Here is a 144,179-nt window from a genome sequence, read left to right as displayed (position 1 = left end):
CACAGAAGGATTATGCCACGAGATAAGCATGAAAAGGAGCAGTGGAATGGTGATGGCCAGTGAACACCAAACAACACTGAAGCATAAGCTGGCATCCCAAATATGCCTGAAATATGGATACCTGGAACTTGGACTGTAAATTAAGCCAGTAAATATTCATTCCTTTGTTTGCTAAAATGTGAATAAATAGTGATAAATGTGATAAATAGTGAAAAGCTTTAAACAAGCTGTAGACTCCAACCACTAAGAAGCCTAGGGTGAAAAAGGACCAATGGAGCACTGCTGGATCCATGGATGGTGATATCTCTTCTCTCTATTTAATCTGTCTCTCTCTAACTCTCATAATCTGCCTCCCCTTGCCCCCTCCCTTCTTTTTTTCTTCCTTTCTCTCTCTCTCTAACTCATATTTGCTGTTAAATAAAATCCATACCACTGGCTTTGGGATAAGGTGTTGTTTGCACCTCAGTGAGGGTAGAGGCATCTCTCTAAAGATAAGGTCATAACATCCATGCTGGAGCAAGTTGTGCATGAAGGATCAGGCCTCAGGGAAACTTTTCCCTGCTGGAGCAGCCTATGGACAATCTGCTGCCCATGGGATGGACTCACACAGGAGAAGTTCATGGAGAACACTGGAGCAGGGAAAGGATTCCTCTCCCTGAGCAGCAGCAGGAAAAATGTGTGGTGAGCTGACTGACCATAATCCCCATTCCCATCACCCTGCATTGTTGAGGGGGAAGACCTACAGCCCAGGAAACAGGGAGGGGTGGGGGAAGGTGTTTTTATGATTTATTTTATTTTCATTATCCTGTTCTGGTTTTTATTGGTAATAAATTCATTAATATCTCCAAGTTTTGTTTGTTTTGACTGTGAACAGTAATTGGTTTGCCATCTCTCCCGGCCCTTATCTCAAGTCATGGACCTTTTGTTACATTTACACTGTCCACATTCAAAGGGGAATGAGAGAGTGGCTTTGATGGATGCCTGGTACCCAGCTAGGGCCACTCCACCACACCATGAACAATGAAATCTGTGCTTCTTGGACCACATTGCCATGCTGTTGAAAAAATGGGCAAAGATCACATGATTACAGCTTTTCCCTTTATTTTCATGTGTGAAGAAATAAGTCATTTTCTGCCATCATTTTTACTAATTAACATTTTCTAAGGCAATAACCAAACACATCATGAGCCTTTGTACATGCCGAGAGACAAGTCACCCGTGTCTCCCAAGTCATGCCTTGAATCCTACAGAAAACACATCCAACACGCATCATGGAGTCACAGAGCATCTCATCGGGAGGGTACAGACTGAATTGCAGGACTGGATCTTAATTAATCCCCCAGGATTTCTTACAAAGCTCCCCCAGCATCCTGTCGGGTGGGCACTTTGCCATGCAGACCCGAGCAGTCTCATCCGGGCTGTGGCTTGTAGCTCTGCAGCTGCCACTGGCCAAAGTTTCACACACGAGCTGAGTCCTCCTACCTGTTGAAACTTGGTTTGCAGAGGGGTAGGCGAAAAGTAAATAATCCATGACTAACATTCCCAGTTCTGCGGGAAATGCAGCCCCTTTAATGATCCAGCAGCTGGAACAAATGACTGCTCACTCCAAACATACACATTGCAGTTGCCATAGAAACGCACTTAGCAACAAAGAATCCTTGACCTTTTCACCATCTGTTTTGAATCTTCACAAAGGCACATTAATTTCTATATATTGATTTTTCCTGCTTTTTTTCCCTTTTTTTTTTTTTTTATCCACACCCAAACTCCACATTTCATGTGGCACTCTGACATCAGCAGAAGTCTTCCTTAACTTCAGGGGCATTACTGCAGAGGTCCTGTTCAGTGTGGGACACCACCTAGTTCCTGGCAAAAAGTTCAGACTGGACATAAAGGAAACTTTTCTTCACTGAAAGGGGTGGTCAAGCCCTGGCAAAGGCTGCCCATGGCAGTGGTGGAGTCCCCATCCCTGGAGGAATTTAAAACCCATGTGGATGTGGCACCTGGGGATAAGGGTTAGTGCTGGAGGAATGGCTGGACTTGGTGGTCTGAGAGGTATTTCACAACATAAACAATGCTGTGGTTCTATATAAAGATATCTGCAAATTAGGCTGTGCAACTGACTACTGCACCTCAACCTGGAAACTAGAAAAACAATCTATTTCAGTTTGGGAAGGGTGAGGGAAGTTCAGAGCTCTGTGGTTTTGGATTAGCCAGTACAGTAAGAGTCTGTAATTAATCAGAGCATCCCCTCAAATGGATGGAGGCCATGCAGAAAACAAGAATATTATCAAAGGCCAACATGTCTATAGCAACATCACTGTTTTGAGAACAGCCTTGCTACAAAGGGCATTGCTAAATTCCAGGAAGAAACAGAGATGGATGAAATTAATCCAGACTCTGAGTAATGGTGAAATCACTGCATGTTCTGAAGGCACTGAGATTTTATATAAAGCTTGTCTAATGTAATCACATTAGCCATCAAATTAGATCCCCAGAGTTTGGGTGTTTTTCAGTATGTATCATCACCCCATGTTTGCCATTTGAGATAAATAGAATAAACTTAATCACAAATTATCTTAAACTAAGATAATAAAAGAGAAAATAAGTATTTTTCCTATTTAAGTAATTTTGGAAAGATCCTAATGCTCAATTTACTTTTTCTTTTTAATTTTACACCTTCTCTCAAATTGATGATGTTTACAGTAGGATATTTTCTTTTCTCCTCTTCTCTCCCCCAAAAAATATGTAATGAGAAAAAATAAAATAGTACTGCATACACATGCATAAATGCACACACAGAATTCTAATATCTGCTAAAAAATAAAAATAAAATAAATTTTAAAACCCAAAAAACGAAAACAACAACAACAACAAAACCATAACAAAGTAAAAAAAAAAAAAAAAGAAAAAACCCTTTGAAATTCCTAGTGCCTCTTATGGAAAATTATTAAATACAACATTTTCACATTAAAACACATTTTTGAAAAAAAATTAAAATGACAATTATTATCCATCATAAATTATTTTCTGAATTATACAACAGAGGAAGGATTGTGTTACAGCAATAGCAAGGCATTTGCAGCTTTAACAAATCTCTCAAAGACGTGGATCACTGTTGAGATTCAAAACATTTCCTGCAATACCACACTTTCTTATTGTCAGAATTTTTATTTGGCAAGGAACAGTATGGGTTATTATGATTTTAGAGGTTGGTTAGGGATCACATCCTGGGTCATTTGTTGCCTGCAGACCTCAGCTTAAATAATGCTGTCTCTGTTGGAGAAAAACAACATGACTACAAGCCACCTTCCATTTATCTGCTCCTACTGTACTAAAAGGTAAATAGAGATACAGAGCTGTAATGGCTTGTGGAGGAAAAAAAAAAGTGTTTTTAGAATGGAGAAGTCCTAACTTCTAAGATCTAAGTGGTTTGTCTGCAGTTTAGCTAAAAACAGATGGTGCAGGTATGGGTCTAATGTATTTTTTTTATGCATTAATAAATTGCATTAACAAATGCACAGAAAAACAAGCAGAGAACGTGAAAGAAGAGCATGGCAGTCTAGAGAGAAAGAAGAGGTAGATTTTCAGAGCCAGTGACTGCTGATTTTTACATGAGCTGTCTCATGTTCACCATTTTTTTAAATGTTTGGATTTGTGTGTAAATGGAGATATCAAAATCATTATTTGGGTTCCCACTTAAAATTTATCATAGTGGTATATCTGCAAATCACTACCTGAATGCTGATTTTGGGCAGCTCCTTATAAAGAACTCACAATCAGACTCTCAAACCCCATCAAAATCGATTGATTTGGCTAGCACTGGCCTCAAGCTTAATTCCATTTGTCAATACAGGTCAAAATCCTCTGAAATCCTCTGACAAGCTGGATGGGGATCTGACCAACCAGGTCTAGTGGAAGGTCCCTTGCCTTTTCCAGGACAGAGGTTGGAATGAGATGACTTCTAAGGTCCCTCCCAACCCAACCCAACCCAACCCAACCCAACCCAACCCAACCCAACCCAACCTAACCCACTCTGTGATCCTGTGACTCTGTGATTCTGTGATCCTGTGATCCTGTGACTCTGTGACCTAGCCCACCTTTACATCACCAGGGGCTGAAGCTGAATTTTCCATGTGCTTTCATGGAGCTTGGACCACACCTCAGCCCAGAGAGCTGAATGAGCCCACATGCATTTTTCCAGTTCTTCAGCTCTACAGCACTTTTAATCTTGCTTGTATTTAAGATGCGAGTATGAAAAACAGTTACAGCAATTGCAGATACTCCTGTTTACAGGGATTTAATGGAAACCTTCAGCATAAAATTCACCAAGCAGCATCTTACTGTTGGAGCAGCTGTATTTTAAACACCATTAAACTTGATGGAAATCACAGCATACAACCTCACATAAACCTTTTGACAAACTTAAACGTGGGGGTAAATTCCTCTCCAGGATGGGGGGGGACATTGTGGCACGTTTTTTTTTCACCTTTTGTCCTTCCCCATACTACCCAATTAATTAATCATCCCCACAATTAGTTAAAACATGCCACTGTAAGTTCCACTCCTCCAATTCTTTTGCCCACACACCCTAAGACAGGTCCTGTATGCATGCAGGCAACACGAAGCCACACAGAACTCTGCATCATTTAGTCTGAAATGTTTTTGGGGACAATTTATTGTTTTGCTTTAGTGAGGTTCAAAGGAGGGACAATGGGATTATCCTTTTCCCTTTTTGGTCTCAGGAGTAACCAATTGTGTGTCCTTCTTCACCTCACCCTCTGCAGAGCTCTGCTTGCCATCATTTGCCTTTAATGAAGAAAAACCTAACAAAAAGGCAACCTAAAAACTCCCTTCCTGATGAAAATAGCACATAGACAATCTGTGCTGGAAAGAGAATATTTGCAGTGGACAGACAGTTCATTCTCTGTACCAACAGGAAAGGCCAGGTCAGTCCTGACATGAGATGAGTCACATCCACTGCCTGCTACCCTCAAGCAATATTTAACTGTTCAGCCTCACAGACCCATGTTCCAGCACTCCCATGGGGTCAGCAGAGCCACCTTGAAACAAAGTTCTTTGTTCCCTTCATCAAGATTTCAGCCCAGACTGAAAGAGGGAAAGGTAATTTATTCATTTAAAATCACTGTATCAAATAATTGCATTTAAAATACTTGCCATAATCCTCAGAGCATGAAATATGGGGCTTGGAAGAACAGCCCTAGAGCTCTTCTGTGTTTTTAAGGGCTAGTGAGAGCTCAGGGAATGGTAATATTGCTATGCACAGAGAAACAGCCAAGCTTTTTGACACACAAGCTCTTCTCTTAACCTGAAAGAGAAGCAGCACTTGTCAGTGTTAAATTTGGGTGGAGAACAACTGTTCTGTGTTACACTTGATATGGAAAATCAAGTGTAAAATCATCTGAGGGTACAGTACAAATTAGCATTCACAGGAAACAAAGTGATGATTTCTATGGAGAAAAGCAGAGCCAGGTGATTCTTCACCTTTAGGAAAGGTAGGAGGTTGCAAAAGGAAGGAGGATAACAAAGCACATCTCAAGCCAGTGTTTTTCTCAAATCCAGGGTTTTTAGTGTTCAGTGCAGTTTTGAATTCCAATCCACACATTTGGTTTTGTGTGGGGTTGTTTGGAAGGAGTGGGGTGCAGAGTAGCCCTCCCTTGAGATTCAGGCCTGAGAGCTAGACGGGTTATTCAGTGAGAAATTCCCTCTCCCTGATAGCCTGGTGCTTCTGTCCTTTACTGAATTCCTTTAGAAACCTGTGCTTCTGCACAAAGCTTCCAGGAGAAAACACTTTGCATGGGAGGACATATCTTGCACTCAGGTGTCCAACAAGAAAAACAAGTTTTGAAGGCTGCATCATGAAAGTAATTTATTGTGATGGCTGTGAAAATATATTTTCAAACATATCCACTCTTCCAAGACAGCCTGCCTTCATGCAGAGTGTTAGCTTTTGTGGGAAAGTTTCCAGGAGCTGAGGAATGCTTTGAAAAGGCTACAGAAATCTAGGAAAAATCCATGGGAAATCATTGTGTATAAAAGCACAGAAAGCACAGTGAAGCAGAGAACAAGCTGTTGTTGAATGAAAGAAATTATTAGTACTACCTATGTATGCTACAAACACTAATAAATACACAAATAATTGTGTACACACGGTTTTGTTACACTAGTGGATGACATCAAGTGGCTCCAAAAGTAAACACAACTGAGCCAAAACACATCTGCAAAAACCTTTCCAGCCCAGACGAGTGAGGTGATGAAGCACCTCTATCAAGTGAAGCTGGACACAAAGAGTGGTGTAACTTCCCAGGGCCAAAAAACCCACAAAGCCTGAGTCTCCCTGCTGCTTGAGAACATGGTGAAGAGTTTTCATGACCAGCTCCATTATTCATGCTACTTTTGTTCCCATTTATTTTTCCAGGAATGTTTGAAGCGACTGACTGTCACAAGCTGGGGTATGACCCTCCTGACAAAACACAGCAGCATATGATAAGCCACTGATGCAGCACATCACACATTCCATGCCCCCAGGAGCATCCTGCCTGGCTTGTGTGAGGGGGAACAGCCTTGGCAGGTCCTTCCCACCCTCCTGGTCACAGCTGCACCAAAACCAAAATAAAACCATGGAAGAAAATCAATGTGAATGGTTTTCTGCCCTGAATAGTGCAAGTCCGCTATTAGCCTGGTCTATAGGGGAAAACTGAGAGAAGATCTATAAAGCTGAAACTTTAAAACAACAGGTTTTTATGAAAGAGATAGAAATCCACAAGGTTTGAAGTTCCATTGAGTTTTTCTAGGCTCTCTTTTTCTTTCATGATGCCAGAAATTAAAAATACATGGGTCGTAATTCTGATTTCACTTTATCAGCACCGTGGACTGTTAGAATAACTCCTGTTGACACTAGTACAAAAGGATATTCTGGCAGATCCAAGAAAACTCAGACTTATTAAAAGCAATAAATAGCTGTTATGATCCCAGAGAAGCAAAATCTACTACCCTACTTGTTTTGTGTATGACTTCAGAGATTAGGGGACCCTGCTACTTAATTGCTCAGAGGGACACTAATCTTGTAAAGCTCTTTTCCTAGCAGAAGTTATCAAACAGAAGCAGGACTCCTTAATAAAATTACAGTTATTAAATTCTCCCTTTTGCTGGGAAGTTACTTGGTCCAGAAACACTTGCCAAAAACACTCTTAGAAGAAAAAAATCAGGCTGCAGTATCAAGATCTGAGAAATTCAGATAAGATAGAAATGAGGATTTATTTCACAGTCTGTTCTGTATGTTACTTGATCATATATATTTTTTCTTTCCCACAAATTAAATTTTCACACCAAGCAACAGTTGAGAAAGGGAAAATTACTAAGGGGCATGTTCTAGCCAAATGGAGGTGTCAAAAATACAATTTCCAAAATCTCTTTTGCACATGTGGCATTTTTTAGACCCAACATATACAATTTCTGATACTGCAGTTACTTGCCCACTGGCACTTCAGCTTTATTTGGAGAAATTCTGAGTAATTGCATGTTTTCAGTAAAACACTGGTAAGAATGGGTTTTATCGATTGAAAAAAAAAAAAAAAAAGTTTTCCCTGGGATTGTTTTGAGACATGGCTGTAGATATCTGGGCTGGAAATGAGGCTGAATAAATTTTGGGCAGGTCATTGCTATCTTGAAATATGGTGCTGTAATAGGATTACCTATCATAGAGGTTGGGAAAGACACCCAATATCATCAAGTCCAACCTTCCACATATCCTCCACCCCCACGACTGCCTGTCCAGGCTCTGCTCAGCTCAGCACTGCTCACACTGCCTTGGATCCATCCCTAAAACCAGGACCCAAACAACCCATCCATGGGATTGGCTGTGAAAAACATGGCTGCTCATTATTAATAATTACAGCAGAATGGAAAGCACACGGCTAATTGCTGATCCCCTGCTATAACCTGATAGATTAATAGGAGCAGTTCTTTCTCCTCAGGAGAGTAGGCTCACTTTCGCATTACAAAAATAATTAAAGTGTAATCAAGTGCTGAGAAGTCACCCAGGAGGTCTGTGCATAATAGCCCACGCACACATTTTGTCTTTTGTGCCCAAAACTGCTCGCAAAGCACCAAATCTGTCCTGCCATCAGGTCCTGGTTCCCCCCTTGCACAGGAGAAAGGGGGAGAGCGACTTCCACACACGAGCGCTGAGCTTTTCACACATTTCACACGGAAAACAATCACAGGAGATTACACTTCCACTCAGCATATTTTTCCCTCTCCTGGGTCACTTCAGCACTAAATTCTGTTTTGGTGCAGTTGTTAAAGATTTAGGTGCCTTCCCAGCACCTAAAATAAACCCTAAGACAGCTGCAGCTCCGGAAAAAGCAGCACAAACCCCAAGCTCCAGACTAACAGACAAATAAATCTTCATGTGGCTTTCCCCCCCCACTATTCTAATTACTCTTTAAACTTATAAATAATTTTAAGAGGGAAGATCAGTGGAAATTTTCACTCAAACACTTTCTTCTCTCTCTATAAGCAATTCGCAGATTCTTTGCACTCTAGGGTGAAAATTACTGCAATTCTCATTGTCTTTCTTCCCTGTGCCTGGAGGAAAAATTCCCCTGCAATGACCACATTTTTAGTCGCAGCCTTTCAGACTGTAGATCTTCATCTCCTTAAGCAAGAAGCAAAATCCACTTATTCATGTATCGGTCTTTTTTTTTTTTTTTTTTTTTTTTTTTTTTTTTTTTTTTTTAAAAAAAGGAAGAAAAGAGAAAGCAAAATGCATATCTAAAAGTTAAAAGTTAATTGTGATTATTACAATTAGGAAGAGAAGAAAAATTTCACTCTCTTCATTTTGAATGTTCTGTTCAGATTTTTGGAATAAGAATATTAACTCAACAAAAGACCAAAGTCAACAGGTTGAATTTCACTGATTTTAAATGGGAAAGAAAGGGAATAATTATTTTATTCTATCTGACTTCTACAGACCATTGTACATGTCTTCTGTATTTTATCGTGAACCCACATCTCAGTTAGAAGGAAGCATTTCAGTCTTTGAGAGCCTAAACTATTCTCTTTCACAGAGGAAAGAAGAAAAAATAACTCATAGCACTAATGCCAAAGGCCCTTCAGTTATCACACCAAGATCTGTTCAACATGGGAGTCACAACAAGGAAAAAAAATATAAGACTCAAACTTCCCCAAAATCTGAACCAAAATGGATATTCCCAGAAACAAAGTCTAGGGAAAGCACCTTTCAACACCTGAACCCATCAGGCATTTGGTTCTGAATGTGTGGACAACAAACAATCCAGGACTCTGGAGAAAGAGGCTTCACCTTTCCATTCTTCAATATTATTCCAATTTGGCCAATGCCCTTGGGGTTCAGCTATGCTTCATATTCTGAACCACATTCTGTAATTATTGTTGAGACTTCTGCTTGATCTGACTTCTTTGCCTTTATGTCTTTAAGATCCTTTATCTTTGATTTTTAAAAGCTCTTGTCAGACACAAAAGTATTGAAATTGCATTTTGAAATGCAATGCATTCAGCATCTCACAGAATTCAGAATGGGTTAAGGCTGGGAGGGATCCCAGTGGGGCTCATCTGTTCCAACCTCTCTGCTCCAGCAGGGCCATCCCAGAGCTCAGGGCACAGGGTTGTGTCCAGAGGGGTCTGGAATATCCCCAGGGAGGGAGACTCCATCCCCTCTCTGCACAATCTGCTCAGGGCTCGGTCACTGCCCAGGACAGAAGTTCTGCCTCATGTCCAGGCAGAAATTGCTGGGCTCAGTCCCTGCCCGTGGCTCTGGGGCCATGGCTGGGCTCTGGAGCAGAGCCTGGCTCCTGCTCTGAGCCTCCCTGCACACAGGGACACCAGGGATGGGGTCCCCTCTCAGCTGGGGCTCCTCTCCAGGCTGAGCAGCCCCAGCTCCCTCAGCCTTTCCTCACCAGGGAGATGCTCCAGGCCCTTCCTCACCTTTGTAGCCCTCTGGACCCACTCCAGGAGCTCCCTGCCTCCCTGTCTGAGGAGCCCAGAGCTGGACACAGCACTGCAGGTAAACATTTTCCAAGGTACTTCATAGTCCTCTCAAGAGCAGGAAAATTGTCCCCACTGTAATACTTCCCAAGGAAGCATTTTTAATGAACATGACTACAGGTCAGGAGAAAGGAGTTGAAAAGTGGCCTCTGGTGTAAGAGTCTCATTTTGATGCCATTAGGAATTTCTTGTCAGAGCTCTGAACAGGATATTGATTTTGATTTGGGTCAGGAGTCAAATACTATTTCCCACAAATGGGAATTAATGTATCCACGGAAACTCCTTCCGAAGTCTCTGCATGAAAAATGCAACTCCCATATTTCTGGGGTTTTCAGGGGGGTCTGGAGAGCAAGTGCAGAGGATGAAGGAGGCAGCAATACACCTGAATACTTTTTTTAAAAATTGTGCCTACTTGACTTCAATTTCACAAACATTACATCCAGTTTTCACCTCCTACTCTTCCGGAGTAAAATGGTGGTGCCACATTTCTGCAAAACTAATAGGACAAGAATTATGTACAATATGGGGATTTTTCTGTAATCTTTTTCAACACAACATGCTGATTTTCACATCCTTTTTTTTTTTTTTTAATTACTGTTTGGTTGGTGATTATTTGCTGGAGATAAAGAATGTTTGAAGGCTTCTACATTAATTAAGTTTCATCTTTTTAGACTGTTCTTTACAGGTAAAGGTAATTGGTTTTAGTTGTTATAAATCTTGTGTAAAATTCCTCAAGCAATAAACACAAGCTGTATCTCAGTAATTGTCTATTGACTACACTTTCCAGTATGAATTAATTTTCAATTACAAACTTCCTTTCTTACAGTATCAGGTTGGAAGTCTGCATTTTGAACGCATAAATATTCTCATCTTGTGCAAATTTGTCTCACATTATACTGGAAAAAGAAGAGAGAGCATCATTGAGCAACCATCAGTCTGAATATCAATGCAGCATGACAATAACAGTGCATGTCAAAACTCAGGTTTCCTCTGCAAATTCCCAGACAGCAACAAAGACTTGCTTCCAACCCTAATTATTTTTATTGCTGTTACATTGTGCTCTTCTCTGCTTCATCTTTAAAAGTTAATGGCTTGATTAGGAAGGGGATCCTAAACTTAGTCAAACTTTTACAGCAACCACAAATGACATCTGTCCCTACTCAACTGGGAGCATTTTAGGAGGAGAGTATGGAAGAAAGAGGGGTGGGACAGGCTGAGCTATCACATCTCTTTCTGAACAGGACAACAGCAAGCCTTTCACAAGTGTTCATTTGGAGCTGGGTGCCCAACATTTGCTGATGCTTTCAAAAATGTCCCAACGTACCTAACTGCAATTTGAGTTGTGGGTACTTTTCATGTAAAAGCAGCTGAACCCCATCTGCAAAATTCACATGACTCAGCCAGCACTACAAAGTTTGGGGAGTAGGTTCCCAGGGGGTATGAGTCATGATGAGGGAGATGGCAAATATCCTCCTACATTATATCTGGGAGAGAGATGCTGGCTTGGGGCCTGAAAACAGCCAGCTGACCTGCTGGAGACAGCACCAAAACCCTCTGGGGGAAGAAAAGGAGGTGCTGATTCAAATGGACAAAATTCCATAATAGGCTTTTGCTGTCCTAAGAATGCCAAAGGCAGCACCAAACAAATGGACAAGAGGATACACCCAGGAGGGGAAGGTGGAAGGAGCTCCTGATGCCTTGAGGAGCTGGAACAGAGGCTACACAGAGTTAAGGAGAATAAAATGGGTATTTATTGTGAGGCCTGCAAAAGCCACACCCTGGCAATATAAGTGCCACAGTCGTGGCCCCTGCCTGGATGGCTCCAAGATGGAAGGAAAGGAGGGGTTGGTCACAAAATCTTACACTTTTATAGGTTCTGGTTAATTTGCATGAACCCACCCTCCACCTTTCCATGTAGTTTGTGCTTAGGGCCTGAAGTCTGGAGAAACTGTCCTTGAGTTCTTAACTAGAATAGGACTGTTTTGTCTTCATCACCCTAGCACATCAGAAAAGCACATCCAAGGAGAACAGGAAAACTTTAAACTAAAGACATCACTCCTACCCAAGTGCCACACAGATATAAGCAGCTTTTGAATCTTTTCCCTCAAAGGCTGAGGAATCCTGACTTAACAAAGGTCTTGTAACACTCAGAGAGAGAGAATTCCATGTGGTGTCCCACTTGGAGCCCATAGGGTTTCCAATGGGACTCTGAGTGTCACACATTTCCTGTGTCTTTCCTGCAGGAGTGTCTTGGATGTCCCATGGCATCTAAAGGCCTGGACATGTATGTTCAGGCACCTGAATCTCTCCACCAGCTATCTCAAGTGATGCCACAAAATTTCAGTAATATCAGTGACTTTAAAGGGCTGCATTCCCTCCAAGAAAAGGGGATATATCAACTCTTAATTCCTGCAAAAAGTGTGAAAGAGCAGAAGTCTCCACAAGTCTCTACAAGTTCCCAGTAAGAGCATATTGAATGTGTTTTAAGATATAAAATATGAACTAATAAACAAGAGATTTCAAGGTATATGTTCAGTACATCTGCATTTCAAATTTTTGAATTCCCATTTAGGAATAAATTTAACTGGCTCAGCGTTACCATATTTCTGATAGGAAGAAAAAGAGTATGCAATATATATACTTACATCTGTAGATTTTCACACATTTGGGCATTTATTTAAAAATAGGTATTTTTCTATTCTCTGGTATTTGCTGTAACTGAAAAAAGAAAAGGAAAAAAAAAAAAAAGAGAGAAATAAAAAGATCAATACTCCCTGTGCAGGAATCCTGGGAATAGAACTGAAAAGAACTTGATGGTACAGGCACATAAAGTGAGGCTTGATCATGTCACTTGACCACTGCAACATGAAAAGCTCCATTAGTGAGATTTGTCCTTTTCTTTCTGTTTTCCTCCCTGTAGCATTTTTTTCCTTCAGTCTGCAAAATAAAGACTTCAGCAAACAGTGCCACCAGATGGGCCCTCAGTGGAACTGTATTCACTCAGCGATATAACAGGAAAGGGAAGAAGAAAAAGAAAACCTCGAACTTCAGCATTTCTATTAATTTCATCCTAATTAATTTTATCTTTTCATCTCTGCTCTGAAAATTCCCTCTCTTTAGCAAGAAAGTGAAGTGTCTTACAAGAAAGTACAGTGTCTTACATAATAAGGTGAAAAGACCTTGGTTTTACTTTTCAGTGCAATAACTTAGTGCTTGCAAATTTCTCACTGGAGGTTAATTGTCTCTTCAGAATGTGTGACCCACATTGCAGGCAGGCAGAATAAAACAGTTCTGTACACTTCTAATGGATTTATTTAAAAGGATGATGCGAGGAGCCAATTTACTTTTTATTTGTCTCAACCCTGGTTGTCAGAGCCCTGTGAGAGAGGGGTTGCCCATGTGCCACGTCCAGGAGACAGCAAGGAGAAGATGTAGGAAAGCCTTGTGTCTGGGGACACTTTGCCTGGTGACCAGTTCATGTGTCCCACGGGACAGGGCAGCCAGCAGGGGAAAACCAAAGACACGGAACCCTCCAGAGACACTCTGCAATCGATGGCAAAAAGCCTCTGCCAATGGACTGCAGTGGGACACTGGACTGGGACAGTGCTCTCTTGCCAGCAGGTGGACTTTAGGAGGAGCCAGGGGCATAAAAAGTAACAGCATCACAAGCTCTGGGGGCTTTGGAGTCTAATGCTTTTGTCCTGGCCCCAGCCCACCTTTTGGCTCTCCTGCCCTCGCTGGCTCTTGCTCACTCTCACATCTGTCCTGCTTCCCTCTCCAAAGTTATTCCTCCTCTGTCTCTGTGTCCCTGCCTGAGTCACCTGTGTCCTGCCCTCCTCCCGAGCCTGCCCACCACCCTGATCGTCGCTGTCACCCTGTCCAGGCTCCTGGACCTCCTGCCTGAGCTCCCCTCACTCACCTTGAGTGTGGTCACCTGCTGCCACAGGAGCCATCCACAGGCAGGCAGTGTACACAATCCCTGCCCTGTGGATGTTGAGAGCACTCCCCAGCCTCTGGTGGTAATGTCCTCTTTTCCCCCCTATCCCCTCTCTCTTTCCCTCACATTTTTCTTCCTCTTGATCTGTCTTTTCTAGCCCTCTTTAGTATGGTAACTCCTTTTCATTTTGCTTTTTCATTACCAATAAACGATTTTCAGATACAATGCTTGCCTCGTTTGGCTTAATTTCATTCCTGACTGTGGGAGACAACAAATCCTGTTCACTTTAGCTCAACAAAAACCACTCTGGGAGAGGTCTGGCTAACAGCGAGGTACAAATCAGGTCCTGTAACCAGAGATGGGTACTATGGCTGGCATGTGCTTGCCTTGTGCATGAGGGAGTGATTGGTTGGGGAAGCACAATTACATTATTATTATTATGGGTAACATAGATTAGTATTTCACTGTCATGTTAAAGAAATCAAGAGTGAAGTTACTGAAACATGAGATAACACCTTTTCCAACAACTACCGTGAAGAGAAATCTTTTGGTTTCACATGTGAGCATATCTGGTATCGGGGTCCAGGGTGGTCCCCAACAGTATCTTTTAGAGTTCTCAGATATCAGGGCAAAAGTGGCAAAAAAAAAAAAAAAAAAAAAGAAGAAGAAGAAGAATAGAAGAATGGTACGGACAACCATGACTTAGTAACAAAAAACACTTTAATAATAATGAAAGTAAATAAAGGATGAGGCCCAAAAATCCAAATACAGTAACCAAGGGGATAAGGTCTCTTTAGGAGCCAGTGGTCAAAGACAAAGATGAAGGAAGGCTTAGGGTATAAATATGGAGAAAGACTATGGGTTGAAGTTGAGGTTAGGGTCCAATGGGTATAGGGGAAAAAGTTGCAGAGGTGGGGTAAGGGAAAGCAGGGTCCAATGGGGTAGGTTGGGTGGAACATTGCACCAACTGAGGGCCAATGGGGATACAAGCAAGGGAGAACATTCTAGGAATTGGGAGTGGTGATAATTAACAGTTAGGAATATGTATGAGGTATTGACATAGGCAATTCCATAAGTCTTTGGAACATTTTTCTGGGGTCACCACAACTTAAACAAATCCCTCCCAAGGTTTAGGGCTGGGATACAATCCCTCTTTGGTGATGATTGCCTGACGTGGAATACTGGTCAGGCTGACTCCCACAGTCTGGTATTAAACTTTGCCTTATGACCCTTCATCCAGAGAGCATTAAAAATCACTCTAAGGGATGTACAAAAGCAGCTGCAAATTGTGTTAAACTAAATGCAGAAGGAGTCTGAGTCCACCACTCTTATATTTTGAGGGGCTATGTGGTGGTTTCAAATAGCTTGATTTTTGGTGAGGAGGGAAAAGGCCAGCCAGGGGAGTGATGTTTTCTGTGAGGAACTGCTAGTAGCTTCCTCTGTGCCTGGCAAAACCAATTGCTGGCTAGCTCTGAGAATAGACACACTGCTAAGCCAATTAGAAAAGCTGGTAATGCCTCTTTGATAACATATTTAAGACAGAAACTGCAGGAACATCTTTTTCTCCCTGCCCTTGGAGGGGTGGGGATGGTTGGGTCCCTTCCTGGTGGGGCCAGGGCCCTTTCCTGGAGGTGGCCACTGGACCCTATCTCAGCACAGCCACTGGGCCATCCCATTGGGGGCCATCCCAGAGCTGCAAGCCACCATGCAGCCACTGCCACACCTGTCTGGGAGTGGCCACGTGGCTGGGACTGCATGGCTGGAATTGGTGTGACCAGGGTGGCCCCATGTGGCCACAACTATCTCGATATGGCTCACTGTGGACTTTATTTGCTTGGCCACTTTTAGCCAGCCATGCTGCAGACAGGAAGGCAAAAACGGTGGCAGCAGTTTTTCTTTTTTGGCACTCCACATGAAGAAAAGGCGAGGAGTGGAGCTGGCAGCCAGCGTGGCTTATGCAATACCAGGATGGGCCAGTGATGATTACATAGCAAGTGATTCCCCAATCCAGAGCCTGGACAAGATGATCTTTTCAGTGCTGCAGAACTCTAGAAAACCTTTTCAATTGATAGAACTTGAGGGCAGACAAACCTACAGACACCAATTCTCTCCCGAATCAGACAGAATGGAAAAGTGAAGACATGTCTGGAGAACAACATGGAGACACAAAAGTCAGTGCAAAGGAGGGAGGGGGGAGGACGTGCTCCAAGCATCAGAGCTGAGATTCTTCTGCAAGCTGTGTTGAGGATTGTAATACAACAAACTATTCCCTGTAATTCACGAAGTGTATGGGTGTCATGGTGAGGGTGACCACAACAAAACTTTGGGTTCAGAGTATCGACGGTTTAAGTCGCAAAAATAAAGGAGTGGGAACAACAGAGTTGGCAGAAAACTAAAGAACTTTAATGGAAAATAAACCAGGGATAATGCCCAGAAATCTGACACTGTATAGGCACAAACTCCAAGGACCTGAAACAAGGGGAGGGGCGTGACAATATATACCCTTGTGGGGAGAACTGTCTGGAACTATGATATAAGGGGAACAAGTAACCAAAAGCAGAACAGAACTTGAATCAATTAACATAATAACACTAACAACTGTGGGAAGAACATTTAGACTTGCCTTAAGTTAACAAAAGTATCCCAGGGCTTGAACTCAATGCCTGGTTCTTTCTTGGTGAAATCTGGCTGACTCTGTGTCCCAGCCAAGCTGACTCCCACATATGGGGGGATGCAGAATTCACCTGCAGGAAAAGGATGCTCATTCAGGAATGTGTGGATGCTGAGAAGCTATGATCTGGTGAGAGGCTTGAACAGACAGAGAGGGAGAGAGAGAACTCTTGTGCAGGCATGCAATTTGTGGTGATTGGGAATGGGGCTGCAGCTGAGCCTCATCCCTAATGGGCTACAGCTGTGTAGGACAGGTGAACAGTATTGAAGGCTATGAAATATGGAATGCTGATGAGTACTGACCAGTCAGTAAGAGGAGAAAGGAGAGAGGGCACACAGGTGTTACACATGTAAGATGAACGGTGTAAAAGGTTGTACTGAAGAACAATAAAGTGCTGATGCTTGAAGCCCTTCTTTGGTATCAGTCGTGTCTCATCCATCACTCTTGCTTTCAGAGACAGAGGACCCTTGCTTTTATACTAGAACAACTCAACCTTGAAAACTGAACTAATGAATTACGGAAAATTAACTAATTGAACTAATTAGTTCATTGAACTAATGAAGTAATGGCCTACGGAAAAACAGTTATGGAAAGAATGTTTTTTGCCTGTGAGAAGGGTTCACATTGTAGCAGGTCAGGTGGGACTGCTGACTGCCACTCGTGAAAATTAAAAAATTAATGTTGGAAAAGTTCACAAAGAATTGTCTCCCATGGGAAAGACTCCATGGCATAGCAAAAGACTCCTCTCCCTGAGTGAACTGAAGTTCTTTAGAAGTAACAAACTGACTAAAAATCCCTTGTTTTGTTTCCCTGTGTTGTTGGTGGGAAAGAAAGAAAGACTGGGCTGGCAGGAAAGGTTCTAAGGGTTTATTCTAGTCCTCTTTATTCTTTTGTAGTTATTTTAATGATTTTTTTTCTTTATACTTTTTGAAGTTTTTAGAATCTTTTGCCTTTAAAGTGTTTTCTCCTAATCCTTATCTCACCCCAGGAGTTTTCTTCCCCCTTCCTCTCCTTAGCTATAGCAGAGAAGAATGAGTGAATGATTTTTGTGGGTGCACTGGTGTTTGGAAAGGTCAATCCCCTACAGGACACAAACCTCAGAGACAGTGGGGTTACTAAAGTTGGTGATCTACCTGATGACAAAAAGGATGCCTGGGAGTTTTTGGATAAACCTCAACACTGATGCTACACTTGGGACACCCAGTCCAGTACCTACCTGAATGCAGCCTAAAAATGCAAGATGAGATTTTTGCCTGCAGTGGAAGGGAAGCACTTTGCCCTTTTTCTGTGTGCTGTGAGGTTTGTTCCCCTGAGAACTGCTTCTTCGGGGTTCCTAAGGGTTTTAAGGTGTGACTGTCTTCTCTTTTGCAGTGTGTATTTAAAAAAAAAAATCTTTTGTATGTGTAGTTTGAGCCCTTAAAGAATGTAAGATTTCATGTGTGAACCTCCCTAAAAGTCAAAGAAACAATGAGAGCTTGTGCTGTGGTGGGGGAGTGGGACAGAGACCCACTTAGAGACATTCAGAGCAAGACATTCTGTGTCTGGAGTGGAGTGGGCTAGGGACCATTGGCACAGTGCCCGAAGTGTCATAGACTGGGTCTCAGCCTTGAGGGCAAAAGCCAAGTCCAAGCCAGGGAAGGAGAAATCTTCCATTTGTGTGGTGTTGGGTGCTGCTCCATCTGCTGCTGTACAAGGGAGAGCTGCCCAGCGTTGCAGCAGGAGACAGCGGCTGTCAATGGCCCTGAAAGCTCTAGTGCAGACACTGCAGCTCTGTATTGCAGACCTGCAGGGGAAGCTAGAGGACAAAAGGGCGCTCAATGATAACCTGAGGCAGGTTTTAGGGGCTGTGCTAGTGCCAGGAGCTGGCGTGCTGGTCCTTGCCATGACTGTGCTGAGCCCTGCCACGGTGCCCCATGCTGCCGGTCTGGGAGCCACTGGTCCCAGTTCACTTAAGAGCACCCATTAGTGAGCTAAAATGCTACATTTGTACTGGGAAAAGTAAAGACTGGACAACACAATAGTCAAATTGAGGTTAAAATGAAATCAATAAATTACTAGACTGTACGAATACAATACATAATGAAATTAAATTATGGGCTTGATAGTAGGTTAAATTACGAGTCTTTGGCTTCTGCTGAATTTAAGAGAGGTGCTTCCCTTCCAGGAAGGTCCCACTGGCATTACACCAAGAGTGTTGGCCCAACAGGCAAAGAAAGCAAATATCCTCATATATGGCTCTCCTCTGCTAGTCTCTTGGTAGATTTCCCTGGAAGAAATCTAACAGATAATAATGGAGGCTTAAAAAAAAAAATTAAAAAAAAAAATACAGCTCGTGTTATTTGATTTTTAACAGTTCCTTTTCAATTCTCACTGCTACTAACTCTTTGCTGCAGTTGTTCTTAATTACCACCCTCTATTTCAGCAGTGTAACACAGCATGTCTCTTAGGAATCCACCAGCATTGAATAGACATAGGTAAGTGGAGCTTTGAGTAACAGCTAGTCTTTCTCTAACACAGAAGAATCCACTTAATAAAGCACTGAAAGTTTCTGTTCATTTAGAAAATTATTGAGATGTCATCAATATCACCTTTATCATGTTATTTTAAACGCCTATGAGTACAGCCTTTCTTTAAATGAATTAAAAATGAGGAATCTGGTTTCAGTCATTTTCAGTATGAAAGAATACAAGAATTGTGCTCTTTCTGGCAAAACACTAGATTTCATAAAGGCTATTTTTGCTTGCTTTGTCTTTGGAGTCAACAGGTACACGAACTCAACTGCTCTGACTATTCAATATGGTTGAGGACTTCAGTCAATATGTGTTCATTTTAAAGGTTTTGTGCCATGGAAAAAAACTTCAAGAATCAATTTGTCCATTTCTGTTTGCTACATTAGCTGCAGCAGAGGTAATGGTCCTGAAGCAATGAAAGGTGTTTGACAGAAAGGTTTGGTGACAATATTTCAGCCAATAAAGCAGGCATGAGATCTTGGAAATTAAGTAAATAGACATACACTACCCAGATCTATGCATTATTTTCCTTAGATAAATATTCAGCAGCAGAAATTAATGGCTATTCTAGGGGCTTTTGACCTCAAAAAAACTTACAAAAGCTTTGATATTTTTACCAGCATATGCTCTATATATAATTACAATATTTGGGGTGTTTTCCCTTTGTCCCCAGTTCAATGGACTCTCTACAATGCTAATGAAAAAAAAAAAAAAAAAAAAAAAGTATGTTCCAAACTCAGCACTACTAGCCTCATTCTTCCCCTAAGGACACCTATTTCCATGGACTACAGGAAGATGACTACAGTCTTGTGGAGGCAGAAAGCCCCACAACAAAAGAGCCTTTCTCTCTCCCCTGGAGGGTAAGCCCTTGGGCACTCCCTCTTGTGATCTGAACTATAGTTTTGCTCCCAACATGCCTTTCAGTTATATGTTAATTTGTTGTACCCCACTGGCCCTTCCCCTCTCATACCGCCCCTGAGCCCTCAGACCATTTGCTGTTGCTCTGCCCCGCCCCTCTGGCTATCCTATATTGTTGCAGTTTGTTATTTCCTTTTGTTATGGCCCAGTTTCTCCAACACATTTAAATGGTTTCTCCCTTTCAGTTGGCGTGATCCAGGTTGCCCCTCCCCGCCTTTGCCCTTGTCAGTTAGCCTAAACCCCTCCCCTAATTCCAGATCCTTCCCTGTCAGTTACCCTAGCCCCCACCCTCCAAGCTGTCAATCCCCCCTGGCCACATCTTTTATTCCAGAAAGTTCGCTGTCAGTTACCAGTTTCCAGTTTTATGATTGAACGTTGCAAATTGTAACCCGCCCATGCTGCCCCTTATTGATTTACTGTGCCCTGGATCCCTCCCATTGTAACGCCCCTAAGTTGTCCCCATTGGTCTTTGTGTTGTACCCTCCCATGGGGGAGGGCCCCTATTTAAGTTCGTGTAAAGCAGTTCTCCTTGCTTTTCTGGGTATCCCTTCCTCGACTCCAGTTGTCCCCCTACCCGTTCCCTCAATAAACCTGTGGAACCCTGAAAGGACCCTTCTGGCTCTTTGTCTCTCCCTGATGCTGATGACTGCCACGAAGGCGTGTGCCTTACCCTCATCCTGGACTCTGAGAAATTCTGGGAGAGGGCCACTCTTGGCGCTCCCCTGCCTTGAGAGCTAGCTGGGCGGGCAGGACACGAGTGGACTGAGGCGGGTGGCATCACTGTATGTACCCTGTTCACTCATACCATGAGCCAGTTCATCCCTGGCCCCCTTCCAGGACAGAGGAATAAACTCGGTGCCTTGGAACTCCACACGTGGCTCCCGTCTCTTCCCTCCTCGCGCCGGCCGAAGCGGAGAGAGCTGAAAGAGCTGAAATCACTCCCTGCCCGGGAGAGAGACTGGAGGATGCCTGTGCCTCGGGAACATCCTCCCCAGCACGCTTCTCTGGAAGGTCCTGGCATTCCACCACCACCCCAGGGCCCACTGTGACAATGTTGCACCCAACCTACCCCACTGGTCCCTGCCTTCCCTTACTCCACCTCTGCACCACTTTGCCTTATACCCATGGGACCCTAACCTCAACTCCACCCCCTCTCTTGCCCCATACTTATACCCTGGAGCTCCCTTTGTCTGTGTCTTCAACCACTGGCTAACAAAGAGACCTCGTTTCCTTGGTCACTGTATTTGGATTTTTGGGCCTCATCCCAAATTTATTTTCCTTATTATTAAAGGGCTTTATGTTATCAAGTCGTGGTCGTCGCACTCAGTCTTCTTTTATTTTTGCCACTTTTGCCCTAATATCTGTGAACCCTGAAAGATACTTTTGGGGACCACCCTCAATCCTGATACATCCTGCTGGAACCTCAGCGACAGAGAGCCTCCTCCTCCTTTACCTGATCCCTGACTGTCAGTTCCACTGCAGAGCAAATGGCTCTAAAGGCTCTGCTGCTGGTAAATTCCCATACTGCAGCAGTTCCCCACTCTTGGCACGGTGCTGGAGAAGCACACCTAGAGCTAGCCCAGGCTCTGGTAGGCCCTGCACAATGACACCAAATGCACAGCCATTCCATCCTGCACTGCCCAGTATCCTGGAGAGAGAGCACACAGAAATATCATCTGCAGGACATCCACTGAAGAGGAACCACCTCAACTCTCTGAGGCCTTGGAACAAGTTCACATGGGATCCCAACACCTGCTGGTGAGTGCCTTAGCCATTAACTTTGAAGAGGGGGAATTCTATACTATTCCAACTGGGAAGCATGGACCTCCTGACGGTCTGTGACACATTTTAATTAAGGGAGACATTTACAGACCAAATCAACACCACAAGAACTGATGGTGCAGCTAATTATAGAAGCCAGAGCTCCCCTCTGGACCCTTCCGAGGTGTGGTTTTACATACATTTATTTACCATTGACTACTGGAAACTTGAGCATTTGCTCTAGAACAATGAGTGACTCCAGTTTGCCCTAGACAGCTACCCTGGACAAGTCTCTATTCATCTGCCAAAATATAAATTCTTTAATTTGGTCTTCAATTTGACTCCAGTATCTCTAAAAGTCACACACCTTAGAAGGCTCTAATTGTTTTCATTGATGGCTCCAGAGAATCCCATAAGTCAGTTATGACCTGGAAAAACCCCAACACTCAGAACAGGAAGTCTGATGTTGAAATTGTTCAGGGATCCCAACAAACCTCAGAACTGGCAGCTGTCATTGGAGCTTTTGAAAGTTTCAAAGAACCACTTAATTTGGTTAGGGATTCACCACATGTAGCAGTAGCTGAGAGGGCTGAACACGCTTTATTAAAGGAAGCTGCTAATCCAAATTTATCTAAGTTACTCTTGAAACTGGTGTACTTTCTCTCCCACCAAGGGCAACCATATCACATTATGCATGTAAGGTCACACACCGATCTGCCAGGTCCCATAGCAGAAGGCAACTGGAGAGCTGATGCTCTGGCCATGGCAGTGCAGACCACCACCCTGCCAGACATCTCCAGTCAAGCCAAGCTCAGCTATCAGTTCTTCCATCAGAACATCCTTGTTTAAAATAGCCAGAGAACAAGCAAGGTCAATAGTAGCTTCATACCCTAACTTCCAAGAACATGCTATGCCATCTATGGGTCCAGGGGTAAATCCCTGAGGACTCGAGAGTTCCAGTTATGGCAAACAGATGTGACTCCTGACTCATGTGACTCATCAGATGTGACTATGCCCTCTTTGGGAGGCTGAAATACATACATGTATACAGATACTTTCTCTGGAACTGTATTTGCTTCAGCTCATGCAGGAGACATATGCATAACCTTTGCCCCAGGCTATTAGTGGAAACAGACTTGCAATCTTTTCTGTCTCTGGATTTCTGATCAAAACAAAAGTATTTTCCTTTAATTTTGTCTCTATGGTGTTGGAAAAACATCTAATGCTTGGTGGATTTGGTTCTGCAAAAGAATTCTCCAGTTCGACATGTTGATCATTGCCAGAAAATTCTCTGTTTCCCATATTGCCATTGGTTCCTTTTTGCTGCAAGAATTTTAATATTCCTAATCACCCTTCCCTATTGGATCCCCTCCTGTCCTGGGGTGACTTTGTGATGTTGAATTGTGAATGAATCCCCATTCATCTGTTTAGCCCAGAAATAAGTTTTGTACCTTTAAGGCTGGATTTGAGAGTGAAGAGAGGGGGAAGAGAAGTGGTGGAATGTTTGAGGTGGTTGTTTTCAAACCACAGAGATAAGAGTTTCATTGCTTCATCTCCTGGACTGTATCACCGTGGTGGACAGCACAAGAGAGCTCTCCTTTGCTTTTAGTTAGTTTTTGACTAACTGAAGCAGAGAAGTTTTTTAGAGTTTTTCCCATTTTTCCTGGAATTATTTGAATCTCCTCTGGACTGGGGAGCCAGGGGGAGCACCAGGAGCTTGCACCTGTGGCCCACCAGGGCCTGGCCTGGGCAGTGGCATTTTCCAGTGGCATTTTCCAGATTGAGCAGAGCTACCACCCACAGGAGAGAGACTTTGTGAATTTGTTATGTCTTCAGAGCAGTGAGAGGTTTTGTTGTTTGGTATTTTCATTTTTTTTTGTGCTGGGCAGTGTTATCCCTCTTGAATAAACAGGATTTTTCCACTTCTCTATGAGGAAATTTCTTCCCGAAGCGGCTGGGAGAGGGGCCGCTTGAGTTTGCTTCCTAGGGGGGCCCTTTGGCAGTTTTCTCCCAAATTTGCCCTAAATCAGGACACCTCCCTAAACTCTGCCCTAATTCCTCTCCTGCTCCATGTTTATAAATACATCTGCCATACTCTAACACTTGTTTTTTGCCATTGGCCTTCTGCATGCATCAAGCCTCCCTGTACAGTCTTTCCCCGTTCATTCAATACAAGCTGTTGGGTTTGTATTATTAAAGCTTTTCTGTTCCCAAACGGTCGGGTCAGATTTTCTTTCTGCATAAAGTCACTGAGGTCAGTGAAGCCACTGACCCTCATAGCCAGGCTAGGATCGGCTGGAGGTGTGGTAAGGCCACGGACTTTGAGAGGTCCCAAGTCAACATATAAGGACTACTCATAAATATTGGTGAGGCTGAGACAATCTCAAGCCTATAAAAGGTGGGTTTTTGAGAATCGAGCCTCTGATGAGCAGAAAGAGTCTAACTACGCTTCCAGTGCTATCCCCTCCTTTTGCTTTGTAACTTTAATAGGTTCTAATTAACTTTTATTTACTCAATCCCTCCCGGCGTCTAAATCGTTTATAACATTCATCAGCTTAGCGGCTGGAGCGTGTGTCCTGCGAACAGCAGCCTGCCTAGCTCCCGTGGCGGGCTGGGCGCAATTTCCAAACATCGGCAGGCTGCGTGTTCCTTCCGTCGGCAGGGAACAGGCTGCCGTGACCACTGGAGCACCTGCAGGTTGCCAGGATCAGGGAGCACGGAGTGCAGGCGGCAGAGAGAGGGGCTGCGGGGCACCGGCCGGCTGGTGCGGCGGGCAGCGCACCCAACACGGTGTGCGTGCAAGCGGGCTCGGCTGCGGGCGGGCTGGCGGCGGCGGTGCCCGGCAGGCACGGCAGGGACAGACGGGATGTGCTCGGGAAGCACGGCAGGGACAGACGGGATGTGCTCGGGAAGCACGGCAGGGATGGGTTATGCCCGGGAAGCACAGCAGGGATGGGTTGTGCCCGGGAAGCACAGCAGGGATGGGCTGTGCCCGGGAAGCACAGCAGGGATGGGTTATACCCGGGAAGCACGGCAGGGATGGGCTGTGCCCGGGAAGCACGGCAGGGATGGGTTGTGCCCGGGAAGCACGGCAGGGATGGGCTGTGCCCGGGAAGCACGGCAGGGATGGGTTATACCCGGGAAGCACGGCAGGGATGGGTTGTGCCCGGGAAGCACAGCAGGGATGGGTTATACCCGGGAAGCACGGCAGGGATGGGCTGTGCCCGGGAAGCACGGAGGTGAAGGCTGGGCTGGCTGCAGCGGTGCCCGCTCGGGCGGGCGTGCGGTGGAGTGATGACACGCTGTTTCGCTGTTTCGCTGTTTCGCTGTTTCGCCGTTTCGTGTTTTGTGGGCATGGTGAAGCAGGGAGGCAGGAACACAGGGAGGAAAGGCGAGAGTGTGCGGAGAAGGGCCGAGTGAACCCTACCAGGGAGTTCCCACTCCCTCCAGGATACCCGAATAAAGCGTCCCCTGCCGTGTCTCAGCCAGCTGGGTTCATGGTTTTGTGTGCTAAGCCTCCTGCCACAGCCCCACTTGGAGGGCACTTTTGGCGAGCATTTTGCTCCACCAGCAAGTGGTGGGGGTCAATCACGGTCCGATCCTGGCGGCTTTCTCTGCCCTGACTGCCCGGAGAACTCTTCCTGGGGACAGGGCTGCCAGCACATGTACAGACATGTGAGAATATAACATATGTTGTAGCATAAATGAAAATCAGATTGGTCCCTCTCACGCTGGATAAAATAAGCTCCCGAGGGAATAGTCACAGCACCAAGCGTGATGGAGTGAGTTCAGAAAGTATTTGGATAATGCACTCAGGTGTGTGGTGAAATTCTTGGGCAGCCCTGTGCACGGCCAAAAGCTGAACGTCTGTCCTTTCAAAGGCAAGATATGGAGTGATTCTACCTCCACCAGCTCAAGTAAGAACAGTTAGAACTCCTTATCATAAATAATATAGTACATTATGAAAATTACAGCGCATTTGTGAAAGTCAGAGTGACTGTGACTCACTACCAGTCAGCCTTCTCTCCTAACACCTCAGGTGTTAGCTTCAAGTCCTAGGAAACATTCATCTAATTCAGGGTGACATTTCCTCCCAGAAATCTTTGAGGTTGTTATGCTAAGTAGTCCCAGTTCTCTCCCCCAATTGGCTGTTATTTGCTGCATTGTTTTGCATATTCCTAATCCCAGTTTGTGATTGGACCCTTACCCTCAGACTCTCCCCCAGAACTACCTTCTATGTTGTGCCTACCCCATTTCTTGGTCTTTGGAGTTCGACCCTGGACTGTGCACAGTTTGTTCTATTTTCAATTAAAGTGTTTCTTTAGCAGGCAACTCCGACATTCCTGCTCCTTTACTTTCACCACCTTCACCCAAAGTCAGGCAATTTAGAGGTTTGTTGCAGCCACCCTCACTGTGACAACTATCAGGTAGAAGAACACAAACTGTCACTTCATGAGGTTAAAGAAGAAAAAAAAATGGTCCTAGAGTTGGACTTTCCATGGATGCACTTGCCCACTGCTTTCAGACACATCTCACATACTATGGGTTCTGTGCTGCATTTGCTCAGTCATTGGATTCTCCCAGATGTGAATCCAGGCTGTGTAATACTGAGGGTACAAAACTCTAAATTTGAAAGAGCCTGTGTCCAATCTCCACTTCCCTCTCAGAAACAAGATTTAAACTTTTGATATTGTCACACAAATTCTAGGGCTTCAGCAACCTGGGAGTGCCTAGATGACACTGCAGTCTCTCACTGTATTGAGATGTATGTTTTCAAAGGCCAGGGAGCTTTTGAGAGATTAATACAACTGCATCCAATTTCACATACAGAGGTCTGGGACTTCCCTTCACATATTCAGTAAAACACAGAGCAAATGTAAACCTAAAACACCCACTAGCAGAGATTCATAGATCTCAAAGGAGAATTGATCATAACCCTCTGCAATCATGACCTTCTGTTTAACACAGGCCATAGGATTTCACCTACTGTGGTGGAGGGAATTATTCTTTCTTTCTCCCTAACTGAACACTATCACGCCCAATAACTTGCTGGTGGCTGAACTATAGCTTATCATTAAGTAAGACACTCAGTCTTGGTGTAAATGTTCCACTGTGAATTTACCACCTTCTTGGCCAAGCTTACAAAGTGCTTAAACACCTTGACTGAATTCATTCTTTTCCATTAGAATTTATTTGACCTAACTTTCCTGCTATCCAATTTTATTATGCTTTAGTGCATTGAACTGAATACTCCTTAATATCATTTTCCTGGTTAAGATTGTTAAACAAACTATCACACGCCAGACATCAGGGACCAAAATGGGAACTTTCAGTGTGAAAATCTGCTGTGTCAACAGTCTGAACTAGTTCAAAGGTTCTGCTCCATGGCAGGAAAAGTTAAACTGGGACTGCCACAGAGATCCCCTGTCCCACTTGCACCATCCCTGGTGCTCCTGCACTCGCTGAGTAAATCAGTTCGGTGAGTTCAGCCATAAGAAATCCAATACTATAAAAGTGATGGATCATGATTTTGTTGGCTTGCTGCCTGAACTCTGTAGGCAGAGGCCTTCCCCAGCACTGGGACAGGGAAAGGCAGCTCTGACAGACTGAGTTAGGCTGTGAGGAATTTGCAGTTTTTTGGGAACCCTGGAAGATTTGCACCATCTATACAGAATGGTCACAAAATGCACAGCAGCCAGTAGGTTAAAGCTGATCTTAGGATCTGAAAATGCAATCCTGGACTTAACATACAGCTTCCAAGAAAGCAAATCAAATAAAACCAAACCAACCCACACCTCCTTGCTTCAACTAGCAGTTCCTGAATTAATCTTCACTGTTGGTCAGGGCATTCACCTCCATGTGTGGACTTCTGGTAACAAAAGAGCATGGGAGGAGTAATAATTTAAAAATAGAGTTTGAAAACCAAGATGGATGATCAATCCCAGAATGCATCTCTCAGACACTATATCCTGAATAAACACCAAAAAGTGCTGCTATGTCTGAAGTGAAATAATGCAAGGCAGATTAATGAACTGACCTGAATAAAGGCAATCCATTTTTCATATTCTTCTAAAATATTATCTTTTCCCTCTTTCTAAATAAGCGACTGGAATGTTAAATCAGTTAAGTGCATCAATTTGATAAAAACTATGCAAATCTTTAAATATATAAAGGCACCATCTATAACATTGACAGTTCAGATAAAGGGTTTAGTTTTAGTTGAAAATAAAAGTTCCCAGTATGGAATGTAAATGCAAACATTTGTTTTATTTATTTTTTTTAAGTACTTCGTATTTTGTTCTCTGACAGTTACAAATTGCATGGGTAATTTATTGAAGTTTTCTTTCGCCACAAACACAGTTCTCCCTTCATGAAAAGGCTTGATAATATTGTAGGAGGCTGGGTAGAAATGCAGAACTTGAGGGACGGGGGGGAGGAAGATAATAAACACAGAGAAATGACACAAATTAAAGTAAAACAAATAGCAGGCAGCAGTTCAAATTACAAAATGCTGGGGATATTGAAAAGAAATCCATCATATGTGGCAGGAAAACGCAGGCACTACACAGCATTCCTGTACTTCCTTCCTGACTTGGGGGTCACTATCATCTTTTTTTCCCTTTGAAAGGAAACTGGCTGTTAATGATGTGCTCAGCTCAAACCCTTGCCTATCAAGAAAGGAAGGACCACTACAAAAAACTCTTTCAGTTTTCTTCTCCAAAGGAAATTTCCTCTTCCCCTTCCCCTTCCATCTGCTGTACCAGCAGAACAGAGCCTACAGTGACGTAGAACAAGGCAAAAACATAAAAATAATGCAGTAAATAAGGTTTTGCTTTTTGTTTTAACCCAAATAATTTCACAGACCTTGTTTAAGCTGCAGCTGTGTCAACAGGGCTGAAGGGATGGCAGGGAACTTTGTGTGCTGCAGAAAAAAATGTAGGATATAACTACTCCCAGGGGAACCATTCAGACAAATGGTTTGCTGTGTCCATTCTGCCTGGGGAGAACAAATTTTAGGACAGATTCAGCTCAATGAGATTGCATGGCAGTTAGGACCTTGCTCAGTGCCAAAGCGTGGTATGGTGGGGTTTTATTTCCCTGAGTTAATGTACATAAATGGTCTTTTAAAACTGGAGTCTCTAATCTAATTTTGACTTTGCAGAATCTAAATGAGGATAAGAAGAAATTATGCAGGCAATGCAGAAATCTGAAGAGTCACCTAAAGACCCAAAACAAGGTGCTATGAAAATTACTGTGAATTAGATAAATGCTCAGTTTATTACTGGAAACACTTTTGTGCCTCCCCAAACAACTATGTAGAAGGCAGGCTAGAAATCCTAACCTCTGAAGTTCACTCCTGTATAAAACAGCACAAAAATCACCTTTACAGGGTCTTCTGTAAACTAAAAATATAGAGCCCAGAACACTTCAGATGTCTGCAATCAAGCCAGCACCATCAGATGCCTATGATGAATAAGAAGCTGAATGTATTTCTTGATATTTAGGTATCAGAAATCACATAAAAGGTTCAATTTAAAAAGACAGTGCCATCATATCCTCTACAGAACTTTTTTATTCTTTTTTTCCCCAAGAAACCACTATTACTTGAAAATCTCCTTTTTTTTGCCTTTTGGGTATATATTTTAAACTTTCTCCTTTAAAAAACATAAAGAGTCATACAAAACCCAGTGCAATGAGGTCTAAACCACTTCATTAGCCTTTTCTAGGGCACTACAGAACAGGTATTACTTAGAAACACAGAATCATTAAGGTTGGAAGGACCTCTAAGACCATCAAATCCAACCATTAACCCACCACTGGCAGGTTCACCATGAAAACACCTCCCCAGGTGCCACATCTAAACAATTTTTGAGCCTTTTCCAAGGCAGTGATTCCACCACTGCCCCCGGACAGCCTGTTCCAGTGCCTGACCACCTTTTTGGAGAAGAATTTTTCCCTAATATACAACTTAAACCTTCCCTGTCTCAGCTTCATTTCTTCAGGGCTGGCTCTCCGCTAGATTTTACTCTCCTAGATAAGACTAGGATTCAACACACGTTTCCATCAGTCTGCCAGAAAAAAGCTGAACATCAGAAAGGTGGCTTGATAAACTATCAGTCTTTATCTCACAGCCTACAGTTTTGAAAGTCAGTAATGCAGACAGATGGTGGCAAAACAAGCCAAACTCCATGGGAAACAGAACTGACACTGCTTTCACATCATTGTTAAGTCACATCAGAAAACAGAAGCAGTACAACAGCTTAAGATGCACAAAGCATTTTCTCAGTCTGCACAACAGCTCAAAGATTATCGTGGGTAACTCCACAGACCAAACGAACTCTCCAGGCAGATGTTGCAACACTCTACAGCAACAGGAGCCTGATGCAGCAAAGCTTTTGGGTGGCTAAACTTACTTGATCAGAAGGAGATGCTACCCCTGGGTGGGATGCAGCTAATTTTAAGATGGTATCAGATGTGGGAAGGGCCCCTGTTGTGCCCAGCTCTCCACATCCTCCAGTGGAGGTCAGGTCTGTTCTCCAGCAGCAGCTCAGAGCAGCCTTCAGACTGCCTCTAAAATGGAGGAAATGTTAAAATGCCTCAAAATGGGCATGAAGTGAGTGCTGTAGACACCTGCCTCTATTGGAAACACAGGACCCGTCTGCTCAAGGAAGGTTACAGCTCAGTGCTGGGTCAGTGGTTGGACTCGATGGTTTTAGAGGTCTTTTCCAACTTCATTGATTCAGCAAAGGGGATATTGTGGAGCACACACATCCCTGGAGCTCCCCAGTCCGTTCATGCCCTCCCAGTCTGCATGCTGGGCTCTCATGGAAGGAAGCAAATGCTGAGCACCTGCTGAAGCAGCACCATCAGCAGCAGGAGCATCAGGGAGCCTGGGCGAGGAACAGCCCTCCCTGTATGTCATCAGGGGCTTTCCATCCTGGGGTTTCCATCCATCAGGGAGTTTCCATCCAATCCCACTGAGTGTCCTCAAAGCTTTGCACTGAGCCATGCGCTGCCATTGATTTTCAGCACTACTCCCACTCTTTGCTGCACCAAACCCCTTTAATTTAACTATTCTATTCCTTTGTCTTTCCTCTCTCCCAAGCCTGCTGCCTCCCCTGTCAAAGCCTTGTTCTGCCTTCAGTCTCTGATCCAATTTGTTCCCAAAGCACACCTGGGTCCCGTGTGCCGGGCTGGCGATTCCTGCCACGCTCCCATATCCCGCTCAATTGCCTCAATTAGCTCCCACTGTACACCTGGGTACAGCGTTAATGGAACATCTGTGCTGCTCGGGGAATGTCTGCTCCATTGTGGAGCTTTTCCATCACTTCTAGGAGAGAAAGATTACCGTGCCCTTAAGTGTATCACTGCCTTAGACAGAGGGATCATCCTCTGCCTCCTTGTCTTACCCACAGCCACTCAAGCTTGTCTGCAGATGTTGGAACTTGGGAAAAATGGGTTCTCTGCAATTATTGGAAAACTTGAAGCCTGAATCACAAAGCTGCACAAGGCTGCTGTAACTGCTGTGCCTTGACTGAACTTTGTGTAGTCTTTGCAGCTCTTTGCCCCGTTTGAGCTGTCTGTAAAGCTGAGGAGCTCCTCAGGCTGCAGAGCAGGACTTTAAAAACTTCATCAGGCTCAGACTGCTCCGGCTGCTTGCAATAAAATGTAGACAAGGATTATCTTGCAGGGGATAGGTCCAGACTTCATAATGGATATTTTCCATTTGAACCCATGAAAATGCTGCCCAAATTTGTTCCATGGTCTTCAACAGGAGACTGAAGGACAGTCACTCAGAAGGTGAAACTAGAAAATATAATGGGAGCAATAAATTGTCTAAAAAAGTAGTTGGTTCAGTAAAGATGATTAGAAGTGAGGGCTAATGCTTCCTAACAAAGGTGATGGCTTTGCCCCTGGATCCAAGTGATAAAAGGGCATTTTTGAATAAAATGCCATGTTGGGTTCAGAGATTTTTTTTTTTCCCATATAAAATCCAAACTCCTAATATCCCTTATTCTGGGGGTTGGTAGAGGAGAAATTAGCTAAATTAGCTAGCATAATATTTTTGACAGTCATCAAAGCTAAGGAGAACATTTTCAGTGCTGGAAGGTCTATGTAATCATTTTTCATGATCTGAGCTTCCTCACAGTGTAACTGCTGAAGCTGCCAGCTGGTTTCAACTATATCTGGTAGACTGAGGAGGTCACAAAGAGATTTTATGGATGCATGTTTCATGAAAATGAATCTTTAATTAAGAAAAGAGACAGTATTAATTTCTTTGCTGATTAAAACAGCTGCAGTGTAGAGCAAGAATAATTTAAAGAGAAGGCCTACCAGAATTTTTTTTTTTTAATCTCCCTGGCTTTAGGAGACAAAAACCCAAAACTAAAACAAGAAATACTGTCACCATTTGAAAAATCAGCTGCATGGCCACCCTATAGCAGACCAGTCTCTTCTACTCTTCAAACCTCCAATGTTCAAAGAAACAGTTGTTCCAATGCAGAATTTTGGGTGTCCAAGAGATGCCCCCTTGGATTTGATCTGTACCTAGAAGGAAACAAAACCAATACTGTGTTTTTTCTCCTTATGTAGCTGATTCTGATTTTGCTTACTTCCCTTCACATGTGCATATCTCCTAGAAGACAGCTTCAGTTCACCTAATTCAAACTCCACAGCAGTCTCCAATAATTTTTCTGGTGTGCCTGAGGCAAATAAAAAAGCTTTATGACTTTTAATGGCTATTAAACCCCTTGTTTCCAAGAGTTTTAATCCATCTCATTAAATGTTTCTCTGCCATTCTTTTATCCCACTAGATTATTTGACTATTAAAAGACTAAACTTCGAAATGAATGAGCAGCAGACTTCTAAACCACTCCCAGCCCACAACAAAATTTTCCAAAGCATTTCAACCCCTCACAGAAAGCCCTTAGAAGGCGGTGGAATCATGGAGACAGAACTGGACTTGTTCTGGAAGCTCAGCTGCCTTTCCAAAATTCAGAGATATTCCCCAAGGGCTGGGAAAGATGGAGCTCTGTGGTCTCTGTTTCCTTCCATGGTACTGTTCAGCAGTTATGTGCATCTCTCAATAAGTAGGGAACTTTCTTCATTCATATCACAGTTTTCAGGGGCTCTAAGCAGTGCACAGAAATTGATTTATCTTCATTTAAATGTTAACAAGGCATATCGTCCTTTGAACTGGAAGTACCTTAACTACATTCATCATGTCTCTCAATTAAACTTTTTTTCATCCAATTTCTTCATTCAGGAGAGCCCTGTATTTTTCACTGTGTTTCATGCTAATTTGTCTGATTTCATTGCACACAATCTCACAGTGTAACACAGAGGCAAGAATGAGCTGAGATAGAAAGAAAAGGCTGTCCTAAAGTGGGTTTGCTGCTAGAGACAATCTCCCGTGGAAACTCACTGTGAGAAGGATCTGAAAGAGGTATTCTGAGCTACAGCACAGGTGTCCTCTCCTCATCCTTTAGGAAGAAACAAAATTATAGAAGCCCTTTTTCTAAGGGACCTGTGCTGAGCCAGTAAATCATTCCCCATGGAAGCAGCTCATCATTTTTCATGTCTCTTGGACCGTGTGATCTGCAGGCAGTAATTCTCTTTTGACTGGGGCCTTTTTTTACATACTGAGAGACTGCAGCATATGATTAAAGTGGAATCCCAAAATGAGCTCTACTGCCTTCAGGGGAAAACTATTTCTTCCAGAGCAGCCTCTCATGTCCTGCTGTGTCACCCTGGGTCTTTTCCTGTGGCAGATATAATTTCCATAAACCATAGTTAATTTCACCTAATCAAACAACTCCACCAGTTGAAAACATTATGCTGAAAACAAGCCTTGACAAAATATACATGTAAAATATATATCTATAGTCTTGACTTCTTTTAGGAAAGGGAGAAAACCTCAATACCCTCAGTTATATTTGTCAGCAGTGCCAGGGTTTGCTTTCATAGTGGGTCCCTCTGTGGAAAAGTGATTAAAGAGAACGAAATCACTGTGTGCTGAGTTTTAGAAAAGTCTGTCCAAATCATCTGAGAGGCAATTGACTCACAGAAGTGTAGGCTTGTCTTGACTGCTGTGGACTACAAGTGGTTTTATGAAGCTCTTTGTGTTCATAAATGCTATCTATAACATCTTTCATGGTGCCTTTTCTGCAAGGTACAATGTGAGCTCACACACAGTGAATAATTAATAGCCAATGGGTTTAGAATAGTGGAAATAGAAGCAGTTTCCAAGAGGGATTTTTTCCTCCTTTTCTCACTTGACTTTTCATCAGAGTATTTAAATAGTCAGAGACAGGAGGGATTATATCCTAGAGGTAATTAATATCAACCAGTCATCAAAACTAGCTGCTTTTATGAGCTCTAATGAATGAGGAATCCAACAGCTTGGGGGATTATGCCACACAGAGAAATTCTGGCCATGTCCTTTCTCTAGTCCCTGGAGAATGGTGAGACTTTCACTCAGTACAGAGATTCCTGAGGGAAATCACAGCTCATGGAAAGAAACAGTACTCAGGGAAATAATGTCAGCCTGGAGCCCAGGGAGGGGACAGGCCTTGGCTCTCCTTCTTCTGGAGAACTTCCATCAGTAGCTGACAACTGTTGTAATGTGGCTGGTGAAACTCTGCATGGTGTGTGTGGTTCTCCTGAAGGGTAATTTCTTTTGTATTTCATCACAGCAAACCCATCAGATTGGGGCTGCCACAAACTGCGACGCTCACCTGCTCTCAGAGCTCTGATTTAAGTGCTGGTGATTTTTAAACCAAGCAAAGCAGGCATAATATCATACTCAACTTGAGGCTCAAACCTTAAGGTCAAAGAGGGTGACTGAGAGATTTGTCAAAGTAATCTGACTCAGTGGGTGGAGACACTCAAATTCTGCTTAAAAGCTGTTAAGCACTTGAATTCCTCTTTTTTCTTTCCCTACGATCTCAGCATTTAAATGAAGACAATTTTTATCCCACTTCCAGCACAGTTACATGATTCTTTTGTGTACAATGCTTTAAATGTTCTTTAATTATCATCACGCATAATTGAAAAAATATTATCAAAGCAAACAAACTGCAGACAAAGGGACTTAGAACAGTTACAGCTGTGTTCAGCTCTTCAGATGGAGCTCACAACAGCTTCAAGACACAGCATATATCAGGCTCAGGTGGTGGCCACAGAATTCAGTACTCACCTAGGGCAGATATCGGGGGAAAAATAAAATAAAGAAAGAAAACAAAACCAAAACCCCAAAACCTAAAGCTGGAATATTTGCAATAAATTTAGAGGAAGAAAGAGAGAAGATATTCCATGGGATTCTTCCTACCCAAACAAAACTAACAGCCTTCCTGGATTAGTAACGTGGAGTTTGAATACCGAAACATAATTGATCTGGTTCATAATCCCTGCTCCACAGGCAGTGCTTTAAAAACAAGATGTATTTAATCAAAGTGTCCCACTGACATCAGTTCAAAGGCAGCTTCAGCTGCTCTCATCTTCAAGAGGAAACTTGCTTGCCCAGGCTTCAGTAAATCCCCACACTGTCCAATTTCTCAACATTTTCAACCTTGTTCACAATCTTTGCACAAAATCCTGTCACATTCGCTTATTCTTCTCTGTTTGAGCACACGGGTCTTCAGCCAAAAAGGAAGCATGAAAACTCTTACCCAGACTTTTTCTTCCCTGCAGTGCAAGCCAGTGATGTAGCTGCTTATTAACTTGTTTATTTGACATAATCAAAGCTAAAGATAACCCAGGGTTCAGTCTCCTCCATTTTAGTCCATGACAGAGATAGCCAGTCTTCTGGCTTATGCAAATCAAATTCTTCCCTATTTTGCCTAAAAATTAATTATGATAAAATATTTCTTCAGCATATGCTTCAGATTTTGTGAAAACTGTAAGATTTTCTTTTTTAAACAGGAAAATCTTTGGTCTCCTAATATACTCATGTTTTACAAAAGTCACAGACTTCCTAATTCCCATTTGACATTAAGTAATTTAAGTAATTGTATTTAAACTTCTGTACTTTAGAAGTAGACCAAGCCCCTGAAAAGCATATTAAATATTCACTTATGCTTGAATAGTTTTCAGTATGGAATTTACTGTACTATATATTAAATACCAATTTTTTAAAGCCTTGACATTCATCGGAAGCAGATAGGAGAATGGAACTTTCTTGCTGAGCAAACTTGACCTCTATGAAAATAATTTCTTTTTCTTCTTAAGGCATATTTTCTTCTAAGACAAACAGTGATTTATCTGATTTATATATATATATTTTTTTTTTTCAAGAGACCATTTGCAGTGAAATGGATTACCTAAACATATGACCAGCTATGCAAGATCATGTCATGTACTCAACTGTGACAAGAAACAAAAGTCAAAAGAAGAGTGAGACTATGTTGGTAGGAATATATTAATATTTTTCTGTTTATTCTCTCAGTTTCCAATAACTTGTAGATTCAGGAAATCCATGAATTGTGGGTAATACTGTATTTAACTGACCTTGATGAATGTTTTTTCCATGTATTTATCTAATTGTTATTTAACATCCACAAACACTATGATAAAGAGCTCCATAGTTCAATTATGCACTGTGTAAAAAGCTCTTTTATTTGTTTCCAACCTTTGTCTTGTTAATTTCCTTTTGATACCATCTGTTCACTAAGAAAAATACAGTAATTTCTTCTTTACTGTTTTTGTTTGTTTGTTTGTTTTTAGGGTTTTTTGTGTGTTCTGTTTTATTTTATTTTGTGGGTTTTTTTGTTGTTTTTTTTTTTTTTTTTTTCCCTTCCAACTCAGGATTTTTCTAATAGCTTATGGCAGAAAGACCTTCTTGAGACCACCTGGTCCAACTCTTTTGCTCAAAGAGGACCAGTTGGAGCAGATGTCCAGTTGGGTTTTGTGCACATCCACTGATGGAGCACTTCTCTGGGCAACCTGTACCCAAATTTGTCCACCTCCACACCTCTTGTCATGCCACTGGGCACTTTGGAGAACAGTCTGACCCTCCTCTTCCTTCCTTCCCACTGGCTGTTTACACATGTGGATAAGATATCCCTGTGCCTTCTCTTCTCTGGGCTGAGCAGCCTCAGCTCTCTCAGCCTCTCCTTACAGTAAAGTCCCTTCCTCAGCAAGTTTTTGTCTTTCTTGTGCTTGGTAGCCCAGAGATGGACATGGCACTGCAGATTTTAAAGAACTCTTTCACTTCCTTCTTCATTCATCTCCTTCCTAGACTGAAGCTTCCTGATCCAGCTATTGGTCCTGTGTTAGGAGTCATTTTTTTCCCTTTCTTATGCTTTTTTTGCTCATCTTCCTATTCTCTAGGCCCAATCCATTTTGGAATGGGACAGCCATAGCTTTTCTTGCATTCAGTGTGTGGATGCACATGCACACATGCAACAGCATGAGGATGTTTTCTGTACGTTCTCTAATTCTAATACATCCTAATGTTCAACTGCTTTTTGACTGCTACTGAGCATGAAAAGATGTTTTTCCTTAAAATATTCTGGGTATTAGAACTCAGAAGTCTCTTACTTTTGTAAGCATTTCAACAGTTGGAGCTGCACAATGCCAGTTTTTCCTTATGGTGATGGTGGTGCTCCACTGAGCAGACTTTCAAAACTTACAGGGTGCTTAAAAGAAAGATGGGGACAGACTTTTTGTTAGACCTCTAGCAATAGGAAAAGGGATAGTGCTTTTAAGCTAAAAGAAGGTGAATTTACTCTAGATAGTAGGAAGAAATTTTTTACAATGAGAGTGGTGAGGCTGCCCTGCCACATGTCAACCAGAGCAGCTGTGAGTGGGGAGTGTCCCAGGCCAGGCTGGACAGGGCTCTGAGTAACCTGATGTGGTGGAAGGTGTCCCTGCCCATGGCAGGGCGTGTGGAACTGGATGGTCTGTAAATGTCCATTTAAACCCAAATTATTCTATCACGCCATCATTTTGTTATAGATAAACGTTGGACAATTGTTTTTTCAATCCAGCACATGGCTTCATGGTGTGGAGTCAGTCACAGGAAAGCATTACTGCCCACTTAACAATAACATTTTTCAGGCTTAACTTTTGGATGTCTCTTTCCAGCTCTATCCTGTGTAATGCTAAGGTCTCTGAATATATTACCTGCTTTGTTCTCCACCAGAATAATATGGTGCAGTGTAGAAATCTGAATTAAAAAAAAAAAATACTGTGTGCTTACACAGTTTGGTTTAAAATCAACAATTTACAGGTCTTCTCAATGTGAATTAGAAACCAAAACCTTAATTTCTATTTCCTGGTATTTTCAGGATGATCAAAATGAAAATTTTGATGAAAATGAACATTTTCTTCACAGGCTTTTATGCGGATATCCATTGTCCCTTCTGATTTTACAGTTAATTTAACTGTTAAGATCTAACTATGTTATTTATAAATGCCTTGTCATTTGGGCTTGGATTGCTAGTTTCTTCCATAACTATTTATATTATAGGAACACTCATTGATTCCAGACTTCTGGTAATCATCACTATGCAAATGTAATGATATGATCCTTGCTCAGAAGAGCTTGCAGATTTAAAAGGTCAAGAGAAGACAACACAGATGGATGCAGCAGATGAAATAAGAACCACTTGGATGCCTGGTACCTGATGCCAGATATACAGGATTTAAAGGAGACTGGCAAAACTATTCATACATGTGAAGTGGAAAACAGCTGGCATGATATCCATGGAGCACTGGGATGAAGTCTGTCCTTTCATGTGCCAGCAGGAATTCACTGTAATTCAAGTAAACCTCATTTCTTCAATTATTCAAATAAATATTAACAAGGAAAAAAATCCTCCTTCTTATCCTCAGTCATGCTGGATTTTTTTAGCATTAAACAAAATATGAAGGGAATATTAAATAAAATCATCAAGAGACATTTGAAAACTGCAGTATGAGTAGAAATTCATGTTTAATTTCACATAATTCATGCAAATCTCTACCTTAGAAAAGCTAATAATTTATGCCTCATCTGGCATCTTTCCACAACCACGAATTGAACATATTTGCTATTTTAAGTTTCACAAAACACCTGAAAGTAGGTAAATAAGAGAGATCAGAGAAAGCACATCTGTAGCCTAGCTGTTGTGGGAACTGGATGCTATGGGAAGATTCAGAGCCCAAGCTGGGCATGAGAGAACAGCTACTGGATTTCCTGGAGCCATGAAATTATCACCTCTGTGATTTAAGCTGGGTTGATGTGCCCAGTTGTGTGAAATACAAACAACTCCAGCTTCTGAGAAGATGGCATTTCTAGAACAAGTTGCTCTCTGCTGCAACATCATCCATTAATCAATTTAGGGAAAAGCAGTCTGTGTTCTTGGGAACCACCATCTCCTGTGGTTCTGAGGGGAGGCTGCCCATTACAGCTATGACAGAATCACAAAATGGTTTGGGTTGGAAGGAGCCTTAAAGACCATTTCTTTTTAATCCCCTGCCATGGGCAGTGACATCTTTCATTAGCCCAGGTTGCTCCAAGCCACATCCATGGGCATTTGAGTACAGGCAAAGTATCACAGTGCTCAGTGATGAGGCTTGTAGTCCTTATATTTCATTGTATATGAAGGTCTCAATTTCTGGTGAAGATGGGCCCATGGAAACAAAGATCTTTTGGGCAGGCTCAAGGAAACAAAGGTAACAAGCTGGATGAAAATATGATAGGATTAACCCTTTCTATGAACATTCCTGTACACATGACTCCTCTTGGAAAGCAAGTGGGTGACTATAGAGTCAAACAAATTAAAGCCTAAACATGAGCTGGATAAACAACTAATTCACACCTCACAGTAAATTCCACTGCTCAAAGCCTGCATGCTCATGGCTGACCTCCTCTTAGAGATGGAGATGGCCCAGTGCCTTCAACTTCTCTGCTGACAACTAGGACTTGACTCTCTTAAAATTGTCCAAACTTCCCATGGCTGGGACATCCAATTAGGAATACTCCCTGCTTGGTTCTTGCAAGAAACATGCCAGTACTGGAAAGCAGAACTGTCACGTGTATTTTGGCTTCATAGAAACACCCGCATTAAGTTCCCAGAATGGTCCACAGAAATCTACCTTTCATTGCCAGTGAAATTTAGCAATTTCAGAATCAGCTCGTACTAAAGAATGCATATGGGCCTTGACCCAGTTTGGCTAAAATGAAGCACACAGTCCCATTTGAAATGGCCCGAGGTAGCCAAGACTGCCATGGCAGGTGACAAAGATAACATGGAAAACATGGGTAGTCCATGTTCCTGTAGAGCAATACCTAGAGTGCAGGAGGGATAGTGGTTGAACAAATCTCCTTTAGAAATCCTAATCTGTGATGCAAATAAAAAGCTAAGGGTGGTGATCCTTACCTGCTTGTCTGCCAAGGCAAATGGGAAGAAGAGATTCTTGTGTAGCTATTCAAGGGTAGTGAAGAACTGAACAGCTAATGAAATATACAGGATCAAAACATACAGCATACAGCTGGCAGCTTTAATCTGGTATAATTAAAATAGAGGTAATTGCCCCAAATCTGTGTCAATGTGGCAGCAACTGCCATGGCCCATATTCCTTCTTCATGCTCCTGCATTACAGTATTTTGTGCAGACAGAATTCAAGCATTAACCAGTGACTGCATCTTCAGAGAGAGTCTAATCCAAGACTGACGCTGCAGTCACAAAACTCAGGACATCTGGTAACCTGACCACCACAGCTGTGCCTGCCTTTGCCCCAGTACCAACACCAGGGCTGAAAAATGGCAACGGCTACAGCAGAACTCAGTATGAGCAACAAAACCAAGAATCTTTATGACTGAACAGAAGGATCAACACTAAAACTATTGAGGAACATTAGTAGGTACATGACCAGGGATATAAATATGGACAATCAAATAATGAAATAGTGAAAAAACATATGCTAAGCAAGCCTTTGGTATACACACATAATAGAAGTGTAAGACTGAGCTGTAAGCATCCTGATTTATGCTGATTTCCAAGTTTTAAATGAGCTGTTCTTGCTCATTTATATGTCTGAAACTGTAAACAAGAAAATAATCCTTGGGACTCGTAATTCTCAGTTGTTTTTGTACAGCCCCTTTTGTGTTTCATGTGGTGATAAACTAGAGAAAAAAAATCATACAGCTTTCAGCTATCCCTCTCGCTGTATCTCTTCGTTCAATGAAATAATTTATCTGTTACAACATATTAAATCAGCATCAGGTACACACTAAGCTGGACGACACAGATGCAGGAAACATGGACACTCATGAAAAGACCTGACAATTTGTCTTGTGGCTATTGTTTGCTTAAGCTGAAAAACTGCTGTATTTCAGTTCAGCTTTACTTGTGCCTGTGCAGAACTTCAGGATTAATTAATTAATGAAAGCACAGAAACATATTAATCTTCCCTAATTTTACTAGAGCTTTCTAAGACAGAAGGGTGGAGACAACTGCCAGAATACTGTTTTGACAGGAATGGGGGTTCCAGCAAATACATTCCTTCAGTCACTTTTGAGCTCCAAGGTATGGAACAAACAAAAGCCAATGAACCAAGTCTGAGCACAAAGTGCAATCAAATCACACTGCTATTTGGCAAGTTATAAAGGCACTTCCCAGATCCATCTCAAATTAAAGCCTCAAGCTCTGGTACTTTTCATGTGAGACAAGTTAAAAATGGGTTCTGCACCACTGAGTTTACAGAGCTGGGAGGGAAATGGAAGTGGAAAATGGGAAAAAATCTTCAAGACCAATGGACAACATGCCATGATTGTAGCACAGAGCCTCTCAGTTCTCATTTCAAAAGTAGCATTTGTCAAATTAGAAGCAGAACAGGAGCTGAGACTTGTCTCCTCGTTTGCAGAGTAAGATGCCACACAGCACCTTGTTACTGGCACATTGCATCCTGGAAAAGATAAGTGCAATATGGCCCAATAACTTCAAAACCTACTGCCTACAGATTTTATTAAATTTTGTGGATCAACTACGCAAAAACACCTCTGAACTATATAACCACATTTTTTCCCATATTCAGGATTTCAATAAGTACAGGTCTTGCAAGTCTCTGTGCCAGGTCTCTGTCATGTAGTCTGCTTTTAAGACAGCCTCATTCACTGTCCCAAGGTTTGCAGCTGTGCTTTTCCTTGGAAAAGTAGAACCCGACAGAGACTTCAGCTGAGTCATTCTTTTAAAGAAAGAGCGTCCTGCCATGCCAGAGATGTCCTCATCCCTGAGGCTGCTGAATGACTCAGACAGCCATCACTGCACCAACATCTCCCCTTCACTGCCCTAGGGTCAGAAAATTCAGATCTCAGTCTGTCACTGCAGGATCAGGGAAATTATCTACATAGGAATGGCTCCCAGCAGGGACAGACAAAGGGAGAAAAATTCCAAGTTTGAGCTGAAATGGAAGCTACCTACTTCAGGGAATAGACACTGCTACTAGACCAGCTGTGCTTTCATCAGAAATCTCTCACTTGTACGTCAGTTAATGAAAATAGAGCATTAGAAAAATGACAGAACAGCTGAATGCACTAAGTAAAACCGATACCACCAGATAAGGAGGGAAAAAAATTCCAATATTTACTCAAAAAAAAAAAAAAAAAAAAAAAGCTCTATCTCTGCCCTGAGGATACAGAATGCAGAATGAGATGCTACACCATCAGGTAGGCAAGATGCACAGCCATCTCTCTGTAGATGCACCCAGATATGGAACTTCAGGTTACTCCACCTGAAGTTCAAAGAGAAGAAGTCTGTGGATGGTTTGTTAAAAGCAGAGATTCCACCGTCACTTCTCAGCTAGAAAACTGCTCATATATGTCTGTGCAAGAAAATAAACCTACTTAAAAAGAAAAAACTTTTTCTTTTGTTTTTTTTTGTTTGTAACCTGACTTTTTCAGTCTGTAATCAGTGACAGATGTTAAATTAAGTGTGAGAGAGAAAACCCCTTGGTTACAATTACCTTTGTATTCTGATGCTCAGTGAAAGAACACACACCTAAAAAGGACGGTGGCAAATTATCTTCTCACTTTATAGAGGAAGTAGAGACAAAAAGTTTATCACTTTGGGACGTGTATCTGTATGATTTACCTATTACATAATCAAATAAAGATCTAAACACAGAGCAAGACAAGTAAAGTGGAATTATCTGACTGTCACTGTGAGGACTATGAACTGGATCAAAGTGAATTTCCTGACCATGGGAGAAAGGATTCCAGAGCTACCCAGAGTGCCCACACTGGTCCAGCTACTTTTCCTACGCTGCAGGTTATTAACACTGACCCTTCTAAACTGACACCTTCTGATCCCTCACCACTGGTGAAGAAGAGACTCCTATCAAGGGAAGGAATGCCAAACGGTTCTGTTAAATTTTGCACAGCTTTTAATTTCAGAGGTGTTTTATTTGGAATTTAAGTACCTCCCTGAGGTATAGCTTAATTCCCTTTGGAAAGGACTGCCTCACACACAGCTGAAGTGATTAATGCCTGTGTGTACATGAGCTATGAATTTTTCCCCAAGCAGTGTCGCTGTTTCAGGTTTGAACCTAGGAAGGTGAACCACTTCACTGTTAATACTGAGGAAGCAACTGGGGTTGGGCATTTTATTTTCCAAAATGAAATTTCTTTCCCCCTTGCAGGGTGCAATCTAAATGATGGAAGGACAGGAGGGCACCAATATCACACTTTGAGTAGCCTCACTATTACAAAGAATCATCACATCAGCTGAAGAGGTTACAAAAATCTATTCTAACACAATCCACCTGCAATCTGTTTCAAATGACTCCCTTAAGACTCCTTAAATGTAGGCACTTCAGATCCTTCATAATAACCACAGTATTTTACCATCTGCTGATGACACCAGGTCTTGTGAGTAAAACCTCTCCCGACTACAAAAGGCAGGCCATTTAGACTACCTCTCTTTCTGCTATCTCCACTCTGCAAGGGGGTGTTAAGATTCCCATTCGCTGTTCCTTCTTCCTTTTTCCAAAGTCATTATTCCTGTAAAGCCTTGCAAAAGCACTTTTTATTTTAAATTACACACAAGAACAACAAAACCAGGTAATTGTCTATAAGAATAGGGATGTTTCTTGCCAAAAGGATAGAGGCCTTCTGTATTAAAAGCACAGAGCACATCCATATCTTTCTCATTCCCCTACTCTGCTTTCCCCAAAAAGACTACTTTGGCAATTATTGTTTCTTTCCCCCCAAAGAAAAGCCTACTGTGGCACTTTCTCTCCTGATGCATTGGCAGTTGAAAAAAAAAATTACAGTCTACAGTAGGGAAAGAAAAATGAAATTATTTCATTTGCTTCTCCCACCCTCAATCCCAAAGAACCACTGTAGATTCTGTAAGCAAGAAAAAAAAATCAGTATGAGACCAAGACAAATGCTGAAATGCAAATTAACCACCCACAAGGTAGTTTTATTGTACTTTTTATCTCCATTTATATAAAACTGCTGGTCAAAGTAAGTCCACGGCAAAATTACAGTTTTATTTCTTTTGCTCTGTAATGCTTCCTGGAGAGACTTAACAGGGCGACATTTGAAAAGTTACTCTGTGACACAACCGGCACAGCCTGGTTTCCTACCACAGGCTGCACCATGCTTTGATGTATGTGCTGGAGTTCCCTGCCTCACTCCATGCAGAGCTGTGAGTGTGTGTGTGTTTACCCCCTGCTTAGGCACTCACACAAATATAAGTGCAGGGTAAAACTCCTGTCTGACATTCCTGTGGGGACCTTCACCTGACTGGGGTTCTACCTTTGTGTCTCAGTTTGAAAGACAAGTGTCTGCTAGGAAGGCAGGATTTTTTTTTGGATTGGAGAATGTAAGTTTTCTTCTTTTTAATTATTACAATTTTGAAATTAAGGGGCTCTCAGGCAAAGATATGACGGTAGGAATGACAGTTCTTTATTAGCATGCATAACTAGGGAAACAAAACCAACAACTACGGATTGAATAACCAACAGAAGCAGGGACTCCGTGACAGCCTTGTCGGCCTAGAAGGGAAAGGATGGAGGAGAGGCTTTGTTTCACAGAGCCCTGGGCAGTCTGTCCCGGTGCCTCTGTGAGGAGCACCAAGCTGGAAGGGCAGGAATGAGCAGAAATTCCAGGCTGGTGGAACGAGATGTAACAGAATTCTGTGGCAGTGACTGGAAGTGCGGGAAATACCAGCAGGGCAGGGGGTGCGGGGATGCAGAGAGCAGAGAAAGCCAGAGCAGAGAAACCCAGAGCGGTGCCGGAGGAGTGGCGCGGCTGGGACAGCGACAGCGACAGCCTGACTCCGAGCAGGGCAGGAATGGGGGCTCAGCATTCCCGGGAACACGAGCAGTGGAGGCTCACCCCAGAGAAGGAGAAGGAGAAGGAGAAGGAGAAGGACAAGGAGAAGGAGAAGGACAAGGACAAGGACAAGGACAAGGACAAGGACAAGGACGATGACGACAAGAAGAGGGAGAAGAAGGCGTAGGAGAAGAAGGGGAAGGAAAAGAAGAAGAAGAAGGGGAAGGAGGAAAAGAATGAGGAGGAGGAGAAGGAGAAGAAGGAGGGGAAGGGGAAGGAGAAGCAGAAGCAGAAGAAGTAGCAGAACAAGAAGCAGAAGAAAAGCGGAAGAAGTGACAGAATAAAGCAGACGCAGAAGGAAGCAGAAGACAAAGAAGCAGCAGCAGCAGCGGGCTAGGTTATGGCGAATTTTTTTTTTTTCGAGCAACAAGAGCTCTTTTTATGAAGCTGCAGAGTGAGAGTTAGCAGTTGCCCCCGCCTTCCCTTTACCTGCCCAGCCAACCCTTTGTTTTTTTCAAGTACCTATAAGTACCAGCAGTCAGCTTTTTCCAGCAACTCATGGGAAAAATTCTATAGGTAAGAAGGAACTAAAGAAAAGAAACTTAACCCCCAACAGTGAAATACACAAAGACTTCACCTTTAAGAACTATACTCCTTAAAGACAAGAATTTTATGTAGTTATTCAAGGGAATCAGAATTTATTAGAGACAACAGACACATAATACACTCATGGTATTATACAGTGGTATCAAGCCATGATAGATAACCTATTAACTCCAGTAAGTCAAAGTTTTGATAACATACCAGAAAAAAAGAAAATCTTTCATTTAAAGCAAAGTAACTTATTTCCCTTCAACAAGCCAGCTTTTCTTCTTTTCAACTGTCTTACTTTAAATAAATGATGCCACATGAAGATATAAGAACCATCCGATTTTACAAAACAAAGTATAAGATTTGTATAAGATTATTAAAAACAAACCTATTGATGTTTTTCAATTTTCAACACCACTTGGTATTTAGAAGACAAGGCTTAGAGTACAAATCTACTTACACCTAATATGTTGTAACAGCCTCGGTGCTGTCCTATTCTTCATTCTATAAGGGTTCCTAAGAGCTAGGAATAGAATATGCACATCAGCCTAAAAAAAGCCACTAGGTGGATGAAAGGCATATCCAGTTAGTTAGTACTCACGTTTTACAAAATTATTTTGAAAATACACTGAAAATATATGCAGAGGCACTCAACATACAGAAAGAAACACAGATGAACATACTGGTTGGACTATTTTCCACTGATTTGGGCAAGCTTTTCTGCTTCTGTGCCTCATAGTCTCCATTTAAAAAGCAGACAGTGAACTACAGTGAAGTCTGGTTCTCCCTAAGCCTTACCTACTTACTGTAAGCATTCCACTTGGGTTTACATGCTAGCATTTATAACTTAAAAATACAGTTTTAATAGGTTGTTGGATAGTCCAGCATATGAACAGGTTAATTCTAAAACACAAGACAGAGTTAACAACAATACATTAATTTGTAATATATTTATAGAGGTCAATATTTAACCGTTTATAAACATATCTGCAAAGAGAAATGTTTTGTAGGATGGAGATGATGATGTTTTTTGGGTTTTAATAAGGAGACAACCTTGGCCTGTCTGATCAACAGATGCACAGCAGGTCATGCCCCTATCCTTCATTAGACTTGAGCAGGAGGAACAGGAAGTTTCCTTCAAAAGAAATAGATGAAAAATCCTACAGTATACAGCTGAAAGGGCCAAGGGGTCAGAAACAAGAACTCAAGTGAAAATGTGGCTGCTTCATAAAGATCAGAAGTGGTCTGAGCACGAAGGATGCACATTCAAAATATATTAAAAGAATGGAAACGACTTTTTTTATTTTTGCAGAATTATCTCTGAACATCTGAGAAGTCCAGGCTCTCAGAATTATAGTTGGAAGATACCACAAAGCATTGTATGTAGAACAAGTTAATGAGAAACAGAGGCAGAAGAGGAATATGTAAGTCTGACAGGGAAAAAAAAAAAACCAAAACCAAAACCAAACCAAACCAAACCAAACAAAAAAAACCCAAACCAAACCAAACCAAACAAACAAACAAAAAAACCAAACCAAACAAACAAACAAAAAAAACCCACAAGAAAATGATAATTGCTACTTCTCCAAAGAAGAGTGATCTAAAAATAAGAGGGGTACTACTGTGGCTCCTCTGTGGCACTGTGTGTTCCCAGACAACATGAGCACTAAGCAACTAGGGTAATGCAGTTCCTAAGTCACACATACAGGGGAAAAAATGGACAAAAGCACAAAGTAAAACTGACTCACAAATACAGTCAGATTCACATTCAAATCAATTGCCTCTTATCTTTATAACTGAGAAGGATTTTTTCCTGACTTAAAATGTTATTTAAAAAAAAAATACAGGACTATTTTAGAGCACCCTTTGAAGAGAGCTACACATTTATGAAGAGCTAATTACATTATTGATCACACAAACCAGATCCATTATGAACTCAACATGTGGCATAAAAGTAATTTCAAAAGTGGCCTTATTCCAGCATCAGGTAAACTGTGAAGTGAAAATCCTTGCAAAAAGACAGTAGTTACAAACATAATCCTCTAGTGTGCCATGTCTCAGCAGGTAAGATTAAAAAGACAAAACAGAACACCTCAAGACTGCAACAACAAAAGTTTTTATTAGAGTGAAGAATATATAATCACTGTACAGAAATCATTTAAAGTGTGAAATACTGAACTGCTCATTGTGCATTCCTGTTGCTGAGCCTGTTAGTGATCATTTAATTGGCTGCCTACAGCTGGGGTAACTTATCAGCATGTTAAAAACACTTTTGTAAGCAGGCAAGAAATGATTGTCCGTTCTAAACAATAACCCAATTGCCCAAGGCAGGAAATAAAGGATCATATGAATTACATTTAAAACTTATTCAAGGAACAAAAGGGGTGGGGAGGGATGAGAGGGGATTTCCATAGTTTTGTGGGGTTTTTCTGCACCGAGAAACTGTAGCCTCCCTGCTTTAGCTTTGTATTTACTTATGTTTTTAAATAAGAAAATATATTAACACGTACAATAATTCACCATTAAATCCAACCTCTTCCAGTTTTCTTTGGCTTGAGAGGAAGTTGCATACTTCAACCTTTGAGGCTCCCAAGATGGTACAAACAATCATATTCCTTTAAAAAGCAGTTGGTTTTAAAACTTTAATGAAGAGAGACTCAAAAAGCTCCTCTACCTGAGTTCTCAGTTCTTCACGCTATTAAATCTGCAGCTTTTGCCTTCCAAAACTGTTTGGTAAAGTCCACAAGGGCTTGACAAAGTCTCTGTTTTGAGCATTTTCTTGTTTCCACCATGAGCAGGCAAAAAGCTTATTTTCTCCAATACTAAAAGAAAAGGAAAAAAACACAACAGCACAGAGATGACTCAGTCTGCTTTACTCTCAAAGAACAAATGCTATGTGCAAATTGAACTCTGTGTTTTAAAACATGGTGAAATGCCTAAGGGTAGATGATTTTCACAACCTTTCAAGGGAAAAAGCAGCATGGAAGCCAACTCTATATGCCCCTTGACAAATTATTTCATTCAATACACACAGTCCTGCTGGTAGACATTCCCTATCTTATTTTGGCATCCAGTAGGAAGAAAAACAGAAGCCTTGTGCTGAGGTGCCTGCATTCTGTGAGCAGAAGCACTGGGGTTACAACCTGGATATATTCTAAATCCATGCAACTTCTGCAGCTGAAACTCAGTTTGCTCCTAAAGAGCTATCAGCCGAGCTTTAATAAACTCTCAAAACTGTGCAGTTACACTTTAGGTGAGACACCCGCATCCCACAAGCTTTCACTTTTCTAATCACTGCTTACCATTTCAGCCCTGAATGCAACTGACTTGATTTGTAAATTTACAAGGGAAATAAAATGTGAAACTAGATACTTCAACTATAGATTGTTTCCTTCCTCTGCAGAAATAAATAACTCTGCTAAAATGAAAATGACTCTCCAGGGAGAAATGGCTATCCAGTCTTCATTAGTATCAACTAAAATTAGTATGCACCTTTTCCTCCTCTTGAGAACTATTGTACAACACCATTAGCTTATTCTAAATGCTGAATTTATTTACTTTTGAGACAACTTTTTTTTTTATAACCATTAAGGAGACAGGCAATGCAGGAAAAGGTCTGTAAAATATCTGATAAAATAACAGATTAGAGACACATTAGAAACTAAACTAAAGGCTTCATAATACAGCTGTAAACTGAACACAATTTAGAATACTGTTATAAAAGAACAATACAGAACTGATTCCAAAACATTCAGAGTACTTTATCCAAGAGCTTTACTTACTGCTGACTGACATATAGAATACTGAAACACCATGGTTACTATAATAACCAACCTTGTTAAAAAGCCCTTAAGTGCTGCAGTAGACTGCACAGATTCCTCGCAGGCCTATTTTGGAGGAAGTAAAAGAATAAATACCTACTGATAAACAAAAAATATGAAATATTGTGTGGCATTAGGCCAAATCTGCTGTTTACACTTGTGTCATAACACCTTTGTAGTGTTGGGGTTTTTTCCAGACAACTTACACTACTATGAAGAACAAGGCCTGGCAATTCAATGCAGAATTATCGATGAACAAATTGAAAGCTTCAATTGGCCATTGAGTAAGTTGACCCCTTTATGGCAAATTCACAACCCATTAATCGTTCATTTGTTTAATGATTTGCAGACTATAGCAGCAAATTCTTAAGACTGCTTCAAATAAAAAGGAAAGATAATGATTTTGACTGACAAAGTAATAAATAACAATAAGAAGCATCCTATTTCACCCATAATACAGAGAATAGACATTAATTACACTTACTTTTCATTTTTTAAGGTTTTTTTTTTTTGTTTTGGTTTGTTTTTAAATGCATTAATAGAGCACAGATTCTTAATACTTGTCAACTGCTGATTAATCTGTGTCTATTCTTTTTGCATCCTCCTCACACTTGCAATCCAGTGTCTTTGCAGGAGAAAGCCTTCAAGCCTAAATTTTTTTGAGTATTAGTAAAGGCAGTAACTGGAACTCCAAAACTAACATCACATGGAGTCATGAGATGCCTTTAGCACTTACAAATCTAGACACATTTTTTTCATTTTAGGCACCAGATGCCCAAAGCAGAAAGGAAAGCTAAAAGCACACAGGTTGCACATTCTGCAGCAGTGCACAAAGATTGCACAGAGCCTCAGAAAAACATCTCTGTGCTGAAATTAAGCATGGGCCAGCTGAAAAGGTAAAAACCCCAAAGTAAGGTAACTGTATCAGGCCTACACTAGTGGCTGTCACATCTGCTTATTTGGTATCCAAAGTGCAAATACACCAGTGGGCTTGCATATTAACTCCCAAAAATATGAATTGAAGATGCAATCAGTATCTGCTGTAATGTGTATCAGCTATTTGCTTAAAACATCATTCCTGGGAGCCAGAATCACAGAATGGTTTGGTTGGAAGAGATCTTGAAGATCACCAAATCCCAAGCCCTCTGCCATAGGCAGGGACACCCTCCGCTAGACCAGGTTGCTCAGAGCCCCATCCCGCAGAAAACTAGAGCAAGATTCTTGGGTGCTTTTAAATATTCTGAACCAATCTGCCCTGTGTTTTTAAAAGCAGGGTTAAGAACTGAAGAACGATCAAGCAAAAGCAAGCCTGAATGGAAAAAGAAAAGGTCACCTGAATCAAACCTGTAAACTCTGACTTACTAATACTTTCACAAATGCAGTAACAATTATCTAGGAGAGTGTGGCAGTCACCTAAGGCCAATGAAGTAAAAAGACATGTCTTAAAAAAAGTGACTGTAAATATATGATGGAAAGAAAGGCCTACACACATACTACACAAATTTAAAACTTCAATCTTGAATATTTCTAATAGCTCTTTTTAAATTTTTTTTTAATTTGAACCCTAAGGCAGATGCCAGGCATTTTTCACTTTGTCTTATGAGATTACCATCCTCTATACGAAGTTCAAAGTAATCCATAGTGAATGACAACAAATTTTGCATCATGTCCATATAACTACACTTCCTTTATTCACATCTCATAAAATATCACCTGTATTAAATATATACATAGATGGAAATGACATTATTTCTTCTCATCTTGCACTACAGTGCAATTCTTACTTGCAATAAAAACTAAGTTTGAAAAGAAGAGATGCTTTTTAGCAAAATGGATAGCCATAACAATAGTTCTCCTCAGTTCATACCAGAATTTGACTAGCCTTTTGAAGAAAGAATCAATTAAAAACCAGCATAATGACTGGCTTTTCAGGGTAGTTTAATTCTTCCTCTTAATTCCATTTCTTGTCATGGTCTAATACTTAAGGCAAACAGTGTAATATCATAAATCCCCAATAAACACAACCAAATGTCAGATGGTTTTAAGAAAAAAAAATTAAAAAATGGAAATTCAAAGCAGAAGTGCTTTTGTGAACAGTTTTATTTAACATGGGAATCAAGTATTTTATTGTCTTACTGTGTACTGTAGTAAGGCAGCACAGAGTAAAATATTAGGTTTAACACTTCGTTCTTCATACGGGGTATATTGTAATAACAAAAACAACAGAGGCAATAATCTGTTGTCAACCCAGATCATCAGCAAGAACTCTGCTCTAAGATCTTCCTGAAGCCTGCTCAAGTCTGATCAATCCCAGCTCTCTCAGACTGTCTCCCTAGCAGAGGTGCTCCAGCCCTCTGATAACTTTTGTAGTCCTCTGGGCTCACTCCAGCAGGTCCCTGTCCCTCCTGTGCAGGGACCCCAGCTCTGGATGCAGTGCTCCAGGTGGGTCTCAGCAGAGCAGAGCAGAGGGGCAGAATCCCCTCCCTGCCCTGCTGCCCAGGGGGCTCTGCATGCAGCCCAGGACACGTTTGGCTCTCTGGGCTGGGAGTGCCATGGCCAGGGCATGTCCAGCCTCTCACCCACAGCACCCCCAAGCCCTTCTTGGGCAGGGCTGCTCTCTGTCTGTTCATTCCCCAGCCTGGATGGGCATCAGAAGTTGCCCTGTCCCAGATGCCAGACCTTGTATGATTGCTAAGGTGCTTCAAAAAATTTATAAGACCTCTACAAGCTTGTTCTCTAGTCCTTACAACTAAAACACAGTTTCATCATTGAATGATGATGAATGAACTAAAACATCACACAGTGAAGTTATGCCTACTACTCACAACCTCTCACCTTACTCAGCTATCACAGATACGAAAACCAGAAGAAAATACCTGTGCAAACTTGTGTATCTGTTCCACAACAGCTGCAAAGAGGGCATGGACACTTTCATCAATTAGACTCTGCATATAATGGACAGCTTCTTCATCAGACAGGTCCAAACGAAACTTGTCCTGCACCTGGAATGGGAGTGGAAATGGCTAAAATTAGTTAAAAAGTTAAAAGCATGCATTATTCTATCAACATATAGAAGACACAGTGATTTTGGCTGTTTAGCTACAGCAGATTGTTGGAAATGTACAGTGTTATAAAACACCTATTTCAAATCCTTTAATAAAAAATAATTTTTAAATAAACTAGAAACAGTCCCCTAATTCAAACCAGTAATTTCAAACCTCAAGGTCAAAATCACAAGAGAAGCACGTGGAAATACAAGTTTAAGCAGGACTGAAATACTATGAGAAAAAGAGATAACATTCAATATTCACTAAAGAATGAAATGCACTTGAGAAAAAACACAGAACTTTGCATATTAAATACAAATTTGGAAGTCTGGATGATCCTAGTAATTTTAGAAAGGACGTAACACTTCGTTACTCTAAACATACTTTCAGGTAACGTTTGTCTTTCAGAAACTGTAAGGCAGTTAAGTAAAGAATACAGAATGGGAGGAAAGTGTGAGCAAATCAACTCTGTCAAAACTGACCTTTGTATGACGAGTGTGAATTTCATTAACTTTAATTGTACCCACCGTCCATGAATAGTTGGTTGAAACACTGCTACCCTTTTACACGTTTTTTCTTTTGACAGCAACATTGTACCAGTAACACATTCTGCTTAGTACTTGCAGCTTGCACATGAGTTAAAAGCTGAATGCACAGTAATTAAGAATGGAGCAATACCTATATTGTCCTATTTCCATCTTGGCAATGCCAAGAACATTTATGAAGGGACAGTAGATGCCTGTGACTTCCACCTAATTCCAAGAAAATCGTTCAGAACTGATCCAGATGACAAATTTCCCTAACATACTGGAGCCCAGCCCTAACTCCACTGAGCCTGGTTTTATCCTGTTCCCCCCTTGAAACCTCTTCTGATAAGCCTAGATCCTAGCACTGCCTAAGCAATACTATGGCCATCGTTTAAAGTACTAGTTATGTTGCAAGGTAGTGCTGGTAAGAGTATGTAAATTGCCCAGCAAATTCTCATTAGTTGTAGAAGATTTATTGCTGCCATGTAGTCAGTCACATGCTTTATTCTCATAAAGATAAATCTCAAATGATTCAAACTCTTGTGGAGACCATCATATTCAAGTATTTCAGCCTCCTGCATAATGAACTAGGTAAAATGGTATCAAACAATCTCTTTTACCCTATCTTTATGCCAAGTCAGAATGTTTCACATCCTAGGTAAATTGTTTCAATGATTAATTGCCCTGTTTAACAACTGTGACTTATTTGCTATCTGAATTTGTCCAATTTCCATCTCAAACAGTTGAGCTCATTAAAACCTTTTATATTAAAGAACTATCAATCAGAAATCTCTCTCAAGTAGGCAAATATCAAATGATTTGTTTCTTAACCTTCTCGTGACTGTAAGTCAAGTCTTTCCTAAACGTCTTCCATGAATTCACTGTTTTTTAGCCATTGACAAAAATGTGAGCCAAGTTGTTTCAACAATTTTCATAATAAAATCTATAAAATGTCATGATTTGTGAGGTGATAGTACCTTCATATCCTATTTTCTATGCTTTCTATGCACCAAGGATACCACATACTTAACTACCCTCTTTATGACAGCAAAAATGCTCCAAGATTTCACTTGAATGTTAACTGATTTCCGTTTACTATAACTCTGTTCCTTTCAAAGGCAACATATTCCAAAATAGTGCCCTTTAGCACTGTAATAAAAAGCCTAAGTTAGCCAGCAAAATATGGAAAGATTATAGAATCCTTTAGGTTGGAAAAGAGTTTTATAATCATAAACTTTCTTCATTCAAAATAGCCATTATAATTGTGTTGCTGATATGTTTGAAGTAAGCATAAAGTGAGTTTTTCCTCAGCTTCTCCTCAGAAAGACGTTTGATCAATATGAAAGAATGGATTAAGCCAAAAAAGTTCAAACTTCCAATGAAGCATGTTACCATTGAGAGATTCAGCAGATTATTCCAAGAAGTTCTTGATATGAAGAACTTTCATCTTTATAACAAACAGGATGAGAAGGAAGTTTATTAACTCCCACATCAGAAGTTTTAGACAGTGAATGACGCACACAGTAGAATCCAACAGAATGTAATGGACTACTCGCATGCTTGCAATTATCCAAAAGCTTAAATATATCCTCAAATTACAGCAGAGATTTCTTTCAGATCTATTTTAGTGTTCACAGAAAAGGTAATGTTAATGAGAATTCAGCAAAATCACTAACTCCAGTTTCAAAAAGAAGAAAAAAAATCACCATACCACTCTTTTACACAACTTTAGTAATCAAACACTTTGGCAATCTTCTAATTTGCTGATAGAAGAATTTTCAGTTAGTAATATTAACATGCAGCTTCATTGTATAGAATGAATGACTAATTAAACCCACTTCCCACAAAACACACTGGGCACACTGATATATGTGCAAAGAAATTCACCGATGGTTAGATCTTGCAATCAGTCTGCAATTAACAGAAGTATCAAATGATGCCCAATATTAGATGTTTGCATTAAAGTTTTTCAGTCCTGCATTAAAACTGATTGCTGAAACCTAGATGAGAAGAAAAAAAGGCAAAATTACAAATTACCTCTTGAGCTGCAACAGCAGCAAGATTATACACACTGACTTACAGTTCCCGTAGGAAAGCAACGGTAACTCTTATTTGAAATCTCTTGAGTTCCAATGTGGGATGAGTTCTAAAAGCTGATGGTTTCTCACAGATGAGGTGAACAGGAAGAGATTTTTGCATGGTGTTAAAAATAGAGGTGTATTTGGGGGGTAAAATTCTGATGAGATAAACAATTATTACAGACTTACGAATGATGACCACCATGAAGGCATCAAAGACATCCCACCTGAAGACTTAGAGCTCCTGCTTTGACACTAAAGTGCATCATTATAGTTCAGGATTTGTAAAACAGAGAAAAAATAAGCTTGATTGATCTAGTTGAACTTTTGCTTTGTTTCCAGAAAAGGGAACATTAAGCCCCATTCAATATACAAATACTCTTTTGAAACATTACATCTCAACAGAAGAACTTGAATGTTCCAAGGATGGAGAGTCTGAGTAAGTACGAATAGTCTGTCAAGATACTGACATTCAACTTGAAACTAAAGTTGTCTTGTCCACTTCCTATCCCCCTGAACAGAGAATAGTTTAGCATCAGTGTACAACAAGAGGATTGAAGAGTTGTATGAAACTAGAAATTTTGCTATATTTCAGTTAAATTTGTAAGGAAGTTCTGTCAGTTACCCTGATACTACTTCTATTTTTTAAAAGACAAAAATTAAAAGGGGAAAAGAACATCACAGACAGTTCAGAAGAAAATACGGTGGAGTGAGGGTGAGGCGACAAGCATGTCAGTGTAATTTATTTGTGGCTTAACTGTTGATGATGAAAAAAGAAGGTGATCATCACTTGCAGCATAATCACACAGAAGATGGGAACTTGGCAAGATAAAAAGTCAAAAAAGGGAAAAATATTTTACAGGAACAAAAAGAAAAAACATTACTTAATTATTACACTACACCATGATTTTCCCAAGAGGAAGAGCACAACATCTACCAGAATGACAGGTAATGTTAACTGATGGTAAACTCAGACTCCGTTCTTTTCTTGAAGTATCTTCACGGAGAACTAAAATGAGTAATGTTTGGAAAATGACATCAAAGATGTCCTATAAAGCTGATTCACAGAAAACTCACAGTAAGCCCCATAGAGCTGTGCAAAGTAAAAAAAAAAAAAAGAAAAAGATGACAAAAAGAGGAGATGAAATATTCAAGAAAACATTAATCATCTTATTAAGAATGGTAATTGAAGATCTGAGAAAATGGGCAGGCCAGTTCTTCATTCAGTTGAATGGATCTCCAAGTTCAACCTTTTGTCTTTAGCTATTTTGTATTTTTGGAAGTGTGACAGGCAAGGATTCATAAACCATATGAAAATACAGTTGGGAGTGATACTGCTGGTAAGTGCACTTCCCTGCAGTTACAAGATTTTTCACTTGGGCCTTTTGTTCCCAAAGCACAAGGCTGCCCTCTCCCTTCCACCAAAGAGCAGATTTGTATGGACTTTTGTTGTCCTCAGATCAGACCTACTGTACAATATGGACCACAGCTACCATATTAAACTCAGGAATTTTTCACCAGCAAGCATCTTCTCACTTGTAAAATGTTACATGAAATTGATTAGGTACTTAACGCTCAACTTTGGAAATTCTGTGGAAGCTTTAAGAAGTTACAGGGCAGCCCCCAAATCCATATTTCGTGGACACTCGCAGCTCTGTTTTTCAGAATTACTGATGGTAGTAATGCATTTTAAGGTGACATAGCATATGTATACATGAGAACTCTTTGTTAATCCTGTTTAGTTTTCAGACAAATTGCTCTTCAGACATTCTGAAGATTAGTGGGAACTTTGATATTTATTCTTCCAGCAACATTAAGCAACACTGCTTATATTTTATGCAACTTTTCACACTAGTATGGGATTGCTCATTGCAACTGCAGCTGCTTTAAAGACAAACTTCATTGTCCTTTTCCAGTGGTTCACAATATAATGGATATAAGCATTACTAAAATGAGACAAAGATCAATTAACAGCAAAAAGAGAAAAAAAAAACAACTTTTTTTTGCGATTATTTTTACTACTTTGCCTTGTAATTATTACAGTAGTTAGCATCCAATATTCATGTGGCAGAAATTGGCATTAAGTTCTTGGCTTAATCCTTATCACATTTCATCTTTTTCAGTAAATACTTTCCTGCTATCGCTGTTGCTTGCAGTCCAAACAACTCACATCACAAAGTATTCACCACAAAGATGCTTTATTTGCATGAACAACTTTATTTGAGAGACTATTCTGACAACAATCTTTGTTTCCAAGGGTTCAATTTGAACAAAATGTAGTCTCTAAACAAGCCCTTTAGATGCTTCTCTAATTTTAATATTTTTTATTTCTTTTTTTTTTTAACAGTAAGACAACAAAGATGTTAGTGAACATCTCTAAATTGAACTCCTGTGACAATTGGAGTTTTAGCCACTACAGTACTCAAAGATGACACTGTTCCAGTTCAGAATTTCATCATACTGGCCAAAAACTTACAATTAACTAGAGACTGATATAAAGCAAAAGGATCACAAGAGTGCTGTCACACTTGGTTCATAGTCTGGTGTTTACTCCAACTTCTGTGTTTTTTCAATATTTTGAAATGAATTAATATGCATGAAAACTCAACAGCCTAGAAACAAAAAAGCTGGGTGTGCAGCTGCAGCGTCATTACCCAAATGGACAGAGAGATGAACGTCTGCTGAAGCAAAATAAGCTCTGTGGCGATGTGACACTTTTACAAAGCGTAAGCCTCCCTGGAGCAGCAAGAAAATACTACTGAAACTAACAGACTCTAATAAAGCAAAAATTATTTTACTTCTGTAAATTTCCAAGTGGCACTAATAAAGCTCAGGAAGATTTCCTAGCATCATCTTTTAACAAAAAATTTACTGCTATTTTTGGTCAGGTTAAAAAAGACCGATATCCACTCCCTAAAAAGGCTTATCAAGCTCCAACTTAGAAAATCCTATCCATTTCACTAACTTGGGAAATCAACACTCAATTATCCTTTGGCTGGCTAGGGAGCACAGGGAGGAGGAAAGCAGTGAGAGTTTCATAAGCCCAGTGAAAAAAAAAAAAAAAACCTGGAAAAATTAGCTCAGGTTTAGAAACAAGGTAGCTCAGAAGCTTTCTGTATCTCCAGTCACCTCTCTGTTTCAGCTTTTATACCTGTAGAATAAAAATAATTTTACATTGACATATTTAATGTTAAAAGAAAAAAAACATTTCTCCTCTCTCTTTTTGCTAGTTTCCAGACAATTAGACTGATCCTTTTCTTATCAAGGGGGGTGAGCCCCCATCAGTGTTCACACAGCCTTGGAAACACAGAGCATGCTCTTAGCATTACAGCCCACAGACAGACGACTTTCTTCTCTTCTGGACAGTTTGATTTTATCCTGTTTTGTGTCTACCTAAAGGTGGTGCCAAAAATGAATGGGGCTACTTTCACAAACAGCAGTTAAGCTCCTGCTTATGGGAGCCAGGTATTTGTGCTGTCTGTGCTCACAATAACCTCGCCTACAACGCAGCATCTTTGCAGCACCTTCTTTAATCAATGGACATCTGAAACAGAGCTCAGTCAATTAGGACACTGTCCTTTAATGCCTGCTGAGTCCTTTGTCTGCCAATGAATCACTGGTCCCTGATGATTTCTCATTTAAAGGTCAAATCTGCTATGAAGGACAGATAGAAACCATCTGGCTTTCCTGTAGAAAAATAAAAAGCTTTTTTTGTTAGGAGGTGACAATGCTGAATCCATTAGCTGCATCTGAAGAGTGATGGTGCACCTCTTCCTTACGCAAAACTGGCTACATAATTGACTCCAGATTTTAGTCATTACTACTTAGAATTTATAGTACTGGCTAATTTTACAAAGCCCAACAATTAGCAATTAGCACTGCAGCTGTGCTGGAAATGGAAAAGCAAGGAGCAATGGCAGGAAAAAAACGTGAGTGTAGTGATATCTTCATTGTATTATCAGTTATGCATTGACAAGTCAATATAATGATTTCAGCCCAGTCTTTTTCCTGAAATCTGAGAGAAGCGTATATGAAGAGTGGAAAATTTAAAGGCAATTATCTCAGAGGCCAAAGAAGGGGAGACACAAACTGCGGAGAATCCTCTCCTACGTTTCAATTTAATTCCATTTTGTGACATTTTTGAGCCAGGTTTACAGAAAAACCTAAATCAGAGAGTGGAAGTAGGAGATGGTGTCATGCACTGTGAGATGAAGCACACTATACTGACGCTTTCTTTATAAATAGTGTGGAGAGGACAAAGGGAGATGAAAGGATCAAAAAGACAACTAATTTTAAGCTTTGCCTTTTTAAGTTAATTTTTCTTGGTCAAAAACTGATAAGTATTTTACTATAAAAGTAAACATCAGGAATCCGAAAAGGATTTCTCCAGGTCTGAGGATGGAAACAATTCTGTGCTGCTAGTAATCCTTGTTTTCCAGGTTTTCCTATGGGGAAAGTAGTGATCAAAACTGGAGTGAGGGAAGTGAGTCAGTACAACAAGCTTTTCTTGCAACTGAGAAGCACTAGCCTGTTTTTCCATAAATACTGGGTAAAGTCACTGAGTGATATTGTATATATTGCAAGCAGACAGCTGGTTCAGAAAACAGTTTTCCATACGTTCTTCAAGAACAGTTGTGAAACTTCAAACAGAGCTTTGTTTGCTTTCAGGTCAATGCTTACTCACTTATTTTCAGTCCAATTTTATCTGTGAGAATGCATGGTTAAGGTCAGCACTGATTTAATTTCTGAAAACAAATGCTATGCAAAGCAAGTAAGAAGGTACTGCCAAATTCTGATGTGCTCTAAATCTGTACCTTCAGGTGAAGACATAGGGAGTTTCTGTTTCCTTTTATGCTAGCAGGAAAAAATTATCCCTATTGCCATCTTTCTTTGGTAAGTACATCAGTTTGCATAGTTTGCTCTCTTTTAAACAAGAAGATTGTCAAAGCTCCTTCAGGGAGGACAGCACCCAGGTGTGCTTAGACCATCCTGTGCCAATAAACCATGACAAAGACATGCAATCTATACTTTTTTACAGAATGTTGTACATGACATAAGCTACTGTTCCAATTTTGCCTTCACTTGATCTGTTTCTCCCAAGAAATTTCACAATTTTTGGACAGAAACAATACTTGGACAATATGCCTTCTGTTAGATTTTAAGCTTGATTATACAACTACATTCTGTCAGTGAGCTCCCTGGGACCCACTGTTATTGGATGGTTGAGGATAATTTGGAAAAAATCCTCCAAAACAGTCTGCCTTTGTTCCTCAGGTTAGTAGTTAGTCTTTAATAATATTTTTCACACTCAGATTTTTCTAAAAGGTCTTATTTAACATATCAGTACTAAATTCTTAAAAAAAAGTCATCACAATTCAAATCATCCAAGGCCTCACAGAAGAGGACATGTTTAACTGAAGTTTCCTTATAATCTTACTTGGTTTCCTTCTCTGACTAAAGGTAAGAAAGTCCTTCCAGCATCTTCTTTAAACTACTGTAACTAGTGAGCATCCCTTTATCAAACACCTATACACCACAGGAAATAGAACAAATCAAGACATGGAAAATCAAAGTAGTGTCCTTTATTTTATTTCAACTTATTTTAATCTAGCCATCACTATCATATAGTAGATGCAAACTTTATTTAGAATATGTGTATGGCTACTAAAATAAAACCTTCATTCTGGCTCTAAGACCACAGTGGATTGTTTGCAGAAAGTTTAGAAAAGAGGAACACAAAAATTATTTCTGAATGTAGTTTTTACACCTTAAGAACCAGCAGGCAGCCACTTCCTGCAAAGCACCTTCCTGCCCACTGGTGGCACAGGATGTCCCTTTGTGAAGACAAAAATTAGACTGTGAGTTCAGCTACCACCTAACATTGCAATGCTTTTATTTTGAGGAAGCAAAATTGTTACCATTAAAGAAAGGTCTTTCTTTAGCAACTACCTTTAGAATAATTCATGCCTACTTCATAACAGCAGTATAGCTACACCTATTAAAAAGGTCAAGTATCAAAGATCTTTATGCCAAACAAATTGTTTGACAAAATAATTGCAGTGCAATATTTCAACAGACATTATAAGATATATAATATATATACTACTTCAACAAGCATTCCTTTGTTTGCAAAGAAGGAAATTACTCTCCTTGCAGTTTAATCATCAAACTATTATTCTGATTAATCTCCAAATTGAGATGAAAGTAACCTACCTTGTTGTCTGTAAGCCCAGAGCCTGACTGGCTCCGGGCCCGTAATGTAAAAGAACGGCTCTGCAGAAAAGTGAGCATGAGTGCTCCCACTACAGCACCAATGAGGAAAATGCTGGCTATGAACTTCACCTCTACTCTTCACCAGGACACCTTCTTAGATATAGAAACATTTGTAAATCTACACCTTTGTCTTCTTTGAAAGTGATACCCTGGTTGAAATGGCTATTGACTTGTCTCACACATCAAAGGTAATTTAATTTTGCAGGTCAGTCCAAAATGGATCTTTACCTAATTTGAGTCTGTTGAAATATATATGGATTTTTTGTTAAAGCTTAAAGGAAAAAATAAAAATCAATTGAGATGCTGAAAGCATTTATTCAATTTTTCTACAACAAGGTACAGTATTACCTTGTTAAATGACTGAATCAACTTGCCACTCATCCCAAGAGAGGCAAGGCACCTTGTTCCTTTTTTTTATTAGTTCTAACAAAGCTTATAACCGATTTCAGATGGGCTAATGTGTATTTAATACCCCAAACAAGTTTTCTAACACATTATTTTAAAAAAACTCTAAACAACAATGACCTATTCACTGTTATATAACAGGCTAAGATGATTCTGATCCTAGCCCGTTTAAAGCTATTTTTTGGTTTATCTTTTTAAAGTAAAATATAGTAAAATGAAAAGAAAATAATTACTTTCACAGGAGCTTTGAACATTGTCATAAACATCCAGTAGATCGTAATATCAACAACTGCTTTACGGAAGGCTTTGCTGCTTACCCACTCTTTAGGGATCCCAGCATGATTTATTACTTTTGCACAAATTTAAGGCCTATATTTAAAGGATAACTTTGAACCAAACAGACCAAACTGTTAACTTGAGAGAGCTGAAAAATTTGGCTATTGTCCTCCCAATACCTTACTGTGTGGGTTTTGTTTTTTAAAGGAACAAACACACTGTAAATTAACTTAAAAGAACCTGGGGAAGTAGGATCTTTCCTTCTCAAACTGATTTGCATTCTTTGTCAGAAATACTTGCCTTGCTGCTTCAGTTCTATTTGGTTTCACATTTTAAGGCCTCTGTGAATGGACAGCCTGGAATCTCCCATGAGGATAAAAGTCACAGTTCACCAAGCTGCAGCACTGTTAGAGCTCAGGATCCCAATAACTAATTGCTGCGTTTGATCTAACAGTGATCTGTCATGTAACAACTAAGCTCCTGTTCTTTTCATGCAATGATAGCACTGTCATTTCTACTTTGTAATGGAATTTAGAAGTAACCACAGGGATCTAATTCAGAGTTCAGGTAGTCAGAGTGTGTGCTGGTAACGCCACAATTGTGAGTTTGATCTCACATGGACCACTCACTTAAGAGCGGGACTTGATGATCCTTGTGGGTCCCTTCCAACTCAGAATACTCTGTGATTCTGAATTTCCTTTTAGATTTTGCTGCCTTCCATGATTTTCAAAAGTGTGCAATACTGTCATGCTTTACATAATATGTATTCTTAATTATTGTACATAGGTGAACTGTAACATACTTCTCAGCTGTAGAAAATTTTCTCGCTTCCAATTCTGTACCTTGATTTGTTAAGTCAATAAAATTATATTAGAAATTTACAGAGAGTAAAAGTTTCAGAAGTATTTGAAACACTCAACTATTGCTATATTAAAGCCATCTTTTACAAGTATTTTACAGAACTCAACATCCTATTATCACTAATTATTGAAAAAATAAACCCTTGGACAGTATTTCTAGAGAGTTTTCCACCATAAAATGCAAGGCCAAGATACTAGTAAAAAACAAGGATATTGTATGTTAATTAGCAGCAAGTAACAGAAAACTCTTGGAAGTGGCCTATGGAAGGGGGATGGAATTAGATCATCTTTATCATCCCTTCTGGCCCAAGCCATTCTGGGATTCTGTAATCAAATGACAGGAAATCCTGGACCAGTAATGAGTAAGCTTAAAATGTGTCATAAGTCTCAAATTCAACTGGTGCAAACATTAAAGAACCAGAACTTCTGAAGTTCAGTGAATCCACTGCTTTGAGCTCCTGATGCCTGTTCCAGTCAAGCACAAACTTGCTCCAAATTAGCCCTTGCTCCACCTGTTGCGGCATACTTCAAATTTTACTAGGATTTATGGTACATTTATTTGTAGACTTTGCAATGTAAATAATCTTCCCCCTCCTTGCTGTATCACTCATTTTTCCAATGGGTAAGCAGAGCCAAAAGCAGCTTCTTTATAAAGATGAAATACCTAAGATAGGATGGACTTGCATACTGTTGGAAGATCTCTTCCTTAAAAAGAAATTATCTCTACAAAAATGTAGTTACTTCCAGAACCTGGCAGGTATTGAACTATTTCAGTTGCCTACTTTAGGCTTTTATCTCCAATGTTCTACGTAAGTAACCTACTCAATCTGTAGGGCATTTAGGGAGAGAGGTGAGGTTCAAGTATATGTAAGAAGAAATAATTTTCTGTCATTTTCTCAGGAAAATAGTTGAGTGAAGATTGTCATCTTTACCACAAAACATAGCACTTGTGACTATCTTAGCTTCCTGGATATGAAGCTGAACAGCAGCAAAAACTTTTTGTATCGATTTGATACTGAGAAACTCTAAATAGAAATGCTTGGATCCTTGAAAAGGAAAAATTTGTGCAAGTCACAATTCAGTTTTCTTTAAGGAAATTATATTAGAACATGAAATATTTATTTGAAGATTCTGAATCTCTGCTATCACAGCTTATTGAAAACAGTGAAGAACAGCCTATCTGAAAGACAGTCCACCACTTGAATAAAAATAACACTGAACTAATTTCCATTGGATACACAGGCTCCACAAAGTCTTTTGGGGAATTAAAACAGATAGCCCTTCACTATAAATCAGGTTATAAAAACCTCAACATTTGTCTAAAATGTAAGTGTAATGAAATCTAGATGGAGATGTATCCAGTATTTTTCATGTCAACTATTGCTCAAACACCAAATGGAGAAGAATGACTTAAGCTGGTATAAAGGACAAAGTTAGAATTATGGGACATGAGTCTGCCTTCACAATAAACAAAAATTTCTTGTCGATGAAGATATACCAGCCTACTGGTTTTAAATCTTCAGTAGACCGGTTTTATAACAAGAAGACTGGTTTTATAAAACCATCCATGACTTAAAAGTTTCTAGAATAGATGGAACAATCTTTCATGATACAGTCTGTGTTGACTGCTTCACTTCTCCTAAGTTTGATAAGGTGAGAGGACTGTTTTTGGTGAAAATACCCATTGGAACAGAGTGCTAGAGAAGAGTGTTCTGTATTCATGGGCACCTGTGCTAAGTGTTCTTCAACTACACTCTCCTATCTTTAACTTCAATGATTCTAGAAATTGCTCAAAGCTTATAAAACAGGCGCAAGTATTTTCAGGTGAGATACAAATAAGTCATCATAACAAGTGAGTGAAAATTCCATAATGAGATGCCCTGGGTTACTGAAAGACATGGAATACTTCACAATTACCTTTTTTACTGTCTTGTCGGGTTCAAGAGCAATATCTGGAATGTTGGCATCCACCATGAGGGAAAATAAATTCAAGATCAAGTTGGAATACCTAAGCAGAAAAGCAAATTAGGTAAAACACTTTGTAAACTGTACAAAAGACATTTTGTAAACATCTTAATTTAAGAACTGATTTTACAAAAAACTGTTAATACTTCAGAGATTCATTTTTAATACTAACTGAAAGTATTTATGTTAAAGAACACAAGATACTGACATTAAATATCTAAGTTTAACCTTTAAAATCTCTCAAACTGCCAAAACTGAATAAAATTCTCTAATTTTGTTATAATTTTCTAAAATTGTCAGAACATTTACTCTGAGACATATAAAATATAAACTATGGTTTCATATATTTTAAGTTTTAACGCCATTTTCTACCTCTGGTAGGATAAACCATATGCTAGAATACTGATTCAAAGGTTATTTTTTATTAAGAAGTGATACAGCAGCATGATATGTATTCAAAGAGATGAAGTCTTTATAAGTACAAAAAGTATATTTTTCCAATCACTGCAAGGGCTTTTGACATAATAAGTTAAATATTTAACCAGATCCAAGTAATAGTGGTAGCACAGTACACTTAGGAAGTATAAATCTCATCTATAACCATTATAAGAGACAAATCAGAGAAGAGTTTTCAGCTTTAAAATGGTGCTGGAAGCACTCACGGCTATTTCTTTTTTTAAAGAACATCATTTTGCCCCAGCAGAAAATTAGCTGTCAGTTTATTTTTCAAAGGATAGTTTTCAAGCTGTTCAACACAAACTGAAACTCCCCTTCCTCTGCAAAAAGATCTAGTTCCCTTTAAGACACAAAATATGTTACTGACTTCACCGTTTGAAATATTGCTTTGCTAAGAGAACCAGGAGCTTCACAGATGATATAAAATGAATTCTTAGCAGCAAAACTTGTTTATTAGAAAGCTGCTGAATATATATCAGCTGACAATTGCAAGGAGTATAAAATATCTCAACTAAACAAAAGGTCTGCTTCATAGCTGTATTTTAAAAAGTAAATATCGCTCAAAAGGACATCTCTCTAGAAAAACTTAATTCCAACAAAAACTCTTGATGCTTTATTATTATCTGGAACTAACACTACCTAACACATTCCAATGAAAGTTTTAAGACATTATAAGAAAAGCATTAAAATCAACTGTTTGCCTGGGAATCTTCAGTGCCTTCTTTACTTTGCTTCCCCAGGGGCAGGGGGCTGGAGTTGGAATAATTACTTTTATGACAAATTAAAAGAAAAGAAGCAAAGTTAACTCCACCATTTTGTTTCAAGTCTGGCTAAGAAATCCGGCAGTCAGGTTGCTCTGCTGCTAGAAATAGACACCACAGATTTTAATGACTTTTTCTTCTACTTGCCTGAAACCAGCAAATTTCTTTTTAAACATGCTTAAATGTAACAGGTAACATCTCAAGTTTCTTCCTAGGTTCCTGGTACCTTCTGTCAGTAATTTTCCCTTCAAACTGATACAGAATCCAGTGTCTCTGAGTCCCTTTTGCTCTTCAACACATAGATAAGAGCTTATAAGCACTACAGATAATTGGAGCTATTTATGAGATGGATGCTTGTAAAAAAGGATTTTAAAGGTCTAGGCATCATTGTTAGATGCCAGTTAAGAGGTGGTTCTGAAGTCTTCTGATTCTTGAAGAATAAGATCACCTGAAGAAACTCATTTGGGAGGAGAAAAATAAATCAAGAATAGGCAATTCGGGGGGGAGTATGGAGTGGAAAGAAACCTAAAAATTCAGGTAGAATTGCTGACTATACTATCTGCAGGTCTGTACTCTGCCCCACCCCAAAATTTCTATAACTCAGTAATCTACTGCAATCCTTCTTACAGGCAACGTCTTTGGCAAATATGCCAAGAGGTTTACAGACGGGGAATTGACAGCCCAAACTCATCTAAGAGGAGAGATTTTGCTGAATCACCTGAGTTAGGAGCCTGACTTGTAAAAAAGCAAACACCTTTGTCAAGCAAGGGATATCATTCATCTTTGACATCTAGATTACAAAGGCCTCTGGAATGACTGACATCCATCCAGAGCCACAACAAACTCGGAGCCAGGTTTTCTTAGTTTCAAGGAGGTTTAATGAAGTGCATAAACTGAAACCTAAATCCTTCTCACATCATTCTTTGCTTTCTTCAATCTCAGTACACGGCAACTCACAAAACAAATGAGGACTCAGCTGCAGTGAAGGTTGATTAACCTCTGGTTTGAACATGAAGTACTGTTAAAGAAGTTCAACAAAAAACTCTACTTCTACATAGAAGAGGTCTCATATATCAAGAAAGAAACCCACATCAGACAAAAGGTCAAGTTGTCATTGCTATGCTTTCTGAGAACACCAACTTTTATTTTCAAGTAGTTAATATCTCAAATACCTGCTTGATCCTAAGCATTCCTATTTATTTTTTTTCAATATTTACCAGACTCTTTGCATATAGATGTCCTAAACTAATCACATATTTAGTGTGTTGACTTTGCAATACTCTACCAAATTTGAAGCTACAAACATCCACTACAAAGACAAGGACAGGAAGGTATACAGTTATCTGCAGTCCCCAACTAAGGCCCTCCTTATCTGGTTTAATTCAAAATTCCTAAGTTTAAAATGCCTTAAGGATACTACCTTTCTTTCAATGGAACATGGGGTACCCCATGACTCATTTCTCAAGAGCATGAATACTCCCTAGTCATTGTCATGTCACAGTTGGCTATAATAAATTATGGCATTTATTCTTCCCAAAGTATTTCCTTGCAGTCCAAACTCAGTGAATATGGACCTAATCTGTCCCAGCTTCACTTTTGCTCTTCTCTCTTCACCATTTAATCCCAGCTTTTAGAACAGTATCCAGACCCTGCACTGCCTAGCCACATCCTTTCCAAAGGAGCAGCACTTCCTAAGGACCATCACAGCTTTCCATCTGATGTGCACAGTGTTTCTATTCAGATATGGACAGCACCCTCAGTCACTAAACTGAGAACATACTGGGGAAAAACTGTTCCACCCACACAGAGAAAAAAAACCCCTCAGCCCAAACTACAGCTTCTGTCCTTACTCCTACTTACCTCCTACTCCTTTCCCCTACCTATGGCCACTAACTCAAACTGAACAGCAAGCTTGTCACAGGACTAATGCAGGGGAAACCCTTACTTGGAAGGAACAAAACAAAACAAAACAATCAAGAAAATCTAGAGCCTCACTCTGGAAAAAAAATTCTGAAAGTCTCTGACTGCATTCTTTGCTGCCACAGACTGCCCAGACAGGCGTAGAGTCTCCCTCAGTGGAGATATTCCAGAACATTCCAAACATAACCCGGTTCCATGTGCTTTGAGATGACCCTCCTTGAGTAGAGAGTTGGGACATATGATCCATTTCGTGATACTATGGAACCTGCTGAAGATGTGTAAGGAGGAAATTCTTGGTGGAAAGGAAATGCTGACACGTAGCAGGATTCAAACATCTTTAAACAGGCTCTACATGTACAATGAAAGCATAAAAGGCTGCTATAGCCCAAGTGAATATGCAAGTCCTGCTGACAGCCACAAATCGCCCTGCAACACATTCAGAATGCAGCAGCTGCTTCTTCACTACTCTGTCAGCTCTGCTGACAAACACACACGACTGATTACTGTTGCTCAAAAAAGCAGAGAGCATCTCCTTGTTCCTATTCCCCAAGAAAATCCCTCAAACTAACTAAAGAACATACAATAATGATCATATGGCAAACAGCTTACAACCAGAAACAACGGACAAAACTATTTTTTTCACTTTTAACTTGAAAATTCTTTACATTTTTTTTCACTATGCAACATCCATTCCACCAGGAATCCTGATTCTGCAAGGTACAGTATTTGAGCTATGTAGAGAACTTGCTATTCCCCAGGGAAATAAAGAGCTAAAATAAAGCACAATTGATGGAGATGACAGAGTCTGCATTTTGTCTTAGCTATCAGAGGTTATGATTTCACACTAGTTGGCCAAAAGATGTGTCTGCGAGTGGGTTTCTGTCAATATGCAGAACTGTTAGAACTAAAGTGTTCTACATGTTCCACATGATTCTTTTTTAACAAGTCATTTTAAATATTTTTAATTCTAGCTGCTTAAAGTAATAGTTACAGTTATTTGAATATTATCATACAGTATTGCTGTTGAAAGCCTTAGTATATTTATCCAGAACTATTTAAAAATCTTTTCCAATAAAGTGAGCAAATATTGGTGATACTATAATTACAACTACAATGCCAGACATTAAAAATGAAACCATCTTGATTTACAGTTGAGTTGTATACCCAAATTACCACTATACTACACATTTAATGATGATCTTTGTAGCAAATCATTACATATATTAATTCAATGAATAATCTTTCACTGACACAACAGACCTTTCCACTGAAACAGCTAGGTTTAAGCAATAAAAATAACTCAAGTACATGACAAATAAGAAATACAGCACTACAAAACAGCTTTAAGCAAAGTTCAGAAGTTGGACTATTCTCTGAAACCACAAATATTGCTTGCTGATAATATGCCAATATTTCTTCAAATTGTTGAATGGCTTTTTAACTCATTAATAATGTCAGTTCCTAGACCAACCCCTTAGTCTTCCTCCTTTTATCAGCTGAAGAACCACATGCAGCATTTTATTTTGTATCATGGGCTGCTTTCTATATTCCAGGTACTTTTCACATAGGCTTACCAATATTACCAATTTCTTACACATATTTGAAGGTTTCCATTAGGTAATCTTTGATATGAAAATGAAAATCTTTCCTCTTCATTGAAGATGTACTAAATCAAATCCCTGGACAGACCAGGAGTGCTTACCTGTGCTCTGTTCAAACAGAACAAAAATGAGCTACTTGGCTTACAAAGTTGATGGGTAAGTAATATAGTCACTGTAAAAGAATGAAGCTGATTCCAAATTTAAAAGAAAGATCTGTTGGTTCACAGACACCAGAATCTAAAGAGTTTTTAACTGCCACAATTCTGGGTATTTAAAGAAATTTCTAACATGCTTGATTGTCACTACAAGTTGCTAATTTTTGTCCCACAGGAGCTGAACTGAACTAAGCATATGTGTGTGTCATCTTCAAGCCAAAGAATTTGATCATCACTAATTTAAACTGGAGGAAGATAAAGCAGCAAATGAGTAATGACTTAAATTAAAATGACAGTTCCTTGATCATCAATAATCAGAGGAAAAGAAGCTTAAGGACAAAAACTTACCCAAAAAGAAATACAATTTAATATCCCACTTGAGTTATGAAATGAAGCTGTTTAAGTTATTAAACAAGCAAAACTGGAGGCTTTAACTTGAACCATTACATTCACCCTCCACATTACACCAACACTGTGATGTTTTCATTCCTTTGTTTTGTACAAGTTCTTGTATTCACATTTAAACAAGCTTCTAATTTTCAACAGAAAGACTTCAGCAGTTCATTTGCCCGTCTCCTCTCCTGCTTTAGAGTGGCTCCAATGAGTTTTGGCATAAACCCAGTGCTGTTACCTGCGGAGGTGGAGAAAGGCTGTGTAGCACTGCTTACGGAACTCCTGGTACTGCTCACTCTGGGTGCCTCCCATGCCTTCCACCATCTCCTTGTTCAGCTTCATCGGGGGAGGAAGGGGCTTCGGGTCCCGGCCCAAAATATAACCAAAGTCAATGTGAAACAGTTTACCTGCAGAAGAAGGAAAGGCAAACACTGTACATAATGCTTTTGCATCATTTTCTTGGTGCAAAACTTATAAAAACAGAATCATTAAGAAGATAGTAAGCAGTTCCCAGAAAGTCTTCCGGAAGGTTTATAACAGTATATTTTTCATTTTCAGCTGCTAACTGGAAATGATGGCTTTAAAGAAGCAAAGCTGATTTCAAATTCATTAAGAGTACCAAGAAGATCAGTTTTCTTGCTTTTTTTTTTATTTTTAAACATGTGGAGTATATTCATAAAGACTGAACCAATACTGAAACTGGTCAGTAAATATTAAATACACAGTTTACATAACAGATACTACTAATTCTTTGCATCTTCTTTATAATTTGTTAGCAAATTTAAGTATTAATACTTAATGTGCATTTTGCATTTGATTGCTGTGGTATGAAATATGATAAATTTAACATACAACTAATATAACAAACAGAAAATAAGACTCATAATCCTATAAATAACTTTCAAAGCCACTGAACACCAAAGAAGAGTTCAATGCTGTTTCAAAAGTCTTTTGAGTTGTTCAGGTAGGGTCAAAAATTATCAATGGTTTTAAAATATGCTGACGAAGCATCACTACAATTTTGAATTTGAAACTTGATTTCAAATCCACCAAAAAGCCTACTAAATTGTCATGACATACTAAAATGAACTGCATCACTCAATCACTACTTTTCTCATTTCAACTGACTGCATTTAGAACACTTCTGCCACATTAACTCAACAAAAACTTGTATATGCCTTCTCTCTTCAAATGCACAAGGCAATTGCTGTTCCTATCATCCTGCCATGCTGCTCACCATAATGCTCATACATTAACTGGGGAGAATTCATAGTGCTCCCTTCCAATATTACTGAGCAATGCAAGAGATTTTATCATAGCAAAATGGACAACTCAACTTCCCTTGGTAAACTTCAGTTTACCAGCAACTTAAAAAGCCTATAATATTTATATTAATCGAGGAATAAGTATTTTATAAATATACAAAAGATTATGTTAATAAAAATAAAAGTAAAACAATTCATAGTTCTTAGCTAACCCTTTTTTTAGGAATAATCTTGACTCAGTTAAGTACTGTCCATGTTAAACTGAAAATATGTCCCTGAATATGTTCTGCAAATGTATTTTCAGTTTGGAATGTGTAATTTAAGCAATTACTTGAGCCATACCACAGCTACATTACAAAAAGATGGTGAGATTGCAGATATGCATGCAGATACAAGACAGAAGATGTTTTAAACAAGAAGGTAGAAAATTATTAGCATGATTGTTATCTAGACAAACATAGCAGAGAAGATAGAGTCTTGTTTCAGAATTATGGAACTGAGCAGCATTGCAGACAGCGGTGTATTTGCTATGGGGTATTTTAACTTCCAGCATGTGTATTCATTTTAAGATATCATAAGATTAGGTTCTCTGCTCTTGCAAAAAAAAAAAAAAAAAAAAAAAAAGGAGCAGTCATATTTTTCAGTTAATCACTCATCTTTGACTGTTTCATTGAATAATAACGTAGTATCAATAGAAAAGGCTTTTTCAGATCTGTTATAAGGATTCTTCTTCAATACTAGAAACCAATTCCATGACAGTCCAATTTCAAAGAGAGATCACAAGTATCCTGAACAAGAAGCAAAATATTTGCTGACTGATAAATGCCACAACTGTTACATTTTGCATAACGAATTGTGCTATTAAAAAAACCTTCCTTCAATACATTATTTCTGGTACAGTAGATTCTTTTAGAGCTCATTTTTGTACACCAAATTTTTGAAGTAACCAGATACAGAACCGTTCCGTCATTAAGCTAGAAAACATGATTAACAAAGAAGCTTTCTGTTCACTTATTCAAACCAGTCACCTTGAAGAGTCAAGAGACAACATTTTGAATAAAACAGTAACTCTTGTAGCAGTAAACATTTTTTTTTCCGTTTGCTCTGGAGATAAGGAATAAAAGATGATAATTAATAATTTACATTGGTAACAAAGACATCTAAAACATTCAAAAATATTTCAATAATTGAGTGATACACATCTAGTAAGTAAGATGAGGTCATCCTGCATTAACATTATAGGCTTTCTAGCTATACTTCAAAATTCAGCTGGTTTTTAGGCTGACTTAAAATATATGTACAAGCTCACATTTAAATAAATATTTTTAAAACCTTTAAAACCTGTCTACTAAACACAGACTTGACTAATTTTAATTCAGCTTCTGCAAGATTAAACCAGCACACCATGTTATAGAACATGAACAAAAGGCTCTCCCTGGTGCCTGCACAGAGCTGCTACAGCCTGAGGGAGCACTGAAGATCTAGAGATTTCTACAGCAGAATCTGACTCGTGTTACCCTCCAGGACTTAATATCTGAACAAGTGAGGAACAAGCCTGCTTTGGGCAAATTAAATTGGCTATATATTTAACACTGAAAATAGGTGGTGTTTATATTCTTATTTATGTTAATGAAAAATAAATTTATTAAGTTAATAAAGTCAATTATTTAAAATCTTTTAATACCGAGATATAAAAGTTGTAAGTATCTCAAGTGATCATCCCAAGTGCCATTTGTATCAGGGTGTTACACTGAATATTCCCCTTTCCTTATATTAAAGAATGTGACAATTTTCACTCAGCATGACTCCAATTGCAAGAATAAGGGGACCTCTAGAGGACATCTGGTCCAACCCCCTGGTTGAGCAGAGACACCCAGAGCCAGGTGCCTTAAACAGGGTCATGTCTAGACAGTTTCTGAGTATCCCCAGGGACAGTCTCTCTACAGCCTGTCTCAGTCACTTTCCTGTTCATACTCATATAATGACATTTATATAGAGGAATCACCCATCCTTCCATTAATCCAACCTTCATGTGAACTTAGTGCAACACTACTTTTTCTTAAGTCTTTGAACTACCATGCTTTACAGAGCAATTACACGTCCTTCCTTCAATATACTGCATATGTCATAACACATATGCTTCTGTCTCTTAGACCATCATGTTTTACCATGATCCAACTTCTTCTGATTTATTACATCTTAATTTAAAAGGCTCCTAATCTTTAGACATGCCTATAAATTACAGACAAAACTGGACCTCTACTTTGGTGTACTACTGTTCCTAAATGAGTACTAAATCATAAAGGTGAGGGTTTTTTTGTTTGTTTCAGTTATGATTTAAACTAATAACAGGAGTTACTTAAGACAACAGGCGAAACAGATCTCATCTTTAGAACTAATGTGCTAGAAATCACCCTGCCCTCCCCATGTATTTTACTGTAGGAAAAGCAAGACACAAGGCATTTACTGACTGGAAGAAAGGTTCCAGGAGTAAGCAGCACACACATATAAAATTATTTAATTCAAAATCTAAAAGCTGATACTGTTGGGCACTTTTGAGCTTTTTTTTTTTTTTTTTTAATTCTTTTATTCTGTGGGTTTGACTACCTTTTTCCACTCAGCACTTGGTTTTCTAACATACGGAATAAAGAGGGCAGGCCACTGGAGACTTCAAGGATATGGCACAAAACATGGAAGTTACCCTGACTAACAGCCAGGGCATGAGAGGTTTCAAAGTCCATCTGACTTCCTTTCAGCCTTGAGCGTGATCTTTGATTAAGTGAAGCATTGACCTGTAGAGAATAAAAATTGATACCTGGTGCTTGTAATAGCCAGTAACACCTGACTGAAGCTGGAGAGGGTAGTCTGTCCATCATTTTTACTGCTAATACCTAGATTTTAATACACGATAAAGTTCCTATAGAGCAGTGCAGAAATTGTTTCATTTTGCTAAGAAAAAATACTGAAAACCAGACAGAACTCTGAAAATCTTAACCAAAATGGAGAGGACAGAGAGCAAATTAGATGCAATTACTGAAATAAAGTCTGATGGCAATTGTCAGCAGTAAAAATACAAATTATTTCAAACTACTCTGTTCACACTTGTTGGGGAAGAACAAAAAAAATACTAACCAATGAAAACACCTCAAAATTTCATTATTTCTTCGTAGCCTTCAAGCAACACTATTATTTTAACTTGGCCCATATAAAAAATGTACAATTTAGTGATTATTTTAACTGAACTCCTATTTTAAATTTGAAGCAATAGGATAAAAACTCCTCAGATGGAAATGACTGGATGGATGGGGTGTTTTTCTGGCTTTCCCAGCAAATCCTGATGTTACTGTCAAAATTTCTCTTTTGCTAACAGACCATTGCCATGATGAAAAAAATCAGAATTTTCATCAGCAGCATCTTACAACTTTTCCAAGACTACATAGCAGTGAAAGTAATATGAATTTTAAAGAACTTATTCAGGATACAGGTTTTGAAGTCAGTGGGCAGCAACAGGTGAAGGTAAATAACACTGTCACCCATGTAACTGGGAAGTGCCCAGCTTGTCTTAAGCATTACAACTCACCTCCCTCCCCCAAGCTGTCCATTCTCAAAATACATTCTGTTCAGGCAAATTATAAGAATAAAATAGGTCTAATATTTATAACTAGATGACAAATGCTGTTCTAGAACACTAGAAGAGAAAGTGTTTTAGCAGATCAAAACCTAAAAGATTTGGTTATTTTTGCAATAAGCACCACGGAAAATGGAATTCCAGAGAGAAATCTAAAGGACAAAAGTATGCATCAGTTTTTATTTTTTTTTAAATAAGGATGTCCCTCTATCAAGACCAGTAACACTTAAAAATACTTTTAAAATAGTATTTTACATACTATAGTATTTTGCAACATTAATAATGTATTTAACAATGTACTTCTCTATGTACTTATATGGAGTGAATGTTTGAATACTGCAGGTGTTCCATTTCTACCATCTCAGACCTACTCCAGGATAGATTTTTTTGTCTGAAAACACACAGGAAGTACAAACACGTGTCATTTCTTATATGAATCTGTTCAAGTCTTTGCTGTCTTTCCTGACAACCCTTTCTAACCAAAACTGAAGAATAATCAGTTGGCGACCATGGTTCTACCTCTAGGAATTAAATAAGAAGACATCCTAGTTTCTTCATCTATTTACACATGATACCAAAATGTGATTTTCAAATTCTGAGCACCCAGTTTTTGACCCGCTCTTAGATACTAATAACCGAATTTTATCCACATAGCAATTTTCCTTCCTGTTACAGAGAATTTTAAGTGTATGGGTCAGGTCAAAGCCGCTGTGCTTTGGACACTCATACTGGGAACTTGCATTTTCAGGCAGGTGACCAGAGGTTACTGAAAGATAAGGTGGCCTTCACAGGGGTGAGAGTAAGTTGGTCAGACGCCCACATAAGTAGTGCTATCACGAAAGCCATTTGAATGTCTAGGATATCCTACAATATCTACACACAGCCTGGACCTTTGTGAAACCTCTGCACGTCTATAAAGCAAGTTGAAATTACTAGGATACCTCTAACAGGACAGCAGACTTCACTTGTCTATGAAAGCTGAAATACCTTCTAACTCTCCTTATGACTCTACTGACTGCCTTGCAAATATGAAGACATCTACAGCTGGATGTTTTATTAGTACGTAGATCCTGACTCTACAATCAAATCAGAGAGTGTAAGAACTGCGGAACAAAGTGTTCTCAGGGGAAGGCATGGCATAATTGCAATATACTAGCTTAGTACATATTCCATGGAAATTAACTGAACATGCTACACCTCGTATATCACAATCCAGCTTCACAACCACCCAGATTGTCCTTCCAAGTCAATAAAAGGAACGTTAGCTGTTAAATCAGATGCCAGCTTCGATATATAAATCAGTCTGTAATCTTAAAAGGAGGCACTGATATTGCCTAAACCTGGGCATACAGCTGAGAAACAGTGTCTTGTTATCTACAAATCCCAGTAATATCTGCTACAGATTTAGAAACAAGATGTTAAAATATAGAGCAATTGAAAATGCATTTTGTCTCCATGAGAAGCAAAAAGTTCAAAGTTTTCAGAGAAAATAAATATCCCTGTCATGCAGTACTGAGTATATAATGTGACTTTTGAGTTAACAGCCAAGACACATTTATGAAACTGATGTAAGTCTTTTTGCAATTTTTAATATTACTGATAGTTAAGAATGTTTCAGCTGAAGGTTCCCCTCATCTCTGCCCAAAAACACTTCTACAGCTGTCCTTGAAGTACAATGATACAGCACTTAAAAAGCTGAAAACCCAGATGTCTTGTTCAAGACTACTCCTACAAAAAAGTGACTCTATTTCTAGAACTATGGACATAAAAGAGTCATTAAAGACAACAGAAATTATTTCATTGGATAACTGACATCTCATGCGAAAACCCCACATTTCTAATGCATATGAAACAGTATGTTTTCATAGACTTCTGTATCTAGTGCTTAATATTTAAATTATACTGTATCTATTATAAGCATAGACATCTGTATGCTACAAGACGATGCACCAATTCTATTGGAAGGAGTCTAAGAGATGTGGCTACTTTCACCAAATGGAAAGGTTCAGCCAAAAAAAAGGTAGTGATATATAAGAAATATGTGAACCACAGCTGGTACCCAGCATTCTTTACCCTACCTGAAAACCTTCAATTCATTAAATAAATATCATCAAGAAAGGATGCATATAGAGTCATATGATTTTGAAGGAGGTACTTGGAGCATGCATTGTTCAAGGGAAGAATTAAATTAGCTATTTCCAGCTTAAGGCTAAGGGATTCGCAGTAGCAAGAAACAAAGTAGCAATTCTTTGTTGTACTTGGAAATGTGGAACATAAGGACTTCTCCTGATAACTCACAAAAGCTCTCAGTTTGTGGCAGACCATGGGTTTTCAGATTTGCAACGTACGATGGATGTGCACTGCCCTCTGCTGTACTCCCAAAATTCTTCCAGTTAAACCACTGTGCTGAACTTCTTAACAGAGATAGCTAAGATGCACTTTATCCCAAACAAAACACTGAACTATTACTACTCTCAGCATGCAAGTAGAGCCTGCTATGGGAAAGATTTATACCCACCACCACAGATACATGAGAGATCTCTCAAGACAGATCTTTAAAAGACTGTATATTTTCAAAGAGATAAGGTAAAATACAACTTGCTTTAGTTGTTCCCTCATGAGCTTAGAGCAAGATCTTTTACCCTAATTAAGGCCAATTGTTAATTTTCTCCTCTTTCAGACAGACTATAACGTTTAAAAGCAGTATATGCTTCAGCCTTACCTGTAACTAGCAAGCCTTCCATGTGACTGGGTCTCTTTTTCCAATTAACATTTTTTATTTAAATATTTCTCATTCAATAAACGTTTCACTTCATAATGAACACTTAACCATAACTCTTAATTCTCCACCACTATGCAATGAAGGTATTCAAGCAATCAGAACTCCTAGGGAAGCTGTAGTTCAAAAGTAAGCAAGCAAGTAAAAATAAACCAAACAAAAATTCAAAAAGACTTTCCTCTATAAGAAATGTTAATTGTCAAAACTTTGTGAAGCTCATGCAGCTACGCATAAACTCATTTTCAATGACAACAAATGAAATTCCCTCTATCCCAAAACAGTGATTAGAATAGTTGAAGTAGCTTTATTTTCAAATCTTTCGTTTCCTCTAGTTAAGAAATCATCTTCTTATTACACACTGGAGCAAATATTACCTTAAATGAGACTATATAATTTACATTGTAAAATATAATCTACTCTGCAATACTCAGTGGGCTATATTCACATGGAAAATGCAACAAAAAAGTACCAGCACATTAGAAATTAAACAACTGTTGCTATAAAATTATACTGCTAAAAAGAATTACCTGTTTTTGTTAGCAACAGATTATCCAGATGTCTATCTCCAACTCCAAGGATGTAAGTAATCACACAATAACCAGCTGTAACAAGTAAATTGTAAACATCAGTATGAGTACCTTTCCTGGAGAGCAACAAGTTCCACACAATTAACAACAGCACATTACATTATCCTAGCTCTAGTTCACTAGCAACACCGGGAAGAGTGGTGCTGGTGAAGAATAATCAAGATTATCAGCATTATGAAGAACGTTTGAAGTACTAAAACTCTGGAACTTATTCACTACTGTCCAGATTTTAATTTCTCACCATGCAATTACATGCCTAACACTAAAAGACTAAATTTGTTCAATATTGAGATAAAAGTACTTCAAAAGAAGCTGAAACATTTTGAGCAAAGTGAATGAAGTGAATGTATACATTTTGTACTGAAGCTATTCTAAGGCTGTAAACAAATATTTAACAAGTATTTAAGTACTGTAAACAAGAATTAGGCATTGATATGAGCCTGTGTATCCATGTCAGCAGCATTCACAACATCATCAGTGAAAAAGAGCAAACTGTTTTAATTGTTGCTTTCACCCACTAACTAGAAGAGTTTGAAACAGTTCTAAAGACAGCACCATCAGAAAGAAATGGGCAAAGAAGATACTGTGGAGTCACACCTGAATGCGCTTTTATTTTTTTTCTTTTGTTAGAATGAAGGGATTTTTTTTAATTTTATGGACTGCAAATGTGATATTTTAACATGGTCATAAGTTTACTGAACACGAACTACACTACAACCTTTTCTTTTGATACAAATGTAACCACAGCCCCAAAATGCCTTGTGTTTTCAAACCAAATTAGAATTTCGATACAGATGATTTATCAGTATATAAATGCTTTACATGTTCCTGCATTATGACCCCAACTCACAATACAGAGAGGGCAGAGATAAGATTATTGCTGGAAAGTAAAGAGTATTTAACTCACATTCTCCTTTAAGAACCACCAAGAGTGGACTTGTGTGTCACATGCTGGGCTTAAAATTATTGTTTTCACTGCATTTCTGACAGCAAGTACCTGCATGGTACTCTGTTTGCAGCCACCTAAACTGAAATATCTTAATACCTCATCCACCACACCCTTCAGGCTTCACTTAAGAAGTTGTCAGCTGTTAGACTGTAACTCACCACAGCTCTTAACATACGTGTCCATCACCTCTGCGCTGATTCCATGAGGGCCAGTCTCACTAGGGGCATGTTTTCTGAAGAAGTTCTGGAGAGAATGCCATGAAGATATTTAGTTATTCCACATGATACAAAACTGGGTCTTTAGGAAAAAATAAAATAAACCAAGACCACCCATGGCCATTATTACAATCTGTTAAACTAACCACCACCCTCAAAACACCTTGTAGGATCTAATTTAATATTGCTTTATTTATATTCTGTCTCAATCAACACAATCTTATACTCAATACAGAAACTAAAAAGCAGTTGCCTTTATTAAATGTTTCAGAAAATTAACAATGCACTCAAAGTTACTATCAGTAACTGTGAGTGACAATACTTCCAAAGTAAACTGTTTAAGTCTTATCAACAAAAACTAAAACAGGATTAACAGTCCTGCTTTATAACTACCTTTGGGCAGCATGTTTTTACAGGGTTTATCATCCTTACATGTCTCCCAATCCTCAATCAAACCAACTGCTGCTATTGAGTTTAAAAAGAAAATTAGCCTAAGTCATCAAATGGAAAATTTTAATTTCCTGTGACATGTTGACAGGGCCAACAATCCTCCCATCAGCCAGAAGAAAACTCTTAATCTTCTTGAGTAAGAGAAAACTCAGATATATCCAAGCTTAAACAAAGTTTCTTTCAGTAAGCACAATCTAAGGAAGCACTGTCAGAGAAGCGTGATAGTTCTCTGGCTGGCATGTAAGCTACTATAATCATAATGGAAAACTAAGACACTTACGTAAATGAATTTCTGAAACACGAACTGCAATATTAAGGCTGTTGATATTAGGTAAATAACAGTGAAACACCAAAACGCCTTTTCTTTCCTGCAGATCTGCATTTCATCAGGCAGCACTGATTTACTGGCTTTAAATCTTTTCAGCAGTTAGTGTAGTAGTTATATAAAATGCTCATCTTTACTAGAACAGCTGTGAAGTCCAAAATGAACATCTCCAAAAAGAGGAAACCAAACTTTCACAACACCTAAAATTGTTCAATTACTTTTCATTCTCTGGGCCTACAATGCCCAGCTATTTTATCATGTCTCAGTACAGGAAAACTCATTCTTTTGGTGCACTGTCTATTTAGATGAATAATTCTTCACAAGAACAATTTCTCCTTATGTCTGCATAACAACTGAAACAATAGGGCACCTATTTCCAGTCATAATATGATATTGTAAGTAATTGAAAAATAACAGTTTCACAGGCATTTCTAAACGTATTATTTTATAAAAACATGTAATGAATTATGAATAGTTCACTTCCAAGATTACAAAGGCTTGTCAAGAAAGCACTTCATAATCTGTAAAGTTATTGACTGTGCAGATGTACCTTATCTTGCACAGATGTACCTCTATGGAATGGAAAGCTGAAAAAAACCCAACTTACGTAACTTGATGCTGGTCACTCATTAGTGATAAGCATATTTTATATGTGATAAGTATTTGGTAAACTTATTTGTCAAGCAAATGATAATGAAAAACTATAAATCATTTAAATCTTCGCATTTTTAACATATGTAGTTTATAGGAGCTGAGAGCTAGATTGATTGGACTCATAGTTACTGAGCTACCAAAAATGCAAACTTGGGTATCATCTACAAAAAAGGAAAAAAGCTACCGTGACAAATCAAATCCAAGTAAATGTGCTCTATTTTTATTAAAAAACCTGTTAGCTGCTCACCTCATACAGCAATTTGTATGTTTTTTATCCAGACCTATTTATCTCGACGTGCTGAGCTATTGTGTGCTGTGCTTGAAACCAGTATGAGTTTTGTGTGCCATTATTCAGTTGTGTATTCAGTCAACACCATGAGAATTAAGAAGATCTGCTAACAAAACCAAGTTCAGTACCTATATATTCACTATTAAGGGGAAACAGGCTTCAGAAATTATATGAACAAATTATTTAGTTGTTTATCCAAAAAAAGAAAAGAACTAATCGAAACATATTTTGACAAGCTCAAATGAATGCAAGACACTCTGAAACAAAACATGCACCAAAAAGCGTCAGGTATCTTCCATTCATCATTACAGCAAACTGAGGATTTCAATACCATAACTAAAATCCATTGTAATTTATTTAAATAGTGTTATTTTTAGAACATGAGATAACCCACTGGTCATTTATGTATACCTTTTTAAACGTCTGCTGTAATAAACCCGAATGTTTCCAGTTTTTTAAAATTTGTCTTCTAACAGATCAAAAAATGAGCTAAGAGATTAAGGGAATTTTGCACAAGATCTAAGCCTTCAGGTTACACTGTTTGTTCAGAAGACAATTTACAACTCCCCCATCACGTACCTGTATAGTTTCCTCAGTAGCAAGAACTTCTGCAACTGGTACTGATGGAATGAACTGCATGAAACCTATGACAGAAAACAGTCAAAAGAGACAATCTCCAACACACAGAACTTTCAAGCTACTCTGTCATACATGTTTATGAATGGACAGAACTAATACACAGTCTTGCTACTGCTTCTCATAGGAACACCACTATTTTTGTCCCATCTTCTAATCTGCCTTCAATACTTTTAAAACAACTTGTCATTATCACCGAATTGACTTGCAAAAGGTGTGTTTTTGCAAGTTTTAAAGATGAGAGAAAGTATGTTGATGGCTTTTATCCAGAATGTATCTAAAAGTACTTGTTTGATTTTTTGTTTTTCTTCTCCATTTCAGGCAAAGATCTCTAAATAGGGGTCTGAAGTCATTTATTCACATCACACTGCAAGCTAGCAGCAAAGATTAGTAACTGCTGACTGTCACACACTCTCGAATCCAGACCACCAGTCACCTATGGAATAGTGTGGTGACTCAGATTGTTTACTTTCATGGCTTACACTCTAATAAGGCTCACACACTAAGAACACAGGAAGGAGATCCTTCTCCATACTATATTTTTAGGAAATAAACATATTCATACCATGTTTCGTACTAGTTGCCAGCACTTTATAGGGTGTCAGCTTCAAATCCAGATTCTCTTTTCTTAACAGCTGGAAAAAAAACAATATACAAAAGCAAAGATGAATGCAACAGAAAGGCAAATTCTGTTACTAAAAGGATGCGTATTGGACATTGATTTCCACTGTTCTTCACTGAAACTGATAATGAGTGAAAGCCTGTTAGGCAATTCTTTATTACTTTTTTCTTAATCTACACAGAGTAATTGCATGTCTATATAGAAAAGAAAAAAGGCCACCTAGAGATCTGAGAACTCCGGAATTATTAGCAATATAAGCTGCATTAATGGTGTTTAACAGTTTTGCTTTTGATACGGAAAATCAAGAAAACAGAGAGACAAGGATGTATATTAATAATTCTCACCTTATCCATGAGAGAAATAATCTGAAGAATAAGTTGATCTTGACGTAAATCATCACCATGTTTAAAAATTACAGGATATTTGCCTCCATCTTCTGTCTTGAAGAATAACTGAGCAGGCATTAAGGCACTCTGGAAAAGAAAATATTCTATTAAGCTGGTTCAATGCAGGGCTCATATTAATATACTGCTACAAATGGAGCTCAGAAATACAATCTTTGCATCGTATTTGCATTGCCTCAATGGTTTAGAGTGTGCCACTTCTAATACACAAAGTGTAACTGTATTTTAAAAAGAAAAATACCACAATGCTTTCCTTCCTTTTTTATCAGGGATACATTCTCCCTCCCTGCACCCCACAGCAGCAGAAGAGGAAAGGACAAAAGTATTCATTTTTTTTCTGTGTGCATGTAATTCCAATTAAAAAGGAAGCACTATGCAAAAGGTCACAACAAAACAAATTTGAACAGATCAGATCAAAAAGCGACACAATTATAGGATAAGCAACAAAGAATTCCTAGGGGCAAGTCATCTTAAACAATTAATTGCTTCCTTAAATCTATTTAGCAAAAGCAAAAATGCCTTTTTACATTATTGTTTGAGAAAGCCCATTTAATTGTTTGCAATTTCTCCAAGTAAAATGGATCAAAGGGGATCAATTACCGACATGAATGATATAACCTATCGCAGCTTACCAAGTCACTTCCCTCCACAGCAAACCAAACAAAAATAATCAAGATACAGAATTTAATCCTGAGCAGTTAGATTAGATTTTCAAATTAATACCACAAAATTATTAAGTTCCACAAGTAAAGGGAAAATTATTCTTTACGCAGTCTTATAAAAGGTAATGTGATGTCCAAAGGAACCAAAAATAAATAATTCTTCCCTTTTAAAGTCCATTTGGTTTTTATCCCATAGCCCAGAATGAGATATTAAATGGAAATATGTAAGCTGTCAGAATTAGGAGAAGCAAAAATATCTCTGAATTTGAAACAAATTACATCTCACATTTTTGGTCCTATATTTTTTGTATAGCTACAAAAGACCAAAATTTATAAGACTGCCTTGAGTTTGTCCTGAAGAACTTCAGCTATTATTATTGATAAGAAATATTTAGTTGCTGTTCCAGCAATCTTTTTCTCTACATTCTTTCCCCAACTCTTAAATCATACTCACACAAAATGATGATGTGAGTTTGCCAAAGTTTGCTTTCCTGAGAAAATTTTTTCAATGTTGCCTCCAACGAAAGGCGCAAGAGCATGCAACTGAAGAAGCCTCTGCTTCAAAGGAACTAATTTGATATAGGAAGCAGCAAGCTAAAACTGATAGAAAACTATGCTAAAAGTATTCATCTCTGATTTTAACGGAACTCAAATTACAACATAGTCAACAAGGAGTCTAATGAAACTACTGTGCATAATACATCTAGGACCTATTAGAGATGACAGATTTAACACTGGCTGTCACAGCAGCCTGCGTGAATTTTTTAATGGGCAGACAAAGGCCTCCAGGACATAGGCCCGACATGTACTGCAAATTTTGCTCATACTAAAATTAGACTGCAGTCACCTATAGGAAATGAATGCAAATTTATAAAATGGTCCAACACCACTGAGCACAGGTCATAACTTACACTGCAAGCATTAACTTCCATTTCAAGCAGTAAAATAAACAAAATAACCACAGGCCTTCCAACAGTACATCGGCCGATTTATGGTCACAAGCAGCTGCTACAGTTTGGTTTAAAGATTTACCAACCATAGGGATACAGGATTTACCTGTCAGGCTGACTGCCAACTGCATAAAATGGACCACCACAGCGCTTTCCATTCTCTATGAACTTGACCTTTATTAAGCAATGGAAAAGACCCACAGATCTAAATGAGACACAGCACACTTGCCTTTGTTCGCATGACTTTGATCTTAAAGTGATACTCCTGCTGAGCACAGGAACAAAATTCTGAACTTCATTATTCTGTATCACTATTATGCTTTAAAGTTTAAAAATTTAAATTGAAAATCAAAAGAAAATGAGGAGTTGTTTAACCACTGTAAGAACATGATACATGTTGCATTTTGCCTTGACTATGTCAGTCCCTTTAAATCTTTCAACTGATGTTTCTAAGCTTAGGACTCACAAGATTTGTTTGTATTTCAGCAGTTCAGAAGCTCTCATTTACCTTGAAGAGTGTGGCTTTCTCAGGGATTATTCCTTTAATTTTCACCTGAGGTTCCAGAGGAAGTGGAATAAGTTCCATATCTGCTAAATTCATCTTTTCATTATCAGCTAACAGTGCCTGAAGCCTCTCATTCTAAAAAAGAAAATTTGTTTAAGAAAAACCTCACAAACCATAAAACACATACTAGGTATATTTAAGTCCATAAATGAAGAATGCATTACTAACAAGTATTAAATTTATTCAATTCTTTATCCATACAAAGAATTAGGGTTTCACGTATATTATCCAGGAAAATAAAAACTCTCTATTTGCAGTAATTTGAATAACAAATGAAATATTCCATCTAATGTTAGTATAGTCAAGCAATTTTCTAAGTTCCAGATATAATAGTCTTTAAAAAAACTAATTTCTAAATTGCCTGCACAAAGCACTGGATGTTCTTTTTTCCATACCAAAATTAAATGTTAGCTATGTTTCAGAAATTGATTCAAATCCACCCCAGAAACTTTATACCCCTCAATTCCACCAAGGAATTCCCTACCACCAAGGAACCAAATGGCCAATGGCTTGCACTGATCTGATTTCCATACTTGCTAGGCATTCCTACATCTGTAGTTATAAGAAACACAAAACTTATCAATTTTCTGAGTACTTTACACTTGGTGTCCTACATAGTAAAGGCCAAATACACTCAAGTCTCTAGCCTTTTCCCTAGCTGAATATGAGACACAAACAGACACCAACAGGCCCACAGCTGCTACGAGTAGTTCTAGTGGTTAATTGCTGCTAGCTAGATTGTAATCTCAAAGTAAAAGCTACGTGTTTCTTGATTCTACAGAAATCTCCTAAAAGAATATACAACTGAACATTATCAATGCACAAGCAACAAAAAGAATCTTACAAACTGAAAAATTCTCCTCTTCTTTTAGTCTTTGTTACTGATACACAGAACAAGTTGCCTCACTTTTTGTTAATAAGGGCTTTATTTTTCTGCATAAATATACCCCGTACATTTAAAGAAATAATCTCACTGAAAAATCCATGTTTAAAAATAATGATGTGTGTCAGAGGAGAAGGCTATATACAAATAGAAATCCCTCTGCGACTTCCACTTTCTTTCCCATACCTGCCTGTCAGGTGCACTTAAAATACTTTACCTAAGAAGGACAAACCTTAAACGTACAATAGAAAGTCTATTCCTGAGGACCCAAGAGGAAGCTGAGCTCTGGTAAACACATACCTTATAGAAGAACAGTTTTGTTGCTCTTGGAACAAACAAAACCTTGCTGCAAACTGATTTTCACTATTTATCCTGGCACATCACTCACATGAATATAACCTGATACTCTCCCACATCGCCCCCAACATGTTCAGTTATGTCATCAAATATTTCATTATTCTCCTATCTTTCTTTGGCCAAAACACTCCATGAGTGCTCTCAAGGGCCTCTTCTTTTTTACTATCTACAAACTTTGAATACACTTTAGAACTTTGAACTATCAAAACCTTTCCAAAGTTTGGTCACAGTTAACCAAAATTATTACAGAAGGATGGACACCTGTTATAGATCTCAGAGCCAAGGAATTTTAATGAAAAGCTAACATTCCTACCTATTGTAAAATTTAAGCCACAGACAGGCATTCAAATCCTTCAGTTACCTTTTTCTTACGATTCCCACTTTCACGCTGCACTGCCTTCATTACATGAACCAACCGATCTACAAATGTCTGCTGGGCTGCCAAAAGCGAGCGCATAACTCTGACAGACTTATCACCCTAAGAGAATGAAAAGAAACAGGATTAATTCCTTGTTCTGTAATTATTTTGTCTAGAAATTATTCCTTTATTCTTAGACCTTCAACTTTTAAGAGGTTAAGTGAATAATGATCAATTTCCCGTCAATTCAAAAGGTATTTTCTGTAAAACACAATCACAGTCACTGTAGCTGGCAATCAATTATCTGACCTAACAGTGCACTTCAATTTGCTTCAACAATTTCAGTGGTGAACAGTCATGCATGACAAACCAATTCACACAGCCAAAGTAAGTTAGTAAGGATAACTGCCGTAATATTCTTATGAAGCACAACAGCCAGATTCAAGAAACCCCCCCAAAAATTGGAAATAATATTAAGTGTGAGATGAAAATGAAAATCCAGAAAGACTGCATATCTGATATACAGTAAAACTTCCAATTCAGTTTTTTTCCCTGCTGCTCCAGCACCCTCTGCTGCTGACATACAGAACAGCAAGTGCTGTTTCTGAGTTCCAGATTGATCTCCACTTGAGCTTTAAGGACAAGAGTTTACAATAAATAAATAAATAAATAAACAGTAAATAAAGCACACTGATTACACAAGGCTTTTAGAAGGTTTTAGGCCCAGTGTAAGGCAGAGAATTTTAGAACCAGTATGTTACTAACAGGAACAAGCAATAAAAGAACAGTTCTCAGTATTTGCTCTTTTCCATTTTGGCAGTTTCTTCAGCTTACTACAAATTCAAAAGTAAAGCAGAAGTGGAAGCTTTTGTAAAATTTCAATTCATGTGACATACATAAAAAAACACCTCATCCTCTTAGATACCTGCACCTTTTTAAGGAAGGACTATCCCAAACCATTATGGACTTCCTTACACAGAGGCATTACCTTTAGCAAAGCCTGACTGAATCTTCTCATCACGTTTAAGTACATTTCGTGAGTCTTTGGGTCCCTCTGCTGAGTATCTTGGTCTTCACACTCCACTATTACATACCTGAAGCATAAAAACAACCTGAGTTATGCCATGCTTCTGGAGCTATATATGATTTGAGTGGAACACAATAGCCCTGTATTACAGACGTGGAACTAAATTTATCTTTGAGATCTTTAGCTCAACCAAGAGCTGAACTTGTAAAATTGCGTATTTCCCAATTCCATTTGTATCAGGAGAGTCTATCAAAGTGCTTGTGGTTTTTCACTTACTCTGAAGTGTCATCACTCAAAGAGGACACACCTGAAGTCCAAATCATATGAACACTCTGGCCAAGAAGTACAACTGAGCATGTTTTCCACTGTGAGACCACCTGCTACATAATTTAGTGGCTGCAAACTTGCTGTTCAAGAGCACCTGCAATACAAGGAGAATCTCACCCTACCTGCTCCCTGTTTTACCATTAGAAATGATAGAAGGGAAGGCATTGGTCCTAAGGCAGCTCCACAGAATATACATGCCAAAGTTTTCATTTCTAAATTATGAATCACATACAAAACTTAACGGTACAATCTGGAACACTTAAACTGATGATTTATTTTGATGTTAAGCAGTTATTTGGAATGCTTCTGTCTAAACTTCTACTTGCAGCACTGACAAGCAAAAAATAGCTATTTATTGACAGATACATACATATCATCTGTCTGTTGGTCAATGTATCTCCTAGTACTACCCAGCAAAAACATGCAATACACATATAAGAAAGTAAAAACATAAAACAAACACTATTAAAAAAAGAAATCAGCATCTCAGTAAGTTTCCCAACACTGCATTTGGATTCAAAAATTACTAATTCAAGACAGTCTCTTGGACATTACACTGTCAGCAAGAATTACACTTTCCTTATGTACTTGTGTAAAATCCCTTTGTGACAAAATAACTGTGAGACAAGACTAGAAGTCTGTCATTTGCAGCTGATCAGATTTGAGAAGTCTTATTTATAAACACACAATATATTTCATCCACTCTAAGGCATATGTAACTTACTCCATGTGTACAACCCTAATGAAATTTATAACTAAAGATTCCTTTTAGTGCCTTGCTAATGCAGCATTATAGACTGTCCTCTCATAAGCATGTTTATAAAATGGTTCCAAAGTCTGCACACTTAAATTTGAAGGCAAAGGGGAAGTAATTAATTGAAACATGCCATTTTCAACTTCATTTGTTAAAAAGCCCTGAACAGTTTCTCAAAGCTATCTTGACAAAAGGAGTATGAGTAATGCTTCATGCTTGGGCAGGTGTCTCGTATGTCCAAAGAAGAGATAGTAAATGCAGTAGCACTGACTTCTGAGGCCACTGTTAAAGGACAGGATAGCTTTACAGTGACAAGTGACTGAGCAGAAGGTTTCATTTTCAAGGGTTATTGTACTTTTTCCATTGATTATTTTAGCTGCATGCTGTGTCTGGATAGTTGAAACATACAATTGATCAGCAGCCATGAGGATTTATGGCTACGTCAACTCAAACAGTGGCTGCAACATTTGTATTTTGTCACTGAGAAATTGAGATGTCTGGAAAGAAAACAAAGAATAAATTGACTAGGGTTTCTTTGGCTTGGTGGACTTTTCTTATTTGTTTTGTTGAATTTATTTTTTTTAAGTCGTAAGTCAAAAACTTCACAGTTACGGACGCTTGAACTGTCTGTAGACTGTCTGAGATGCTGCTGAAATGTAAAACAACACTTTCTATCAACCTGATAGAAATAGGCTAAGCCACCAACACTTATCTTAATGAAGAATATTTGATTAGGTCCAACACTTAGTTTCTACTCACACCAATTCAGCCTGCAATTATTTAAATAATTTATATTTAATAGTAATTCTTAATGAAGCTGAACATTATCTTTGACCACTGCAACAGAGGTAACTACTTCTCATAAATGTACTTAAGTCATTCAGTTAGGTATCTTAAAATTCAACCTACAAAAAAAATTATGCAATAAAACTTAGAAAGTTATAAATTGAATCTCTCATCATAGTTTATAGGTTCTTGCAAGAATTTTATAAAGTTTGCTATGTTTACATCACATATCACACTTAGTTCCTAATTCACAACTTATTTGTGGTTAATGCCCTTAGCACACTAAAAGATGATTATATGCATTAGGATTTTTAGTTATTTGATGCAGCTACAAAGGTTACAAATGAGAATCATGCCTTAGCCATGTAAAAGACTAAGGTCTTGCTTTTAAAATACATGTTTATATGCAAGTAAATAGCTGTGAGTGTTGTATATATGCAGATGTTTGTACACTAATACACACACAGACATACCTTCACAGTACAGCTCTACGCATCTCAGCTTGCTTCAAATGAAAAAATTCCTACCTGCAAATGTTTGTTCAGAAGGCTTGCAGATTACTACCTTGGCATCTAATTTTACTCTTAAGCTACTGAGCTGAGACAGGATCCTAAGCTAAGCAATCCTACCTCTCTACAGTATAGATGAACTAATACTTACAACTAAAGTTCCCCCTTAAGAATGCACATATCTGCAATGACATTTTGTTTGTGCTCCTAACCATAAATGGAAAAAAACTAAAATTAGGTTATAACAAAAATAATTCTTTATGAATCTTCCTTACATATATCTTTGATTAATATTTAAGATCACACCTTCAATATTCCGGCCAACACTGTCAAACATTATAAGCACAAAAATTACAACCACGTAGACAGCAAAGCAGGCCAAGGGTGAACTTAATCTCCTGCCCAGCACCATAAATAACTTGAATGACGACTTTTAACATAGTTAGGCTGTTTTTTGTGACACTATACCTAATGTCCTAGACATCATCTTCTTTTGTCTAACAGAAAAGCACCTTTCTGCATTTTATAAGCTTCAGTTTATAAGCTACTATGTTCAAACGCATATTGTTTTAAGTCTACTACTTTACCCTGAGAAAAACTGAGATTCTGAAGCTCTCAAGACGGGTCATATTTTGATGAGCATCCTTCTGGGTATTATAGATTTGATTTCAATTACACGTTGATACAGCATAAATAAACAGTTTCTAACATACCAGTACAAGTAGTTTGCCAACGTGGAATTTTTGCATGCCCGTGATATCAAGAAAGTGCAAAGGTCTTGCTGGAAGGGATTTAAGAACAGTAAAATACAAATTATGTTATAAAATAATCTAAGTATCTGAGAGAGAAAAAGTTAAGGAAAACCACCAAGTAAATATAAGAATTATGAGAGATACATTCCCTTCTAAAATCTGAATCCAATCCAACCTAATATTTAAAACACATTAATTTAAATATTCCTTTAAATCCAGCAACACCACTAAAAGGAAAAGGTCTGCTATTCCAGTAATGTATTTACTAACATATGATAAAAAGCACATGATGTTCTCCAAAAAGAAACCTTTAACGTAATTTCTATTTATAATAGAAATAATCTCTTTCCTCCTGTGCAATTACATCTTGCTGTAAATGCCGTAACATTTAACCTCCAAAGAGATTTCCCACTGTGCTTTGTATCCAGAGCACCTAACCATCTTGAAGATGTTCTACATTTCAAGAAAACAAATTTGTATAGGGATACACAGCATTTAGCTGCTTCTTTCAGGTTTAATAGTCCAGGTAGCAAGAAATCTGTGTATCTTTACTGATATGCTCAATTTAAAGCTTATTTTCTATGAAATATTAAGACTCAAATAGGACAATTTGCAAGGGGGAACGGATCTTTAGTTCAAAGACCAATCAATCCGCATATCAGATTAAAATCAGATTCCTTCAAAAAGATTTTACCTTCTATCTTTCCCTTCCTCCAGTCCCACTCTTATTATTCGTCTACTTCTGGCATAAACTGAATATAGTCCTTGGCAGAAGTAAATCAACACAGTGTCTCACTTAGGTTCAAAGAAAGATGACATGCCAAAGAATATGGCTACAGAAAGAACAGATTGCAGAGACTGAAATATTTGGATAACTGTTTTCTATTAGAAGACTGTTTTAGAACACTTTGAACACATGCAGTTGTCAGTATCAAATCAGTGTGTGATAGCCATTGCTATCACATAATAATTTTCTCCTTTACAGAAGAGTACTTTAATTTCATGAAGATTCAGTTTCCAGTCCCCTAGTTTTCGATACTGTGATCATGTACATAAATAGACACCCTGTAAAATAATTCAGTTAGGCTATTGCTATTTTCTTAGCATCTGCTTTAAATTTATATTCTTTAGAGACTTTAAATATTCAGTAAGATACTGAAAAAGTATCTAAATATTCACAAACAAAAGCAAGAAACAGTACCAGGTCACTAGAAAAGTACAATAAATACAAAGTAGATTATGTGACTTACATCAAGGTTTTCATTTTCTGCAAGCTCTTTTGTCTTAGAAGTAAGAGGTGGAGAGGAAACAGGTGGAATAGGACTCATAATCTGGGAACTACACAAAGAAAAGCATGTAATTGGTATGATTTAAAGTTCTTGCTTAGGGGCCGGGGGCATGCATGGAAATCACAATGAATTTCACTTCCACAGCATAATAAATTCAGAAAACTGGAAGTGAAAAATCTTTGAAGGTAGCATCCCAACCGTGTTTCAGAACAAACTGCATGAACAGCAACTTTGACAGCTGCAGTTCCTGAAAACAGCAAAAATCTGTGCCTGAAGAGCTATACAGTTTATGCCTGTGAAGGACATTCACTTAAACAAACTTTGCATTTTATTACATCTTTCATACAAAATAAGCAGACATAGATAGGAATTCAACAAATCTGCATTTTCAGGAGCTTTCTCAAATGTTCTAAGATGAAACTGCTAATACACAACACCTGCAAGCACTAGTCTTTGGAATGCAACTACACATAACAGACAAATGCTTATTTGCATGGCAAAGTTTTCAGATGGTAAATTTACCTGAAAGAAAGTAATTAAATAGCTCTCCTAAGTATCACTGCAGCCTCAAAATACACCACCCTTCCCACCACACCCACTTTTACAGCTTTACAGAATGTTCAATGAAAAGCTGCAGAATTGTAACATAAAAAATACACCCTCGTGTTACAAGTCATTATAAGTTTAAGACTGAAAATCCTGACAATCTGTAACAAATATTCACAGAAGACTTTGGTTACCAAGTTTGTTTGTATTTTGTTTATATTTTATTAGCTACTCAGTCTTTCTTTTGGATTCCTGCAAGCATAAGAAATATGCTTCCACAAGTCTCCTCCTACACCTTCTTTTGCAGAAGCAGGATGAAATTTCTTTCTACTTCAAATTGATTGGACTCTTAGAGCCACATTCTTTGACGAAAGTGAGAAGTGAAACCTCATATAATTTCAGTGAAGATATCTTAACTTTTGCAAATACAGAAGGAAGCAATGGCAGTGGTTTTCCTGCTCTACAGAAGTTTTCTTCCTTTTGTGTTGTAAGATCCAAGGGCACAATTTTAACATTGTTTGCTCTGTAAACTCTGTGTAATCAGGAAAAACATTTCATATTAATGCTCAAGATTTGTTGAGTTTGCTTTTATTCTTGGGGCTTTCTTTAATGTTCAGATTATAAAATAATAGGTTGAATATACAATGATCCCCTGAAAAGAAGAAACAATTTGATGCCTTAGAATGCTACATGTTTCTGCCTTTCTGCTTGAAAGTCTAATCTTCTTACCTGTCTGTTTCTGAAGCATTAGATCCAGATACTGTCATCGTTTCTGACATGGAACCTTGACTGTCTCTCTTGCTAGGCTCCAGGCCATTCTTTATGTCATCAAAGTTTTCATATTTCAATGCCTGGACTAATTGTAGCAGGTACATCAGCAAATCCTTATGGAGGAAAAAAAATCCAAGTGAAATAAAGGGTGTCCATTAAAGCAAACTAAAACTCCTTCTGTATACAAAATTCTAATTTACAGATAAAACTTAGTCAGGATTCAGTGACCTCTAACAACACAGAAACTTGTTCAGGTCTCCCTAAACAAGCAATATACCATAGCAACACTGGTGTTGGATGCAGTTTGACTCCCAAAAAATACTGAATTACCATTCTGCTATTCTTTGACAGTGATAATTTAGTGAATATTGAAGCACAGTTACTACTTTAAAATTCTCTTTAGTTAATCTGCCCTAATTGCTTCCAGCATCCACAGAATAAAGCTTTCAATTTGTGTCTCGCAAGACACACATCTAATCTGTTTTAGATTGAAGAACAGAATTTTAACCACTTGTTGTTTAAAATCAACTTGTTGCCTTTACTGTTCAATTTTTTCTGTTTAGTTACCTTCCAGTACTTTATAAAAGGAACATTTTTAATGTCAAAGCAGTATGACCATGGCTATTGAAGTAGGCTTGAAAAAATGACATATTTATGCTCCTTATTTTAAACTCTGTTGATTGCCAAAGATTCAAGAGTTATGGTAATGCAGTCAAACGTGGGTTTGCTTTCTTTTTTAACTGTCAAAATAAAATATATAAATCACTGCTATTTAACATATTAGATTCTATTAAGTGGGCTTTATTCATAATCACAGCTCATCACATTCTAATCAGTATACAATTAGAAAGACCTCATTTCCACAGATAATCTTCTACTCATTTTCTTTAGCAAAAGAGTATGATGATATACTGCTTCAGTTTACCAGAGGGATCTGCTGAAGATCCTTCTGTTGACTATTTAAGTTGTGAGCACTTCCGCAGGCTAACACTCAAAATTTATCAGTTTTTTGGTGAGAGCATACCACAGTTTCACCTTGTTTAACCAAACCAGCTACTACTGCATGTTCATGCTAAGACAATTATCAATGTGTGACACTTAATAATGTGAAGACTGCTCCCTAAAAACTTCACAATAAATAGCAACACAGTGGATTATCTTTTATTTCCCTTTACCAATATTCACTAAAACATGGTAAAAAATAGCAAACATTTCAAGGACTCAATGAGACTAAAAACCCTGAGACCAGCTGACTTTTCCATGTACCCGTAGACCAGTGAATACCTCATCATCAGCCTGCTGAAGCCTGGCAACAGCGTAACGCCGCACTGTTGGGTTGGTGAAGTGAGATGACAAAAGTTCCAGAGAGTCTTCCACATCCATGGGCTTCCATTTGCCCAGCAGCTCCAGTGCTTGTTTTGCCTCTTGTGGTAGATCCCAGTTGACACACTTCAGGAATTTTGTCAAGGCCTAAATAGGAGATTGGACAATTCATCACTAAAACGCTAGCCAAAAGAAATTATTTCAAAAATTAATCTCACACAAAGGTAGAACTGGATTCAGATTATATTTACATAAGCATAGACCTAGAAAAGCTTACTGATATAAGTGACAAGATCCCTTTCAGCCCAAACCATTCAACGGCTCAACTTACCTTCTCCTGATGAGTAAGGTAATATCTGAATTTCCACACCAAATCCTGTTCCTCATACGTTAGTTGCTTTGTTGGTGGATAGCTCACTATGATCTATTTGATACACAGTCAGAAAGTGAGTTTAAAAATGTGAACAGGCATAATCAAGTTAACAAAGTGTACTGTGAGAAAGCACAACAATAACAATACAAAAATAGCTAGGGAAAAAAAAAAAGCTTTCCAACAACATAAAGCTATGGCATCATGGTGATGGTCTTCAGTTACATGATTGATTGCATTGACAGTGCAGGAAAACACAGTTGCTTTCAGTGTATCATTCACACCTACATGACATGCACAAAATGCACATACTTTATCTTCCTAAATGCTTTAAAAAAAAACAATGAACAAGCACCTTGTGTTCCTTTCTGAGTTGGGCCCTTCTAACTAAGCACTCTGAAACATTTCATTCATGATTTTCTATGAACTGAAATGAACTGTATTTCCTTAAAGTGTCAACATATATTATTATCAACTACCTAATAAAATTTGAACTTAACTATCATATAACTGACTTACATTAAGCTGGTCTCGTGTAGTTGCATTAGGCTTCAGGTCATGATCAGAAGGTCCACTTCTTAAACTTCGAGCAAGTTTGTGATGTTTGCTTTCTACTAAGTTTTCCTAAATGCAGAGGGTAAGTCAGTATTTATAAACACTAAATTTCAGAGAAAATAACTATTTAAACAAAACCATCCACTGAAGACTCACCAGTCTCATGAAAAATGCATGGCAATGAAAATTCAAATCTGCAAGTACAGCATCTTCTGTTTTTGTTTGTTTATTTACAAAAAAAAACCCCTCCTTTAATAATATGTGGAGGGTTGTTGGGAGTTTTGAGGGTCTGTTTCAGTTTATGACCTAGCATTAACAAACCGCACCTTGCCTTTTGGTGAATTGCTGCAAAATGTAAGCATTTCAGTCAACACATCCGTGATTGACAGCACTCAAACCTGCTAGAGAACTTATAAACATTTTCTTTAGGATGATGTTTGCAGCATAAAGCTTCGTATGCAAGAAAAAAACATCTCAAAAACTTGTCCCACTGTTAATACCATGTTAGCAACAGTAGGAGCCACAATAGGAGCCACAGTGCCAACGAGTTTTCAGCAGCCAAGGCAGTTTCCAGCATTGTCAGACTTGCTATTGCAGTGTTAGATTACACGGTGCTCAAACAGTGTTGCCAGTACAAGCCCACTTACATTAAGGTTCCCAAAGCTGCCAATACCAGTCCCACTGAATTGGCATCCACAATAATGGAAATCTTTTCTAGAACTGTACTTAGGCACTGTCTACATGAAAGACAACATACAAGAGAGTAATAGGGAGAAAATATTTTAACAGAGGAAGTGACCAAGAGTTACTGCACCAGTCTCTAAATTCTGCATTCCTGTTCTTCTGCTCCCTCTTATTTTCCCACCCTCTGACCTCTTTTGCCAACAATCCCCCTTCTCTGCTTTCTTACACCTCAGAAGCAAGCGCATTAGAAATGGAAAGGAGGAGGTGAACATAAGAATTAAGTAAATCCTTGCATTTTAATCTAGCAGCATCAGAAATAGGAAAAAAAAATTAAACCCACTGATATTTCTCAACTGGTTAAATACATCTTTCCACTGGAATTTTAAAATTCCATTTAAAATTTCAAAATAAGATGGCAAGCTTTCATCTACATTTATGGAAAGTTCAACAGTAACTCTGTAATACAGATGGCATTACATGGAGCATGCTTACCATAGACATCTGGGGATCTGGAATCTTAACAATTTCAGGACTTGTTAAAATTGGAGATGACTCATCACCATCCTGAATGACAAAAAGTTAAAGGCATATTAAACATCTCAAGTTTTAGGGAGAAAATACATCATATTAATGCATTATGAACACTACTACAGTGGAAGAATGATTCAACTACTGACAGTTTGAAGGGGAAAAAATAAAATAATAAACAGATTATTTTTCTAGTTTGTCTTTTTTCTAGATGACAAATGATATGGCAAGACAGATGGAAGCTCGCCAGAGGAGACACAGCTTGACAGCTTGATACTATGCTGGCACACAGGAGAGTGGAGAAATTTGCCACCACTGTCACATGTCTTCTGACATGAACAGAAACAAAAACAGGTTCTGTATTTCCACCAAATCCAAACAGTCTTCTAGAAAAACCACCAGGTTGCAGAAAGTATCTCTTAGAAGTTCAATATAGACAAATATAACAAGATAAATGTAACCCTATCTATCAGAGGCTCTACATGCTTAGAGTATAATGTGTGCTGCATAAATAAGGAAGGGAGAAGCTCAAAAATTCCTGTTTGAACCAGACATAAGGAAAACAAAATTAGAAGTCTGCCACCACATTATAGAAGTATAGAAGTGTGTCTTCCAGACACAGTAGCGTGGTTTTGTGATTTGCAACCTCCAGAGGGTAACTAAGCATTAATAAAAGCTATGAAAGGACATTTCAATTAAAATACAGAATAAAACAGTCAAAGTCAGAATGAAACAAGCTTGGCATAACATGTGCTCTGCTATAATTATACTTAGTCTGTTTTCATTTATTTTGTTGTGAATTTGAGATCAAAGATTTTTTGACATACCAACATTTCCCCCAGTAACTAAGTTTTGAGGTAATTTGCTCAGGTTTCTTTCTGCCCCTGCCCTCTTTTTCTTCCTACTTTTCCAATCACATATGCCCTTTGGGATAGCTTTACTTTTATGCTTTTCAGAGGTAACTTTCAAAGGAGAGGTTGTTTCAAGGGGGAGAATAATTCATAACTAACAAGATACATGAGTTAAAATTGCCATTAATCTCCCAGGAGAAACTTTTTTTTTCCTACTACATAAATTTTGTGTTGTTGGTTACAGTAAAATATCTTTTATTATTAAAATGCTTTTTCAGAAAGACAGTTTGAATTGCATTTAGTAGAGTCCTATGCCTTTCTGAAGCTACAATTTTGACAAAAGTCAAAGTAAAAGCAATAAGAACACACATATCCTTCCTAGTTCATGGAAATAAACACAGTCTGCCTGAGGCTGGTGATGGTCCCAGAACATAAGCAAGTTGTTTTTCTCATTAGTCTTAAAACCACGCATGCAAACATCGAAGAGGCAAAGACGACATTTGCTTACAGTATCTGTGCTCTAAAAGTATATTGCCTAAATAATAAACTTAGCTCTGACCTCACTGCACAGAAATAACAGCATCGAAGTATTTCCATAATAACAGAACACGCTGCATCACTAAGAGTAGACTGAACTGGGCTGGAGTCACAGTGACAGATAAGCAATCACGTTGTACTAAGCCTCTGCCATCTCACCAGGAAGAATGCTCAGATCATGTCACAGTAGCTTCATAAAGTCAAATTACATAAAAAATAATGAAATTATTGCAGGTGGGATGAATCCTTCTTTCCATATGTGATGATAGACCGATTTCTATCTACCAATACTTTATCTTCCAATTCTAAACTATAAGGCTGCAATCTTACTTTGCCTTTATAAAAACAAAAGATTCCAATGTCCCAGTGACATGTCTCGACGCTGTTTAGAAGCTTCACATGAAAACCTGAAAACCTCGTTGTAAAAACTTGACACAGGCAGGGATTCAGTAGCAACAAGCTACTAACTTGGTACTAACAAGCATTCAAACTTTATAGTATCCAGGTGCCATGAGGATTCCCTAGGGATAAGCAGTAGTAACACCCACTGCTGTATCTTTCCCTCAGTGCAAAAAAAAAAAAAAAATCAGATACATTAACTGAAAAAAGAAAAGTTTTAGATTGATAGAAGTGGAGCACTTACCCCACAATTAGAAGTCTGTGGCAGACATTAAAAATTCAAAACTCACTAGGATGAGAATGACAAAAGCACTATAGTCTAAAACTTGCTTATTTACGAAACTTAAAAAAAAAAAAAAAAAAAAAAGAAAAAGAAAAAAGAGCAAAGCCTTCCAGTGTGTCACATCAAACTGTTTATAAATGAAGGCTAAGGAGTTTTTTTTCCCCAAGACTAATGTTAAACGAATTGTTTGTACACTCATTGCTGGCAACTCTTTTTGGAACCTTTCAAAAGAATCATGATAATGACTGTTTATTTTAAACTCTTTGAATGCAGTCAGATCATGCTGTAGAGTGAAGCTGACAAGCTCTAGCTATTCAGTTCAAGCACCAGGAAAATCATTCCCAGTGTTTCACTGCACAACAGAACAAAGCCTTAAGCTCAACTAAAACTTGCCATGAAATCAAGTTTTTCCAAGCATTCATGGGACAAGTTACGGTGTCAGGAAGAACATTTTAGAACAGACTGTTTAATGAAATACTCAAGAAGGCACAATGACATTAGCTGTCCTGTGAAGGATGTCAGCTGTTTAACCTACCCTTCTGTAATTCTCCTTTATACCTTGAGATCAACATGTGCAGCACCACAACCTTCAGCATACAAACTTACTAAATCAAACTAGTGCCTAAATTAGCACTTGAATTTGTTAAGAGCATCCTTTTGAAGTCTTTCCTGATCATGCCCATGTAGACAGCTTTAGCTCACATCATCGAAATCTCAGAAATCCGTGACATCCTCTAACTGCCAACAGCCACGCGTGATGTGATGAAAGACAGACCAGAGCACAAGAACATGGAGCAAACACTGGGCTTTCAGCAGCCTCTTCCCTCAGTGAATCTGCTCCTCTTGGCTACAACACTTCCTAGCACAGGCAGAATCTGAGACAACTGCTACTTTGCCACCAGGAAACAAAAGCAACGTCAATACTAAACAGCATTTACTTGCTTTAAACTCCTCTGTTACAGAGCTCTGCAGATATTTCATTATAGTAAGGTCAGTGTGTGCGATTTTATACAAATATTAGAGTCCATTTAAGATAGTCCAAAAAATTTGCAGAATTTTCCAAACCAGCAACATTCTTCTGTACTTGCCTAAAAATCAGTTCCAGAGCATAAATAAACAAAGAGATTATATTTATCTTATTCTTTAACCAAAACACCATTTAAAGTAACACCAATGCAAACCAACATCTCCCCCACCAAAAAAAAAGGACAGACAACCAGTGGTGTAGACACTACTTCTTCCTTTAAATCCATGAAAAGATCTCTGATAATCAAATTTATCTATATTTTTCTTTACTGGATGCAGCAGTGCAATCATTTACCAAAGACAAGTTTCACTTGAAACCTGCACAAAAATGCATTAGTGATAGATGTTGGTATTATTTGTACTTGGTAAGTCACACAGAATTTCTGCCTAAATGGAGAATCAAAGGTGATGCTGTCATTACTAGCAGACTCTATCCCTCACATCTTGAATGCTGTATTTAAATGAAGTTAACACAGAACATGGGAAGAGACGCTACCACCTCACTTCATTGTAATTGAATGTCAAGTCAAAGAACCTCAAATCCTATCAATCGCTCTTTAACAGGCTAGTTCTTCCTAAACACTTGAAAACAAATATATCAACAAAACTGTGACAAGTAATCTCCACTTCGACTATCGGTCACAGGCAGGTGACAACAGAACCTTCTTTCATTATGCTCGGCGCACTGGACTAGTGATGCCCAATACATAGACTGCAGACTGTAATTGGAAGCATGACAAAACTGAGAAAACAGGCACTAATTTATGTACCATTTCCTACTGCTGTCAGAAAAGGGTCAAGAACTTGTTGGAAAGCTACTTTGCAACAACAAATCCCTCAAACTGTGGTTAGTTATAGCTCTAATATGTACTATTACAGATTCAATTACTTTATTTCCGCAAAAGCGGGCAATTCATAGTTATTCTGTTCCATGCACTTTTAATATGCTCCAGAAACATCTTTAAAAAGAAAGATGCATGCTTGGAGTCTGAATGTTTTTTCCTGTATCATGCACATATATAAAACCACAATGATGAAAAAAAGAAGGAAAAGTCATATGTATATTAGGAATAATTCATCTATAATGGCAGGTTGCTGGAGGTACGGGAGAGAAGTTGTTTTAAGGAATGCCATGTTCATTCACAAAAAAGAAAAGAGTCAAGAGGACACAAGGCACATGCTCATATGTTTGCACTTGTGAAAGGTATAGCATGTTCTCATGTAAAGAGCTAGCTGTTAGCAAAAAGTTTCAGTATTTTGATCATATTCTGCTGTACTCTCCAGAAGAGTATTTCCTTTATTTCCACAGAAGTAAATTTCGTTCATGGGGATTTCTGACGCATTGTAGGTTTCATAGTGATTTGTAGCACAAGATAGCTTCGCAACAGCAAAACAGTCCTCTACCACTGCTTGCAATGCTGCTACCATTGGTTCTTGGATAAGTGTACAGAAGCATTGTGAAAAAAGCTATTCTAAAGGCAAAAAAAGATTTGAAATGTGTGGAGAGATCTCACTGTCAACTACAGTCCCCAAAAAGAAATGGTTAACAGCTAACCTAGCTAGCTGCTTGAGACACACTTTCACCCATACTATCAAAATTCACCAATAAACTAAAGTAAAACAAAGTCACAAGAAGAAATCAAATCAACTGTCCTCCCACCACAAAACCCACAAAATAGCTCCAACCAAACAGAAAAGACTCCTGAAAGACAAAAGTCCCCAAGATTTAACTTGCAATATAACAAGTAGTTGAAGCAGATTATGATCTGTCTTCTCTCTTTTTTTTTTTTTTAATCCTGCTTTTTACTATTTATTACTGTATTTTTCACTGCCTTCCTTCAAGGATTTTAAGTTATACCACAACATTTTCAGTCCAGGTCAACTAGTAACAGTCATATACACAGAAATACTTGTAATCCATTTCCCATTATGTTAACATTTTGTGTACTGCATTAAACTTTTTAAAATTCTCAGAATAAATTCTGCTTATAGTGTTTCTTTTTCTATCTTTTTTCTCCTTCCAATGAAACTGCCTTATTCAGTAACCTTCTGACTTCTTATGTATCTGAAGATGATGAAAAATTTAAGAAACAATTTTATTTGAAACCAGATTATAGATACACTGTTTTTTCCATCTCAGTGAGTCTTTCCACAATACATAGGACCTTAAGAGTGATAGCACCTTCTAATACCACATTGATGTCTGTTAAGATCACCATCAACCCTTCATCCCATTAAATTTTAACTTCAGGAAAAAAAAATGAAGGCATTGCTTTGCAGATCTCTTTCATAAACAGCAAGAAAAGATGCAAGATGTTCCAATCCAGAAGTCTTTTACTTAATTACTCCACAGCACTTTCAGTAGGAAAGACTAAACTTCTGCATTTATTCATTTTATAGAAAATGTTCAACAGCAAAACTCCTGTGCAAAGTTTTAATAACTCATATTTTATAAAGTTACCACTCAATACAGGTACACTTCCTCCAAAATCTAAGTCATAATTTTACATAGAGCTACTCGGAAAATACTGCTGGATGACTAAAGGAGCTATAAATCAGAAAGTTTTTAATCACTCACACTTGTTAAATTCTGTAATCTTGAACTCTATTACAGAAATGACTGACATCTGCAATCTTGTTGCATCTATACTATTTGATTTGTATGTACATAAACAGTTGCCACTGACAGCTGTCTGCTGCTCTACTGCAGCAGAATATTTCATCTCAGCAGAAAAACCCATTCATTTTAGGTGCATATGCTGCTTTTTAAAGACAGCCATAAAGCCTGCAGGGCACATACCTTTTCGTAGTAAACTATTCCATATTCTTTATCATCACACTTGACGCAACGGAATTCAATCATCAGGTACATAAAATTGGAGCTTCGTTTCTCCCTCTGAGGAAAGAGCCACCACAGATGTGTATCATTTATTGCAGGCCATCAATCTTCAGCATTCTCAGTACAGCAAATACCCTACTTCCTTTGTGCTGTAACTGATTAATTACGTTATCAGCTGTTATAGCAATTATTTAGCTAATAATTTCATAGAACTACTTGAGACCATATCACCTCCTTCCTGACATTCTTTCTACCTCACATTCCTGCTTCATGATACGCATTCACATTTAACAGATGAAAACCTGTTTTAATCAGCAGCTTCCAGCTGTGGGCTAAAGGTACAAAAAAATGCAATGCAGAATAATCAGATGACCACTGCATAGCTGGTGCTAGCTTTTTTCCTAAATCATTACCTATAATTATGCATATCAAGAAACAAACAGAAGATACAGAAAAAACAAATCATCTTTTTAAACCAACACCATTAAAGAGACAAAATAAAATTGGTCTACAAGATTAGATTGGCAGCTTATTCATCTTCAGAGGAAGACTTGCTCATGAATGCATTTTTTAAATGCTTTACCTACAAAAAGTGCTTAGAACTTTAAAATCTGTGTGGGAAACAAGAAAGAAGTTTAACAATGAGTAATTTCAGTTCATTTAATGCATTCATAATGGCTTGACTTTCTACCATAGACAAAGTGGTTCTCTGTTTAAAGCACAGGTCTAGAAACTTTTATTTCACTGTATTTTTATGGTCAGTGAAAAGGAAAAATGAAAGGGAAAAAAGGGATAAAAAGGATGATAGACTAATTTCTAAAAAGCATTGAAATATAAATATAAAAATATAAAACCAGTTAAATAGTTAAAAAAAGAATCTGACTTCCAAAGCTTGAGTTAGCAATAAGGCAACAAAAATCTCAGGGCACAAGAAAAACAGAGCTCTTTCATGGAAAGACGGGTGTAACAAATTAAACAGTTTGAGCTGATTTTGATCAATGAAGGTTAAAATCTCATTTAGGAACTAAACTACCAGATTATTTTCTTTTTAAAAAATATTAATTCAAAACTAGAAATGTCATTCCTCAGCATCCAAAGTTAAAAAAAACAAAGTTGAACAGGTCTGAAGCCGAGGAACAGGATAAATGTCTAAAAAGCTTCCCATCACAAACTAAAATCCTAGAGCTAAGTTAGTCATGCCTAACAGTTGTTATCCAAGCTGTTCCAAATTATTAATAAAGCCTGTCTTCCATGATCAAGTTCCCTTGAAGTTGAAAACAGCTAAGACATGTGTGCAGCATTGTGGATTAAATGCTGGACATAACCTGGCCAAGTGCACTGGCTCCTTCAAAAGTAACTCAGGGCTGAGCTGCTCGTCAGCAGGGTGGGCAGCAGGTCACAGGAGGGGACTCTGCCCCTCTGTGCTCTGAGACCCCACCTGCAGAGCTGCATCCACCTCTGGGACTTCAACACAAAAAGGATGGGCACCTGAGGGAGGCAGTCTAGGAGGACACAGAGATGCCCCAAGGGCTGGAGCACCTCTGCTCTGGAGACTGGCTGTGAGAATTGGGGTTACTCAGTCAGGAGAAGAAGAGGCTCCAGGGCTTTTAGAGGCTCTTCTGTTGCCTAAAGGGGGCCTGCAGAAGGACTGGAGAGGCACTTTAGACAAAGGCATGGAGTGAGAGGCTTTACTGTGAGAGTGCTGAGGCTCTGGCACAGGTTGTCCAAAGAGATGGTAGAAACCTCATCCCCAAAAGCATTCAAGGTCAGCCTGGACAGGGCCCAGAGCATCCTGATCCAGTTGAAGATGTCCCTGCCCACTGCAGAGGGCTGGACTAAATGGCCTTTAAAGGTATCTTCCAAACCAATCTATTCTGTGATTCTCATTATTGCTAAAGTAAAATTAACTTTAAGCTTCCAAATAATTATTTTTTTTTCCTTTACCATATGCACTGGCAGTTGAAGGAAAAAAAAAATACCCAAGCATTTAAGAGTTAAGTCTCCTAAAAAAGTGAAGGTTCACATTAGCACGATAAAACTCTCCAAAATTCCAAACCTGATGTACAATGACTTACCTCATTGATCATTTCTATTTCTCTAAAGGTGAGTCTGTCCAGCCAATCCACTTTCACCATGTGACCTTGCCGATGAGACTTGGTGAGCTGCATGAAAAAAACACAATGATAACATTTAAATTGCTCAGAGCAAGAAAAAGAGCACTAAAGTTATAACAGAGATACTAATAAGAAATCAGAGGAAAAAAAATAAAGGAACTGAAAAAATAACCTCACCTTGTACATAGAAACACAGTACATACCTTGTGAAGAGCCAAACCACGCCATAAAAATAAGTCTACTATCCAAAATACCAATCCCAGCAAAGACCATAATGATTATGCAAACACATCACCTTTGCATTTTTAACATAACAAAACCAGGAACCTATTTCTTAACTAAAGTAATGTATGAAAGACATCCCACTTTTTATATTACTACGTTTCATATAGTAAAACTCACTAAGCCAAACAAAAATTAAGTATTTCAAAAACTAACCATACTGAATAATTCTGCCTGTCAGCCTTACAGGTTTCCAGAATGGGACTATAACTGGGTCAGCAGAAGATCTTAGAGCAAGTCATAGACTTGCATAGCTTGCTCTCTCTTTTAGTTATTTGATAAGTAGCTCAAGTTTTATTCCTATGTTTACAAACTGCTGTAGCAATAGCAACAAAGTTGTTTAAAGGACTCATTAAGAATAGAAGATAAGATGAGAGCATACTACTTGCAGTTTCAGATACACTAACACAATTGTTTATGAAACATCCAGCAGCAGACCACATAAATATGAAGATCACCTTTTCAGTTGCTAAGAAATGAGAAGTGTTCTTCAAAAAATCAGTAATTACTGTAGAATGCAAGAGATGCAGAGGAACTAGAAGACATTAAGTTCCTTCATCTCTCAAAGAAATTAGTAAATGTCTAGAAAATGGCTAGGAAAGAGACCCCTCAAAATTATTTTTATTAGGGGAAAGGTTACAACCATTATTTCATAAACTTTGTTCTGTGGTCAGCCTGCCCACCCATGAGCATCTGGATGTGAACAGGCCATACACTGACACCAATCATCACTTCTTGCCCAGCTTCAGGACAGGCAAGATACAGAGACTTGGGATAGCAGGAATAAAAATACTGGATGCAGGGGAACACAACAGCAGCCTGCTGCTTCCACATACAACTGGAGATGGTATTAGTACAAAAAAACAACACAGAAGATTTAAGACTTAGGATACACTGGGAGATGTCCAGGTTGCACAGTCTGTCAGATATGTGCACTAGACCTTCCATAGCTCAGCACAAGAGGTACACTAAAAATAAAAGTGGCTACGAAGATAGAGAAGTTAAGAGTTTGCAGCAATTGCACACTTTCATTATTCTCTCTCAAATCCTCACTAAACTGATGTCTTAACAGTACAGGCACAAGTATGTTGGGCTAAAGTCTGTCTAATCAAAGCCTTGGGAAAAAAATTTGGTAACAAATTCTTAGCTCATTTTCTTGTTCACTGCACTAGAGAATAAAGAAAATAAAAGTGATTTTGTGTGTTTCAGAAGAAAATTATTAGCATTTTAAACCCTTAAACCTCCCTTATAGAGGAAAAAAGTTGCAATACAGCAATTAATCAGGTCTGCATACAAGACCTGAAAGATCTGTGAGCATATGAAGAACCGTTGTCTTGAATTAATATTTAAAGTTTAAAATAAGAGAGAAAATAGTATGTCCCCTTCAGCGAAAGAAGCGTTCATCATCTGCAACTAAGTAAGATGCATCCCTTTAGATAGTATCTCAACATTATTATTATTTAATTTCATTCAGCCAGCAGAAGGTGTGAGGGAAATGAATGGATCAAAAAGAACTTAAGAGTACTTTAAATTTAAGTAGAATAAATTAACACACCACTCATGGGAGAAACATCTTAATGCCATTCATGTTTGAGCATGCTAAAATATTCCACACTCTTCCCATTAATATTCCTTAGTACACAAAAAATCTGCATTCACAATGCCTCCAGAATGCAAACCATGTTTTTTTTCATCACTAGCAGTTTTACTAGCAACATTCATGTATTTTGTGAGAACACAACCGTACGGCACCTCAACTTGAAAGAGGAGACTTGCCACAGAATCAATTATTTAAGGTAAAAGGATGCAATTCCTTGACCACCTAGTCACTGGTTTTATACAAACTCCATGCAATAATAAAAAACACATACAGACATAAACTCAGAAGCATGTCAAGAAAAGAGTTATCATTCAGACAGAGAAAAGATCCTTCACAAGCTCTTCTCCAAAGTTACCTGTTATCTGGAGGACTCTAGTTTGGCCTCTGGTACCAGATACCAATCAATAGCACAACACTGGGCAAGTCTGTGCAATAAACAGAAAAAAACCCCAAACCTAGAACAACGAGGTCCACACAAATTCGCCATGTATGTACCTAAGTCCTAGTCCTTTTACCTATATTTAAATATACCTTCACACAGAGTAGCATGAGGAGGCATTCAGAAACTGATGAGTAAGTCACAGAACAACTGAAGCTGATTGTATTTGAACAATGGCTATTTAGGAGAGATACATCACAAGAACCTCCTCTGCTGTGTAAACAGCTGTGCAAATGAAAGCTCTCATAGACACACTACCCAGAAACCCCACTAATTTCCCTAGCATCGGATGATAAAATGGTTTTATAAAAAAGGACCACAACAAACTACCAGTGAAAACAGTCCTCCTTCAGAAATTAGCATCTCCTGAAACAGCTTTCAGAAGAGAAAAATGGGGGCAGTGATGATATTAGCTTTCTGTTAGACATTAACTCTTAACAATTTACACAACTCTTAAATGAGATGTGAAAGAATTTCCTCCTGTTCCTCAGAGGTCTAGGGCATCATCTTCCAAATGCCAAAATAACAGGCTAAAACAGAATGAACTATTTTATGACTGAAGTACTCTACTTTATTTGTGCTTTTTGAACTACAGAGAGTGAATGGTAATGTTTGTGTAATAGAACATGAAAGGGATGGCCTACACTCTCCAAGCTTTTCTCAGAAGCCCACTGCATCCATCATATAACCACGGGACAAACTGGAAATAAGACTTGATATTTAGTGTCTCTCTACAGAGACTACTTATGCTTGAGGATATTTATTCTACTATGATCAAGAAATGGGCACTGGCTTTAATGAGATTTTCATTATAAATTCAGCGCAAACTGCCCTAATAAAATAGAGACCCTTATATGAAAATTGGTTTATCACTGTCATAAATCTCTAGATGAGAAAATGGATCTATCTTTTATTGGGAGTTCCACAAAGGTCTGCATAAAACCCCGAAGACCAAGATCAAGAATAAAGCTCACTGAGTAAATGTACTGAGCAATTTGGAAACTTTGAGGTAAGCTTACCTGAATAATCAGAGATCAGCTAGTAAAATAGTCCAGTAACTAACACACTCTGATCAATTCCAGTAGTTTTGACGGCAAGAATATACTCTCCCATCAAAAGCTTGCAGGTGTAATTACTAATATACATATTCATGACCTTAAATTAATAAAACTTGGGTTAATTTTTCCAGTTCTACTCAGGTTCTTTCTAACGTAGAGGTATGTCACATACTTTTAAACACTATGCCAATAAGCCTCAAAGCTAATGGACGGCTTCTGAAAGAAACCAGACTGTCCTCACAAGTCACTTTAGGAAATGCTCTTATTAAACTGGAATGGAAATTTGGCTTTAAGCATCCTCAAGGCATATTTACGTTTTCATTCCTTACAAAGAATTTAAATCTTGAGTTGTTCCAACAGAATACTGTATTAGAATGTTTTTTTAAAAAAAGTACTTCAGAAGCAATTAAATATGATCTGTTTTACTCCTTTGTATAAATCTTATGAAACACCAAAATAACCAAAGGAAGAGAGCTCTCACGTGAGAAAACAGCACAAGAAGCTGTCTTCATTTCTCTCCAGTGAAGTGCATGCTTGCCACATACATTTTAAAGGTTACTTGCTATTCCATTACCTTTGCCAAGCGGCTCATTTGATCTTCAGAGACTGTACTGCTCGTTCTCCCAGGAGTTTTGGTGGGCTCAGAGCCATCAGCTTCCACATTGGGCCAGACTTTCAAGTCATGCATTCCTTGTCGAAACATACTGCAGGAAAAAAATGCAGAATCACTTTAGTAAATTCAAAATAATACAGTTGTCAGGAATCAAAGTTCAGCAGCAGTTGCAAGAAAACAAGTGGCTTCCTTTGCCAAAATTACAAAATTGCATAACTGAACTCTACTTGCAAAAGTGCCTTGCACCTTGCGTTCTCTACAGTATTTATTTCACTGGCACATGAAGCTCAGAAGAAAATTGTGAAGTCAGAGAAAACTTATTCAGCAAGTGGAAGAAAAATGAGTCATTCCCAAAGTCAGTGGAGTGGTACGGACACAAACTGAGGAGAAAGCTCAACCTTCATAGTTTTATTATTTGTAATGAAGCAGAAAATATTCCTCCTGACTTGCAAATCCTAACAGTAACCCTAGGTCTGCCAGTATGAAAAAAATCAACTAAAAAACTATTTAAGTTGCATTTGAAGGTCAGTGGACATAAAGAAGCATTCTGAGCTGCCAAATTAAAAAAAAAACAAAACAAAAGCCAGAAAACCCACACCAAGCAAAAAATGCCACAATTCTCCACACATCACTTTCTCCATCAATGCTTGAAATTGAATTGATAATTGAAAGTGTGCAGTGAACAGAACTTCTCAGGGTAACTGACCACATCTTTTCTTTGCAAAATCCTGCTTATGTTGCATTTTTGTGCTGATCCACCCATAAAAGATGCCCCAAGAAATCAAGTGTATTACCTCTGCCAATAAGAGCCGATCACTTAACTCTAACAACTTAAGGTAAATACAACTGACAGGTACATTTAAAAAAGTGAACCATTAAAAATGAAAATTAGCAATTAGAAAGACCATCTGACCTTGAATTTACATATCACTTTTGGTATACCACTAAAATGGGTTCCATTTAAAAACTATAAATCTCAAAAATTTTTTGTTGGTTTCTCTCCCTCTACTTCATCCAGGTTCCACATGCTGGAAATAAGACTTATAAATGAAATTTATTTTTGTCTTTTTCCAGGCTCTGTGCTTTAATGCTTTAACAGGTACCAGCAGTCTTTGGGGCACAGTCCAATTGATCAGGTTAAATTTTCGCCTTAAGGCAATGTCATTCTTTTTCGTTGAAGTAGCTTCCTCAATGAGCGAGATACAACCTCTCTCTAGAGTCACTCTCTGCATTCAAGCATCATTAGAGCAGCTTTCCTAATAATAATCTAAACTTTTCCTGCACTTAAGTCTAACCTTTACTTCTCATCCACTGGCAAGACAAACCAGGCTATTTTTCCCCATTTTCCAGCAGTATGTACATGTCAGAAAAATGTTCCTACTTTTTTTTTTTTTTTTTCAGCCTGGCCAGGCATAGCACTTCCTCCATCACACCTATTTGCTAGACATTAAATGATACAGACTCCCAGTAGTCAGAAATTTGACTGAAATTGGTAGGAAAGAACAGAATACACCCCAGCTGAGTGGAAGAGGAAAAGGATAAGAAAAGGGAAGGAAAAGGGTATAGCACTGTCTCTGATGCACATACTTGCAAACCATTAATGCAGTCAACATTGTTTGCACATTTTACATGAGAACCATGATGCTGCACCACACAAAATTTAAGACTCACTCTAAACTACAAGCCTGTTCCTCTGTTTTCCTGGGCAGCTGCTCCCCACTCTGCATGTGATAACAATCAATTGCAAAAAAGTACCTGTGCTTCACAGCCGTCCTTAGATCATAAACTATTTTTCCAGTCTCCTTTCCACTTAGGTAAGATGCTTTCGAAGTATTGTTCACCATCCAGCACATTTACAGTCCTTCCCACCTCAGTCTTACCATCCAGAAATTTACTGAATAAACCCTCTATTGGATCACAGCATATTAACTTTGAAGAGTGCTGATTTACTGAGTGACATTTCCTCCCTAGAAATAACAGTGTATTCACAGCCTAATTGCAAGCCAATTAATTTTTTTTTTTTTAAGTAATCAGTATACTGGCATCCATGCATTACAAGGGTGTAGATGTGAGTTATTTCAGCACTTGCCATCTTAAAATTCAGGCTCGCAGATTGCTAAAAAAAAAAAAAAAAAAAAAAAAAAAAAAAAAAAAAAAAAGGGTGTTATACAGAAGACTTCTTCTATACAACACTGCAGCACGTGTGAAATTGCACCCAGGAATAAGTGGAGCAAATTACCTACGTATCCAAGTTTTCAAACATGGAACTGTTAATCTAGTTTAGAAAATATTTAAAAACCTATCTCTCATAACCTGTGCTACGTTACTATTCACAGGTGAGCTTCAGATGTGCACCAGAGAAGAAAAAGCTGTATACCCATATTTTCCGAAGAGTGAGACCGTTGTTCCTCCCACAGGAACGGCTTTACCAGGTCCATACACATCCCAGATGGTCAGAGCCACCTGAGCATTTCGAGGCAAGTCTGGATACTTCACGGGCAGTTTCAGCCACTCGTTCCAGCTGCAGAGAAACACTATTTATTAGTCATAAAGCTTTACAATTCAAGGTACTCTCTATTAGTTTACACAACCCAAATTCTCCTCAGAATAAAAATTTCTTAGGGCAGATGGACATTTTCTTGAGGGTTTCAACCATTCAAACACCTGTCTGGAGCATGACTAAAAGGCCACAGATCAAAAGAAAAACATTCTTAGTATAAAGGATCAGGCTGTCAGCCAGCAGCATGAAAATCGCTCCAGGCCCCAAAAGTTACTTATGTAGCAAGACATTCCCAAGCACACCAGCAGCAATTTTGTCAGTTACCCTTAACACAAAATGGTTGGTTTTGTGCTGGCTGGATATCACTAACCATAGAGACACTTGAAGAAACATAAGCCATTACGAGGAAGACAACAGAAAACAAATCTTACATAAATACCTGATGACCCAGTAACTATGATGAATATGAAATAAAAGGCAAGCCACTTACTTCCATCTAGTGCTAAAAGCCTTGTAGGAAGTTCTAACTGGAAGAGCAAGAGGCTTCCCCTCTGCAAACACCTGACAAGTCACATACAAGTCAGAGCAAGTTTCTTGGTACAGTCCTGAGAACTTCAGCATAGGATCTTCTAAGAGAGCTTTGTAGCTTTTCTGTTCTCTTTTCCCTTCCAGACTTCCTCTGTGGGAGAGAGGGCAGGGGAGGAAGAAAAGGAGAAAACATAAATAAACCAGAATTTATTTTATCTGTAGTAGAAATCCTAATGCATTTCTGTAGCTTATATTTAGGTCACCCTGTACTGAGGCTATTATCACTTTGTATTACTTGCTTGTAGTGAAATCCCAACACCAGAGAGGAACTCAGGATGTGAAATGCTGAGTAAACACAAATGTTTTGCTATAGCGATTTAGGCAAGGGTAGGGGGAAGAGCAGGGAAGGCATGAATTACTTGTTTGTCTTTTAAATTGAGGTAACTTCTTCTAGTACAACCTGTGGATTCTCACATAGACCTTAAGTAGGGCAACGAAAAATGAGAAGACATATGCTGCTATTATTAAGAAGACAAAACAAGCATCAGATTACATGTGCTCCAAATACTATTTGGAAAAATAAAACCCAAAATTATGGTAAGTAAATCTTAATTTTTAAGAGCTATGAAATGTATGACTGGTTTTGAAAGTCTATAATCTCTCAAGTCCACAACAAAATAAAGTTCACTTAAGCAGACTGTTCAAATAAAATTTGGTTAGAGCCTTGAAACACTTTGCATAATGTTACTGTTAAGAGGAATTGATGGAATTTCTGAGGTTTCAGCTATACCACAATGGAAACAATCATGCACATTAGATATCTACCAGTGGATGCACAAATTAAAACAAAAACCAAAACCAAACCGAACCAAAACAAATAAACAAAAACAAAAAACAAAACAACAACAAAACAAAAAAACCAAAAAAAACAAAACAAACAAAAAAAACCCCGAAACAAACAAACAAAAAAATTGAGGTGGTGATAGGAAAACATGTAAGATCAATCCTCCAACAAACAAAAATTTATTTGTTTCCACAAAACCATTTCAGAGTAGATGAACAAGTTATTTGCATGGAACTGGCACTGCACATTCTAAGGATGTCATACATTTCTATGTGCTAAAACAAAAAAAGCATGCTAGTTTTAATTTTGTTTAGTGGAATGAACTATCAGAGAGGTCACATAGATCTGACTCCTGATAGCACAGAACAGAGCAGAGCCACCTTCCACTACCATCACCTGTTCAGAAGTTAAACAACCCTGAATAAGCTTCTCCAAGTCACTCTGCCAAAAAAGTGGAACATACTTTAATGCAACATCACTGGGTACACTACATTTGACAGTCAGCCACACCCCTACTACACCAAACTTCTCATTGCTGTGATGAAGAAAAGTAACTTAAAAAATGACCTAAAAATTACATCGCCGTGTGGTAACTCCAGCTTAACAAAAGTGCTTCCACATGCTCAGGCAGGAATATATTTACATGCTGCAGCACCTGGACCTTCCTACAGTAAAACAGCCCACTAAGAGCACCGTGCTTTCACAGGAGCATGGAAACAAACAGGAAGAGTGTCACCAGGGTATCTCCTTCCCTTAACACTCAGGAGTGAGCTGTGACACAGTAGTGGTGTTATAAACGAGGCCAGCAACCTTGGTAAAGGTTAACTCATTTATTTAAAAGTTAGCAGCTGAGAAGGGAGACTCGGGATAAGCCCGAGCCCCACACGACAGCCAGAGAAACAATAACAACAACAACCAACAGTGCGAGTGTCACCACTGATGCACTGGGTGCTCCCTTGGAACCGAGTTTCCGCAGGAGGAGCAGGTGCAGAGCATCTGGACAGTCTTTATACCCTCGGTTCCTCGCGGATTGGGGCGCTTTGGATCCTTCCCATGATCGGTTCCTTTTCAGGGCGCCGGTCGGTTCATAACACGGTGCATTTCTGACCAATCATTCTAGAATCCTGGTATTTTATACCAGGTTTTATACCAGGTCAGTTCGTCCCCCAATTACATATCAAACTGATGTCCTCACCCCATTATGTCATATTCTAGAATGTTCCTTCCATTTAACCAATTGAACTCCTGTTAGTCTCCCACATTCACTCACACTGCGGCAACTGTCTACTTACAACCTGTCTGTAACAGTCTAACAACCATTTCCACACGACTAGTCATTTGACAAAACATTATACCAATTATTTAATCATTCTTAACTACATTGTATTGACTACTTATATTAACTGCTTAACGATACATATCTTCAAAACAAAAACTCTTTAGCAATCCCAAATTACTTTGTATTACTTGTAACTTACAATCTCACCCCAAACACCAACTCATTTATAACAGCGGCCCTCCAGTTCCGGAAGGGAAATTACAGGAAATAATGGGCAAGACTATTTACAAGAGAATGTAGTGACAGGGCAGGGGGAGACAAAGTAGATTTAGATGGAATTCTTTACTGTGAGGCTGGCGATGCACTGGCATAGGTTGCTCAGAGAAGCTGCGGCTGCCCCATTCCCGGGAGCATTAAAGGCCAGGGTGGACGGGGCTGGGACCAGCCGGGGATAGTGGAACGTGTCCATGGCAAGGGGTCTAACAGCATAGACTTTAAACGCAAACCAATCAGTGATTCTATGACAGGTGAGAGAACATACGGGAGCCAGCACTAACAATCCGTGCCTTGGAGCACCTGAGGACACAGCACATCCGACATGCGTTCGCAGCACAGCTCCAGCCCGGCCCCCCACCCGCCCCGTCCCATCGCTTCCTGGCGGGCCGGGACACTGGCAGGGAAGCGGCACCCGGAGCTGAGCCAGCACCGCCTGTCCCTGGCACCGCCGGGCTGCGGCACCAGCGCACCCCGCCGTGGGGCGGGCGGCCCGGTACCCTCCCAGGGCGGCAGCGACCGCTTCCCACTGAGCCCCGACGCCGCTCACTCACATCTTCAGCTGCACGTTGATGTCCAAGTCGCAGCTGTACACATAATAAAGCCTCTCGGTCTCGCCCATGGCCGCCACCGCCGCTGCTCCCCGCCCGCCCCCTCAGCGCCCGCGGCCAGCGGCGCCGGCCTCCCCGGCGGCGCTCCGAGCATGCGCCGCCGCCGCCATCTTGAGTAAGGGAGGAAAGAGCGGTGCCGGCCCTTGACCAAAATGGCCGCCGGCCCGCGGCCCGCCCCCCCGGCCTCCCTCTCTGCTGCCCCCGGCGCTGTGGGTGCGCGGCGGCGGGGAGCGGAACGGCTCTTGTGTCGCCTGAGAGCGGAGAAGGCTGGAGCCTGGCAACAGCCTCACAGAATCACAGAGCCTCCTGAATTTGAAGGGACCCACAAGGATCATCGAGTCCAGCTCCTGGCCCCGCACAGGATACCCCAACTACATGGTAGGACCCATGTGTCTGAGTATTCCCCAAGGGATTCTTAAACTCAAACAGGTTTGGTGCTATGACCACATCCCTGGCAGCCTGCTCCAGTGCCCAGCCACACTTTGGGAGAGAAACCTTTTCCTGAAATCCAACTTAAACCTCACCTGTGGTGCTATTCCTTCAGATCCTATTGCTGGTCGAAAGAGTGAAGAGATAGGTGCCTGCCCCTCCTCTTCCCCTCATGAGGATCTCGAAGACCATTATGAGGTGACCCCTCAGTCTCCTCCAGGCCGAACAAACCACCTACTGCTATTAGGGCTTCACCTCCACACCTTTCATTGGATCCTCATAGAATAGTTTGGCTTGCAAGGGAACTTAAAGCTCTTTTATTTCCAGCCTCCTGCCCTGAACAGGTACACCTTCCTCTAGACCAAGGCTCCATCCCCTAGACCAGGGCTCCCCTCAGAGCTCCATCCAACTATGTCATTATTTATACACAGAATTTCAGAGGTAATAACTTTTCCAGCAAAGCCTCTCCATTATGACTAATTAAGCAGTTTTCATACAAGTTAGAAAATCTCAGCTCAAGAACCAGGGCAGGGTTCACACAATGATTCTTCATCTGGCACAGGCAGCCAGAAACTACTCACAACTAAAATATTGTAAATTAACATGATTTAAAAAAAATAAATATATATATATAGTGCTTTGAGAATTAATGCAGATTGTGAGCACCTTTAAGTGGCAAAAATACAGATACTACATGCATATAGTCATTATTGCCCTATATTTACACTCTCTATGTAGGCAAAGCAGCCACCACTGACGTTTTGCTATAGCTACTTTGCTATAGCTCACTCTACTTACATTGTTGGTCCTGGGGAAGTATCCAGACAGGTGCTCTCTCACAGCACAGCTCAGACTGAAAAAAAGAGATAATTGTCACCTGGAAACAGTGTTTTCCATGTTCACAGCAGGACAGGGTTAACAGGTGCATATGAAAGGACATCTCAGTTACTTCTCTTCTGCAAGTCAGCAGGCATGAAGAGGCCAAAGCAAGAGAGCAATGCTTCTTTTCAGAGACGAAGGACTTTTTCACCTCAACACTCTTTCCCCCCCCCACCTCAGGTGCTGTGACCAGAAGTTCTTTCCTCCCGTTTTTTTCCAAAGCAAATAGGAAAATAGAAAATCCATAACCCAGAACCTACATCACTAAAATGAAGTCTTTGCTTTCTATCACTACCATGGTGGCATATATCATGAGTGCAAAACATAACTTAAGTATAATTAAATTAACAAATTCCTCTGCACAGTAAAGGTGATATTTTATCCATCTTTTCTGTCTTAATTCTCCATTTTCTGCTCGCATTTACATTTTCAGCAGTCCTGGCAGCTGCCATTTGTTTCTTGACTGCTTCATAATTTTTTATGACTTCTGTTTGTTTGTTACTTTGGTTCCATCCCTGGTTTTTTTTATGTAAAATCTCTGCTTTCCTTAACAGGAACAAACAAACATATTTTTCTCCCCGGGTGTGAAGAAAAAGTAAAATATAAACCTGCAAAAAATTAAAAGACAAATAAATCTCACTGTTTTAATGCTAAGCAATGTATGTCTCTGTGCACAAACAATAAGTACATTCACATGTGTGTACCTGTTTTGGTATGATTTTTTTTTTGTCAGGAAAAATTAGATTCTTTCTCAGTTAATGAAATTAGTGGTATCAGTTTAATAATATTGCAGTCTATTGCACCACTTACAGGCATTTTTGGGTAATTATTGAAGCTTTGTTAAAAAAATAAAAAGAAAATTAAAAAAGCTAAGGGAAAAAATTACAGAAGGCCTCTGAAAAAGGCATTTAAAAAAGTTTTTGAAGTGGTTTATCTCCTAGCTTCTTCAGATTCCAATGTGTCTAACTAGATAAGTAAATTAGGTGAAGCAAAAGAAGAGAAAAATGTTTAGGAGAGACTTTCTTGACAATGAAATTGAAGAAAGATGCTATTTCAATCAGAGATGTCACTTTATACCGCTTTCTCATATTAATAACCTTTCATTTCTAGGTTCTCAGATACTGCCACAGAGGCAGATAGAAAGAGTGTTTTTCACCTTGAAAGGTCCTGAGGCCCTTGGAAGTGGCAGTGATGAACATCCAGGGCCATTGCTTGTGCTCTGACACAGTTCTAGCTGGAGGTGATTGGTGTCTGTATTGCCACACACCTACAGCCAGTACAGCTGAATGGGGCTTTTCTCTGTGGAGCAGATGCAGAGCTAGATAAGGGCATTTTTCCTGTTTTACTCTCTGCTGCCAGATCTGCATGTCCTTCAGGTCACTTGACATTAGTGGCAGCATCTGTACTAAATGATAAAAGCAACCACCATGGGTTGTTGTCCCTGAGTCAAGTAGTTCATATGACTCACAGCTACCCTCTCTTGATCTGGCCCCTGCAGAGTGGTCCATCCGTATCCCAGCTGATCCATCTCTTCTCTCTTCTAAGCTTCAGTGACCACTCCTGTGGCCAAAAGATATAATTATTTATATGTGTGTTTTCCAGCTCAAAGTGCCTGATGTAGTAGCTGACTGTGCTGGCTCAAGTTTCCCAGAGAAGTTTTGGTTGCCCTGTCTTTGGAAATGTTCAAGGCCAGGTTGGATGGAGTGTGAAGCAACCTGGTGTAGTGTAAGGTGTTCCTGCCCATTGCAGAGGAGGAGGAGGTTGGAATTAGGGGATCCTTAAGATCCCCTGCAATCTAAACTATTCTGTGGTTCTATGATCGGATGATTTAAGGGTTGTTTTACTGCCTCTGGGAAGGTTTTTGTAGTGTGACATCTAGGACGTGTCATGAGGGCACTTTTTGGTGGTTGCATGTTTTTGGTTTTGGTCTCTTGAAGCAGGGCAGGATTATTCCAAGTGCTTGCATTTCAGACGAGGCACATCTGCAGCACACCCATAAGCAAACTCCTGGCAACTCTGCTTGGGTTTCTTCCTAAGGAGACTGATAGATATATGCCATAAGAGAGCCCAGGAGTGACTAGTATGCAACTACATGTATGTTGATAGCAGGAACATGTTCTGGGAGCAAAACAGAGTGTCAAGATTCCTGACCTTCTTTGTACCAACAGAAGTGGCATCTGTCCCTTCTAGGCTTGGGGTTAAGCTGAGAATGACATGAGAGACTATTAGGACTTAGCGGCAGCCAGTCCCCCCTGCCTAATGCCCCCAGTCTTATTTCAGGGAGTTCTGTGTCCAAGGAGTAATCAGTCTCCATTTCTATTTATCCATAGAAATCAGTCTCCTGCTCCACCACAGCCCTGCCTGACCCAGCCATGGACTCCACTGAGCCAATTCCCACTCTTAGACTAATGTCCCATCCCCACAGAGGTGTCTGATGCCTTGGTCTGGGCCTGCCCTGGCAGGACTGCAAGTCTTTGCTTCTTTCTGGTGGATGCAGTGGGAAAGCCCCTGGCTTTCTACCCCAGGACAGCCCAGAAACATGTTCTTGTAGTGCTCTAACGTTTACCTAAGAGTTTGATCTTTTAACACCAGTTTAACTCAGCATATGTTTAAAATTTCTTTGAAAATAAGTCCACCAAGAGAAATCTATTTTTCCCTCATGAAGACTATAAGTAACTGGCTAGCTACACCTAGGTTTAGTTACTGGCTGATATTATGCCATTCTTGTAATTGGAAAAAATATAGCAAGCATGCAATTGACACTCTTCATTGCTCTGCTCATGCATTAGAATCCCCCCTACCCTTCTTCTGTTTTTCAGTCTGATAGTTTGTCAGCTCCCAGAAGTCTGATGAGGTGAAACATTGAAAAAACAGTGGGAGCAATAGAGAGGTCTGCTGCTGACACAATTCTCTTTGGAGGCAATGGAGCTATTTTTCTTGTTTTAAAGCAGAAGTGTCACTTGCAGTTCACATTTGACTGATAGCCACAAAGAAATATGTAACCTCTCAATCCCACCAAGAAATATATGCCAACTTCCAGAGGACAACACTGATTCCTCATACACCATCTATTTTCTGCTGGTGGGACTACCACGATAGGGAAGAGGACTGATCAGATGTCCAGCCATGTCCCACATTGCTTGTAAAGACTTTCAGCAAAGTTGTTGAAAGTAGCTGTGTTGTCAGACTAGTTTTATCTTTCCTGAATGTTGACATCTGCCCACTAAAAAGTGGACTGAGACAACTAGGAACTATACATAACCCTTAGTGCATCTGTCAGACGATAATGACTTTCGCTCACTAATGAACTGGAACAAAACGGACTTGGCAACTGCCTTTTTCCCTCTAGTAATATCCTGAGAAAGACTTTACATGCTGGATGTACAGCAGAGAGTTTCTGCTACTCAAATGCCACAGTGGAGGGATGGCTAGCACATGTTTTTTGTATTAAAAATGGATAAGAATGGACTTTTAGAAAAGAGCACTCCCTCTCCCTTCCCTTCCCTTCCCTTCCCTTCCCTTCCCTTCCCTTCCCTTCCCTTCCCTTCCCTTCCCTTCCCTTCCCAGAACTTCCCAGAACTTCCCAGAACTTCCCAGAACTTCCCAGAACTTCCCAGAACTTCCCTTCCCTTCCCTTCCCTTCCCTTCCCTTCCCTTCCCTTCCCTTCCCTTCCCTTCCCTTCCCTTCCCTTCCCTTCCCTTCCCTTCCCTTCCCTTCCCTTCCCTTCCCTTCCCTTCCCTTCCCTTCCCTTCCCTTCCCTTCCCTTCCCTTCCCTTCCCTTCCCTTCCTTTCCCATTTCCCCTCCTTCCCTTCCCTTCCCCTCCTCCTATCCATTCCCCTTCCCTTCCCCTCCCCCTATCTGACCCCAGATTAGTGCATTTTTTGTAATTTTAAGAGGTGATTTTCACAGTCTTACCTTGCTCCATGGGGCATTTGTTATAACAGTCAGCCAGCTCTGCCCTCAGTTGCCATTGATGGAATTTAAAAATCATATAATCATTCAGGTTGAAAAAGACCTTTGAAATCATCAAGTCCAACCATTTACACAGCACTGCCAAACTTTCTCCCAGCCTATGTCCCCATGTACCACAACACCATATCTTTTAAAATCCCTCTGCACATGATGAAATGATGGAGAAGAGCTGTGCTTGAGTTACACTTACAGCATCAGTTCTCCAGGGAACAGGTAGACATGAATAAGAATATTACTAAATTCTTGATAATAGTGAAATATTTGTTCTAATCCATTAAAACAAGGTGTGATTTTACATTTTTGTGCTCAATACCCCCAGGTTTCATCACATCAGCTGAATATGAAGCACTGGACTTATTTAAACTTTTAATTTCCATTGAAATTACAACAAAGCTCTGGACTTCCCTTTTGTTATAGAATAAGCCTCTGAAATAGCTCTCTTTGGAGGAGTTCCTGAATTCATTCATCTCTATATAACTTGAACTCAATAAAGTTGCACTAGAGAAGAGTTTGGCCCATTAACTTTAGTTTTCTAATGCTGTTTAGTCAATAAGCCATATAATTCCCAAAACAAAGAAGAGGAAGGAATAATAATAATAGTAATAGGAAACATGAAATGTCAACATAGCCAATTCAGATGAGGGAAGAAAAAAAAACCAAAAAAACTGAAATCAAACCAGAATTCTGAGTTAGGTCATCACCTAGAGAAAATCAGTGTAATTTAAGTTCAGTGAAATCAAGTAAATTTATTCAATTACCTCAGATCAAGTCCTATGATGCAGGTGCGTAATTTTGGGTTTTTTCAGCTCTTTCTCCCCTGCCTGCATCATAAAATCTGTTTAAAAAAAAAAATAAGCCTGCTAGATTTTGCAAGTTCAGTAGTCTGTTAACTGAGTAAGTAAAGATATAATGAAAGCAGTAAGTGCTGAAACATCACACATGCACTGCATATCTCCAGCCAGTCCAATTTTATGCCTAAGGAGACTGACAGAGTTCCTGCTGCGATTCAAATCTTATGTCAAATTTATAAACTTGTTTTCTCCATTCTCCTCTCCTATCCCCGTGCCCCATCAATCAGAGCTTATACCTGCACAAAAGGCTGATCCATCATTAAGGAGGCAGGTTGCAGCCAAATGTAAATTTGCACTTAAAAAAAAAAAAAAAGGAGGAATAGTGCTCATGCTGCAGAGCAGGGTCACCTTCTGACCCTAGGCAATCTGCCTCTCAATCTGCAGAACGGAGGCTAAAATAATGTGTCCATCGAACAAGCAGTAAACTTTTCTGCTTCTGCCTTTTTGAAGATCCTTGGAGTTGCTGCGTCTGCTGGCTGACACTCTGTCTGACTTTTAAAATATGAAAATCTCCTCCATATGCATTGAGCTCAGTTTTCTACTTAGCATTTCAAGAGCCCTAAGGACCTTCAGGGAAAAAAAAAAAAAACAAACCATATTCTGAATTTTCAATTTTGATGACAATTTGCTTTCCCTACAGGATGTGCAGAAACACCTTGAAAAACTTGTCAGCTGCTAAAGGAAATGTTCTTTACCATGGGAATGAGGGCACATCACTTTCAACTAACTTAGGGAAAACAAGTTTAACTCTGCACCCCATGCATCCCCAAAGTAGCTGAACATCTCTTTTAGGTTGCTCTAAATAAGAAGCAATAATTATAACAACCTTAAAAAAATAACAAACATATCCATCCATCCATCCATCCATCCATCCATCCATCCATCCATCCATCCATCCAGTTACAGAAGACTCCCATTTTCATAGTATCCAAATCCAAATAAGGATCTAGGCCATAAACAAAATATTATTATTTTCTTTAAAATTAAATTGTTATATTGGGATACATAACTTTCCCCAGTCTGGGGTAGTCTCACCTTGGATTAGAGTTAAGGGAAGTAGTATTCAACAGCAGTACAATCACCCTCACCTTCAGTAATTGTGTGAAGTCAGGATGTTCCACCGTTTGCAGTCCTGTTTTTCTCCTAGAAAAAATAAAGGAACCTAGACGACCTACTTGTATTAAACCCTGCATTTATAAGATAATATGAAATGGGGTGAATCCCCTACTTTAGCTGAGATTTATGTATTTTCTCTGGGCACACTGGAAGTGTTAATTCTCCAAGCACCAGAGTGTGTTGGATTTTGTATCTTCTCTATCACAGAGGAAAGGTGGTAGGAACTGGGAGTATGAAATTCAATTTTTTTCTTCTCCAACCAACATTAAGGACAAAACCATAAATGACCCTTAAGTGTTCAGGTACAAGTTGCGAGGGTCCCTGCTCAGAAAACCCAAGGTTACAGAATTCGCTGGCTTTCATTAGTCTGGATACTCAGTATTCAGCGTTCATTAGCAATCTCCAGCCAGGTGAACCACAAGCTGAGCTAGGAACAGGGATGATAAGTCTTTATTTCAAGGCTTGTGTTCCAACGTTAAACAGAACTTATCTTTAAACTTTTCATTTTAGGCACTAGACTGATGACGGGGTTTTTGTTGGTTGGTTAGTTTGTTTGTTTGACATTACAGTATTTCCATGTTTTACATGGGCTAGACGAAGTGTATGAATTCTAACATAATTTAGCATTTCTGCTGCTAATCCTGGTTTAGCTGCGACACAGACAAATCTGGTATTAAGCAAAGAAGTTGTTGCATAAACACAGCAAATGCTGCCTCTCTTCCTTTCAGTGGACTCAGAAATTCACACAGAGCAGTCAGTTAGAATATGCAATTTATACTGCAGACTATTTAAATGTTTTAAAATGGGAGTCCTCATTACAAATGCCTTCTCTAACCTTTATTCAGGGTGAGATGCAAATAAAGCAGTGACTGATAAAGGAAGACATGAAAATGAATATGTATGTTTGAATAAGCTGTATTTCTTTGCTGCTGTGGAACAAATTCTGCTCTTAGTCCCATTTAAGCATCCGCTACTGATTTCAATGTAGTTATGAGCATGCAGCTGAGGCCAGGATAAATCCTTCCATCCATCTATTGAGTGACCAAACCATATTTATTACGGATCCCATTTCTATGTGGAAGTAAAACAGGCCTTGATCTCAAGGGCAGGCTCTGCAGCATCGCCTCTGCAGCCCCGTGACATGATATGGGTATAAGCCTCACTCCAGTGGGTGCTCATGCTGGCTACAAAGGGAGAAAAAGTCCCACACGCCTCTGCGAAATCCTGGGGGACAGTCAGAAACCAGCAATTAGAAACCTGTTATTTTCTTTTTAAAAGTGTTTAATAATAAATAGAAGTGCTAAGCTCAAAAAAGCAAGTTGAAAATTCATAATCAATTTTGTCACTGCTTTTCTTTCTTATTGGTAGGAAAAAATTACTCACTTTTCTCCCACCCTCAGATAAGACTAGGCTTTTGCACTCTATTAACCCCAGGGACTAAAAGATAGACTGTTTTCTAACAGGTGAATTAGTGCTAGATAGCATTACCACAAATGCCAAGTCATTAAACATGTAATTGGATTTTTTTTTTTTTTTTGCTATCTTAACTTTTCTACGTTATAAAGGATCTTTACAAATTAATGACAGAATATGAAGCTGCCCTGAGAGCTATTTGCCCATTAAAAACAGGCATGAAAAACTCCTATCCCCATCACACAGAGAACTATCCCACCAATTTCCAATTACTTCTGCCACTGACAGTTCACTGGACTGTTAAGTTATATTCTGCACCATGCTGCTTAATGTGGTTAAGTCAGGCAGGTATTTTCTGCCTTTCTTTTTTCTTTCTTCTTTTTATTTCTATTTTTTTTCCCCTGGTTGTGAAGCAATTAAGCTATGTCAGTAATGAAAAAGCAGAATTTTAGTACTATAAAGACACAGTTAATTTAAAGTTGGATTCCTAGAAATCACTGAATAAATGCTCCTAGCACCCTAGTCCAAAAATGTTTCTCTAAGTTTATTCAGAACCTCCAATAAAAGCCTATCCTATGTCATTCACAGATATACAGAGGTAAGAAGCCTTAGTAAAAAGCTAAAGAACTCACTTTTGTATCAGATAATGACAATAATAATAATAATATTAGTGTTAATGGTAATAAGGAGAATGATTCACTGTGTCCTTTTTTTTCTTCAATTTTCTGAGAACCTTCAGTTGAAAATGAAGTAAAATATGGAAAAATACCACTTATGTGAAGAGCTGGAAACAAAAAAATCTAAGGCTTTCGAAGCTCTTTGATGGGAAAATCTAAGTGATGGTTATATTGGCTTTACTATTAGGTGATCTAGTCTTTAAACAGATATGTTCATGTTATCACTGGGAATTGAATATAGCAGTGAAGCACCCTGTGTCCATGGATACCTCCCTCAGTTAGAGCTACTGGGGCAGTTGTGTTCTGTGTGTTGTGTGTAGTTTCACTTCTCACAAACCTCACCTCCTTGAGGTATTTGTGATGTATCCAATAAGGCATCTCCTCTTTGTGGGTTGGTGATTAAGCAACACCCAATTCAGAAAATTGTTATATGCAATTTCTGTAATTTAAGTGGGATTTAAGGGAATATTTATTAAATAAAAACTAATCCATCTCAGCATGGCCAAGGGTGAGATAGCCAAAATGTAAATGGACTTAATAAAAACATTGTGTCAAATGTGGACTTTCCTTCAGGTTGCTAGTAGGATTCTTTTTGAACCAGTTCTGTGGTATCATTCATGAGCTTAGGAGGAATTGTAACTTAACTATTTTTGATTTAAAAGGAGTGATCAGTTATCATTGAGGAAGGGGAAAAACCTATGCTTCATAGAAGTTGTGTGATGTCTGTGAATCATTTCAGTGATGCAACTACGGGAAAGGCAAGTACAAAAAAAGTCTAACAGGAACTTACAAGCACTACTGTCTACAAAAAGACAAATCCAAAACAGAGTGGCTACAGAGAAGGACTATTAAAATTAACAGGGGAATATAGAACCTATTTTATGTAGAGACTTTAAAAGAGACTAGATTTTAAAATAAAAGAGGCAGGAGAAAAGCGAGGGAGTAATATTCTTACTGTATAATTACCTTTCCTCATGGGAACAAATGGTATTCTAGTTAAAGAAAAACAATGAAAAATGCAGATAGATGCAGATGAGTTACATATCTGGGTGCAACTGTCCTCTGGACAGAGAGTGCTGGAAACACTCACTTGCCACTTTGAAGCATCCTCTTTGAACATCACTGTGTATTTACAGTATCTCCTTCATCACATACACTCCATATATATTTTTCAGTGCATTGTAATAGATTTTTTAAAAAATAAGTCTGAAGTCCAGCAGGTCTCTCAAGTAGATTAATGCTGAGATATTGCTGGATAAAATGGTGTTTGTACTGGAAACAGCAACTCATTCCACACTGGCCAGATTTACAGGATGTTTAATTTGCCAGATTTTTCTTTCTCCATCTTCATCTCTAACTCATCTCTGGTTTGATATTTTCAAAATTTATCTTGGCTCTCTGATTTGGAGAATTTAGTTTGGCCCACCCAACTAAACAGAAGAAAATAACTGATGCTTTAAGATGGTAAAATGCATTTTTTCCTCTTGCTGCTTTTCCTTTCCTTGTATGCTCTTCTCACTCCTTTGGCTTCAAAGATCTCCAGGCAGACGTTTGAGTTCATGTATTCCTTATTTTTTTAACCTTGTGCTTATTTACACTAGTGTGATTACAAGGTGGAAAGTATTACTAAACCAATGGAAGATGACTTAACACCCCTTTTCAGGGTGTTTACCAAAGCTAGTAATTTCAGAGAATTACTGTTTTAAATGCCCATGCTTGCTTCAAGCACTCCATTGCCACTCTGCAGAGCCCTATACAAAAAATATAATTTAATAATGAGTGGAAAACCTCATGCTCCAACCTGTATATTAATAGTTGAAATTTACTCTTGAGCAGACAGCTAGTGTCTGGGCCAGCTCACACCTGGTATCACTTCAGGGATTGTGTGAAATTCAGGCAGGCCACAGGCTTTGTGCTGGGTTTTTGAGCAAGGCTATTTTCACTCTGCAGCAAGCAAGTGCAGTCATATGTTTCAATAAGGGACTTATCCGTTAGCATGTGAAAATGTTACTGCTAATTTTACACCTTGAAAACAAATCAGGGTTTCACAGTTCGAAAGCAGAAACCAACCAGCTATAAACCGTCAGATTGACTGTGATCTCAGAATTGAATAGGTCTATTTGTTCTAACAAACAGTTAGGCCATTAAATTGCAAAGCCTTTCAGTGTTTGTCCAGGTAAATAAGGACACATCCAAATTGATTATCTGTTGTTTGGAGGTAATGATATGTAATAAACTATTCGCTCTGGATAACGTAAGGGAAATAGCCCACAGATGTGCAGTATCTTCCCCTGTAAGGGCAGGATCTCTCCACTAGCTGCAGTCCAGGTCTCCACATTCCACCCTCCTGCCCTCCCCAACCCTGCAGGCAAGATGCATTTGCCTGATGAAACAAACGTGCACATTCTTCTTGCTCCCATAACCGCATGTGATGCCCCTGCTTCTGATGGGGATTCCTCAGGAATCTGCATTCAGGTACATCTGCAACTCACAGAAAAATACTTCAGGGACATTAAGTTTGATCCTGTTCTCTCCGGTGTCATTATACTCATTTGAAAAAAGAATATCTGTCATCACACATGTCAGGTCTACTGGCTGCCCAGGAATAAATCTTGTGCTCATGTCAAAATGTCTCCAGCAGAACTTCTAGGATGAAAATTCACAGCTCAACATTAGGCAGCAATTTATGATGTATGATACAAGCAGCATGAGCAGTATTCTATCAGAAAAAGGGGGAATCTCTAAATTTTGTCAAATGGAAAGCAGTTAAATAGTGCTTTTCTCAGTTAGGAACTTAACTGACTTTTTTAACTGTCATATAAGAATTCTTCCTATGCACATTTTCTTGGTAGCTCCAGTTAGACTATGACTTATGCAAATATGGCTGGAAATCTACATTGTGGGGGAAAGGGCATATACAGCTGGGACTGAGAACCAGGGACAGAAACATTTTCCATCAGCAGCAGGACCTTCTTTATGGGATCCTGCTCCATCACTTGTGACAAACACCAAATTGAATGTTTGTGGGGACAAACTCAGAGAGGGTAATAACCCGTGCTGAGGCAGTGTGAGAATGATAAATGTTTTATTGTCCTTCTTTTTCTCACATCACTTGCCAGTTAGACTTACAAGGTGAAATTAGTAACCTTCTGTGGTAGAGTTTGTCTTGCCAAATTTTAGCTGATTGAAGTATTGAGTGGGATATTGCCTGTAAATAAAACACTTGAATTTAGACACCTAGAGATGTTTATGCCCAGGTTGGTGTTTAGGCTGTCCTTACAGCAGTGCCTCTGGCTCCTGGGGAGCTGTTGGAGCAGTCCTGGAGCCTGGAATAGCATCATCCCCTCACTCCACGAGCTGCACTGACTGAATGTCAGCAGAGCTGAAGCACATGAGGACTCAGCTCACCTTTCCTGATTTCAGGCCCTTTGAGCTGCTCTGCTACCCTCCTGCCCTGGGCTGCCAGAGGCAGCAGTGAGGCAGAGGACAGTCTCGTGAAGGCTCTGTTTGGAGGAGCTTGACCATCACTGGTGGTCAATAGCAAGGAACCTGACTAGTATTGATGAGCAACCTTTGTAATCAGGGAGAAGACAGGTGTCTTAAACATTTTCATTTAATCTGTCATAAATGTCTATTTTAGAATGAAACGAAATCTAATTTCTCTCAAACCATTGTTTAAAGGGGTCTGAATGTATCTTAACTGTCTACTGAATGTGTCTACTTAACTGTCATTTGGAGCCCTGTGCTAGAAGAGAATCACCTAGATTTGGTGGAAAAGAGGAGGTCACCTCTCCCTGTTTACGGTGTAACTTTGCTGATATCAGGAGAGCAACACAATGGGTACATTTAACCAATGTCCACTGACATAAAAAGCAAGATAGCTAATCAAACAAATGAACCAGGCTTATCTCTCAGTGATCATGTAACAGATGGCAGGCAATATGGAAAACAGAACACACAAAGAGAGATATTAATATAAGCTAGGCAGATAGATGGAGCAGTACTTTCAAAAATAATACATAGCTCAAATTGAAGGCCAGTTCTTAAATGCATATTCAGAGATGTGTTGAACTCTTAATGGAAAAATCATTAAAAAGTAAAAGGTAATGAAGGATCATGTGTTGACATTTATTTTCTCTCTGTAAAAGAAAAAAACATTTACGTTTTTCTTGAGCCCTTTTTTCTCTGGATTTGCTAAACATTGCAGTGGAACTGAGACGATGTAAAGTAAAAAGACATGAAGATTTCTTTCAGAAAAAGGGAAAGAATAAAGAGAAGAGTGTTTATTTTTATTTCATTTCAGAAAATGATAAGGCTAGTTAATCTCTTAAAAGGTGTGGAAATCTGAATCCAAAGACCTTCCAACAACAGAAATGCAAATATGTTTGTAACCACTAGATGGTACTTAAAGCACAGGATTGGAATGAGTTGCTCTGCTGTGAAATGTGTAGTGAGGGTATCTGTGTCAGAGGCTTAGCAAAGTCGAGGTTCGTTTTATTTTTTCCATATCCAGGAGAAAGGGGGGAAAAAAAGAAAACCCAAAACTAAATCTCTTCTGTGCCTTTTTTTGACTTAAAAAAGAAAAATGGACGTGGCGAAAGTGTTTCTGATTAGATTGGTACAAAAAGATGATGCATTCTTTCTGGATGAATCAGGAGATATGAGGTTCTGTCACTCTTTAGATATAGACCTGAAATACTAAGCTTAAATTTATAGCCTCTTGAATGAGCCACAGGACTCTGTTTACTCATAGAGTAGAATTGGGTGCAGTTCCAGCAGTTCTTCTGTGTGATCAGTTACTTTATCACCTTGATCAGTTCAGAAGATACAATAACTCTCTTTTTTAATACATCCTACTACAGTAGATCCTTTATCAACCTGCTTTGGATTTAATCACACTTCTGGGTCAGGAATCCTCTCCCATCTGTCTCTATCACATACATGCAAACACATGCCTGCACAGCCATAAATGTCTGCATGTTATCTTTTGGAGTTTTTTTGCAATTTTTACATTTTCTGGGGGAAAGGCTGGAAGAAATAGGGAGCAGGTCTAAAGAAGTGACAGTTCAATTGCAGCTGCTCTCATTTCCCCATTCTAGTTTCCAGAAACAACAGTCTATTTCCAAAAGTAACTAGGAGAGGAATTTCCATCTGTAAGAATGATATTGCAGGGGCTACTCAGAAATTTAAAAGTGTACCTGGCTGCAGATTTTGGACTTTCACTCTGACTTTTTAGCATGAACTCAAACCTGTTGTTCTATTTGTGCTGGATAAGCTCTCCAATTTGGTCCCAGGCTCAGTAGTTTAATCTGTTGCTTTGGTTTTGCCTCATTCCCCACATAAATTTTTTACAGCAAAGAGTAGCACGGGAGAGGTCAGTGAGATTTGCCAGGAAATCGTGAATAACAAATATCTCCTCTGTGGTTCCTCCCGATGAACACCCTGCTATGCAATGGGGAGCATTTCTTCCTGACCTCTTCTGCCTATAAGCTGTCCCTGGAGGTTTGTGAATCGATACTGTTGCTCGATGTACATGAAAAGGTTAGGCTGATTTCTTATTCTCTTAAAAAAAAAATGCCACTAGGTATTTTCTAAAAGTATCTAAAATGATTTGTCTCTAAGGTATTCTGTGTCACTGAGCTCTAAACCCTCCAAATATTTGTTTGGTGTCTCTTATTATCCAACAACAAAAACAAAAACCATACCAAACAAACAAAAAAGCTACAACAACAACAACAAAAGCAAACCAAATAATTCCTGTGATATCTTTATACAAACAATCATGAATGACATTAAGGTTGGAAATGTGCATCTAAAAATGTTATAAAGTGTTAAATGATACAGAGTTAGTAGGGAATGACTTTGTTACCTAGACCTAACTTTTCCTTAGGAAAGGTCAGTCTCTGTCTGCTGCTTCATATTTCTTTGCTTTTCCATGGCAAGCTTCATCACAGAAAAGCAACAGCTTTGGGCCTGATCTAAAGTTCCTTGAGCACAGGACAAGTTCTCCCAGAGGACAAAGTCCATTCATTAGTTTCAAGGCAGCCACTGTGAGCAGGAACATTTTTCACAAAAACGAAGTTTCAGGAATAACTCTAGCATTGATCTCATCACTGAGATTTGCTCTTGCATAATAGCTTTGCACAAAAAGGTTTGGTTTTGGTAATAAGACTATGTGCGAAACTTTTTAAATGTGAGTTTTACTCTATAGTTTTTGATTTTGAGTAGCTATTGTCTGAGAATTACTTATTTTCTAGGATGAAGGTTGTTCAGAAATAAACTTCTGGTTAGTTTGTATTTTGTTCTGTGGTGTTTTATAAAGATATGCCCCAGTATCTTCAGAAGTCACACCCTGGTTGTATCTGTTGGCCAGTTGTGCTCTATAGCATCAAGAGGGTCAAGGAGTTGAACCTGGCGCAAGCATGGCTGAGAACACTTTCTTCTTTCTTTCTGTTGGCAACATCTGTTTTTTTAGTTGCAACTTGCCTCCAAGTCCCTGAAATTCCTTTCAAATATTTGTTCCAAAGCTACACTGCTCTGAGCTCAGCCATGGAAGTATTTGCCATTTCTTTTTCTGAGAGAAAATAGTATCTGTTCCTGTCTGCCTGCTGCTCCATCTGTCTGCCTGATCTGCTGCTTCATAATCTGGAAGAGAATACCTTTTGGTTTGTTTCACATATATATTTTGTAACCACTATAGAGCTTTGCTTGAAGGGGCCAAACTCATCCGTGATGGTGAAACTTCACTGACTTCAGGTAGTTTTACAAGGTGAATCAGATCTTCCCGTGGGACTACTCCAGATAGAAAATGTGTAGATATGTGTATGAACAGGCAGAGGTGGGGAGGGGAATCAGAAGTAAGGTTTTGCAGAGATTGTTCCAGGACAATAGTAAATCATGCACTCACTGCTGCACTGCACAGAATTCACTAAAGGAGAACAAGAAAAATGAAGGAATATGCAATTCTGCCCACTTCAGCAGTTAGGCTTTTGTTAGAATACTCTTAGGCAATTACAAAGCTGCCAGGACTGTGTTTAATTAAATATGTAAGTATCAGTACAAAAATAAAACCCAAGCAACACTTACATCATTCCTACAAGGTGTTATTGTTCTGTTTATTTTTTACAGATGGGCATTTTTTCAGGAATAAACTTGCCAAGTATTGTGAGAAAGAGAAGGAACGAGAGAGAGAAGGATGTAGAGGGAAGTAGTAAAAAGAAATATGGATGTTACAGGAAAAATGGCAGTGCTTATATTTCAGAGTAGCAAACAAAGTACAGTGCATCTGTGACAAGGAAGTATGACTTGAGTTTCCTACTAGAGGCTTCATTGAAATTGCCCAGTACTTGAGAAAAAACAGATGACATAGTAATTAGAGATGGTGCATATAATTTAACACTCAAAGTCTTGAACTTCCTGTAGCTGATTGGAATGACCAGATGATGTCTTGCTAATAGACCATATATTTGGTGGGCGGTGGGGGTAAAGGAGGAACATAGCTAAGCACAAATAATACAAGAATCAGAATTATTTGGGTTGGAAAGGACCTCAGAGAGTATCTACTCCCAATTTCCTGCTGTAAGCAGGGATGCTACCCACTAGATCTGGTTGCTGATTCAATGAAACCTGAATCTTTAACTCCCAAGAAAACTCGCCTGCAGACATTCAGGTGAGGGGAGATACAGCCATCCAGCACCTTTGACTCTGCTGCTCTTTCTAGGACACCCAGGAAAGTATGGGGCTGCTTTTGCTCCTAGTAGAAGTGGGGTTCAGCTGTCTATCAATGTCCTGAGCACACTAAGACTTGACCTACAGACCAGGCAGGTTACAAAAGGGCTATGTCCTCACAGGGTCTTACAGGCTGCTGACATGTGCCTAGTGGAAAAGCTGGCACCAGATTTGATACTGGGCTTCTTTTTCTCGACTTAGGAAGATAAGTAAAATATTTGCATATAATCCATATTTTAAACTGCAGCTAACATAGGGTAGAAGAATGCAGGGATAAAGTGGTACAGTATATAGTTTATATCATCTTGGTTAAATTGTCTCAGAAATACAGGTGCAGTCACCCTTTTTCTGAATACCAACATTTCTGAAATGTTGGTGTGCTAGATGAGGCAGCCAAGGCGTGCTTCTTTCCCAGCTACCAATAATGCAAAGTATTTTGACTCTATTGGAAAAAAAAAATAGAATTGTACTCAAATCCATCAGGCATTTCTGGAAATCTGTGCCATTGCTCTGGGGGTTTTCTTCTGCCCAAGAAGGGGATCAATTCTGCACTGCAACTCACTACCCACAGCTTTGAGAGATGTACCTGCAGGTGCCACAAGTCTGTGATGACTCCCAGGCACAGGACTTAGATGTCGGTAAGAGATATGTTTTTGGTCTAAATGCTGGAGTCCTGGCTTGAGAGTTATTTCAAAGGAAGATGATCACCAAAAATTCATATGGTCTGTATGTGAGGGTCTCCTATAATTTTACATGAGCTTCATTTGTCCCTATTGCCTATAAGAGTGTTTACCAACAAAGAAAAGGGGTATTTTAATACCAGAGGAAAATGTCCACCTTGTTACTTGGGCATGAGCTTATTCAGTCTCCAGGAGAGGGAAAGAAAGAGGTTAAGATGAAGTAACAGCTGGATATGTCTTTCACTCCCTGAAAGCTGTGGCTATAGTTTTCAGAGAGGCTAAAGGAATTATGTATTTCTTTTTCAAATGAAAAGTCCACATCTCTGATATAAGCCTAGAAAGTAAATGTTTTGCTTTCTATATTTTAGCCTCAGAACCAATCATGTTTTGAGTTTATCTATGTTCCTTTGTTACCGGAACTATCCCATAGCATTTATTATGCTAGTAGCCGACTCTTATGTTAATTTACAAAGAGAAACAACTGGGGACATCCATAAGCTCCCACACAGAAACACTGATGAGGAAACAGCTTGGCGTTGGGTGCACTTTCTTTATTTTCCTCAGACTGTCTCAGGTGGAGAGGCAGAATGAAAATGCTCCAGTGATAAACACTTGTGAATGGTGGGGAAAGACACTATAATTTCAGGTGCAAATCCAGTAACTTGCCCTGCTGATGAAGGGAGAGGACTAGTTCCCTTCACCATGCTCTTCTCCTACCTCTAACCACCCCCCATCTTTAGCAACTGTATCTGAACCCTCCATCTGAACCAAAAAGCTTTATATGTCCCTTAGTGAAACATCTTTTATTTGCCAACTTGTTTTTCCCACAGACTCCTGCTCCCTTTTGTGTTTGCGCTAATGTTCGAATGTCTACACCGCGTAGCCGATGATTATTTGTGAGACAGAGTGAGTTAATGCAGATTTGCAAGCTGTTCCCATTTGTTAAATGTCAGAAAAACACATGCAAGTCACTGGCTTTAGCACTTAGCTGCCAGCTGGCTCTTCTGAAAGGAGGGGACAAATGACAGTCTATCAAACAGCATGCTTTCAAAGAAAGAGGAGACCTGTTCCAGAACTGCAGCTTCAGAGGCTCTTTTTAACAACATAAGCAAAACTGGGAGCCAACCTCATTTTTTCCCCCTGGCTGTAATGAACACTTAGCTTAGCGACAGCATTCCCCCACCCCCAGTAAAAACGAACTGAAATTACAAAGCTTATGAGGAAAAAAAGTGTGATTTTTTTTTCCCCCTCTCTCTCTTTCACTTCAAATTTTATTTTATTTTTATTTATTTATTTATTTATTTTTTGGCTCAAAAGTAAGACCAAAAATTACAAAAGAGAAAGGAGTGGGGTTCTGAGATCAGTCACAAATCTCAGAAGATTGCAGGAAACTGTGCCAAATGGAAGTGTTTATCCATGGGTAAGTGCCCAGTGTAGATTAACATATTTTAATTATGGTCTCCGGGTTTGCTGCGCTCCCTGAAGAATACATGGTTTAGGCCTCACTGGTGAGCCAAAGTTGTCGGGGGGGGGGGGGGGGGGGGGAGGTTGGGAGGGATTATTTTTGGTTGTGCATGCTGATGGGGTGCCGTGTCTGGAGTGCCGAGACATGCCTTTCTCCCGGAGCAGATGCCGCAGGATGGCGCCGGCGCCGGTTTCTTTGTGCCACCCGACATGCTCCGACCCTGACCCGGAGGCCAGCGGCTCCTCCGCCGCGGCTGCCAGCGCGGGGGCCAGGGCACAGCTCTGCTTCCCGGGGTGATGTCCGCCGGGACCTCCAACATCACCCGCTCATTAGGATGTCTCTGAACAGCTGTCATGTGGTGCTGACTTTTTGTCATGGTTGACAGCGGTGAGATTAAAGCAGGTAGCTGGAGGCTGAAAAACTCTGTGTTTTGTTACGAAGCCCTGAGTCATCTAACGCCCTGTTATAAATATTAGGTGTCAGATTTGGATTCACAGAGTCACTTGTAGCCTTGGGTAGATCCCATTACACAAATGGTCCAATTTATTATAGCAGGACTATTTGTATACAAGATTGCCATCATTGTCAAGATGTCAAAATCTGGCCTGGTATGTTTAATGCTTCATAATTAACAAGCTGCATCATGCTAGTGAACATCTTCCAATTATAGAATAAGATTTTGGAAAGAATGATCATTTCCCAGAGTTTTCTATGGTTTAAATTCAGTGACAGTTAGGGCAAGGCTTTGGGAAGAAAGAGTGTGGTGCCAGGAAAGGTCCATCTTTTCTTCCCTGTTCTTATTTTAAGATAAATATCCAATTTCCTTCTATAGGAGAAAGGGAGAGACAGATCCATGAAAAGAGGAATTCATGCTTCATAGCTTGCAGAAGAAGGAGTCCCTTCTGCTTACCTCTGTCAGAGGAAGAACCCCAGGTTCAGTGCTACCTGATGGAATAAGAAAAACTAGGTGAGATGAAACCTTTTCCAGTTGCAAACCATGCCTGGAAAGCCCATTGCTCTGTTGCTCATAAATTCATTTCAGTAACACTCTCAAACAAGGAATTTGGTCCCAAAGATGCTATCAAATTGTCATCTAAACCACACCACCTTTCAGCTGTTTAATCCATGCTAATAATAAATCTCTTGGTCTCCATGCTTTTACCCTGGGCACCCCTAAATTTGAACAGTGGGTTGGCTAACTCCTGCCTAAATCCCAGTGAGATCCAGGAATTAGGCAAAGTTAAGGCTCTGAATCTGATAGGTATAACATCCCTGATGTCTTCAAGTTCAGCACAAGGCTTCACTTTACTCAAGGCTTCTTTCATAGATAAAAAAGGTCTAGCTATTTAAACGAAAAAGTGAGATATCCCAGGTTCCAGGCTGTCCTCATTCAGATGAATATGAAATAAGAGACTTCAATTGCTCTAAACTTCTCATTATAGTCTCAAACTCTAGGCTTTGAGACTGTCTGGGGAAAAGGGCTATAAAAGTTATTGTTCTGCAGCTGGAGGAATCTAACCCCATTTTGAATTTTGAATGCTCAGGGTCTTCAGAGCTATGTCCATAGAGATATTCAGAGATATTTAGGCACCCAACTGCTCTTTGTCTCAGTGCCTTCATCAAGAGAGATCACAGTCTGCTTGGATGTAAAGCGTCACAGAAAATGAAAGCACCAAGCAATATCAGCCTGTGGAGAGAGTGAGAAGACAGTTGTTAATCTGAAAATTTCCTCTACATTTTATTCTTATTATCTTTCCTTTTGCACCATAAACTGTTCCCTGCAATTGTGCTTGGGATCATTCAACTGAAAAGAAAAGCTCCCCTGTCCATCTGCCTGGCAGGACTGTCCAAAGGTACCTCCTTTTCTCCTTTCTTTTCTCAGATCTGGCTGGCAAAGCTTATCAAACAGAGCATTACGATATAGTAACCTCTCCAAACCTCCAAAGTCTGACTCTGAATACTGAGATCTCTGAATTTGTTGCATATGGCACACCTGCATTTCTAGAGGCTTGAAAAGATTACTAGGGAAACACCAAATTCAGCAGCCTGGGAGAGATGAGACTGCTACAGATCCACACCAGAGTTCCCACGAGTACGGAGACAGAATGTGTTTTCCCTGCAGGCACACAGGCACACGAGCATGTATGTATCAATATAGAAATGCATCCAGATCCACAATCCTCCAAGCCCCTGCACATACACAGTCAGCACCCACAGCCCATCATGTCCCATCTCTGGCTGGTCAGGGTGAAAGTCTGTGTAAAATACTCATACATGGATAAAGTGTGGATCCACCAGTAGCTGGGCTCAGACACTCAGCCTGACCAGTAGCTACCTTGTGAATCCCAATCTCCCTGATGTTGCTGGCAGCTGGAAATAGGAGGCTGCAGCCCAGGGTGATACAGACACCTTGCACACACAGTCAAAGACACACACACACACACGGGATCCAGACAAGAGCACTAGCCAGTCTACACATAGCTGACTGGTTTATCCTCTTTTCCTTCAGTTTCCCTGTATTTGGCTGTTGCAAAACACTTTGATCCTCCCTTTCCCACGTTTTTAGTTTTCTTACTTCTCCCAAATATTCCATGCATTCCATCCTATCCCAAAACACTCTTCTAGTGCACATCATAACGTGCCCCTGGCTGCTGACCTCTCTCTGTCCCTGAGGTGCTCCAGGGAGCAGCTCTTCTGATTCACCAGCGTGGGCTGGGGCTCCTTATGACCACCATAGCAGGGACTAATTTCTTCCCTGAAATTATGTGGGTGTCCCTCCTTCACCATTATTATGCTCTAGGCTTCTCTGTGTATGTGGAGATGAGCCTTTTATTTCACAGCCTGACAAATACCTGCTTTCTGACAGAATTTTCTTGTTGCCTGGATAGATCCTTCTTTATCTCTGAGGCATATAAGCTCTGTCATACTTGTTACATGAAGAGCATTGGGGTGAGTAAGCCCTTTCCCTTCATTTCCTTGAAGAATGTCAGGCTCAGACTTAAATGTTGGTAACAGCAGTGTGTGGTTCATGTAAGCAAGTGGCAGGACAAGACCAGTCTACTAAGTAGGGTATATCTGGGGAGACTGTGGGGATGTGGTCATCAGCTCATGGACTTCTGACCATGTGAAAGTCAGCATCCTCACTGGGCAAAAAGGGTTGTTATTAGTGCTAGATTTTTCATGGGGCATCACTGCCTATAAGTAATGGCAGCAAAATACTTCAACAGTTAAGGGTGTCAGATATGCACAGACACTTCATTTTTAAGTGCACACAAGACACAGATTTTCAAGGATGCTTAGATTAAAGATCTTCCTCATGTTCTGGTGAAACTTCCAGTGCATCAGTTTGTGCCCATTGTCCCTTGTCCTATTGCTGAGCACCACTAAGCAAAGCCTGGTCCACCCTCTGACACCTCCCTCCAGGCACTGAAAGACATTGATGAGGTCCCCTTTCAGGTGTCTCTCATAAACTAGATTTTTAGACCTGGTAAGAGACACAATAAATATAGCAGAATACTTGAGAGCAGGCAAATCTGAAAGCAATGTTCTTACTTTGTCTGTTTTGTCATCATGGCAGATACACTTTGAGACAGGATGGTGGTAATGTACTTATTAAGACTGAAAATATTATTTTCTCATTTTACTGCTTTCTGTGCTAGCTGGGGGAGGTTATCCTGGGCATTTGTGTATGATATAGCCTGGAGTGGCTCTACATTGGGCCAGCTCTGAGTGAGGAGGCTGCAGGACCTCAGTTTACCAGCAGCAAGCTGGAATGACCAGTCTGCTTCAGCAGCCAGAACTAGCCTCTCCTCAGGTGGTGATGCTGCAGTGCAGACATTTGACTATTTTGGAGCCAATTTAAATCTGTATCTCACAGTGATGTTTTATGCAGAGCAGGCTTATGCTTAGGGCCTGATACACAACCCACAGAAATGGATAGGATGCTTTTGACTGTGCTTCAGCAAACCCCAGCCAAATCACTAAATTATCCCCACCTCACTTCTCTTCCTTGAAACAGTGATAACCACCTTTTCTTCGTACAGTGCCCATGTTGCTCAACACAACAGATCCCTAATCATTCAGAGAGGAAGAGAAGAGAGAGGAAGGAAGGGCAGATGGTATCGTCCTAATGCAAATAATAAATAATCAGATTAATCCCTGCATCATGACAAGAGTTTCATTAGGTTCAGAACTAGGGAAAAACACTGCTGTGTTCCCCGGGAGCAAGTCAGAGGGGAACGTGATAAAAAGTCCTCCCAAGCTTGTTTTTTTCTTTTTTTTTTTTTTCATTTCTTTCTTTTCCTTCCACCCCCCCCCCCCATTTATCTTATACTAGGCATAACGCAATTGGAAGAGCAAAGACAGAAAATTAGTGTTTGAAATAGCTTCTGTGTTTAAGAGATTTTTGTCAGCATCTCACGAGCAGGGTGACCAAATGCTCACGTTGTAGGGGTCTTGTTTTCATGATCTGCATCCATATGTCACTTTATCATAGAGGCATGATCATGGACTAAAGCAGGCAGACCTGAAATGTCAGTGCTCAGGTAGGAAGAAAACCCTCTTTTCCTTGACTTTTTTAGCTGAAATGTTGAGCTCTTTGCACTGCTATTGCTGCTTCTTGGTTGGACTGTTTCTATTTCCGCAGTGTCCTCATGCCTGTCATTGCCTGGACCTGGTTCAATAAACACATTAGCCACATCTGAGAGTACAAATATTTCTTCAGAGGCTTAAATGTCTATTTGAACATGTGATTGCAGTAACTGCACTTGCAGTGAGAGCCAGCCCAGTATACACCATCGGTACTGATACGTCCAAATTCAGGGAGATCCCACAGAGGAGGAACTGCACCAGTGTGAGATGACAGGGAACACAGGCTGCATCCATGGGTCTGCCAGAAGCAGTCCTGTAAGTCACATCAGAGGTAGGGTGGGTTTGCCAGCTACTGGAAACCCTCCATGTGGAGGATTGCACATCCTGTCCAGCATTGGCTGTGCTTCTGAGCATGGTTTTCCATCTGCTTGCTCCTAACCACAGTCTGGGAGTGTCACCTCTTGCCTGGTTGGTGTAGCAGTGACACTGGGATACCATGCAGCAAAAGACCCATGGTGGCATTTATTGCCATACTGCAACTCAAAAAGTGAGCATGGAGATTTCCCATTGGCAGACACAATATGAGAGGAAACTCATCTGCACTTTCCCCAAAAGCAGTCCCTTCTTTTGCAATTCTGAAGTATAGAATTTCTTCTAGTGCAACAGCAGCTAGTCAATACACACTTTCACAAACAGCATGAACTGAGTAAAGTGAATGTTTAATATCTGAAGAATGATTTATAAGGTGCTTTACAGAAAAGTTTTCAACAAGTCTGAATTCTCTATTAAAAGCTGCTTGCTTCATTACAGACTTACCAAAATAGGCAAAGAAAATATTCCCTGCTTATCCCAAGACTCCTTAACTCCTGACAATTTTAATAAATCAAGGAACATTTGTAAGTACTAAATGTTAAATGTGTATTCACAGTTAATTTTTAATCAACTAACAACGGTGATGTGTTAATTGAATGCCATTAAGAAACCATAACTTGATGCATTAGCTATTTTCCTATGCAGAGGAACTTTTCCCAAGGCTTTCAGTTGTTGCCCAGGCTGCTTTTGAAAAAAAGAAAAAGTATTTTAAATGTGTTTAGACCTGGACTGTTCAAACCCTAAAACTGAGCCAAGTTCACAGGGTTAACTGAGGTTTGTAGTTCTATGAACCTGAGCTGAATTTTAAACAAGCCTGGGCTAAGTTTCAAGTTATCTTGTGCCTTAAGGTATGACTTGCAACCTACAGAGTGATCATGTAGGCTCAGCATGTAGACTTCTGACTTCAATATGAATTGCTTAATTTTGGGGATGTCAAACAAAAGATCAAACACAGAAGGGTGGCATACACCCATCTCTGAGACGTGTGAAACTAGCTGGCTTTGCATCCAGCTTATCTGCTGACTCCTCTACTCCTCTTTGGTGTGAACTAAGTAGAGGTCTTTCATTCCAAATTGAGAATATGCACTTATGCCTTGGTCACTCATCTCCTAGATGTAATGCAACTCTTTAAAGAAGATGCTGCTCTCTGTCTTGTCCCATCTGTTCCTTTCTGCTCCTGCTGGCCTGAGGGATGGACTATTTTTGTTGTCTGCTTCACTCTTTTTTTTTTTTTTTTTTTTTAATTTGTCTTTTTTTTTTTAATTTAGTTTTTTGTTTGTTTTGTGTGTTCTGGGTTCTTTTTTTTTGGGGGGGTTGGGGTTTTTTTTTGTTGTTGTTGTTGTTTTGTTTTGGTTTTGTTGTTTTTTGGGGTTGGTTTTTTTTTTTTTTTTTTTTTCTTTTTTGGTGAAAGCAAACGAGGTTTGTTTGACCAGTCTAATTAGGAACTCTTTGCTAACCTGGCTGGATCTGAATGTCAATAGGCATTGTTCATATAAGCAGCCTAGAGAAAAAAGTCTCATGGGATAACACTGGGCAGAGGAAATGGGAATAAGCTGAACCTACCCCTTTGGCCAGCTATAGTACAGATAAAAAATAAGGTGCTGATGTCCCCAGATTCCTCTCTGTACACAGTTATTGCATGGATGTTTTACATATTTCTGAAATAAGTCTGATCAGAAATGCAAGGAGGAAAGGGGGAGGAGAACTGTGACACAAAAACAGCTAAGTTATAAATATCTCTATTTTTAGATACTCAAATGAAATTTGCTATGGGGGTTTTTAGTGATGGTAATCAGGAGAAGAATGGAGGGCATCAGTAAAGATGATTGAAACCTATCCAACAAAAATAATCTACTGCAGTTGGCTCATTTTCTTTCTGATGTTGTGCTCAATGAAATGAATTTAAACTGTTTATTTTACAATTAACATGCAATGCGCATTTCTGAAGTAATTTATGAGAAACAATTTTCTTTTTATGTGGGCCTGCAGCAGACAGAGAGCAGAGCTTCAGTTAACAACGTCAAGGTGAAGCTCCAGGGAGGGAGAGGTGCTTTCTCATATATGAATTTTGCCACTTCCCATAAAAGTTGTATGCCTTTTCATGTGTCTTGGCCACAATAACCTCAGGATGCCAGGAGGGGAAGCTGGAGGAGGAGGATGAGGGATGTGAGGCTCAGGGGCACCTGCTACTTGCAGTATTGCAGAGAGCATTGTCTGGTTCATGAAAGTCAGAGTACAGTCAAGGCAGACATTTGCTATTAGGTTAGAAACAAGCTGAAGCAGAAATGTGGGAAGCAGCCTGTCCCTTGAGAGGCCAGAGCCATAGATTGCTGAGTTCTTGAGACATTTGTGTTCAGTATAACCAGGTCTCTTCTGTGGTGCCCCAGCTGCCACATATCACTGGACGAGGCAGAGGTAACACTGTCCTTTCTCACAGTCTCACCTGTAAAAAACCTTTCTGCATGCTGCATTAATAACCATTATCCATCCCCATTCTCCAAAGAGCTGTCAGCAGCAGGGATGAGCTGATGATCTCGGCATTATCCTGAGATTTCAGAGTGTAAGGTTTGGTTCCTTGCTTTGTTATATATTTCCTCTGTGACCATGTGTAAGTTATCTCCTAAGGGAAATATGCTGGGTTGTAAAAGGATCTTGAATCTTGAAGATAAAGTCTTAACAAGAGTCAGTGGCTGGAAGCCAGGCAAATTCAAATGGGGAAAAAAGGTGCACATTTATAGTGGGGAAGGGAATTAACTCTCAGAACAAACTACAGAGATGAGGGAAATTCTCTTGCTTTTGATGTCTTCAGTCCAACACTGAAAAGTAAATGTAGCCAAGTACAGATTAAGTTTAAGCAAAAGCTTAAACTTGTCTGGATTTAGTGCAGTTATAATTGTTTGGCAGTAAATAGCTGATGATATCCAAGTGGTTAGACTAGGTGAGATAATACTCTTTTTCCAGGCTTTGCATCTCCTGAGCTGATAGCACAGAAGAATTTTTGGAGGACTGTGTCCTGTTCTCAACATTTAAATAAAGTGAATTTGCCTCTCTAGGAAATAAATATCTGGTATGGAATCCATCTCACCTCACTTAAGTTGACTAAAAGTAAACCATCCAGCAACTAGTCATAAAGGTTTTGCTAAAGTTGATGACAAGTCCTGGCGTATGCCATGAGTGTTTTGTCTGCCAATAATGGAGATACCACATGGGCCCTGGTCATACTCTCTCCATCAACTAGAAAAGAGCCTAGATTTACTTGGACCCGACTTAAAATGATCTTTTAAGTGGATGAAGTTGGATGAGATGAATTCCAGCATGTACACCCCTGGTTCAGATGTTTAGCACTGTTGCCTTCACTCTTCTAGTCTCATAACACGTCTCCTTCTATTTATCACTGTTTCAAGACATTCCTATATTTCACACTTACCCCAAAACCACTTTTACTTCACCAAAATCAAGACCAACCCTGGACATTAATTGCTCTCTGAACATGTTTGCCTCTTTCTATTATCTGTGATGGAACTTAGGTGTCTAGCTCAGACTTAAATAATTTTCTGTCCCAAATGGTAGGTAGAGTCTTGCAAGAGATTGAAAAAGAAACCCCACTATGTTTCATCCTTGCTGTGCTTGAATTTTAAGGAATTATTTTTCAAGGAAATCTGAGATTCACCCAGATGAGAGGAAACATGCTTATGTATTTATAAAAAGAAGAGCAAGAGGAGCACCTCATGTGACTTCAGCTATCAAAAAGTTGTAACATAACCATGTGAGGTCAGTCATGTTGGGCTGACACCTCTAGAACTGATGTCACCAGTTCCAGATGCTTGTCCCAAGATGGGGCCAGCCAATGAACAAACCAGGCTTAATTGACTGTCCTTAAACACCTTTCTACTCATCTGCTCCTGATAAGGGGAAACATTGTTTTATTTGGCCAATCAAGGAATTCGGAACTAGGCACCAAATTCAACTTCAATTTTTTAAGTCAGTATGCTAAATAACAAGAAATCCTATATTGGCTGCTTAAGCAGGGATGAAATAGGCACCTCCAGAGAGTGGTTCAACCCAAAAAGGAGCAGAGTCACCTTCTCAAAGATCTTACTCTCCTTCTCTCATTCAACTATAGAGAAATACATGGGTGACCAAGACCTAACTTACAAAAAATAACTAAATAGATAAAATTAGTGAGGATGAATCTTTACAGAAAGATCTTAAAACCCAAACCAATTGAAATTTTCAGAAGTCTGCATCTTGTTTGATGACACTGCTGGAAAGAAGATATATTTTGATGTTGGCTCAAATGCCTCCATGTAAAGATATTTATATATTAATCTATAGATAATTATTTATATTTAATGTTTAGTGTTTATTTATATTAATATTTATATATGCATACAGATAATAATATAAATCTCTCATCAAACAATTCTCTAATTAGGTGCTGTCAAAGAAGAGTAGTATTACAAAAAGAACTAACTAGGGATTTGGGGTAAGTTTTATGGGGTAGCAGCTTAGGTCCCAATCCTGCAAACACATTTTTGTATATTAATAGCATGACAGTGGAATTCATGTAATTGACTTATTCTATATCACACTAAACCCCATCATGCTAGCTAAGATACATAAATATTATATTAAAAGTCATATAGCGCAAAGTAATAAAAAAATACTGCTAGAGGGACTCCTTTTTTGGTGTGGAAATTTTGTATCATTTTGTTGTGATCGGGCATTTTTGTTGTATTTATTGGCTGGAAATTCTTTCGCTATCTGAGGTAGCACATGATAATCTAGAGTATCTGCTGGCAGACACATATAAGCGTTGTCTGTTTTTGGACTTCTGTGTTGTTTTCCATTTCAGAATTTTAATTGATGTCCTTTACTCCAGGGCATTATC

At 39.3% G+C, this 144,179-nt stretch overlaps 1 protein-coding gene across 2 annotated transcripts; it reads right to left on the bottom strand.

The window, feature by feature from the left end:
- Positions 1-47,801: 47,801 nt before the first annotated feature.
- Positions 47,802-115,208, bottom strand: PIK3C3 (phosphatidylinositol 3-kinase catalytic subunit type 3). 2 transcript variants are annotated; one of them, XM_088156921.1, is made up of 26 exons: positions 115,058-115,208; positions 112,070-112,258; positions 111,457-111,600; positions 109,041-109,170; positions 105,049-105,135; positions 102,935-103,030; positions 97,003-97,074; positions 96,474-96,563; positions 95,791-95,895; positions 95,233-95,325; positions 94,863-95,048; positions 93,537-93,691; positions 92,223-92,310; positions 90,934-91,001; positions 87,806-87,911; positions 86,821-86,937; positions 85,163-85,294; positions 82,983-83,111; positions 82,582-82,651; positions 81,960-82,024; positions 79,606-79,690; positions 78,439-78,513; positions 70,478-70,646; positions 64,906-64,996; positions 52,399-52,524; positions 47,802-48,523 (listed from the first exon to the last, which is right to left on the bottom strand). In XM_088156921.1, the coding sequence occupies exons 1-26, from the start codon at positions 115,123-115,125 to the stop codon at positions 48,509-48,511; spliced, it is 2,751 nt and encodes a 916-aa protein (XP_088013047.1). In that variant the 5' UTR covers positions 115,126-115,208; the 3' UTR covers positions 47,802-48,508. The 2 variants fall into 2 exon arrangements, with proteins under 2 accessions (XP_088013047.1, XP_014750335.1); XM_014894849.2 differs by lacking the exon at positions 96,474-96,563.
- Positions 115,209-144,179: the final 28,971 nt, after the last annotated feature.

Source organism: Sturnus vulgaris, chromosome Z, assembly GCF_052056855.1.
Source record: "Sturnus vulgaris isolate bStuVul1 chromosome Z, bStuVul1.hap1, whole genome shotgun sequence".
Taxonomy (NCBI): Eukaryota; Metazoa; Chordata; class Aves; order Passeriformes; family Sturnidae; genus Sturnus; species Sturnus vulgaris.
Note: the sequence above shows the minus strand (reverse complement) of the source record. Positions and strands in the feature narration are given on the sequence as shown.

Excerpts from the sequence above, each read along its gene's own strand:
- PIK3C3 (XM_088156921.1), bottom strand. The coding sequence starts at position 115,125 with ATGGGCGAGACCGAGAGGCTTTATTATGTGTACAGCTGCGACTTGGAC. Across the intron at positions 91,002-92,222 it reads CAGAAAATGAAAACCTTGAT|CAAGACCTTTGCACTTTCTT; the intron begins GTAAGTCACATA and ends AATCCCTTCCAG. Across the intron at positions 87,912-90,933 it reads TTGGCAAACTACTTGTACTG|GTATGTAATAGTGGAGTGTG; the intron begins GTATGTTAGAAA and ends TTTATGCTTCAG.